At 40.1% G+C, this 144,179-nt stretch overlaps 2 protein-coding genes across 3 annotated transcripts; both read right to left on the bottom strand.

The window, feature by feature from the left end:
• Positions 1-41,440: 41,440 nt before the first annotated feature.
• CAVIN4 (caveolae associated protein 4) lies at positions 41,441-51,406 on the bottom strand. The gene is made up of 2 exons (XM_045882792.3): positions 50,899-51,406; positions 41,441-42,241 (listed from the first exon to the last, which is right to left on the bottom strand). The coding sequence occupies exons 1-2, from the start codon at positions 51,304-51,306 to the stop codon at positions 41,564-41,566; spliced, it is 1,086 nt and encodes a 361-aa protein (XP_045738748.1). The 5' UTR covers positions 51,307-51,406; the 3' UTR covers positions 41,441-41,563.
• Positions 51,407-51,821: 415 nt separating this feature from the next.
• Positions 51,822-142,533, bottom strand: TMEFF1 (transmembrane protein with EGF like and two follistatin like domains 1). 2 transcript variants are annotated; one of them, XM_045882788.2, is made up of 11 exons: positions 141,961-142,533; positions 110,368-110,477; positions 104,233-104,362; positions 100,626-100,652; positions 98,308-98,404; positions 82,760-82,908; positions 80,866-80,931; positions 64,881-65,004; positions 56,873-57,031; positions 53,543-53,600; positions 51,822-52,946 (listed from the first exon to the last, which is right to left on the bottom strand). In XM_045882788.2, exons 1-11 carry the CDS (start codon positions 142,154-142,156, stop codon positions 52,935-52,937), a joined length of 1,128 nt encoding a protein of 375 aa, XP_045738744.1. In that variant the 5' UTR covers positions 142,157-142,533; the 3' UTR covers positions 51,822-52,934. The 2 variants fall into 2 exon arrangements, with proteins under 2 accessions (XP_045738744.1, XP_045738743.1); XM_045882787.2 differs by lacking the exon at positions 53,543-53,600 and having other exon boundaries at positions 141,961-142,532.
• Between the last annotated feature and the right edge of the window lie 1,646 nt (positions 142,534-144,179).

Below are 144,179 nucleotides of genomic sequence, written 5' to 3'. Positions count from 1 at the left end.
GGAGTGTAATTAAAGACAATAGCCAGAGCAGCTGTATTGAAAAAACAAGTCATTTGTCTTCCTCTTCCCCTACCCCTTCTGCTCACATAGTTAATCTGAACACAGCATCAGCTCCATCGTCAAGGCTTCTTCAAAAGGCAGAATAATAGGAAACATGTATCTGTTTCCCACTGTGGATTATGAAGGTTGAAGAAATACTTGCTCTTATCTTGCTGTTACATTATATAAAGTGCTAGTAATTTAAGTCTGGAAATTCAAAAGCTCCTAAGATAGGGCAAGTTTTTGGAGAATGAGAAAAATTATTGTCAGGAATAGGGAGAATCTGTGGAAATGACCTAAACTCAGTGGTATCCTGGAAAATGTTTAACTACGGGCTGTCAAGGAGGAAAAAGCCCTGCTGTGTAACATTTCCAATTTCTGTGGTTAAATACCCTCACCGTGGTTGATGTCAGGCTACCAAGGTGACATCAGAGAACACAGAGGTGGAAAGAGAGGCACAGGAGGATGCCAATACACAGTGTTTACACCACACATACAATAGATGTGCATGATCTCCAGAGCACAGATAATAGATAATCTGGACATAATCTCAAGAACATAAATTAAAAAAAAAACAAAACTAGGAAGTGGTGAATTTTTATCATTACCTTTGTTTTTAATGTAATTCATTGACATTTTATATGATTTAATTTTTAATAATGGCTATTATTTTTAATTTATTTTTTATTGCCTTGTAGAATTCCTGAGAACACTCACCTCTCACAAGCTGACCTCAGTCCGCCATGATCTATACTATGTGCTGGCTGCCACGTTACTAGCAGATATAAATAGTCCTCAAGTTATAACAGGTAGAAGAGGATGCAAAAGAACAACCGTCGTTTTTTTCAACAGTGGAATTTGGTCACTTCCTTAATCATTTTCCCAAGACTGATCTTTCTAGGATAATCTCCCCGAAGCCAGAAAAAAATAAAAACTCTAGGAACATGCTTATGTGTTGTTACTAAAACAGTGAGAACACAGGTACTTTTCACAATCATGATTGTTGAGAATGCATTTTGTAGCCCTCTCTTCATCACATGTATATAACTAAATGCCAATAGGAAATTTGGGCTGAGGCACTGAGACGTAAAAGCCGTGCCCTCAGTGAAGGGCAAAGCTTTGCTGAGAATTTGCAAAAGAGGTGATTAAAAAACAGTTACATGGACTTCTACTTCTGGGAAGATGAAGCTGACCTAGTTCTCCCTGTCTTTCTGACTAAGTCACAACTAAAAACCCTGGGCATTATACATAAAACAAATGAAAGTCCCTGAAAGGCGGAGAGAAGAGACAGGGCAGCTAGGGAGTAACACAGAAGTGAGTTTCCTGGCTTATGTTTTTGCCTCATAAATCCCAGAGTAGAGCTGAAGAAGCCAGCAACCCAGAAACACCAATGGAGGTGACTAAAAAGCCCCCCAAAAGTCTGTACTCTCTAGCCAAAGGACCTTGAAGGATGGGACAGTCCTGTATCTTGACTATACTGCTATCAGTGTCCTGGCTGTGATACTGTACTGTAGTTTTGCAGGAGGTTACTACTGGGGAAAAGTGAGTAAAGCGTACATAGGATCTGTCTGAATTATTTCATACAACTGCATGTGAATTTATAACTATGTAAAAATCAAAAATGTAATTTAAAAAAATACTTATGTGTCTCCTACTCCCTCAGCTATATCAAGATATAAAAGGGTCAGAAGTCAGAGATCAGGAGGTTTGGAGAATGTTATTGGTGTACCAAGAGGCCCATCCTCTCTCCCAAAGTAGTAAACTAGGGGCTGTTTCCCCCATCCCTGCAAATCAAAATAGAAAACCTGCAAATCAAATTAGGAAGACCACTTAGAGACCTTAATATTTGGCCCCTAGAGATGGGGACTACAGACTGACTCCCACCCGAAAAATCTAAAAGGCAAGAAATCAACTAGCTAGCGGCTTTGGTAGAAAAGCAAATGAGATGTGGCTGCTTGGGGCAGCCTAAGTACCTGGAGTTTGTGAAACAAAAGATATGTGACTATTTCCTGTGGACCAGATGGAGACCATGCACAAGACAGCTAGCAAGGGTCTTCTTAGAGAGTCCCTGGTCCAAGAGAGTCCCTGGAGGGGCAGAAAGACCTCAGCAGGAAGAAGCTAGGATGCTTCTGAGTTCCTAAGGGATGAGGAAGCTTTTCTAAATCTCCATTCAGAAGAGAAATGCCAATGTCAATGGAATGGTGCTTTTCCTCTTCTGAGGGATCAATTACCAAGGTCAGCAACCTGGAGAAAGAGGAGCAGAAGCCTTAGGTGGGTAAAGAACATACAGCAGCAAACGCTGTATTAATGTTCACATGTGGAGTTTTCTTGTGTTGCCTCAAGAAGGCAAACAATCATTACTGGTTCTCAAACTGATGAATCCTGAGGGCTTTCAAAAACAGGGGCTTGTAGATCATTTCATTTTTAATCATCACATAAACAGGTCAGGGTCTTCACTACTGACATGCACTTTGAATTGTTTTTTAATTAACACAATTACAACATACACAGCAAGAGTAAATTCATTAAAAGGAATTAGAAGGAATTAGAAGGAATTCAATGGAATCATTTTTCCCCTAAACATACTCTCTGATGTTGCTAGTCTTCTATGAGAAGACATACTTTTATGGGCTTCTCTCTTACTTCCCCTGCCCACCTCACACCCCTGCTCTGAACCCACCCTCACCATTATCTTCTCCAAAGACAGAAAATTCTAATTCTGAGTCATATTCCAGGGCACATACCATACCACATAACCTAGTGGGAGGAACCACCATGCAGAAAAGGGTCAGCATGTGACTATGCTTTCTTCTTTCTCTTGGTTGGTTGCTGCTGAACTGATGAGCTGATCCATGTCCTGGACATACACTGTCTTAGGATGATAAAATGATTCTCAAGAGATGTTAAGAGAAACAAAAGGAAGTTGTAGGAAATTACTAGGGTATGTAATATCTTGCTTCTGGTGGTTTTTATTCCATTCTTTTTTTAAAAAGCCATCTTAACATACTTTTTTTATTTTGCACCCGATAACTGTATCATTCAAAATCCTTGAAGTTCTAATTCTGCCACCTGTTTCTCGTGACTCTAGCTCAAGGTGAATTGTTTTCTTGTGTGTTTTGTACTTTTACATTAAGAGCTCATGTTTAGTGGGGCTATGAACACCCTTGGGGCTGAGTTGAGGATGTGTGTTTGCTTCTTTCAGATGCCTTGGGGCTCTTTCTACATTAGGACTTTCATATTAATTTCTTGGCTTGAGTATAACTGGATATGAATCAAATACCCTGGGTGAGTAAAATGACTGTGATTACACGTTCTCTGAGAATACCTTTTTCCTGCCCAGAGCTCAGACAGAGACATACAAATTACAATCTCATCTCCCTTTGTATGTGGATTGATTTTTTTTTTCTAGTTTGCCCTTTCCTGGCTATTCAGCCTTTGAGGACCATGGCCTTAGACTGGAGTTCCATTCCATGGGTCCCTCATCCTCAGCACAAGCTCTTGTCCCTACTCCCAAACCTAAGCTCCTTGACTACCGGCAACATCTCTCAGGGCAACTCATACTTCAGTATCCACTTACTCCTGTCTTTAGTTTTTGTTTTGGTCCTTAATTTCTCTTTCTCTTGCACTCAGTTATCCTTCAAATAGATATGTTATTTTTTACCTAGTTACCCAGGCATCGTGTAGTAGGCAAGTTTTCAGGTTATCTAATCTCTAAATTGCCAAAAGAGAAGTCCAGTATGTGAGAATTCAATTTGGTATATGCTATATAGTCTACCACATCAATGCTTCTCAGACTTTTATTTACATACAAATCAGCCAAGGATCTTGATAAAAAACACATTCTGATTCTAGGTCTTGGCTGGGGGTCAAGAGTAGACCTTTCTCCTAGCTCCCAGGTGAAGCGAATACTGTTGATCTGCAAACAACACACTGAATAGCAAGTTTCTAGATGATCATGTTTTTAAGTAGTAATTATCTACAGACACATTACAAGTGATTTAATCTTATCCTTTATACTTTTCCATGTTTTCTGAATTTGCTTCAATAATTTGACAAATAATGATATTATTTCCATTTTTAAGAAAACATACTCAGTTTATAATTACTTTCTGGTTTAGGATCTCATAATCCGTCTAGATCTGCTTTACTCCTTCTGCCTCCACTCTATTAGTTTTGTTCACCACTACACTGTCACACGGAGAAGAATGTGACTTTCCTGAGGGGAAAGAACTGTACCTTATTGTATCACTAGCAAGATCTTACACTCAAAAAGCAATCAAAAATATTTCTAAAGAACAAACAGCTCTGGTCCTCTTCCAACCTCTAACTTTAAAACCAAGCATAAAACAAGGGCATTCCCCACATTTACTCATTTAATAAACATTAATATGACAGGTGGACCCATCAGTCTCTACCCATAAGGAGCTTTAGAGTTATTACAAGTTGGGTCAAATAGTCGACATCTCAGTCATAATAATAATAGCTAACACTTATTGAACAACCATTGGATGCCAAGCATCTGACATGTATTATTTCACTTATTCCTTCAACAATCCTCTAAAGGAGTTAATATTATCCTCCTTTTATTTTAAAGATTTTATTTATTTATTTGACACAGAGAGAGAGAGAGCACAAGCAGGGGGAGTGGCAGAGGGAGAAGCTGGCTCCCCACCGAGCAGGGAGCCCGATGCGGGGCTCGATCCCAGGACCCCAGGATCATGATCTGTGCTGAAGGCAGACGCTTAACCGACTGAGCCACCCAGGTGCCCTTTATCCTCATTTTATAGATGAGAAAAGCTGAAGCTTGTAGAGAGATTGATAACTTTCTCATGGTCACTCCACTAGTAAACTGTAGAGCAAGAACTTAAAATCATGTCATCCTGACTCCAGAACCCAAATTCTTACCCACTAGGCTATATTACATACACACATAAATTTCAAAGCACTCTGGCTCAGGCATGAAGCAAAGATCACATCATAAGGCCAGCAGGAGAGGGACTACACTGAGATCCAGGGGTCTCTTATTCACAAGGACAGGAAATATGGGCTGAAGATAGATAACCTACTGCAAACACCAGCCTCAGGGAAGACAGACTCAAGGTTTGGTCTGAAGCAAAGTTTAATTCCAACTTAGATGAACTACAGAGGCTGAGTCTGCTGCCCCCTGACCCCCACTGGAACAGCTCCCACTGCAACAGTCCTGGGCTTTCAGATGTCCAGCTGCAGGCAGTGAGGGAGAAAATAAATTTGGGGACCCTGCGGTAAGGGCAGGCATAAAAGCATGGAAGCCAGTATGGTGACACCAAAGTTCACTGATATGCTGAAGAAAGCCCACCATCTAGTAAGCACTCTTTATTAGGATAAAGAAATCAGGATTTTCACAATGTGCTATGGTATTTGAAAATGCCATTGCCTGGGTCTGGAGGACACAGCTCTATAAAATTTATAGTTTCGGGATTTTAAACAGAAGACAGGTTCAGAAGAGGGTTTGTCAAGTTGAAAGCACGAGAAGCTAAGGGTAAAGGGATTGAGGAGTGAGCTGCTGAGTGGTACTTTTAAGTCGTTAGATAGATAGATGATCAGTGCCAACAAACATCAAGGATGCTTGTGCCCACTTACTAGCAGATGCAACCTCTTCTAAAGAAAAGGTATTTTCAAAAACTCAGACTAAATGGGATAGAGTAGAATCCTCACATCTGAATAGAATGTTACAGAGCCTTGAAAATCTCATTGTAACTGTTTATACCACTGTTTGCATTGTAACTGTTTATACCACTGTTTACCTAGAAAAATTATGAGAAAAAAACTATACACATTCTTTAATAATAACTCATGGTCTTGAGTATTATGAAAATAAGCATTATGTAATTATGCAACTATCAGATTCCTGCCTGAGGCTGATTAATCTCAGAACACCAGGCAAGGTGTAAATGAAGCCATGGCCAAGGGTCAGTTCTTATGATGGCTATTCAGGGTCGCTCTGTTTCATGACTGCCACCTGACCCCTCACTTCAGCTGGTGGCAAAGGAACAAAGCAAAATAGAGGTAGAAACAGTCCTAGTGATCACAGAGGAATGGCACTGCTTTTCCATATAAAGGAAAACATATTATTAGGTCATGGCTGACATTTAGTAGGTAATTCACTCAAATGACTTACCACTTCATACCCTGTAATTTGATGCGATTCTTCTTTTAATAGCGCACTGAACAGATGCACATTTCCAATTTACATTCAAAATGACAGCAAATTCTCTTTCCACCAATATGGCTTTTGTGAACAATGAGGAAAGAGAAGGCAAATGTTCTAGGAAACCACACAGATCTCTGGCCCTGGCTGCCTGTCTCATCATTCCTCTGCCCCCTTCACCTCGATGAGCCTATAGTCCTTTATATCCTTTGAAGTTCTATTCTCCCCTCTCTTGGCCCCTGAAAATGTGAATGTACTTCCCACTTAATAGATACAGATAGCTACATGATAGATAGATTTTACCAGGAAGAATCTGAAGAGATCTTCCAATTCTCGGGCATGAGAAAGATGACCCTTCTCTCTTTCTCTCACTGTAACTCCTGTCTTCACCCATCCATCCATTAAAGGTTTGCTGTGACGTTTAAATGCATTTTTGATAGTATAAGAGAAATATAGTAGACCTAGATAACTAATCCCCTTTTCTTCTCCATTCCTTTCCCCTACCTTACCCCCACTTTATACAGATCTCTCCTCTCCTTAAAAATAAACTTTGAAGAATGCTCTTGAGGGATGTGTAATACCCTGTTGATTGTAAAATTGACCTTTAAAACATTGTTTAAAGACTGTGTGGACACATACCCTTTGTTCCCAAGGCTTTTCATCTTTATATAAGCACCACCAGTAATACTTAGCCACCTAAAGTTTAAACTTTCTCTGAGAATTAAGTTGAAGGCTTGCAAGTCTTCTTTCAGAAGATAAAAGATAACAGTCTCCTGCACATAATGTCCCTCTTCCATCAAGCATTTTTTTAATAAGAAAATTAACATCCTCAAGTTTAGTAAAAACAATTTGATTCAAAGGAGAATTGATTGCTGCAGATGGTCCTCAAATTCTGTTGCAGCTTTGGAAAACATTCTTCCCAAGTAACCGAAAATGATTAATCTAATACGAAAAAATTAGACCTCAGTTCTGCCACAGAAAATGTAGCAAAAGCCAGTGTCTTGCATTTCCGCAGAAGTGAAATTGAGAAAGAATATCAGGTCAAATAAATGCATCACATTAAAATATATGTCAATTGCAGGGTAGCTCATATTATTGTTGGCAACTATTTGCTCCCTACCCTGCAAGAGAATTACACATCTTTGTTGTTTGCTGTGATTCCTGCAAGGCAGAGCACATCTCACTCCCCACAGTCAGACCTGGCCATGGACTTGACTGGCCAATGAATGCCAGCAGAAACGACAGTGTGCTTACTCCAAGCAGGAGCTTATTTAAGAGGCCTGCTTTTGCTTTTTAATCTCTGCCTAAAGAATAGCATATCCTAGATGGGATGCCCCATTAGCCTGGATTCCAAAATGAAGACTCATGGAAAAGAGCCATATGGAACAGAGCCCCAGCCACAGCTGTAAGTGCAGGCAATCGGCAGCAATAGCTTCAACCCATCCACAGAGGACATACAATGGGATGAAGAAATAAATCTTCATTGTTATTTGCCACTGAGATTTGGGGGTTGCTTTTTATCACAGATTAGATGATTAATACAACAAACAAGTCATGATGTGCTTATCCCAAGAATGGGGAGACTAGTTTTCTGTGTTCTAGGAAAAAGGAAAAAGAACATTTATAGAACATCTGCTCAAGGCTAAGTACTATTCTAGGAGTTTGCATGAAATTGCCTGCCAATCACATGCCCAAAAAAAACCTCTTGAGTCTCATCCAGAAAATGAAAGGTTAGGGTTCTATGACCTCTAAGAAAGTTTCCAGAGCTGGCATTCTATTATGAGTTCCTTACTGGAGCCATTCAGGAAAGTAAAATTCACTACATAATTTAGAGTCACCATATTTTCAAGAGAGTAGATATCTGGCCAAAAGTGGATATTTGGCCTTATGTTTTTTTCATAATATGACTGATATTTTAATGTACCAAGAATTATAGTACCATTTTCAGAGAAAATTGTCTTCCAGTTCACTAATGTTCACTAATGTTTGAAACTTCTTATTTCAGAGAACAAAACCCATTTTTATTTCCTATATTTACCTACTTATTACCTAACTACCAAAAATGTTGGATTCTTCCATTTTTAATGGCAATCTTCAATTAAATTTTAGCTTCCTTTTATATTGCCATGATTTTCATTAAGATGCCTGTAAACATAATGATAATAAAGTGAATCTAATAATTTGTCTTTTCCAAAAGTTTATGTGATAATAGCAATATCATCAAAGATTTCAAGTCATCAGAGTCTAGTATTTTTAAAGATCAATACTGTCACCATTAATGAGACATAGGCATTGTTCTGGGAAGGGAAATACATCTAGAGTTTGATAAATGGATTTCAAATAAAGAGCAGAAATAATCCATCCAGGCTGAAAGAAAGCTTTTAAAGGCTGGCAATGTCAAATGCAGTATTCTAAAGCAAAATTCTGCCTCTTCTGATTTGAAAAAAAAAATTTTTTTTACATCTTATAGTAATGGTAATATTTTTAACCATTTTATTCAACATTTTAACTATATACCTGTTGGATAGAACAAGAAATCTATAAATGTACCAATCTTTTTAGTTCTAGGCAAAGAATGATAAGCTGGTGGGCCAGAATTAGAAACACAGTATTAGTAAAAATATATGAAGGCTATTTTTCTCCAAAGTACAGTATTAAAATTCACTGATATGAACACTCATATAACATGTGCACTGTTATATCTACACATGAAATAAAGGCACAGACTAGAAATTAAAAAGGTAAGTGTAGATAAAGAGATTATGGGTAATTTGGTTTATATGTCTTTTATTTTTATAATAATATATTTTTTAAAGATTTTATTTATTTATTTGACACAGAGAGAGAGAGCACAAGCAGGGGGAGCAGCAGAGGGTGAGGGAGAAGCAGGCTCCCCACTGAGCAGGGATCCTGATGTGGGGCTCGATCCCAGGACCCTGGGATCATGACCTGAGCCGAAGGCAGCCACTTAACCAACTGAGCCACCATGCACCCCTATAATAATATTTTTAAACAGTTACAAATAAATGCTGCTACTATTGTCTTACTATACACTACTTTTAATGTCGTATTTATATATGTTAATTTTAGTAAATCTAACCAATCCATGCTCTTTCCAAAAAACATATACATCACAAGGAGTAAAAAAAGAAAACAAAAGCATCCATATTCCTACAAAAACTCCAAATTCTTTGTCTTTTGCCTGTGCATATTTATATGAATAGAGGGAAAAAAACAGAGTTTCCACTTCAAGGATATTTTCAGAATAGCCATCCTATTGAGAACAACAAAAAGATGGACACAATGTTTTAAAATATGTATTTGAAATAAATGTTGGTCTCAAAGAACTACCAAGGCAGTGAGAAGTTGTGGGACCAAGATTTAAGAGAAGGAAACCAAGAGGGGTAATTCCAGAACTCAGGGCACTTTTCCCTCTGGGCAAATTGCCAGTTCGGAAAATGATAGATGACAAATAAGAAGCTGAGAGGATGAGCACAATTTTCTTCATTCTCACAGGACTAGGGGAATAAAAATTTGAATTCAAGGCATACCAAAAAGGAGGGGCTCAATAAACACTCTGCACTTTTTGTGAGATTCTGAATGAGCATAAGGGTGAATTAGGAACAGACTAGCCTTCACAAGAACTGACGCTCAGATTTGAATCTGGTCTCAGGTTCTGATGGGATGACATTGATTCTGTCCAGATGAACTGTATACAAAAGCCAAAGGAAATCTTCCTGGGACAAAAAAAAAAAATCACCCAGAGCCTCAAGTTATCTCTAAAAATTTTCATAAACAATGCCTGCCCCTCAATTAAAAAAAAAAAAGCATATAAGAGAATAAGCTTTATCTGAAAATCAAGAAAAAAACAACAGAAATAAATTCACAAGTGATACAAATATTGAAGTATCAAAGACAGATAAACTATGTTCAATCAATAACTGATTGAGAAGATGGAGAATTTCAGGGAACTGGAAAGCAGAAAATAAATTAAACAGAAAGTCTAGAATTGAAAAATAAAACATGGTAAATTGACAACAGGAGATGACATACAACTGAAAAGACAATTAGTGAAGACAACATCAGAGGAAAATATATACACTGAAGCATGGAAAATCAAAATGAAAAAATAGAGAAATGATCCTAAAAGGCACATGGGATATGATGAAACCCAAAAATAAGAGAAAATAAAGCAGAAGTGGTATTTGAAGAAATAATGTCAAAACTCCTCCCCCCAAAATGTCAAAAACACCAAGAAGTGCTACAAACTCCAAGAAGAGTAAACACAAAGAAAACCACACTGTGAGAAGAGCATTCTCAAACTGAAAAACAAAGATAAAGAGAAAATCTTAAGTCAACCAGAAGAAAGAGATATATTACCTTTAAAAGAACAACATTAAAACCATCAGCTGATTGCTCAACAGGAAAGAAAACAAGCAAGAAGACAATGGAATGATATCCTCAAAGTGGTAAAGAAAACACCTCCTAACACAAAATTCTATATCCACCAAAAATATCCTTCAAAGTTTAAGACAAAATACATTTAATACAAAAACTGAGAAGATGTGTGATTAGCACAAATGCACTCATGGAAATACAAAAGGGAGTGCTGCAAGAGAAAGAAAAATCATCCCGGAAAGAAGCTCTAAGAAGCAGAATAGAATGCAGAACAATGGAAAGGGTAAAGTATGTCAGTACATTTACATAAATATTGATGAGGATATAACAGGAATAATGTCGTATGGAGTTTATAATATATCATTAATAACCCTGACATTAGTAGCATATAAGGCAAGAGGGGGCTGCTCTACCATCTTTGTATTATCCAGACCTGGTAAAAGTAGTAATACATACAGTACTTTAATAAGTATTTGATTAACAGAAAGAAGGCAAGAAAAAAGAACTTAGACTAGTAGGACAAATAAGTATGAAGATGATAGTTTTATATCCAATATATCAATAATACATTGAATGTGAATAGATCGAACACATAATTTTAGAAAAAGTTGTCAGACTGTCATTAAAAATAAGCAACTTGGGGCACCTGGGTGGGTCAGTCAGTTAAGCGTCTGTCTTGGGCTCAGGTCATGATCCCAGGGATCATGGGGCTCCCTGCTCAGTGGGGTGCCTGCCTCTCCTCTCCCTCTACCCCTCCCATCACCCCCCCATTTGTGTGCTCTCTCTCTCAAATAAATAGTAAACAAAATCTTTAAAAAAAAATAAGCAACTCAATTACATAGAAAAGATACACCATAAATAAGTGAAGTTGGAAATAAAAAGGTGGAAAATAATATACACCATGAAAACACTCATAAAAGAAGGCTAGTAGAGGGCGCCTGGGTGGCTCAGTTGGTTGGGCGACTGCCTTCGGCTTAGGTCGTGATCCTGGGGTCCCTGGATTGAGTCCCGCATCGGGCTCCCTGCTTGGCGGGGAGTCTGCTTCTCCCTCTGACCCTCCTGACCCTCCCCCCTCTCAGGTGCTCTCTCTCTCAGTCTCTCTCTCTCAAATAAATAAATAAAATCTTTTAAAAAAAAATTAAAAAAAAAGAAGGCTAGTAGAGCTTCACTACCATAAGATAAAGCAGACTTCAAGGCAAGAAGCACTACTCTTCAGATGGAAAGAGGGACCTTTTTTTTTTTTAAGATTTTATCCATTTGAGAGAGAGACAGAGAGAGTGAGAAAGAGAGCATGATCGGGGTGAAGGGTGGAGGGAGAAGTAGACTCCCCGCCAAGCAAGGAGCGCGATGGAGGACTCGATCCCAGGACTCTGGGATCACCACCTGAGCGGAAGGCAGATGCTTAACTGACTGAGCCACCCACACATCCCAAGAGGGACATTTTTTATGATGATAGCTCTAAAGGGAAAATACAATGCCTACATCTGTATTATGAATCTAAGAACATTACCTCAAAATACATTAAAGCCTAAAACTGGCAGAAATAAAAGAATAGAAAAATCCACATCACGGTTACAAGACTTGAACACATTCTTCTCAGTAACTCATAGAAAAAAACAAATATGACATCAGTAAGGATATAGGTTTGGACAAGATTAACAAATGACGTAATGGACAGATCAAGAGCAGAACACCCAACTAGAGTCAACTACACATTCTTCTCAAATACCACAGGATATTTACCAAACTGTCTCAAATCTGAGGCAAAAATCAAGTTTCAATCAATTTTAGATTCAAGTAATACATGTCATGTCCTGATTAACTGCAGTGGAATTAAACTAATAATTAATACTAAAAAGATAACCAAAAAATCCCCATATGTTTGGACATTAACCAATGACCTTCTAAATAGCTCATGGATTAAAGAAGATAATGAAAGCGAGAAATATTTAAGATGAATGACAATAATTTTCTTTAAACTACACATTCATTTTTTACAGATGAAGAACTAACACCGCACTTAGAAGGACATTCACGGCCTTAAATGTGCATCTAAGAAAATTGAGAAAGTCTAAAAATCAATGATCTCAGCACTCATCTTATGAAGTCAGTACGAAAAAGGATGTAAAATTAAACCCAAAAAAGCTGAAGAGAGGAAAAAACAAAGATCAGAAATTAATTAAATAAAAAACAACCATATAAGAAAATCAAAAAAGCAAAAGGTTACTTCCTTGAAAGGCCTACAAAAACTAACAAGCCCCACCAAGACCAAGAAAAAAGGCAAAAATCAGGAATAAAAATGGACATTATTACGGTATCTACAGACATTAACAACTTTATGCCAAAAAATTTGAAATAATAAACTAAGTGGACTAATTCCTAGAAAAACATAACTCAGCAAAAGTATCAGAAAATCTGAAGAGTCCTATATCTATTAGAGAAATTAATATAGCCTGGTATTTTTTTCATATAGCAATAGATTACAAACATTTCCTTATGTCATTAAGTATACTTGTTCAGGGATAGAGGACATTCATTATAGTAAAGATTGGAGTTTTATTTAAGCTTTACTAATTTTTAACCATGTGACCTTTGATAAATTATATAACCTCTTCATACCACAGTTTTTAAAATTCTGACCTCATAGATGGGATATTAAATTTACTTAGTATAACATCTTGGATCTAGTAAATGTTTGAGAATGACAGCAATGAGTATGTTTAATGACCACATGGTAGTTTGTGTTCCCCTCTTACAAACACCGCAAGAAATCCTTATCTACCTTTACACACATCCCTAATTTCCTCAGGATAAAATCCTGAACATGAAATTAATGGATCAAGAGATTCATGATGCATAGGGTCCAATCGTCCTTCAGAAAAGCTGAATCAGCTTACGCTTCCACAGACAGTATATAAATACTCATTTTCCTACACCCTTGGCCACCTGGATATTATCCTTTTATATTTTTGCCAATTTGGTAGGACAAAGTGGCAGATCACTATTACATTTACTTTGCATTATATTTACTCTTTAATAAGTATGAACACTTATTAGATCTATTGGCATCTGTAATTGTCCTTTTATAAGTTGCCTTTTCGCATCTTTTACCAGAGCAGAAGAAAAGGAAGATAACTGGCAGAAATCACACAGTCCTGGTGGTCAAGGGGTTCCAAAGCAAGTACCTGTTCGTTTGCAAATGCAGGGTGAGGAGAGACAGAAGAAAGAGGCCACTCCAGATTGGCGGGTGACAGGTTTAAAAAGCAAGGGAACGTCCTGAGGAGGCTTGTCTTGGGTAGCCGCAAGGCAAAGAGATCTCCACACCAGCCCTCCAGAATCTTAAGTTTATATAGAGGCCTTCACGGGGTTCCCTCCCGTATACCACCGCTGTGGGAATGGTGAGCAGATGGGGCAGATCGTACAACCCAAGGGAAGGGGAGGGGGTGAGGAGCCTCCAACTGTCCACATCCAGCTTGTGGGTCAGCCGGCAGTCACGTCCCCCCATGGCCTCCTCCAACAGGACCATCCAAAAATGTTTTAGTCTTTCCTTTCTGGGGACCTAAAATTGGTTGCAAATATGCTGCCTTTTTGACAGCCCTTCTTTCATCCATTTTTCTTCTGGGATATTTGTACATTTTCATATTGATTCATAAGAGCTTTTTAGAGTTTACCTTTTAATTCTGTTTAATTTTATTTATTTTCATTCTCCTTTAATAAGGGAAGTATTAAGGCCATGGATTTGTCTCTGCAATTTTGGTCGTATCCTGTGGGTTCTTTTTTTTTTTTTTTTTAAGATTTTATTTATTTATTTGAGAGAGAATGAGAGAGAGCACATGAGAGGGGGGAGGGTCGGGAGGGTCAGAGGGAGAAGCAGACTCCCTGCCGAGCAGGGAGCCCGATGCGGGACTCGATCCAGGGACTCCAGGATCACGACCTGGGCCGAAGGCAGTTGCTTAACCAACTGAGCCACCCAGGCGCCCGTATCCTGTGGGTTCTTACAGGGAGTTTTTTTCATTATCAATTTTTGCATCTGCAATTTATTTTTCTTGGCATCTGGATTTAGGACATAAATATAGAAAAAAATCAGGACAGCACAATGACCAACTCACATTATCTGTTAGGTTTTGATTCTTGAATAATTACAGAATATTAAACAAAGCACATAAAAACCATACCATGAGAATATGCTCAACTAGAGTAATTGAGGGTTTTTTTCCAATTCCAAGGTTAAAGAAAAAATACGGGAGCAGGGAGAGAATGTAAATTCTAAAAGGCAAAACTTAGGGCGCCTGGGTGGCTCAGTTGGTTAAGCGACTGCCTTCGGCTCAGGTCATGGTCCTGGAGTCCCGGGATCGAGTCCCGCATCGGGCTCCCTGCTCGGCGGGGAGGCTGCTTCCCCCTCTGCCCTCTTCCCTCTCGTGCTCTCTGTCTCCCATTCTCTCTCTCTCAAATAAATAAATAAATCTTTAAAAAAAAAAAAAAAAAAAAAAAAAAAAAAGGCAAAACTTATACATAGTCACTGTCAGAAGTTGTATGTGGTTGAAATGATATTGCACCCATGATTAGATAATGCTTTAACATACCAGATGTGATCCCTAATGCATGGGTCTCAGGAAATGAGACCAATCCAATGCCAGGCTGCGGACCAGCATGGGCTGTCATGAAGTCTTTAGCAATTTCAAGTGGAAAAACATGTCACCACGACAAACTTCCCTGAAGTCTGTTTTACTAGAACTAGAAATTACCTCCATGACTAACAATGTATGTTGTAGCACTGTTTATATTATAGTTCTGGCAGTTTAGAAATTATTGACATTTCCAAAAGAGTCATCTGATAAGCGATTTTGAAATTATTTGAATTGAAGACAGTCCATGGTTTCTTGTCAAATTAAGTTCCTGTTACATGCCTACGGAGACACGCCATGAGGGGTCCCAGAACCAGGCCTGTAGGGATGCAAAATTTAATGAACTGAAGCAGAAGCACTGACTGAACCAAGGTATTTACTGAATTTTACATTATGTGTTTTCAGGTGAAAGCTGCGTGTAAAATCTGTGCAATATATGAGAAAAACGGGCAACCCTGATTTTGTGCCATCATATTCGTCAAGGTTTATCACAAAGATCAAACTGTGGGGCGCCTGGGTGGCTCAGTTGGTTAAGCAACTGCCTTCGGCTCAGGTCATGATCCTGGAGTCCCGGGATCGAGTCCCGCATCGGGCTCCCAGCTCAGCGGGGAGTCTGCTTCTCTGCTGCTGCTCCTCCTGCTTGTGCTCTCTCTCTCTCTCTCTCAAATAAATAAATAAATAAAAATCTTAGAAAAAAAGAAATCAAACTGTGCCTCATCCAATGAGGTCCAGTAGTCTCCCTTATCCATGGGGGATGCATTCTGAGACCCCCACTGGGTGCCTGAAACTCCTGACAGTACTGAATCCTGTATATATTGTGTTTTTTCCTATACGCACATACCTATGCTAGAGTTAAATTTACAGATTAGGCACATTAAGAGATTAAGAACAATAACAAAGAATAGAACGCTTCTAACAACAGTTACATCATACACTTATAACAATAAAATATACACTTGTAACAATAAAAGTTATGTGACTACTGCCTCTCTCTCAAAACCTTATCTTGCTGTACTCACCCTTCTTGTAACGACGTGAGATGATAAAATGCCCCTGTGATGAGATACAGAGCGGTGAGTGACGCCAGCGTTGTGACGTAATTAACGTGAGGCTACGTCAGAAGGAGGAGCATCCGCTTCCGGACCAGGGCGGTCCGCTACGGGATGCTAAGACCTCGAGAGCAAAACCGCAGAGAAGGGGGGGACCGCTGCAGAGTACAGCTCTGAGAGCTTGGGAAAGCAAAGTAACCGACAAAGACAAAATATACAGCTGTAAACGGGAGGCTCCTTCTCGCCTCTGTTTTGGCACCGGTAACCCTGTTCCCGTCAAAGCTTATCTCTGAGAGTCTGAGGCACTGGCTTTTTTCAAGTGCCACAGACGTAGAGAATTTCTTGACATCAGCATTTCCCGAACTGACTTCCCACAGAATCCTTATAACCTAGCGCACATTTAAATTTGGTCTGGGAAACACCATTTAGAATATATTTTATAGAAGAATGCTTACTGACATGCATACAATATATTGCCAAATAGTTCAACACTATAAGATAGTGACAATTGCGGGCGCCTGGGTGGCTCAGTTGCTTAAACGACTGCCTTCGGCTCAGGTCATGGTCCTGGAGTCCCGGGATCGAGTCCCGCATCGGGCTCCCTGCTCGGCAGGGAGTCTGCTTCTCCCTCTGACCCTCCCGACCCTCCCCCCTCTCATGTGCTCTCTCTCTCTCTCAAATAAATAAATAAAATCTTTAAAAAAAAAAAAAAAGATAGTGACAATTGTGTTATTATGTATTTTATATATTTTCTATATTATTTATCTAATTAGTTATACAGCTAAATATATGTAAAATATATATAGTATATATTTTGTTATATACACATATACAGTTGATCTTCATTATTCTTGGTTCCATATTTGCAAATTTGTCTATTTGCCAAAATTTATTTGTAACCCCAAAATCAATACTCAGGGAACTCTTGCAATCATTCACTGATACTCAAAAAGCGAGGAAAATTTTGAGTTGCCCAACGTTCATGTTCTTAGATGAGGTTAAACAGACGACATTCTGCGTTCTTGTTTTAGCTCTCCTACTACAAACAAAGGTCCTTTTCATGGTTTACTTAGTGCCATCTTTTTCACATTTTTGTGCTTTTTGTTGGTGATTTTACACGGGCCCCAAACATAGGGCTGAAGTGCTGTATAGTGTTCCTACATGCAAGAAGGTTGTGATGTGCCTGATGCAGAAAATACGTGTAACAGGCAAGCTTCGTTCAGACGTGAGTTACAGTGCTGCTAGCTACAGGTTCAATATTAACAAATCAACAATGATATTAAATAGTGTCTTTAAATAGAAACACATGTAAAACAAGGTTATATATTGATCAGTTGACAAAAATGTGACCAGAGGCTCACAGGAACCTAACCCTGTATTTGTCCTATGAGCAATGCTGCAGTATTGGCTAATTCAGTGTTTGAGGCAACTTTATAGAATATCACTACCAGCAAGAATAAGTTATACATAAAATGAGTCACAGAAACTTAAAGAACTTTAATTTTTTTTAAGCTAGAGAAATGAGCCTGAATAAGGTCATTCTGGTAGCTATTTATTTTTTCAATTAATGAATATAGATTGAGTTCTATGTGCTGGGTATAGAAGTGGTATATAAATATGGACATTGCCCTTACTTTCTGGATGTTTGTGGTCTAGCAGGGAAGGGCCACCATTCATATATGCTGTATAATGCACAACCTGACTGGGGAAAACAGATGTAACCAAATAATCACATTAATGAATTGATGATCTCAGACTTGGATAAGTGCTCTGTAAGAGAAGAATATGGTTCTCTAACAAAGAAATCACTCAACTTAGGTGGAAGGTGGGAGATGAGGAAAGTATTCCAATCAGAAAACATGGCCTGGGCAAAGGCTTGTAGCAGGAGGGAGCGTGACATTCTGTAGAAACTATAAGAAGGACATTGTGCCTAAAGCAAAAGAAAGAAAATAAAAATGGTCTAAAATAAAACTGGAGAGACATTGTGAGCACTATGAATTGTGTAAGACTGATGAATCACAGACCTGTGCCCCTGAAACAAATAATATATTATATATTAATTTTAAAAAATAAATAGAAAAAAAATTTTTAAATAAAACTAGAGAGAGAGGCAGGGGGTGAACCATCAAGGCCTTGTAAGTCACGCTAAAAGATGTTGGTTTTATTCTGAGTGCAATTGGAAGCCACTTACAAAGGGTGAATATATTATATTATTTACCCTAAAAGATCACTCTTTCTACAGTGTAGCCAAAGCAGAAGGGGATATGGGTAGAACTGTTAAATTATCATAACCTCCCTCAAGTGTCTCTTACAGTATAATTACAGCCTAGCAAACATATAGCTGTAAGTATACAGATTGGACCTTACATGGAGGGAGAATAATGAGAAAAAGCATGGCCATAATCAAAAGAGTTTTGTATCTCTTATTCTAAAAGTTATATGGGGTGCCTGGCTGGCTCAGTTGGTGGAGCATACAACTCATGATTTCAAGAGTTGTGGGTTCTAGCCCCATGTTAGGTGTAGGGATTATTTGGAAATAAAATCTTTACAAAATAAATTCATTAAATTAAAAATAAAAGTTCTAAACCATGGAAATAATCATGACTTCTTTTCTTAAAGAAGTCTTTATATATAGACTAAATTTATATATATAAATATATAGAGACTAAATTTTACATGTGTTTCTTTTTAAAGACACTATTTAAGAATATATATATATCTGAAGTTCCTTTCAGATGCACACTTAATCTTCCTTACTATGACTTCTCTTATTTTTCAAAAGGTATATTTGCATCTCCATTCAAATGTATACTTCATCTTGTCATTAATTCTCCTATTTGCACAAAGTCTGCTTACGTCACTGTTCGAATGTATGCTATAAGTATTCTTATCACTACAAACACTTCCCTCCTCTGTGGATCCCAAAACAGGAAAGGAAGGAGGTCACAGGGAATATTGAGTTATACTCATGAATTAAAGGTAACCCAGAAAACTCATTATTTAAGACATCTAGCTTTTGCCTGCAGATGCTCCCTCACTTTTTCCTGTTTGCAAATTTTAAATAAATGTTAAAAGCTGTTATTTCCAAAGAGGCAGTGAGGAAGGAGAGGGGGAAAAAGGAGGAGAAGCTGGAACAGGAGAAGGGAAAAGAAGATACCTTATCCCCTACCCATGTGACCTTGTCTGGTCTTCATTTGGCCAATGACTGTAAACAGACCTTTTTAAGACAAGCGGGGAAATTTGAGTAAGGACTGTGCATTAGATGACATGGTGACATTTTGATAAGTGTGATGATGTGATGGTGATGTGTAAAAAATATATTTAAATGTCATTATTTATTAGAGATGTATACTACAGCATTTATGGGTAAAATGACATGACATGATGTCTAGAATTAGCTTTATAATGATCTAGAAAGGGAAAAAGATAAATGAAATAAATGAAATGTGATTGACAAAAGATAGGTAATTGTTGAGTCTGGGTAATGGTACATAGCAATTCATTACACTTTTCTCTTAACTTTGGTATGTTCTTAAAAACTGAGGGAAAGGAGACAGAAGCCCAATTTCAGTGGGTCAAGGAGTGACAGGGAGATACTTTGTTTTCTCCATCTCAAAGTCTTTAGTACATTTTTATTAAAGGCTAAGCTTTGTTTTAACTAAGATTCAAGAAATTAAGAGAGTGAATGTATTTGTAGTTGGGAAGGGATATTATGCAGCCTCATTTCTCAGGAGACAACGGTCCAGGAACCATAGAGTATGACCAGTAACACAGCAGTCCCAGGGAAAGCATCAAGCACCAGACAGAAGCCCTACAATCCTGTAAGGACAGATAAAGGCAATAAGCAACAACCAACATGAATTTGTGGTGCTTGTAACAATTCCTTTGAAGCCCAGAACAGACTTGGGGAGGTGAACCTGATAAATGACCACGTTGCAGTGTTCTGCAGCATGAGTACACAGACCCAGTATTTGGGCTTCAAAGGGAAAATCCATGCCTTGAGGCTGGACAACTAAGGAGCATAAAACACACACACACACACACACACAGAAACACAACTTAAAAGTATATAATGGGCCTCTCCTTGTGCCCCCAGTGCAGCAGCTCTTTCTGCCCACAGGTCCTGTCCCCGTGCTTTAATAAAATCACCTTTTTTTGCACCAAAGACGTCTCAAGAATTCTTTCTTGGCTGTCGGCTCTGGACCTCACCTACATTCAAAAACTACATCAGAACCCACAACCCCAAGATCAAGAGTCACATGCTCTACCCACTAAGCCAACCACCACCTCCACCCCCAATGCCCTTCTTAAGTAGATGAGGAAATCCTATTCCATAACTACCTTGCCATAAAGATGGGTTTCCCATACATGCCTGAAAAACTTTCTGCAAAAAAATGTACAGTGATGAGGAGGGAGGACAGCCTACCTGCCTTGTTCTCCACCAATACTCATAAGCAGAGAATTTTCCCTTCTGGCAGCTCCTTTCTGCAGACCTTGCCAAAAAGAGACCTCCCCACTGGGCCAGAGCAATCATCTGCCTACACTAAAGGGATCTAATAAGGGACAGCTCATCTCATCTGTGTGTGCTTAAAACTAATTACCTTGGTTCTGATTTGCCTGTTTTTGTAAGTATAAGAGCACTAAGAAACTGTAAGGACTATCCACTATCTTTACCTAAAATGTTTTGTCAGGAAAATCTGTAGAAAATGTATTTTACTATTTAGAACCTGTAAAATGAATTCACGTGATTCTGACTTAGCAATGTCTGGGCACTTACAAACTCTTAAATAAGTGTAGGGGGCAAAATTTGCTATCCCAACATATGCCTCCTTGGCATGTGGATTATTTCAGGTTATTTTTAAGAAATAGAAGACTCAAGAAGTTCTTCTCTTTTTTTGCCTCCCTTGTAACTGCCCCAAAGAATTTAGATAGAGGACCTGCTTCAGGAAAGGAGCCATCACCATGGATACCTATAGTGTAATATGAACAAGATATGGTAGACAGGGAGGAACCTAGCAAGGCCCACTTGATCTAAATCCACTCTATGTCCCATTGTTTCCATATGGCCCAACAAATGTGTTTACCAAAAATTTACTCTTTCTATGCTTCTTGTGAATTGCATTCCTTCCCTTAGAAGCCCCAGGCCCCTACCCCCTTCTCCTTAGGCCAGAATGACATATAAACCTCATTTTTCCTGATTGTCTTTGGAATCTCATTTTTATGCAGATTCCCCATGTATATGTAATTAAATTTCATTTTTTCCTATTAATCTGTCTCATGTCAATTTAATTCCTAGACCAGCCAAAAGAACTTGAAAGGTAGAATAATATCTTTCCTCCCCAACATAAGCCAAACCATTCATCACAAGAATATTTACTGAATGAAAGGTAAATAGCTACAGGGCCTTTGGTTGGTATCTTGACAAATGAAATAATTACTATAACAGTGACTTATTAGTCTTCCTATGGGAAAGCATGCTAAGAAACTACAAAGAATTTACACCACATATGCCCATATTTTCTACTTAAAAAAAGAAAAGATATAGCACACTTAAATGTGTAATTCCTGAAAAGAATTAATAAATATAATTCTGACTTACATGGGTATAATTTCTTTTTTTTTTAGATTTTATTTTATTTATTTGAGAGAGAGAGAGAGTGAGAGAGAGAGAGCACAAGAGGGGGGTAGGGTCAGAGGGAGAAGCAGACTCCCTGCCGATCAAGGAGTCTGATGCAGGACTCGATTCCGGGACTCCGGGATCATGACCTGAGCAGAAGTCAGTCGCTTAACCAACTGAGCCACCCAGGCGCCCATATGGGTAAAACTTCTAAGAAAATTCAAGGAATACATATCATCCCCATCCAGAATGTTTGCTTCTTGGAAAGAAAGATAGATCTTTCCCCAAAAGATCAAATCACTACTTTTTTTTTTTAAGATTTTATTTATGGGGCACCTGGGTGGCTCAGATGGTTAAGCGTCTGCCTTCAGCTCAGGTCATGATCCTAGGGTCCTGAGATCGAGCCCCACATCGGGCTCCTGGCTCAGCGAGGAGCCTGCTTCTTCCTCTCCCTCTGCCTCTCTCCCTGCTCATGCTTTCTCTCTCTCTCTCTCTCTCTCTCTGTATCTCTGTGTCTCAAATGAATAAATTAAAAAAAATATTTTATTTATTTATTTGACAGAGAGAGAGACAGCGAGAGCAGGAACACAAGCAGGGGGAGCGGGAGAGGAGAAGCAGGCCTCCCGCCGAGCAGGGAGCCCGATGCGGGGCTGGATCCCAGGACCCTGGGACCATGACCTGAGCCGAAGGCAGATGCTTAACGACTGAGCCACTCAGGCGCCCCTCAAATCACTACTTTTTATGAAAATACAGCTCAGTGCTAACCAAATATTAAGGCTTCTAAATGTTTACATTCCTCTAGACCAAAATTCCCCCGATTTTGTCTTAAAGGGCCAAATAGTAAATATTTTTGGCTTGGCTGACCATATGGTCTCTGTCACAACTATTCACAGTTGTGCAAAAGACTGACAATATGTCAACAAATGGATATGGCTGGTTCCAATTAAATTCATTTACAAAAAAACGGGCAGAGAGCCAGATTTGGCCCTCGGGCCATAGTTTGCTGACTTTTCCTCTAGAAATCACAGTTAATGCAAAACAAAGTATGAGGAGAGGGGCAGTAAATACTTCCCACCTTTTTTCCCACATGAGTCAGAGGTCAGTGGTCTTGTTTTCTAGAACCGCTCTCTAGAAAAATAGCACCTCAGGCAAGCAAACAAGAATCTCTCCTTTGTCTTGCTTATTAGCATTCCAGATTGTTCCTCAGACTCTGTAAAGAAGTGCAGATGCAGAGGGCATTTTCAGAAAAATCTTCTGTAATATGTGACTCAATCTCACTTTTAAGGGATCCTCTTCTGGCCCAGAAAGTCATTTCAGCCTGAAGCACCACTTCTTATCGCAAAGGAAATGAAGTACCAGAGTGTCTTAGCCTGCCATCTTGTGGCAGATTGGACTAAGGAAAGGGAAATCATTGCACCAAGACACTGCTCGAGGTGGAATGCCTGCTTTCTAACAGGCACTCGGCCACATGTGCTAGATGCAAGGGCCATACAGGAGCAAAAAAAGCCACAGTCCCTTGTCCTCAAGGAGTTTACAATCTGTAGGACTGCAGATGGTTCTCAAAAAAAAAAAAAACTGTACAACATACGTAAAGTTACAACCATGGAAAATGGTCTGAAGGAGCCTTACATGCTGCCCTGCAAGTGAATACAAGAGACTCAACCTAGACAGGGAAAGTGGAGAAAGTTTCCCAGAAAATGAGATGATTAACATGAGGCCTGAATAGGAACAGGGATTTCCCAGGTGAGAAAGTGAGGGAAGATGATTTCAGGGAAAGGGAACAGTGTCCATAAAAACTCTGCCACAGGAGGAAAGCAAGGAAGACTCTGGTATGAGATAAGGCCAAGGAGGGAAAGAGAGGATAGATTGGACAGAGCCTCAGAAACCATGAAAATGAGGGGGTTTTCTTTATCCTATAAGCAGAGTGAAACCATAACATGGTCTTAAACAAGGAGGAGTGACAAAACCAGATTTACATTTCAAAAAGGTTGAACACATCAGTCAGGGTCCAGTCAGGATACGGAAACTACACAGTAATTTGAACAGGAAAAATTTAAATCAAGACTTACTATTTAACAGGAGATTGAAATAATGAGGAGAACTCTAAAAAATATAGGCATAGCAGACATAAGGAGCAGCCACACCCCAAGCAGGGACCTCCCTACTCCCAGGGCTGAGCCCCAGACCTTGCTGGAGAGGGAACCTCTGTGGTTCCCGGGATGCCAGAGAAGTCACAATGCTTCAACTTGCAGCAAATGCCCCCTCTGGGTACCAGGGGCAGCCCTTCAAAGGGAGGTAATTCTCTGGAGGCACTCCACCATGAAACTACCTAAGGTGGGGGGCCCATGAGAAGTTTCTGGCTGCTAGGCACTGCTGGCCAGAGCGAACTACAGAAGCTGGGCTCAGGAACCTGGTCCTGGAGAAGCTGGGCACTGGAAAGCCCATGCACGATGTAGGAGACCCTGGAGAGCAGGACATCCCAACGAGGAAAGAAAAGCCTTTCCTCCTCCAGTGTCTCTCCAGTGCCCTCTACTGACGAAGTTTAGCATCGTGCCTGCTGGTAACAGAAAAATACTTAAAGGACCCAGCAGAGCAGGCAATTTGAAACCAGCATCCATCTTGTTAGTTTGGATGAAAGAACATTAGAGGTTATATACTCCCCAGGCTTGGCCGGAAAGGACACAGACCCAGGCCCAAGAGATAGTAATGCTTGCTTATCATTCAAAGGAACATGAAGAAATGCAACCATGCTAGCTTACACACATATAAGTAGTTAGTATGGGCACGTACAGGCAGCAAATCGGCGCTATCCTGAACACATGAGCACCACATGTACCTAATAAAATCTCTAACATAAGAAATAAAGATATTTTTCAGATTCCAAGTCTCTTGAGATAGAACAGGTCTGATGAAGGGGCACCAGATGAAGGGGCACCAGAAGCTAAGTAACATCTGTTAACATGACTATACAGACCTGCAATCAATAGCGTCCACCTTCTCAGGAGACCCCTTCTTCAAATTTTGCCCTTAAAAACCCTCATTTGGGGCGCCTGGGTGGCTCAGTTGGTTAAGCGACTGCTTTCGGCTCAGGTCATGATCCTGGAGTCCCGGGATCGAGTCCCGCATCGGGCTCCCTGCTCGGCGGGGAGTCTGCTTCTCCCTCTGACCCTCCTGCCTCTCATGCTCTCTGTCTCTCATTCTCTCTCTCACAAATAAATAAAATCTTAAAAAAAAAAAAAAAAACCCTCATTTGTAAGCCACTGGGGAGTTTGAGACTTTAGTCCCTCATTCTCCATACCAATATATAGCCTATCTTTCTTCACTACAAAAGCTTGGTGTCAGTCCTTTATTGGCTCACTGTGCATGGAGCTGACAAACTTTCATTTGGCTCAGTTACAAATGCACAGTGGATCTGAAGCTGATTGGCCTCTATGTGGAGAGCCTTCTAAAAGAGGAGCAAATCGGCCAGTGTAGGAGGTACTAAGTAGTAGAGAGAGAGGAGGAGAGAGAGTGGAGAACGTGATAATAACCTATAAGGTGCTGGACAGAATATACTAGTATGGGGATGCCTGGGTGGCTCAGTCGGTTAAGGGTCTGCCTTGGGCTCAGGTCATGATCCCAGGGTCCTGGGATGGAGTCCCACATCGGGCTCCCTGCTCAGCAGGGAGCCTGCTTCTCCCTCTTCCTGCCGCTCCCCCTGCTTGTGTTCCCTCTCATTCTCTGACAAAGAAATAAATAAAATCTTTAAAAAAAAAAAAAAAAAAGAATACACTAGTGTGTTCCACCATGGACTACAGAAAAGACACCAAATAGCGTGGTTTATGTCCCTGTGCTCACTGGATTTGCAGAAGCGCTGCCTTAGAAAGCATGGCTGAGAGAGAGAGGAGAGTCAGCTGTCATGGGTCCTAGGACAAGAGACTGACAGCATTAGCTGCACTGAGACAATTCTTTGCAGACAAAAGGCACAGGAGTAGTATTGCTCCCAAGAGACAGACTTGCCAGGCTTACCAAACACATCAGGTACAATCAATCTACACCTAATCCATGCAAACACTACCACAGCCAGGCTTGCCAAAGCAGGCCTTTAGGTCTAAAAAGTTACTAGAAAAAAGTGAGCATGATTTGTAACAAACTATCATTCCTATTTTTAAAAAGCTTTCAAATGAATGATCTCATTATTATTATTATTATTATTATTATTATTATTATTATTATTATTATTATTATTTTAACAGACAGCAAGCCTGGGCTTCTGGGGCTTCATACAGGCTTTCAATTCACCTGCTGTTTCAAGATCGGGGGGCAGGGTCCAGGTGAAGGGGGTAAAGTGCCACAGCTTGTCTGTAAGGAGTCACCCCTCATTTCTCTGAAGCATTAATATCACCAGATGGTAGAACTTGAATACTGCTTGAGAAGCCAGGGTTGAAGTAAATTTGTCAAAGCTAAAATTTACTAAAAACAAAACAAACAGTTATAATGGCTCCTTCTGGGGAGTGGAACTGAGTGGGGGAGAGGAGTGGGGCAGCAATTTTGTAATAAACCCTTCTACGTGGTTTGATACTTTTTTCACCAGGCCTGAAATAAAGGTGGACAGAAGCTTTTAGATGAGTAAAGTCATTATATAACACTGGACTGGAATTTTAATTACTCAAAGATTACTCTTGGGTCTGAAAGTGACTCAAGGACTTTTTATTATCTGAGAGTGGCTAAAGAAGTTATAAGACATGCCTGAGATGATCTGTGGGAAAAGAACACAGTGTCCCTCTGCTGGCACTTCTTTGATCTCAGCTCTCTCAATGTAAGGGCACCCACAGGAAGTGCACTGAAAAAGAGCTAGTTTAGAATTGAGCTCTGCTTGTAAGGAGAGCACTTGTGATGAGCACGGGTATTGCATGTAAGTGATCAATCACTAAATTCTACACCTGAAACTAACAACTAACTGGAATTTAAACTGTTAACTAACTGGAATTTAAATAAAAACTTGGGAGAAAAAAAAAGAATTGAGCTCTGCTTGTTCAGTGGAACTGGAATTTGGACAACTCTGAATCCAGGGATAGCCTTGGTTTCTGACACAGAGCTGACCAAGCTCCTTTATTCCATGAAAGTTTTCCTTGCTCCCTGCAGATTGATTCGGATAATGCTGTAGCATCAAAACCATATTTTGATGGCATTGATCAATATATCAAAATATTTGGAGGCATGAATCAGTAGTGAAACAGACCATCCTGGAGGTGAGTTTGCAAAGGAGGACTTGGCTAAAAACCTTGAAACCATCATCCTGCCCATAAAGAAGATATAAAAGGGTAAAAATATAGTTTGGAAGAGGGTGGAGGATTTCTTTGGAGCCCTGCTGATCTCCCAATCAAAGATGTTGGGTATGAGAGGCTTGCCTCTAACTTGAAGCTTAGCGGAGGGGACCTCCGCAGGATCCCTCGGAGAGTTTGCAGTTGAGGAATCGCAGTGGATTACTGTCTTGACTCCCACCTGGGAAATACGGGAAACAATGGTGACTTCCAGCAAATCCTCAGGGCTGATTCTTTTTCTCGTGGAGCACTTTCATAGGTTCCTCCTGCAGTGCCTCTCCTCCAGCAAGCCGCTCAACGTCTGCATCTAACAGTACAGCTCCTGCCGCCTCTGCTGAGGACCCCTTACCCCTGAGAAGGGCCCTTTAGGAGAGTTCTTATCCTTAAGGAGAGCCTTCTAAAAGAGGAGCAAATCGGCCAGCCAGCACGCTGGCTCCCTACCACAGACCCACCTGGCGCAGGGAGAACTCATTCATCATTGGTCTCCTCATAACTGCAACTGGTTCCTACATCTGATTTCACCTATGGGAAAGTAACTGCTCTTGCCCACGCACAAAGCTTTGAATTAACAGCGTGGCTGTCAGCCATAATACCAGCTCAAGAAAAGAATACTGGTCTTGGACTGTAAACAGACCAACACACACTCTCTCTCTAAACTTCTGGGTTGTACGGGTGGAACCGCAGACTATTCCATCATAAGTACATAATTGTATTTTAATTAACGAATTCCCTATTGGTAGATGGTTAGATCGCTACCAATTTTTTATTAACACAATTCCTACAAATCAAACCGCGGGGTCACGTGGGGGCTCCAGTCAGGCGCAGAACAGGGACCCTGACGCTCGGGAGACAGACGCCCTGCCGCATCGCGGCGCCTGCGCACTGAAGCGGCCCCGCTTCTCCGTCGCGCCTGCAGCGCGCATGCGTCATCCAGCCCGTATTCCGCGTCCATCTTCCCCGCCCCTGTCGCCCCCTTCGAGAAATGCAGTCTTCACTCCTCCTGCTTCCTTGTAGAACCTGTTTCAAGATGGTGAGGGGTGGCTTCTGGAACAAACTCGGTTCTGGAGAGCACTCCCCTCCACGGCCCGCCTGCCCGGAAGCGTGTGCTTACCCGCCTACCTGGGGGACTGGGCAGGGCTCCAGGAAGGCAGGGAGCCTATCAGAACCGAGGTCCCGCCCCTTTCGCAGCACCTGCTCGGGACACGTGGGGTGGTATTCTACCTGAAGATTTGTTGTGAGGGTTAAAGAAAGTACTAAAAGTTCCTGGTACTTAAAGAGCATAAATAATTAGTAGCTACTGTCACCTCCCTCGATGTCTACTCATTTTCCTTCCGTGTTAGTAATTTGGCTCCACTTCTCCAAGATTCATCTTGTGTGTTCAATCCTCTTTCACTTTCTCAAGAACTTCTAGTTACTCCTGTAGCCTCCACTTTATACTTTTCTAACTGCACATTTTCTTTCAGCCCATCTCCCCCATCATTTATATATAAGTATCCTTCTGTTGTCTTGGGTTCTCACTGCTGTCTCTACGTCTCCTCGTTCTTCCTACCTCATGAAAACTGTAAAAGGTTACCATATCCATCTCTTCTTCCCTCCTACCCCATTTACATCACTGGAACCTCGCTTCTTGTACCCACTCCACTAAAACTGTCCCCAGCAAGTGCCATTAGATACAATGAACACACATTTCCGTGCTGCGCTCTCCACACCTGACACATCTGCCTGAAACCTCTGTAAACCCCTCTGCGCTCCCACTGGTATCCATAATACTCACACTCCTCGTTTTCCTACCTGTAATAACTCTTTATCTGCCATAAATTTGTCTTCCTTGTCCTGCCTTCCTCTTCTGGTTCCCAGGTCACACCAGTCCTGTTTCTTTCACTCTCTTTTCATAGGTGAGCTCTTTCATGTCACTGTTTTGCAGTGTCAATGACCCTAATTCCATACCTCTAGCCTAGATCTTTCTTCTGAGCTTCAGACTCTTGGATATCCCACTGGAACCTCAGCCTTGACACCTCTAAAACTTACCTTTTTCAGCAAACCTGCTTCAATTTCTGTATATTATTGTTTTCCTGTGCTCCTCATCTCAGTGGATGGCATCATGTGCTGTCTCAAGCCAGAAATGGAGCAGCTACCATAGACTCCTCCCTCACCCTCACGCCCAGTTGTGGGTCTGTGTTCCCTAGGAAATAGACTCTTGAGACTTGAGTGCAGGTGGTTGGGGGGGGGGGGCTCTGAAGAACAGCACCTGTGAGGACTGAGGGAGGCAGGCTGAGGTGGAGGGAGTTGAATAGTTAATGCAGTTCAGACAGTGCCCTCAGCCAATCCCATGGTGACCTGGAATGGCCTTTCAGAATTGTTCCACATTGAGGCAAAAGGTGGAGCACATACCCCCCAATTAACCTGTCACTGGATGTGGGCTGCTTTCAGGAAGGGGTATGCCTTAGGTGGGTGGCTCTCTGTGCTGAGGGCAATTCCTATAGAGGGTCTAAGCTGAGAGAGGCATCAGCCATCAAAATTCTCAGCATCTGGAGGGACGAGTACCTTTTCTAAAAGAGGAAAATTGGGCATCACACCACAGTACCTGCTACATCCCCATACTCAGCCACCAAATGTTTTACCTATTTCTACATTTTAATTGCAAGCAAGATCCCTCCTTCTTTAGACTACTCTCTTAACACAATTCCTACAAATCAAACTGCGGGGTCACGTGGGGCTCCAGTCAGGCACAGAACAGGGATCCTGACGCTCGGGAGACTATTCAAAAAATATATATATTTGAGAGTCTAAATGCACCAGGCACTGTGGCAGGAACAAAGTAATGGGTGAAGCAGACATAGTTTCAGCTTTCAAGTGGGGAAGTGAACAATCCTCCATATATGTACTTTAAAACTATGATAAGTGTTCTGAAGAAAAATTAAAAGTGCAGAATTCCAGAATTGTGCAACATCACCATAATAAAAATAAATAAATAAATTACAGAATGCCATGAGATCTTATAAGAAAGGAGGCTTGCCCAGCATAGTAGTGGGGTGGAGACAGGGAAAGTTTCCCTGAAGAAGTGTCAAAGACGAGTGGGGAGGGGCGCCTGGGTGGCTCAGTCAGTTAAGCGGCTGCCTTCGGCTCGGGTCATGATCCCTGGGTCCTGGGATCGAGCCCCACGTCCGCCTCCCTGCTCAGTGGAGAGCCTGCTTCTCCCTCTCTCTCTGCCTGCCTCTCTGCCTACTTGTGCTTTCTCTCTCTGTGTCAAATAAATAAATAAAATCTTAAAAAAAAAAAAAAGACAAGTGGGGATTTACTAGGTATATGCTTTGCTATTGGATTGGAAAGGGAGTGGAGAAGTGTGGACAAGATAAGGAAACTGCCTTTGCAAAGTCTTGCGACAGATGGGACAAGGAACTGGAGGACCTGAAAGACCAGCACTTCTGCAACACAGAAACTGAGAGGGAAGAGCAGTAAGAGATGAAAATGAAGAGGCAGGCAGAAACCGGGTCATGCAGAGCTAGATTTTGGGGCCTTTTTTCCTACAAGTAATGAAAGCCAATGAACAGTTTTAATCTCTGTGTAGCATAAATGATGTACCTTAGTTAAGCAGAATATTCAACCACCCCAGTTAATGTAGATAAAATGGATCATATAGATATACAAAAGGGTTAAAAGCTAAATTCTGCTATATTCAATGAAGATAATATTATTACAATAGCCTGCTTCTCTACTTCTAATGGCTACTTATGGTTCCTCTGAAGAGTAACTCCTAGCTGTTATTGACTGATTACTAAATGCCAGTGTGTTAAGTGCTTTACATAAATTAAATGACTCAATAAAGCATCTTTATGAAGTGGGTACTATTTAGACATTGAGATACAGAGTGCAACTTGTATCAGTTCTCGCAGCCAGTAAATGGCAGAGTAAGACATGAAGCCAGATGTCTAATTATAAAGCTAAAGCTATTGACGAATACACTGAAATACCCTACCTAAGCTTTGGAAACATCCAACCTCACATGAGTATTTCCACACTGCCTTGAACTTCCTCCCATCATGCCCAACTCAGGAGATCAGACCTATTTTGTAAATCAGTGTCCACCAAACCCCATACAACAAACCACAGGCTACCTTTTGAGGGCCACCCCTAGAACCAGAGCACTTTCTCCTGGTTGATTTCACTGGTCCTGACTTATTCCCTCCTCACCAGCCTATGATTTTGATGCTCCAATCTTCTGGCAGCTAAACCCAACAGCTTTAAAAAATATTTGCTAGAAAAATACAAACTCACCTAAATATGAGCCAAAGAAAAACAAGAAGGCAAGTCTGCTGTAGTCTTGTCCTAATAATAACTGTTTTATTATCCTGTTTTTGATTTCTATGTTAAAGCTCACCTTCTATTTTTAATCAAGAGCTATTGTCTCCCAAACTATAGGTTTATAAAGTTATGAAAGTATCCACTAGATGTCAGCCTTGAGCTGCAATGGGGTTTACTGGGATGTGGCCAAGGAGTAAGCTATTAAGGAGGGAGCGTGAACTGGAAAACGTTAGGAGTTTGGGTGATTTTTTTTTTTTTTTTTTTTTTTTTTTTTGCAATGTAATTGTAGTTAGCTCTTTTTACCAACACCATAGTTTGATTTTTCAACAAGTATACTTTGATCAATACATCAGATCGTGTCACTTCTCTGCTCAACAAGGTCCAATGTGTTCCCTTCTCATTCAGAGTAAAAACCAAACTCCTTACCACAGCCTATAACACCCACTCCTCCATTCCCATCCTCACCCACTTCAGCCACACTGTTCCCTGAACCCACCTAATCAGGACACTGTAGCCACCGTCTCAAGAGAGGCCCTCCCAGACAACCCTTTGTAAAATGGCATCCAGCCTGCACCACAACACCCATAATGCCCTACCCCCTCCCCACTCTTATTTTTCTTCATAATACTTATCACTTGAAATATTACATTTACTTACTGTCAGTCTCTCTCTGGAATGTTAGCTCTCTGAAAGCAGCAACTTTTGTATTATTCACTGCTTTATTCCCAGAGCCTAGAATAGTTACCAGGCTTATAGGTGGTGCTCAATTAAATACCATATAAATGGATTACCTTAACTCAAAGATACTCAGAAAAGATCTCATACTTCAAAGAGTCATTTGTTTTCATTCAGTAAATACTTATTAAATACCTAATATATAGAAGGCATTGAATTACGGGAAGTATGAGACATTATCTTATTGATGAGAAGCAAAGTCTCTTGCTCTTGTAACATCTCAGAGAGAATGCATGCTCAATATCTAAAAGGTTTTACAAAAAGAACTCTATGACAGTCATGGCTGCCCATCGTGGAAAACTCTGGAACAACAAAAACATGATGCATGCATTCATCTCTAGGCATATTTACTACCCTGCCTCCAAATAGATTGTTCAATTCTTAAACTGTTCCTGAAAGATATTTTCTGCAGAGGAGGAGCCTTTATGGGTAACCCAAATCCCTTCCCCTGCATTTGAAACCCACTTATTTTGTTTTGTCCTCAATGACAATAAAAACTACCCAATTACCTTTCTCCAGATTATTCATAATGCACTATTTAAAGGTGTTCCTGGCTTTGATCTTTAATTCAAAGCTGAGTTGTATTTTTGCCCGGAAGACTCAATTAAGTTTCATGATTTCCATGTCCATTCTCTCATTCCTACACCTCATGCCCCTGGGAAAAAAATAATCATTGTCCTTTCTGGAAAAAAAAAAAAAAAGCAGAAGCCAAGAAAAATAATCCACCATATGCATATGGTGTAGGTTCCATCAAACCATTAGGAGTAAATTCAGGCTCCTCTGGACACAAACCAATTATTTAGCTTCTTTCCAGCCCCTCTACCCTCACAAATGTGGTCAATTGAGGGGCTGGGGAGGGAGGAGGGAGATGCTTAAGCAAATTATCGCTGGAAAATGATTTTTTAAGAAATACATTTAAATAAATCTTAAGTGATTTTACTCTCCAATACAGCTTTGCTGGTAATGCTGCTGTTTAATATGAGAAATATGTAGGAGTTTCAAATAGAGAACATTTTGGTGCACTTTCTTATGGATCTACAACATGTGATCTATTTGGATATTTTCTCCCATGTTGAAGAAAATTTAGTCATGTTTCTTTACAGCTGACAAGCATATGAATCTTTCCCTCTGAAATCTTCTCCATTGCTTTGAACTACAGCCAAGCACATCCCATGCATAATCCTATTATTTCTTCTCTTTATGGAAACATTCCAAATAAATGTGGCCACTTGAAAGGTGCTAATACGGGGGCGCCTGGGTGGCTCAGTTGGTTAAGCGACTGCCTTCGGCTCAGGTCATGATCCTGGAGTCCCGGGATCAAGTCCCGCATCGGGCTCCCTGCTCTGCAGGGAGTCTGCTTCGTCCTCTGACCCTATCCCCTCTCATGTGTTCTCTCTCTCTCATTCTCTCTCTCTCAAATAAATAAATAAAATCTGTAAAAAAATATAAAAAAAAAATAAATGAAAGGAGCTAATACAATTAAAATGGCAAACTCATTTTGATGGATTTTACTTTACCTTAAAACAATATACCTACATAACCAGTTTGTTGGGAATTTAAAGCTTATTTAGATAAAAGGCCTAATGAGACTCTGATAAGTTATGAATATTAGCCTACAAGATTTCAAGGATAACTTGGCTGCTTTACAGCATTATGCAGTAGGCAAACTTCAGCCAGGAGTAATACCTTAATGGACTCACAGCAAGAAAGTGAACCAAACCCCCCAGATTGTGGCGCTCATTTTAGTTCTAAATTCAAGCTTAGAACAATATCTAATTGTTTCTCTTATTTTTAAGTGAATGATATCAGGAAGGTTTAGAAACCAGATAATGTTTGAGGACAGAGAATTCCTGCTCTTACAAAGATAATGACAGTCACAGACTGATGAGGAGAAAGTTGTTCTTGAAATGAGAGCCCAAGAATTGTTCAGAAAATAGCTTAATTTAGAAGGTAGCCAACTTCTTCCGTCGAAGTCCAACTGCCCAATTTTGTCATGAAAACACACAATTTCACTTATCTGTACTTTAGATAACAACCGTGTTTCTCCAGCTCTCTCCTCTGGGCTATGACCTACTTGACTGAGACCCTCCTTGGGCCTACCAAGGAGATGAGCACCTCAGTTCAGTATGTCCAAACTAGGCCTACTAGGAGTAGCAGCTACCTTCACAGGGCTGTTTAACTCTGCACTTAAGGCCTCAGCAGCACAAACCAGGCTGTGGCTTCAGACTGGACCACACGTTCTGGTGTGGTGGGTTTTCTGGCCGGGGAGCCCCAGTCTCTCTGCCTCTCGTCTCCTTGCTACCTGCTCACCTGAGGGGAGGTCTTCCATTCCCGCTGCCCCCTCTGGGTAAGCATGTGAGGCAGGCCTGTGGGTTTCATTACTAGCTGATAAAATGAACTATGCTTCCACACCACAAACCTTGCTGCTCTCCCTACTGCCACCCTAAAGCAGGCAGGCAGACGGAAATCTCCTGTCTTGGGCGCCTGGGTGGCTCAGTCGTTAAGCGTCTGCCTTCGGCTCAGGTCAAGCCTGCTTCTCCCTCTCCCACTCCCCCTGCTTGTGTTCCTGCTCTCTGTCAAATAAATAAATAAAATCTTTACAAAAAAAAAAAAAAAATCTCCTGTCTTAGGTCTAAGCCACAGTTTCCAACAGAATTTACCAGATGCTCTACATTTGAGAGATTTACTGGACTTTTGCCCAGCCAGTAATAATGACACCTTGGTCTCCATTTTGCTGACAATCCTCATATGAACTCTTCTATCAGCCAGAACCTTGGAGAAAACAAAATGGGTTGCATCAGACCCCATCCTCAAACCCCTAATACATTTGTGATGCCATGACTCCAATATAACACAACAGATGCCCGGGAATTAAATTTGTAACCACAGTAGCCACAATGAGATTGAACCATGGCAGCTGACAGGAGTAGCTACGTAAAACTGGGTAATTGGCCTTGGTCACTGTACCAGGTTATAGCAGCTTTTACTGTAATGTTAGCTGCTTTGACACTGTCAATCACAGCTCTACCTGGAATCTCCAGGTGCCAAACAACGAATATGAGGAAAAAAGAAACAAAACACATCCATTCTAAGAATCAGGAGCAGCTTTTCTTCAGACCATACAATGAGCAAGCAGAAATCTGGCCTTGAGCAAAGACATAGATGGGAGAAGTTCTCACAGTTGCCTTAAACCTAAAAGACAATGCCGCTTCTCAAGGACTCTGGAGTCCTAGTGGCTAGGACAACACACTTGCTAGAGCCAGGAAATCAGGCTTTGCTTCAAACATGGGTGAGAACCATACAGCTTGATTAGGCAGACCTCTAATTTAGGAACTTACGCAGTACAGGCATGGCTCTCCTTTGGCATTCAGGCCAAGAGACCAGGAACCAAGGTTATCAGAGCAGAGAGTAAGAGGAGCATCAGGAGAATGTGGTCTTAACATCCCTGGACAGAATATTTTATTTCCTATCTCAGTGAATGGCAAAGCTACTTGCCCAAGTTCTAGTTATCATTTTCTCCCCCATCACAACCCACATCCAAGTTTATCCCGTTCCAGTTCTGTTTGTGTTTGTTTTTTTTTTAAGATTTTATTTATTTGACACAGAGAGAGAGAAACAGTGAGAGAGGGAACACAAGCAGGGGGAGTGGGAGAGGGAGAAGCAGGCTTCCTGCTGAGCAGGGAGCCCAACGTGGGGCTCAATCCCAGGACCCTGGGATCATGACCTGAGCCGAAGGCAGACGCTTAATGACTGAGCCACCCAGGCGCCCCCCCTACCCCCACCCCCCGTTCACAGTTCTGTTAATGCTATAGGGCAGGTGCTACTCTCTCACTTAGGAAAATACAAAGGCCCTAGTAACTGGTCTCCCTGCCTCTGGTATGGTAATAAGAGCATCCCTTTGTAAACATAAATCATGGCACTCCATGGCTTAAAATCCATCAATGGCTCTCTATGGCTTTTGACATAAAACCCAAAACACCTTCACACAACCTCCATAGCTGAATCTTGCCTTGAATTCTGTTACTTAGCTGACTCTTCATTAGTCTTCAAATGGCAACTGAAGCATCATTTTCTCTAGCTTTCCCTGGCAGCCCCTAGCCCACTTGTTAGATGCTTTTCCTCTGTGGTCCCATCATCCTTTCTTAAATCTGAGGCTCCTATCAAAACAATATTGGTGATAGACATTGGGGAGGGTATATGCTATGGTGAGCGCCATGAATTGTCTTAAGACTGATGAATCACAGACCTGTACCTCTGAAACAAATAATGCATCATACGTTAAAAAAAAAAAAAGATAGTAGGAAGGGTAAAATGAAGGGGGGGAAATCGGAGGGCAAGATGAACCATGAGAGACTATGGATTCTGAGAAACAAACAGAGGGTTCTAGAGGGGAGGGGGCTGGGGGGATGGGTTAGCCTGGTGATGGGTATTAAACAGGGCACATAGTGAATGGAGCACTGGGTGTTATACGCAAACAATGAATCATGGAACACTACATCAAAAACTAATGATGTAATGTATGGTGATTAACATAACAATAAATAAAATAAAATAAAATAAAATAAACCAATATTGGGTTACCTAACTCCTCCACCAGGGGAAGAAATCCTTAACTGCAAGAACCATGTCCTTCATGATATTTAATGATAGCTAGCACATGGGAGGCTCCCCCAAGTGCTGGTGACCCAAAGAGGAATAAAATACAATTCCTGCCCTTGAGAAGTATAGTCTAGTCTAGAAGGCAGTTAAACAAATAAACTAGAATACAATGTAAGTGCTACGATAGATGTATGATCAGAATTCTGTACAAAGCATCTTCCATTCCTACAGTTCCATCATCTTATACACAGCACTACTCACGTTGCTGAATTTTTGCTTGACTGTCTCCCAGAACAGTGTAAGCCCAGGATAAGGATTGGGAAAGTGGAGGGGAGGGGGAGACACAGACTGTGTTCTATTTATCTTTGAATCCTCAGTGCCTGACATAGAAGCTGGCATATAAGGGTGCTGTATATATTGAATATATGGAGTAATTAAGCATACCCTTCCTGAGGGGTGGGAGGTGACCAAAGAAAGCTAAAATGAGGAAACTGACATTATCACTGAACTTGAAAGTCATCACCCAGAATGAAAGGGAGACAAATGGCTGAGCAAAGGCATCAAGAGGCAGAGCAGTTGGGGGAGGGGAGAGGCTGGACAAGCACAGCTGATTTTAAAAAGATGAACAAAGGGGGCGCCTGGGTGGATCAGTCTGTTAAGCGTCTGCCTTCGGCTCAGGTCATGATCGTGCCCCGTATCGTGCTCCCTGCTTGGCGGGGAGTCTGCTTCTCCCTCTCCCTCTGCCTGCCACTCTGCCTACTTGTGCTCTCTCTCTGTCAAATAAATAAATAAAATCTTTTTAAAAAAAATGCACGAAGTAGGGGCGCCTGGGTGGCTCAGTTGGTTAAGCGACTGCCTTCAGCTCAGGTCATGATCCTGGAGCCCCGGGATCGAGTCCCGCATCGGGCTCCCTGCTCGGCAGGGAGCCTGCTTCTCCCTCTGACCCTCCCCCGTCTCATGTGCTCTCTGTCTCTCTCATTCTCTCGGTCTCAAATAAATAAATAAAATCTTAAAAAAAAAAAAAAATGCACAAAGTAAATTCAAAGCCTGAGTATATTCTACCACTTCACTCCGTCCTCTCAGGGATCCTTGGATATCCTAGGAGACTCACAATGAAGAGGTACTTATCCTAGGTCCCCTATCTACCTATAAAATACACTGAAAAATTCTGACCTGGTAAGGACAGCTATAAATCCTCACGCATCACATAACTCAGAGGTAGTTGGTCCCAAGAATCATATACAAAACTCAGCACTAAGGCTTCTTCATTTTTCATTCACTTACAAACTAGGTAATAGCATGCCCAAAATTCAAATAGAATTGAGGATAAAACCATAGCCATCATTCCGCATAGTCTTGACTCAAATATGCCAGAGCAATTTATTTTGGGAATGTAAACTGTAATTTTTTTAGTAGGGTTCAATAAAAGAAGCTGTAGAAAACATGTCTCAGGAAAAAAAAAAAAAAAAGGCTCAGTAATTTGGGCCTAGAATGGAACTGTACAGCTAACAATGATTCTGTGAAATATTTTATGTAACAGAACCCATGCTCTTTACCTGATAAGAGTTACAGTGAACTTCAGGCTTCATTCTAAACCAAACTCTTAAATGTGCATAAAAGGCAGAGAATGAAGTCAAAATGAAAATATTGTATTTGTTTGTATTTTTAATTTATGAAAACTTGTCAAAAGGAGATCACACACACACACACCCCCAACACATTCCCAGTAAGCTGGACTTTCATGCTCCTCTCATCACTACTGTACATTTGGCCTGTTTTAACGAACAAGCCAGAACCAAGCCACCATAAACTCTCAGAGGAAAGCCCCTAGATCTGCCATGCGTAGAAGACAGAACTGCACCACCGAGGCTCCATGCCCTTGGTGTCTATGGATGTTGCACGATTTTGCCCCATAAAAGGAAAAAAAGATAAATCCTGCTCATGTTTTTTTTTTTTTTAAAGATTTTTATTTATTTATTTGACAGTGAGAGACACAGCAAGAGAGGGAACACAAGCAGGGGGAGTGGGAGAGGGAGAAGCAGGCTTCCCGCCGAGCAGGGAGCCGGATGCGGGGCTCAATTCCAGGCCCCTGGGATCATGACCTGAGCCAAAGGGAGACGCTTAATGACTGAGCCACCCAGGCACCCCCCTGCTCATGTTGAGAATCAGAAAATCTGTTCTGTGTTGTCTGAAACTTCTGAACTAAGGGACCTTGACGAGAATATTCTTTGCATTAAATGGTGATGTGTGATTTTACAGCCTATAATAAATACACACTCATCAAGAACACCGGGTGAAAAGGGAAGAAATTATGAATTGGGAATCGAGAAATACACTAAATATGGTGGAAAATGTCAAGAGACAGAAGCAATATGAAGGGTAAAATCCCAGTCCCAAGAAAGAAGTATAAGGTTTCAGTAAAATTCTGGTAACATTCTATTGTGTTTCTGTGGTGTACAAAGTCTACCAGGATGAAAAGCTGACCAGGTTATAATGCTTTCCACATCAAAATTCAAATATATCTATATGGGAAATGTTCCATAATGTCAAGTCTCGTGATATAATAGGTCAGTAAGCAAACAAACTTTACAAAAATTTGACAGTAATATTTGCAGAAAAATATTTTAGCCCAATTGATATTTACTCTGCGTAGGGCTAGAAAAAAGAAAAAGCTTACAACTTCTTATATTCTTCTTAACTTATAAACCTATCTATTATGAGAAGGGTTACTATATCAAATTCATGCCATGTTATTTGCATTATTAGTGAAAATATTTACAAATAGGATACCAACATCAAACTTTGTAATATTATCCTTTTAAAATTCAAAAAAAAATTTTTTTAAAGATTTTATTTATTTGACAGAGAGACACAGTGAGAGAGGGAACACAAGCAGGGGAGTGGGAGAGGGAGAAGCAGGCTCTCTGCTGAGCAGGGAGCCCGATGCGGGGCTCGATGCGGGGCTCGATCCCAGGACTCTGGGATCATGACTTGAGCCAAAGGCAGATGCTTAACCGACTGAGCCACCCAGGTGCCCCTTAAAATTCAAACTTATTATGGCTTTAAGGAAATGCGTGACAAGGCATCCAAGTTCTTTCTAAACTACAACAATTTTTTTAAATTGTTCTTTTCAAAGAATGTTGTAAACACTTTAGTTTTCAATATAAAAAGATAATTGAGATGCACAATTCATGACTTATATTCTTGCAGAATGAAGAGGGAATGATGTTGAATCAAACTCGCAAACCCAAATATCTGGGTAACCAAGTCAAATACTTTAAAGCTGATATGTGTGTGTCTGTCTCTGTGTATCTGTGTATATTATAAATTTTAACTACTACAGGAGCACCCCAAATTCATCTGAAAGCTGCCTGTCTAAACTCTTCAAATTCAACAGTTCCATCATTTCTTCCCCATTATAAAACCAGAAGATTTAAACACACCAGAAGTGCAGAACCAGTATGACCATTTCTCTCATTAGAAGAGATTGGTCCAGATTGGCTAGATCTAAAACTAATGGTTAAGTGGAGTCTGGCTTCCTCCCAAACCAGCTACAATGAATTCCTATGATCACTGTTTTGGACAGACAGGCCCTGAGGGGTTCGCTCTGGAAAACAGAAACATGAGGTCATTTCCAAACCCACTGCATCAGGACAGACTTTAGAAAGTCCTCTTGAAGACACACCTAGTTTTACGCTTCATGCAGCTCAAAGATGGCTCTAGTCTACCATAGCTCTAAATCTAAAGAAAATTAGAAAAGGAGTTTCCAGGAAACATTTTAAGACCCTACCGAAGGTTGGATTTTAATCTTTGACCAAAAAAAAGTCGAACATTTATTTCTCATTCCTTATTCTGTGAAAAGGTTTCTGAAGACCAACTTTAGCTTCTGTCCAACCTAGGTCCTCAATGCTTGGCACATTGAGAAGGTATAATTATGTCAGAAGGTATAATTATTTCAATTCTGTTCCTGAGGAACCAGTGGGGTTTGTTTTCCTCTGGATGTGCTGTTTCCCCAGAATGTGTAACATTTCCTTTGACCTTCACAACAGTCCTCTGAGATGGGATAGACAAACCCTCTCCATTTTACTGATGAGTTTACTGGCAGGTGATCTGCCAGGTGGCTTGGTATAAGCAAAGCTATAATGCCAGAACCAAATGCTCAAGTCCAGAACTCCATATTTTTTACGAAAAATACCAAAAAGAGGTGTGACTACTAATTGACTAATGAATCTATTTGAACATATGGAGGACATAATCCACACATGGGTAATTCCCCTTTGAGCTTGGCCACAACACCCATCTAGACCAAAATTGAGAGTTCACTTGCAAATGATGGCTACAAATTTGCCCTTCATATGTTTTAGACACCAAACACCTAATTGGCCCTCGCTAAGAAACTACTTTCCTGCTGGGCAAGAGAAAAGAACTTAAAAATCCACAGCTGCCATGAGAATGACTTAAAAGGGAAAGCTGATAGAATCATATAAGCCCAGGGGAAAAAAAGGAATTTCCAAGGAAGTTATAAGGAAATGTATAGAATACTTGTGTTATCTTTAAGATTTTAAACATCAGAAATGAAACCAGCCGTATATTCATGTTTTCCTATGAACAAATGTAAATTACTATTTTATAAATGTAAATGACTATACTATTTAAACAAGAAGCTTGTGATTAAAGAGATTTATATTATGCTTAGTTCCTCTTTGTGATTATTGCTTTAAATCTAGCAAAAGAGATTCATCATTCTCCACTCTCACCTGGGGTTTAAAAGTAACTTTTAAAGGCTCAGGGGTGGGGATCTCTCCTCCTTCTATGGGAGGATACACCGCCCTGGCCTCCTCGTGGTCTGTTTCACTGAGCTCATCAGTGTAGAGCTCACTGATGGGGCCCAGAGACTTGCTCCTGGCAATGATGTCCACACCCATCTCCCTGACCTCCTCTGCATCTTCGGCCATAGTTTGGTCTTTAGCTTTCCGAAGGCTACGCATCTTAAAAGCTTCCCTTGAAGGAGCTGCATTAGAAATGGATTTCTTAAACCTTTCCCCTGACTGTTTCAGCCTCTCTCCCGACTGCCTTAACCTTTCTCCTGACTGCCTTAGCCTTTCTCTCCTCTCTGGGGTCACTATTCTTGTTCTAATTCTGTTCACTTTCTTGTCAAGATTCTGCCGTGTCTTCTGCATGTTTTCTTTGGAAAATGCCTTTTTGATATTATCAATGCGCTCCCTGCCTGACTTTCTAAGCCTGGCAGATTTGCTTTCTTCGACATAATATTCTTCATCTGAAGACAGATCTATTGGAGGGTCAAAGACATCATCATCGGTCTCTTGATTCTCAGTTAGGCTTCTGTCTTTAACAATAGACAGGGATGTCGGACACCGAGTCTCCTCCTGAAGGAGAGAAAAAGAAAGCACGTTAGATACCAGTTCTTTTACCTTCTGGCCATGCCTTTTCCATCTCCTCCATGGGCTGTGCACCCTGTCTGCTCCTTAACTGTTGGTTTTTCTCAGGGTTTCTCTCTCCTTGTCTCTCATTGCTTCATTTCCCAAGCTCAACTGGAGCAACCTGATCCACTCCTCTGCTTTCAGATCCAGTGCTAAGCAAACACCAGTTTTTATCTTCACCTCTCCCCTTCTCCTAAGATGAAGACACAATTCTAAATGACAAACAGATGTTACCTCGATGTAACAGAGACACCTCAAACTTAACATGTCCAGGAACGCCTGGGTGCCTCGGTTGGTTAAGTGTCCGACTCTTGGTTTCAGCTCAGGTCTTTTTTTTTTTTTTTAAAGATGTTATTTATTTATTTGAGAGAGCAAGTGAGAGAGAGCTAGACAGCACAAGCAGGGGGAGGGGCAGGGGGAAAGGGAGAAGCATGGGGCTCGATCCCAAGACCCTGGGATCATGACCTGAGCTGAAGGCAGATGCTTAACCAACTGAGCCACTCAGGCACCCCTCAGCTCAGATCTTAATCTCAGGGTCATGAGCTCAAGCCCTGCTTTGGGCTCCACGCTGGACATGGAGCCTACTTAAAAATAAATTAATTAAATAAAAATAAAAATAAACAAATAAAATTTAAAAAAGCATGTCCAAAAATTAAGGTCCACACAGCATCCTCTCCACAGCTGCTTCTTTTCCTGGGCCTCTCAGCACCAAGCCCCCTCTAGGTGTCACCCAAATAGAAATCTCAGAATTTTCAACCCAAGTATTTCCTCTCCTTCTCATCCCATATCCAACAGGTCACCAAGCACCATCGATAACACTGCTTAGTAACTCCTGCCCCTCCTCCTTCTTTCTTGCCTCTACCAAGGTCTTAATTCAGGTCTCTGTCATCTCAAGCCTGAACTTTTGCAATAATTCGTCTACCTCCAAAGCATCACCTAAGTACTCCACCCCCAAAATACTAGAACTCATGCAGCAATTCAGTAATGTGGCAGGATACAAAATCAATGCACAGAAATCAGTTGCTTTCCTATACACTAACAATGTAACTGTAGAAGGAGAAATTAGGGAATCGATTCCATTTACAATAGCACCAAAAACCTTAAGATACCTTGGAATAAACCTAACCAAAGAGGTAAAGGATCTATACTCTAGAAACTACAGAACAGTTATGAAGAAAATTGAAGAAGACACAAAAAGATAGAAAAACATTCCATGCTCATGGATCGGAAGATTAAACATTGTTAAAACGTCTATGCTACCCAGAGCAATCTATACCTTCAATGCCATCCCGATCAAAATACCAATGGCATTTTTCAAAGTGCTGGAACAAACAATCCTAAAATTTGTATGGAATCAGAAAAGACCCAAATCACCAAGGAAATGTTGAAAAAGAAAACCAAAGCTGGGGGCATCACATTGCCTGATTTCAAGCTATATTAAAAGCTGTGAGCATCACATTGCCTGATTTCAAGCTATATTACAAAGCTGTGATCACCAAGACAGCATGGTACTGGCACAAAAACAGGGATATAGACCAATGGAACAGAATAGAGAACCCAGAAACGGACCCTCAACTCTGGTTAACTAATCTTCGACAAAGCAGGAAAGAATAACCAATGGGAAAAGGACAGTCTCTTCAATAAATGGTGCTGATGGGGCGCCTGGGTGGCTCAGTCGTTAAGCATCTGCCTTCGGCTCAGGTCATGGTCCCGGGTCCTGGGATCGAGCCCCGCATCGGGCTCCCTGCTCAGCGGGGAGCCTGCTTCTCTCTCTCCCACTCCCCCTGCTTGTGTTCCCTCTCTCGCTGTCTCTCTCTCTGTCAAATAAATGAATAAAATCTTTAAAATAAATAAATAAATAAAATAAATGGTGCTGAGAAAATTGGACAGCCACATGCAGAAGAATGAAACTTGACCATTCTCTAACACCATTCACAAAGATAAACTCAAAATGGATGAAAGACCTCAATGTGAGACAGAAATCCATCAAAATCCTAGAGGAGAACATAGGCAGTAACCTCTTTGACATCGGCCACAGCAACTTCTTTCAAGATACATCTCCAAAGGCTAGTGAAACAAAAGCAAAAATGAACTTTTGGGACTTCATCAAGATAAAAAGCTTCTGCATAGCAAAGGAAATAGTCAACAAAACAAAGATGCAACCCACAGAATGGGAGAAGATATTTGCAAATGACATTACAGATAAAGGGCTAGTATCCAAGATCTATAAACAGCTTCTCAAACTCAACACCCAAAAAACAAATAATCAAGTCAAAAAATGGGCAGACATGAACAGACACTTCTCCAAAGAAGACATGCAAATGGCTAACAGACACATGAAAAAATATTCATCATCATTAGCCATCAGGGAAATTCAAATCAAAACCTGGGAAAAATTTCTAAAGCATAGCTCTGATCACATCCTTTCTCTACTTTAAAACTTTTGGGAACTCACCAATACTCACAGGAGAGAGTCAGTTCTTTAATATGATTAGAAGGCTCTTCAGTTTAAGCTAAACCTACTTTCCAGTCCAGCAACACACAACCACTCTCTGCTCCTCAAACACAGTGTTTTCATCTCTCCATGTCTTTGTATATTTTTTACTACCTTTTTTTTTTTTTACTTCTTTTAATGCCTTTCACCCCTTTCAGCTCTGTCAACAAAATCTTCAAGAATCAATTCAAATGTCCCCAACTTCCCCCCAAGAAGCTAATTCTTTCTCCAATTTACACCAGAATGACATGTACACACCTCTACTTACAATACTTAATCACTGTTTGAATTGAATTGGAAATCTACTCATTTATATACTGAGGCCTTCACTAAATAATAGGTTTGATGAAAGCAGAGATGTGTCCTATGTTTTACACCCAGTATCTATCAGAGAGCCTTGTACATAGTAGTTATACTCAATAAATGAATGTTCAATCAAATAGGGTATACACGTTCATTCAACAGTTTCTAAGCACCTACAATGCACCAGTCAATGTTCTAGGAACTGAGAACCTCCTGAGAAGAAAAGAGTAAAAGAGCTTATATTCTTGAAGAGAGAGAAATAAACAAGTTTAATATATAGTCTGTTGAATGGTGGTAAATGCTAAGATGAAATATAAAGTAGGGAAGGGGGATATGCAGTGACTAAGGAAGATGCTTAGAAAGTCCTCACTGATAAGATGACATCCTAGCCTAGACCAGAAGGTAATGCATATATTTGGGAGGAAAACCAAAATGGGCAAGGAAGGCGGCGGTATGGCAGAAGCAGAGAGGAAAGAGGATTAGAGAGGTAGTGGGAGGGCCAGCTCATGTAGGGTTCTGTATCCAATAATAAGAACCATGGCTCTTATTCTGAGTTTGATAGGAAGCCCTTTTATTTTTTTTAAGGATTTTATTTGTTTGAGAGAGGGCGCGCGTGCGCTTGCGCAACTGGGTAGGGGAGGGGCAGAGAGAGAAGCAGACTCCCCTCAGAGCAGGGAGCCCAATGTGGGGCTTGATCCCAGGACCCTGGGATCATGACCTGAACGGAAGGCAGACACTTAACCGACTGAGCCACCTGGACGCCCCTGCTTCCACATTTTTATAATGAAAATTCTTTTCACTAAACTGGTGCCCCTAATAGGAAGCCCTTTTAAAAGTTTTGAGAATAGTGACATGATTTGACCCATGCTGTAAAAGGATCGCTCTGGTGAAAACAGGCCCTAGGGCGTGAGATAAGAAGCAAGGAGAGTGCTTGGAGACCCCTGAGGTAAGTCAGATGAGAGATGCATGAGGATGCTGGCAGAGACCATGATGAGAAGCAGTCTGATTTCAGATCTCCTGGGATGGTAGGCGCTAACAGGACTTACTGCTAGATTTGTATGTGGAGTATCAGAGTCAAGGACGATTTTCAAGTACCTGGCCTGAGCAGCAGAAGGATGGATTTCCCATTAACTGACATGGGGAAGAAAGCACAACAAAGAGACTGGAGGGTAAGGTTGGGATCCAAGATGTCAAGTAGGCAGCTGGGTATATAAGCCTGGAATTCAGGAAAGAGGTCTGGACTAGAGATATAACTTTAGGAATCATTAATGTCAAGAACTAAAAATCATGAAACCAGATGAAGGAGACTCCTAAGAGATTGAGTGAATGGGTCAACACTCAATGTTATCCAAACTTCTTGGGGCCAAGGTAAATTTCAGAATTCAGAATATTCAGAATATTCAGATTTGGGGAAAAAATATATTACACTACATTCCCAGTCAGACCTTGGGAAGAAACAATTCTGTGAAATAATTATGAATATTCACTCTAAGGTGGGATAAACAGTATAAACAGCCTTGTGCTATTTCTGGTCAGTTTTGTCACCAATGGGTTCAGGTCAACCCGAGGTCTTGCTACCAGTATGTTATGGAAACTTCTTTAGAAATTTTTGGATTTTGGGGTTTAGACAGATAAATGGATTTTGAACCTGTAGGTAAAAAGGAAGAGATGAGAAAGAACTAAAAAGGAGAAATATCGGCCAGCAAAGCAGAAGGAAATCCAAGACAGCAGCACCCCCAAAGCCAAGGAAAAAGAAGTTTCAAGAAGAGAGGGAGAGACCAACTATGTCAGATGTGTCAAAGGATAAGGATGAGAATTTGATTTGGGAACAAGGCAGACACTGGAGACCTTGCAAACCAGCCCAGAAACACAGCTGCTAAAGAAACCCAAATATTTAGGGATTATTTCTAAAACTAAACAGGCAAAACTTTAAGGATCATGAGATTTTTTTAAGGGAACCCATGAGTTAAAATTTCTAAAAGAAACTATGCTCCTATTTGAGATCCAGATTAAATCTGTTCAGTCAAAAAAATTAATATGTAAGAAATAGGTTTATTCCAGGGGCACCTGGGTGGCTCAGTCGTTAAGCGTCTGCCTTCGGCTCAGGTCATGATCCCAGGTTCCTGGGATCGAGCCCCGCATCAGGCTCCCTGCTTCGCAGGAAGCCTGTTTCTCCCTCTCCCACCCCCACCCCCCGCTTGTGTTCCTTCTCTGGCTGTCTTTCTCTCTGTCAAATAAATAAAACCTTAAAAAAAAAAAATAGGTTTATTCCAAAACCCATCAGCCTAACAGTCAAGAAGGTCCTTGGAACCTTAATTTCTTTGGATACTTGCTTAAAATTAAATTCTTTGGCTACAGGATTGGAGAGTCTAGCAGCTTAAAAAAGAAGAAAAGGCAGGTGGGCATCTCATAACTCTCTGATGAATCAGTGAGAGGCAGCAAAATTATTCCTCTCCTTTCCTGACACCTGCTACATGGAGTAGCTTCAGCAACACCAAGTGGGTTGGTATGGCCTGAGAAGGTATAATTAGAATAGGAAGGAGCCAAAGAATAATTACTGCTTAGTAGGGGGAAAACCCTCACAATCTCACTATGAAGGAATAAGACATAGCTTAACTCAGGAATCATACACCCTTTTTTTCAATTGCACGAATTATACAAAATCACACTTAAAAACAAAACAGAGGTAGTCAGAGAAAGTACTTCTTACATGAATCTCTTTGTTGCAATTCCTACTGAGTCAGAGATACCATGAGTTAATGATGAATATACTGTAATAATAATTGAAGATTATGGGGTTGAGTTACAGCTGATTTTCAAATAATTATTATATATCTTTTTTAAAGATTTTACTTATTTATTTCAGAGAGAGAGCAAAGGTTGTGAGGAAGGGAGTGGGAGAAGCAGACTCCCCACTGAGCAGGGAGCCCAAGCCGGGGCTCAATCCCAGGACCCTGAGTTCATGACCTGAGCCAAAGGCAGACACTTAACCAACTGAGCCACCCAGGCGCCCCTTATTATATATCTTTTTATGTAAAAGTCCAGGTAAAACAATTTTTGTAACAAAGCGAGTACTATGGTCAGAGTAAAGTGGCTCTTATTGAGTATCAAAGTAACCTAGCTAGGGGACTTATGAATATAGAGAAGTCCAAGGCTTATCATTAGGGAATGGCCAAATATCTCATTTGGTAACTGCAGGCATGTGGTTTGTAAGCAAAATTGCTAGAAGAGATGGTATGACTGTTGGCTCTCATGAGGAGGTCATTAAGGTGAAAGTATGTTCAAAGAGAAATCATAATTGTATGAAAAAGAGAAGATAATTTTTTTTAATGCCAATGTCCAGGATTAGGTGAAAGTTCCTGTGGGAGATAAAATGCCAATAAAGACTACCCCCAAAAATGTATCCAGGGAAAACTTTTTGAGGAAAAATCCAAGTGGAAATAAAAGTATACTACAGCTGAATTACACCAGCTTCAAGTTAATTTTAATAGAACAGGTGATCTCAGTGTAACCACTTATACATATTAACTGTGAGAATGAAGTATAAGAATGAATTTTAACTAAATATAACCATGTGCATACCGTACAGTGTTCTAACAGCTAATGAATCATCAAATCCATTGTTATTTGCCATCATCTTTTCTCTACAAGCTCTACCATTATAAAAGACAGCAGCTGCTTATGGACAAACTGCTGCTTCCTCTGAACAACGTAATTTCATAGAACCTTCACAGCACTGTATCCTACAAAGAACAAGATCTGACTTAAATTAGCACCTCTCAGTAGCTTTTTCATACTATCTTCTACTTGTTCAACTCATTATAGAAACTCAGAAAAAAAAATAGCAAGTTTCAGGGAATAAACAGGTGAATATAGAAAACAATCTTAACTGTAAAAAAAACAAAAATTATGTCTATAGACAAGAGTCGATTAGAACTTTTCAGAAACTTCTTTCCTCTAGCCTTTGTAGATCTTGATTGGTACCTGGTCCACTCTTTGCACAAAGGTTCTCAGGAGAAATGTTAGATACCAAGAATGTTTCCTGGCATGCCCCATGCAAGTGAAGGGTGCAACATAACCCATTCCTGCTAATGCCCCTGGAAGGTGAACTGAAGAATGGATCCTACATTCTCTAGTACCAAATCTAGATCCCCATTATATACACTAACCCTGGGACTGGCCTCTTTTTCTTAAATAAAACAGGTTTTTTTTTTTTTTTTTTTTAAAGATTTTATTTATTTGCGAGAGAGAGAATGAGAGACAGAGAGCATGAGAGGGAGGAGGGTCAGAGGGAGAAGCAGACTCCCCGCTGAGCAGGGAGCCCGATGCGGGACTCGATCCCGGGACTCCAGGATCATGACCTGAGCCGAAGGCAGTCGCTTAACCAACTGAGCCACCCAGGCGCCCAAATAAAACAGGTTTTTAAAAACAGATCCCAAATACTACTCTGCCATCCCAGTGTAACTTTATCAGTCAACAGAGTACAATGGAGACTTAAAGTGTAGACAATGCTGTGGAGAATTATGGCCCACATCCCTCATGTCTTATAAATATCTGCCTACATAATCCAACTGTATTCCTATTTCATTTTGTTTTTACTCTTCGAAGGTTTTTTCCTATGCATAGGGGTATCCATCCATTTTAAAAATACACTGTGATTGTGTGTGTGTGTGTGTGCGTATACAGTGAATATCCCTGCACACATTCCTGATTTTATGCTTAGAAAAATTCTTTGACATGAAATTTGGGGGCCATTTGTGAAGGTTTGTGAAGGTTCTTAATAACATACTACCAAAACTTCCCTCCAGAAATGTTATGCCAGTTAATACTCCCACCAGAATATGAAAGTGCTTTTTTTTTTAACCCTTAAACTCTGAGTATATGTTTTAATAACTGAAAATACTTAAATAGGCAAAAATGGAATTCTGATCTTTTGTCTTTTATGAACAGTCTGATAACGACTTTCCTGTTTTTCTACCACAGGGGGAAGAGTTCAACTTTTCCCTTTTGTTTTGTAAGAGTCTTAAAATATATTACAGATACCATGCATTTTGCCATGGATGTGTTCCTATTTCAAAAAATATGAATGCCAAACGCAGAGTAATATAGGAATGTAGCGCAATGCACAATGCCACACTAAAACAGCTATATTAACTAAGCAGAGTCAAAAGACTGAATCATCAGAAGCAATTACTTCTATGACTCCAACATTTGTAAAACTGTAACAACTATAAAAACACCTGCCTGATTATTCGTTAAGAAACAGTTTTTCTGTAACCTACATATTACCACATGCAAAAAATCCAACAGACAAATAATATTCCGAAGAGTTTACATTTTACGGTTTAGAGCTTTTCAGGCTCTCCATGATAAAGCGGAAAACGACATTGTGGGACTACGGGTCCTCCATTTCTTTTTTTATACAACGAAGAGGTGTTTTAAACCAGAGGCTTCTTAGGTCTCTTCTAGAACTGATATTCTCAGTCTCCAAAAGGGCACCATGCTAAGATGGCTAATATGCTGAAAGAGCCGTACCAATATTAAGTTTCAAAGGCAAGAAATAGCCTCAGCTATGATCCACAGTTCCTATTACACAAAATAGTTGAGAAACTCCACGTACTGATAGGATAGCACATTAGTCAACACAGAAATGGCTTTATCCTGGGATTCTCGCTGATAAAGAACTCCACTCCATGAATATATACAATAGTTAGGATGTGATGCTGGAAAACTCATACGACTGGTTGGCAATTCAAGGATGTTAAGATTTTGCAATAATCAGACCAAACGCAGGTGGCAAGCTTACCTGGAATATGACCACACGAAATTTGTTTTTCTTCATTATTTCCTCTTGCTTGGATTCAACTTTTTTCACGTGAATTTGCTGCCTCTCTACCCGGGCCTTCACGTCTTTAATGTGAGCACTGATTTTTCGCGTTTTCTCAAACAACTTGTTAATGACGTAGGCTGTATTGCTGTGTGACTGTGAGAGCTTCAACAGGTCAATCTGGACGGACTTTACGGCATTTCCCATTTCCCTGTGTCTCTCCTCTAGTCTCTTCTGGCTTGCCTGCACGCTGTCCACGATGGTGGCTACTTTGTCCAGCACGGTCACAATGGTGAGAGCAGCGTCTTGGTCTTCATCTTCTGTAACGCTCGACAGGCGATTCTGGTGGATTTTATCTGCATTTGAAGCTGACCCATTATGTTCCATTTTAGTTATTTCTCAGTGAAAGATGTCCCGCCACAATCAGTTCTGGCGCTAAGAGTAAAAAGTTAGCTTGGTAACAGGCAACAGGGTTGTTTAAAGGGTTGGAAACCCCACCCCTGGAGACTGGTCAAGTATTTATAACTACAAATACCCACACATGACTGTTCTGCAACATGAACCCTTGTAGAGCACTGGGTACTGTTCCAAACATGCTTGGCGACTGACTAATGGACTCAAATAAGTCTGTGTGGAGAGAAGAGGAAAGCTTTAAAAAAAAAAAAAAAAAAGTTCCCCGAAGCCGCCATGTTACTAATATTAAGCCTAGAAGCCAAATGACCAGAAAAGCAAATGCTGCATGTTGGGCAAAGCTTCTGTCTTTAAATAATTTCAAGCAGTATTTGCAAAAGCAAAGGGGAATTTTGAACTGAAATCTTTTCCTACTTACTTCACATATTAAATGTACTGATTTATCAATAGGAAAGAACGTGGTAAATAAACACACCAAAACAGAGGCCATATAGTGAAAACATTATATTATAACATGCTTTTCCAAACCAAATATTAAAATTAATATTTAATTTTGAACATATTCTTAAATTCTACATGCATATATCTAAACTACAAGTTAAACAGCTGAATACATTCTACTCACACTTCAGATCTTTAAACACCAACAACCTATTAATACAGCTATTACTACAGGACAAATTTGGATAGAGGTCTTAGATAATTTTTAAGCTCACCTTAAGAGCACCAATCATTAACAATCATTTTTGCATTTTACTCACAAACACAGATACACTTTGTTTATTTATGTTAAAACAAATATTTTCTTAAAAACGAATGTGTATCAAGGTAGTTTAACTGATAGAGAAGGCTTTATTCCCATCTGTTTGTTAAACAGACTATTTTCACAATATCTAAAAATCTACTTTCCAGTGATCTGTTCCATCTTTGCTACCAGATACTTTTCCGAATTATCAGAATTATTTTTTCAAAGAGAGGAATAATCAAATTCCAATCCATACAACTTACAAATATTTTACATCTAACACACACAACTTTACAGTTCATGCGATAGGCAGTGTCTAAAAAATCAGTTACTAAATCTCAAAAACATTTAAATGTCTATTTAAACACAGTGTCTTCTAGATTTTTTTATCTTTTTTTTTTGTAAGAAAAGTAATCTGTAAACATCTTTACCTTTAGTTCATGCTTGGTCATTTGTTGTGGTCATTGTGGAAGAAGTGGGTATGACTTTATAACCATTTGTGAAGTGGTCCATCTTTGCAAAAATATTACATTCCATGGGTAAAGAACAAGTCTTAGAATTACCATGTGGTATAAATTTGTGAAATCAATTTCTGTATTTAAAAACATAAAACAAAGACTACTAAACAGTCCAAAACTGTTGTAGCTGAATATTCTAAATACGAGCCAACAGTACTACACTAAAAATGTCCAAAAATAAGGCCTCTGAAATAAATATTTCCATTCTTTAAAAAAAGACATAATAAATGTACATCACATGGTTAGTGTACATATAAAAGTCATCAGTTTAAACCATTCTGGATGACGTATCTGAAGTAAAATGACCTAGGTTTTGCTTCTGTCGCCGTCCTCTGTTGTTTTTAGGGCATTTTCTGTTGAGTTAAAAAAAAAAATAAAGAAAAGAAAAAGGTCATTTTGTTTAAGAGATTTCAAATGTTTCCAAAGTAATACACGTTTCACACACAAAGCCATATTAGGAAAGAGGATGCTGTTTGATGCAAGACAAGCTGAGGACCAACATGTCAGACTGCTGTCTTCCCTACACAGCTGGGAGGTGAGAGGGTTAGGTACGGGATGCAGGTGTGAGCACAAGCAAAGCTCACTCCTGGGTCTCTATTGCTGCATATGCCTCCCTGAGAGGAATCCCCGCCCTTCTTCTGACCTGGCAACTCCCTAGCCACAGTGACTGATAACACATAAACCTCGAACAGTAAAAAGGATCCTGGCCTATGTGCTTTTCCTGAGCATTAGGACACCCCCAAAATGACAAGAACAGCTTGGATGAAGGAGTAATTAGGAAGAAGTGTGCATGCACAGGAATGAATACGTAGGAAATGCTTAGTGATTTTAGACAATGACTCAAAAGAAGTTGTTCCACAGCCTGCTTGAGCAAACCACAGAACCCAATAAAGAACTGTCACGCCGGGGATAAGGGATAGTCCTTGACTCTGCTCTCATTTTACCGTACCTGTTTCTCCATGGTGGTATAAATCTCATTGTGTTGTACCCGCTCTTGTGTCTGCCCACTAGAATGCAAACACACGAGTGCTGTGGTATGCAACGTGGAACAAAGGCACTGGGATCAATTCTGGTAATTTTGAGCTTGGGCTCTGCTAAAAACTAGCTGTGCAACACCCTTTTCCCATATATGAAATATTAAAAATTGAACCAACCTCTAAGATCCCTGCCAGCAAGGAATTTATAATCTAATGGAAAGAAAGTCTTGCAACAAGGAGTGCTCCTAAAGTTCCATGTTTTTAATTCAGTTTCAAAAAGCACTGCTTTGCTTGACTTAAAAAGCTTTGATGGTAACACTTCCATTTCATATACTGTATTTCATAAATTTTATCTAATTCTCACTAAAAACATTCTGAGGGAGACAGTGATAGAATCATCTCCATTTCATGGTTGAGAGGCCAAGCAAACCTCTTTAACTGTCACCAACTCACCATGACATTGGAAGAGTTCCAACTCCCTGGAGCCATGGTTTTGTCATCTATAAAAAAAAGGGGGTTTGGCTAGGGTAATGCTTGAGGTCCCTGCTATTCTATCATTCTAAGAGTGTAAAAATATGAAAGAAGATTCCAAGCATAAAAGAAGAAAGTTTTACTCATGCAGTTTTGATACATGAGTCAGTGGGAACATCCTTTTAAAGGGAGATTCCTCACATGGGACAGCCACCATGGTATAAGTGAACAGCTGTCCCATAACGGACTATGTGGGAGAGGCACTCCTTAAAAATTCAGTGGAGCTAAGTCCAAGTACATGATTATAATATTCTAAATTCATGAAGCAAAACATTTGAGGGGAGAAAACACCACAATAAGAAGACAGGCTGCCAGGAGAAATGTAGGATAAATTCAACAAGATGGCCCTTCAGTCACGGAGACGATGGGCAGTGAAGACAGTGTAACATGGTTGCAAAAACACTGTGATGTTCAAAGTGTCTGTGAAGGTTGCAAATGGATCTGGGATATCAGCTAGAAGGCACGGACTTGAAAACTATCTATCAGGTAATTTTAACTTAGTAGAATTAGAATTTAGAAGATTATAGCACACTGAGAACAGAAGCAAAGAGCTAGATAAAAGGCTGGATTAGGATTTGTAAAAGGGCTTAACTATCTCCCTGATCTTAAGTAAGGTATTTCCCCCATCCAGGCTCTCAAGTTTCCTTACTTCTCTAGAACAGAAGGGGTTGACTCAAAGTTGCTTCCTGCTGACTCAACCATCCTCTGATCTTCTTAAAGATGACACTATCACCGGGCCTCAAAAGCCTCCCTCATCTTTACCTTATTTCTTTCTCTCACCCTCCATATAAAGCCTCCCTCATCTTTACCTTATTTCTTTCTCTCACCCTCCATATAATTCATTACTCCACTCCAGCTTTCCTCGAATAATGTCCTATATGGTTCCCCTGACCTCCAGTGAAATTTTGCAGATGACACTCAGATCAATGCTCTGAAAAAAATGATTCATACCAAGTCGTCCCCCTGACTGTTCAAAAATCAAGTCTGAACCTTGCTCCCACGCAATGGTCATACCTGGCAAATAATTTTCTGAGATGACTCAACATGGACCCTCCTCTTGAAGGTTCAGTGGAAAGAGGAATGCTCTGGAAATAAGGCAGCACTGAATCCAAATCCAGGCACTTCCACTTACTAGTTGGATGACCACAGGCAAATTACTTAACTTCTAAGCCTATATTAAATGGCCACAGGCAGCCCTGCTGTTATATGGGTTTCTTCTATTTGCCCTTTCTGCTGTCATTATTTTTTAATCATTTCATCCCTATTTTAATCTACTGCCCAATTTTTTTTAAGATTTTATTTATTTGACAGAGAGAGACACAGCATAGAGAGGGAACACAAGCAGGGGGAGTGGGAAAGGGAGAAGCAGGCTCCCCGCGGAGCAGGGAGCCCAATGCAGGGCTCGATCCCAGGACCCTGGGACCGTGACCTGAGCCAAATGCAGACGCTTAATGACTGAGCCACCCAGGTGCCCCATCTACTGCCCAATTTTATACTCAATAGTCTTGCCTAAGGGCAGATCATCTGTCCTGTGGAATAAAGTCCACTGAGAGGGCGCCTGGGTGGCTCAGTTTGTTGGGTGTTTGCCTTCAGCTCAGGTCATGATCTCAGGGTCCTGGGATCAAGACCCACGTCAGGCTCCCTGCTCAGCGGGGAGCCTGCTTCTCCCTCTCCTCCCTGTTCCTGTTCTCTCTCACTATCTCCATCTCTCTCTCTCAAGTAAGTAAATTAAATATTTTAAAAAAAGCTACCAATTTAAAATTAAATAAATAAAGTCCACTGACTTCAGCACCTTAATTTTATGAAAAGTACCTGTTACTCAGAGAACATTTTTTTTTTATAATTTCTAGATTTATCATTTCAGCTCCAGATGGCTCAGAGTACTGAAGGTCTGGCTTCTATCCAGATCTTGGATAGAAGAGTCATAAATCCATTATGGCCTGCCAATATCTGTACTTGATATGCTCCGATCCTCTGCCCAGAATAATGCAGAAAAGTGCAGAGATGATGTTGATGGGACTTCTGAACCAAATCTTAAAGGAGGTATGAAGAGCCATGCAAGAAAAAAGATATGACACTGGGAAGCAGAAAGACAATACGAACTGGATTTAGTTTGACTTTTCTTGGGCCCAGAATTGGAATTATACATTTCCACTCAGTTTGGAAAACACCCATTTTATGCCCACTGTAATCCAAGTATGTCTTTTAATTTGGAGTTTAGTCATGATAAATGCCAACTGTTTTAGTTATGATGGAGAATTTTAGAGATGACTTATGATTGTATCCCAGAAAACGAAGTAATGTTAAGACAATGACATAATAAGGAAAGCAGTTTTCTTTAATCTCTGGTTTCTTCCTTTCTTACTATATTTACTATGGATAAAGTATATTCTTGGGGCATAAAACACCTTCCAGTTCCTCAGAGCTTTAAAAATCTCAGCACGGTCCTTCTGCTATTACCATCATCATCCCCGAGTGCGGTTCTAAGGTCCCTGAATTCCTTTATGCTACTGAATATTCTCATGCTCCCTCTGCATGCAGCCCAGCTATGCCTGTAACCCTGAGAATGAGTTCTTGCTCATATTCTAAAGCAGCAAGATAAGGAGAGGCCAGACCACATGGAAACCTTGGGCAGCTGATCCCAGGACTTTTTCCCCACGGACTAGAGGACTTAAAGCACCTATCGCTCTGAGTATGCTTCAAGGCTCTCCTTTAATTTAACAGCTACCCACCTCTGATTTAAGTTCGGTGTTTCTTAGGTCATTACCTACCTTGTTATGCACATGACAATCGCTACTATAATGGCAATCTGTACAGCTCCAATGATCGCTGCAATAAGAACATGAGTGAGCTTTTGCCTACTTGGCACAACATAAAGAATACTAAAGTCCGTGTTTTCACAGTGCTGTCCAGTATAGCCAGATTCACATCTGAAAGGGGGAGGGGTGAAAGATTCCTATGAGAATTACGAATTTCAGTAATTCTAGGTTTTAAAATCAAAAACATAAGAAAGAATGATAAATTCATACTGAAAAACCATTGCCATTTACGTACTTGCTTAAACTCTATTCAATACGTCTATTTCGCATAGTGCTTCTTTTATCTATCATTATAGGACATTAATTTTTAAGTTGCTGAATGGTCTTTATTACCTTTATTTTAAAAATAGGTACATACTAGTACATTCAGTGGCTAGAATATAGCTAACATCTATTCCCTCACTCTAAGACACGTCAGTTATCTTCCATTTTCCACAATTATGAATGAGGTAGGGCAAACATTTGTTGAGTGTGCACATTTCTATATTTAGTGTTATTCCTTAGGCTAGGTACTTGGAAATGGGATGACTGAATAAATAGGTATAAACATTTACAGTTCTCTGAACATAGCACCAAATTATATTCAACACACTTTCAGTATACATAAATATAATCATTTAAGATGTGGGGGGGAAGGAGAAAAATAAGTTATTAATGACAGAAACAGAGCCAAGCAGCCAAGTAGGTGCTAATCTTAGAAATTATCTGAATTCCAAGTAAAAGTAAATAAAAAGGCAACAACATCAGCTCATAATAATAATTTGACAGGGGGAAACATTTAAGATATTGAACAGAAATTTCACGTTTTAGCTGACAGAAGTGTAATGTATAAATTAGCCAGCCTTCAGTAAGAGCTGATTAATAAAACCTCTGAAGTGTAAGGATACTGTAGTTATTAACATCCCACACCTCATTTCAAAAAAAGATTTTTTAATAGAGCACACATAAAGAAACCCGGGAGTAGGGAAATAGGAAGCCAGGGGTGATGTGAGTCCACTAATCTCATCCCTGAGATTCCTATACACCCGCCAGAAAGTTTCACACTGAGCTCTAAGTTTACTAGCAGACCAAAAAAAAAAAAAAAAAAAAAAAGTAGTAAGGTAGATTTATAGATCATGGAATGGAATTGAGAGCCCAGCAATATACCCATATATCTACGGTCAACTGATTTTTAACAAGGGTGCTAAGACTATTCAATGAGAAAAAATAATCTCTTCAACAAAAACTACTGGGACAACTGGACATCCACATGTGAAAGAATGAAGCTGGACCTTTTCTTCACAACATACACAAAAAATAATTCAAAATGCATCACAGTTCTAAATATAAGAGCTACAACTATAAAACTCTTAGGAAAACAAAAAAAGAAATAAATCCTCATGATCTGGATTGGGCAATGTTTTCTTAGATATGATACCAAAAGCACAAGCAACAACAAAAAAGTTAAACTGGATTAAATCAAAATTAAAATCTTTGTTTAAGGATGCTATCAAGAAAGTGAACAGATAACCAAAAGAACAGGAGAACATTTTTGCAAATTATTTATCTGATTAGAGACTTGTATCTAGAATACATTAAAAAACTATTACAAACTCATTAACAAAAAGAAAAAAAAATTACAAAATGGGCAAAAAATCTGAATAGACATTTTTCCAAACAAGATATACAAATGGCAAATAAGCCCATGAAAAGATAGCAACATCATTAGCCACCATGGAAATGCAAATCAAAACCACAATAAGATACCACTCCATACCCACTAGAATGGCCAGAAGCAGAAAGTCAGATAATATCTGTTGGAAAAGATACTGTAGGGAATGAAAAATGGCCAAGCCACGTTGAAAAACAGTCTGGCAGTCCTCAAAAGTTAAACCCAGAGTTACCATTTGGCCCAGCAATTCCATTCCTGGACACTTACCTAACTGAAAGCAACACAAGTCCACACAAAAACTTGCAAACAATTATTCAGGGCAGCATTATTCATTAATAGCCAAAAAGTGGAAACAATCCAAATATTCAATTGGTAAGCAGATTATAAAATGCGGTATTATAAGGAACAAAGTACTGACACACACTACAACATGGATAAACCTTGAAAACATGATACTCAGTGAAAGAAGCCAGATACAGAAGACCACATTCTACAAGTCCACTTAAATGAAATGTCCAGAACAGGCAGATCGATAGAGACAAAACAGATTAGTGATTGTCTAAGACTACGGGGAATAGGGAGATTTGGGAGTAATAGTTAAAGGACACAGTTTCTTCTGGGGGTGATAAAATGTTCTAAAATTGATTGTGGGGATTGCAAAGCTGAAAAAAACACTAAATACTAAAAACCACTGGTTTAAAAAAAAAAAAGAAGAAGAGGGGCACCTGGGTGGCTCAGTCAGTTAGGCATCTATCTGCCTTCAGTTCACGTCATGACCCTGAGATCCTGGGATGGAGCTCCAAGTCAGCTTCCCTACTCAGAAGGGAATCTGCTTTTCCCTCTCCCTCTGCCCCTCCCCCTGCTAGAGCACACACTCTCTCTCTCATATAAATAAATAAAACCTTAAAAAAAAGAATGAAAAAGAATAAATGAAAAAAAGTGGTAAAATCATTAACATAAAATACAATCTCCACAAAATAAAATCAAACCAGTTGTTCAAAAGAACCACAGTGACTATCATAATTAGATTCAAGGGGATTTTATCTCATTGGTCCTGATTTAAAGAGGGCACTTTCTGATACAGAGAACATCAACCTCAACAATATAGCTGTAATAAATTCAACAATATAATGAAATCTTATAGGATTTTTTAAAATAATGCCTTTTGTGGTAGGCTAATGGTGAAAAGTCAAAACTCAATAAAATAAAAACAGTTCCATGGGGAGCTGTAACAGTGTCCTAGATATGCAGCTCTCTGACAGTTTAGCTTAATCCAAAGATTACAATCAGAATATCAAAAAGAATGTATAGGCCATATATTATTCAGGCAATCCTCTTTAGATATTATATTCTGCAACTGACTTTTGGGTTATACTCTCCAAATATCTGAAGTAATAACTTCTAGGGTGTTACTACTACTTCTGTTATTGATTAAAGGCAGATCCAGGCATTTGGTCCTCTACACTCTCTACTCTTTCATCCCACACGCCGTCCATAATAATCTCATCCACCACCATGGCCTCATGTGCTGATTCATCAACTCATCTATTTACTGAGCATCTGACATGTGCCAAGTACTGTAGTGGATATTTGGGATACATCAGTGAGCAAAACAAATGAAGATCCCTGATCCGGTTAACCTCTAACTGGGGGAGGGAGGGTCAATAAATATGATAAGTAAATTAAATGGTATTCTTAGAGGCTGATATGTACTACACAAAGAGAGAGAAGAGAGTCCGTTAAGGGAAATGATGAGTGTCAGTTATAGGCCAGGAAGGGAGGGTTGCAATTTTAAACAAGATGGTCAGGGTAGTCTTTGTTAAGAAGGTGATGTGTGAGTGGAGACGTGAAGGAGGTGAGGGAACCTGCCATGTGGACAACAGGAAGGAGAACACAACGGAGAAAGGAAGAGTCCGTGCAAAGACCTTGAGGAGGGGGCATGAGACATGGCATGTCCAAGAATAGCAAGTGTGGCTGGCATGGAGTGGGCAAGTTGAAGGGAAGCAGGGGACCAAGACAGAGAGGTGAAGGGGCCAAATTGTATAGGGCTTCTGCACTCAGTGACATGGAGGAGCCACTGAGAAGGTTTTACCAGAGACATGACATGAAAGGACTTTCATTTGAAAAGTCTCCACCCAGCTGCTGTGTTGAATATGAACTGTAGGATACAATCAAGGAGGCTGTTCCAATAATGCCAGAGAGAAAAAATGGTGACCTGGACTAGGAATAGCAGTGGCAATCGTGAGAAGAACTCAAATTCTGGATATATTCTGAAATAGAGATAATAGGATTTCTCAAATGACTGGATATGGAGTATGAGAGAGAGAAGTCAAACATGTATCAGAAGTCTTTCATCTGAGCAAAGGAAAAGGTGGAGTTGGCATCAACAGAGATGAAGAAGGTTGCAGGTAGAGCAGGTTTAGGGGAGGGAAGGCAGATCAGATCATCAGCTTAGGTCCTATTGAAACTGAGGAGTCAAGACATCCATGCAAAAATGTCAAAGAGCGAGAGTCTATGAGTCTATGAGTCTCAAGTTGAGGAGAGAGGTCTGGGATTTATGCAAATTAGGAGTAATCAGCATATGTCATGGCAAGCCTTGAGGCTGGGTGGCATCACAAAGGAAGAGGACCAGGACTAGACTCTGCTGCATTCCAACATGGAGAGGTCAGGGAGCAAAGGGGAACTAACCAAGAAGATGCAAGGGAATGGCCAGTGAGGCAGCAGAAAACAGAGAGAGAATGCAATACCTAGATCCAAGTGAAGAAATGCTTACCACACAGGAGGGAGCAATCAACCATATCAAATGCTACTGGTTGTTGAAAAGCTTATTCAGGTGGATTCAAGAGAGATGGGAAGTGAGGAGCTGGAAACAGAGCACAGGCAATTCTTTTGAGTTCTACAAAGAAAAGAAATGGGATGGTCGCTGGTAGGACAGTGAGGGTTTTTTTCCAAGATAGAAGAAATGAAAATATAAATATATTTTTAATTATATATACATATAAGAATATAAATAAACACAAATATATATAAATTATATATATATATATAAAAGAATATATGAAACAGAAAAGGGGGGAGTATTTCTGGGAGGTGAGAGTAAAAAGTCTGTGGGAGTTCTCTTCACATTGCTTCAGTGTTCTCAGTGAACTTGGAAACAAGATGATCAGCTAAGGATGATGGGGTACTGACAATCTGAAGAGAAGGGTGACAGTAGAAAGCTGGCATCTAGAACAGGAGAATGAATGGACTGCAGTTCACAAGTTCAACTTGGCAGCTTGTAGGCCCCACTTTGAGTATAAACATCAGGGAGATGCGTTAACCTGGTGGTGTGCTTTTCAATAGCCATGTTCAGCCGGATGAGTAGGCCATATAGCTGTATACATATACAGCAGGTCGGAAGGCATGAATCAGGATTATAGTTTTGTCAAGTGAGTATGATAAAGCAAGAGAGGAACTACCATGACTAACCATGGAGTTTAAGCTGAATAAGGAGGGGATGAAGACATGCAAGGGGCGAGGGACGGGGGGAAAAGGTGATAAAATTGATAAACTGGAGGCCTAGAGGCATGGAAGCAAGGCTGGGTAGGAGCTACAAGGGATATGCTAGGGAAGAATGATTCCCAAACGCAGGCCTCCAACCTGCATCTGTCTCATGAATTCTCAAACCAATACATATCCAGCAGCCTACTAGACTTCCATAAGTGGATCCCTCACAGGTACCTGAGACCAAGCATATTACGCTGAACATCATTTACTCCCAAAGCTCCTCCCTCTTCCCATTCCCTTTCTCCACTCAATTCTGCCTTAGCCAGAAACCAGGAGATGCTCTTGACTCTTCCTTCCCATGACCCACCACCAGCTCCCACATACCCAACTGGTCACCAAAATCTAGGGGTTGAATCACCCCATCTTCTCTCTGCAATTCTTCTGCCGATCTCACTGCCACTGTAACTCCTTTACTTAGTTCAGGTTCTCACTCCTTACTAACATTCAGTCTCCTGATCCATTTTCCACAAAACCACCAGAGTGGCTTTCAGATCTGATCACAACTTTCTAAACTTAAATCCTTAAGTGGCTTCTCACTGCCTTTAAAATAAAGGGCAAGCTCCTGGGCTGGAAAAATCTTCCTGTGTAAGACCTGCCCCTCTTCTCATGATGTCGATTGCCCTCTTCAGGTTCAAGTTCCTTGTCTGAAGTCCCAAATCATCTCCTGTATATCTATCTATGTATGGCAGCATTTTTCATATTATATTTTAACTGCTTTATTATTAGTCTCTTCTACCAAATGGTAGTTTTTTTTTGGAAGCCAAGATCCCTGGATTCCTGTCATATTTGAATTTGAGACCCAAGGGCCAGGAAGAATTTGACACAAAGTAAGTAATAAATGAACAAACAAATTAATGGTGGGATAATGCTAGAAAATTCTAACCTAATAATAGGACTGTGGCTAACAGTTGTTCATCCCTGCCTGCTTACTGCTACCCAAACACATCCACCCACTAGTCGGAAGTACATGTGATGTTATGGCCTGATTCTTGTAGACTTTGTAAATGCTTAGACAAAGAGAAAGATCAACTGCTTTTTAGGAGTTATAAGAGTGCAGAAAAGAGATTCTTTGGCATTTAAGAAACAACTCTGGTCTGGAGAAGAAGGATAAGTTGATCATCATCACATGGCATTCAAAAAATAATTACTGAGTAGCTACTGGGCTAGGTCCCACCCTAGGCACTGGGAAGACAGGGTTAGGAAGACAGAATCCCTCACTGAACAGCACTTACAACCTACTAACGTCAACCACAATTTATCAAATACATACTGAGGACCAGGTATTGTGCTAATAAGCACTTTGCATATATTATCTCATTTAATTTTAGCAACAGTTTAAATTTAGCAACTATTTTAGGAGACAGGTACTATTATTATAATTTTAGAAATGAGAAAATGAGGCTTAAACATTTAAGTAACTTCTGAAGGGCACAGTCAATAACTGGCCAATCTGGTGTTCCTGCTTCCAGAGCCTTTAACCACTAGACCATTCAATCCTCTCACTGTCAATTACTGCAAAAGTAAATACTGCAAAGTGACCTGGTACCACTTCATTATCAGGACATCGTCCTCTCTCACCCTTCACTTTTAGGTATCTTGAAAGATGCTCTATCCTGAGAGAACAACACGATCTGAACTTCTATCAAGGTACGTATGCCACCGTGGGACAAATATGAGGAATCCATGGAATGATTTTGTTTTAAAACTGGCCTGTTCCCCTTTGCACAGTTGCCTTTTTTTAACGTTCAAGAAAGGGGAGGTGGGAGTAGAGCAGCAGCTCTGTTAAAGTCCAGCGGCACTTTCAATCAAGAAAAAGCCAAAACCTTAACAAAAAATTGTTTAGCCATTAACAATTTATAGTATTTTTGTTTTGTTTTTTAACCAGGAGGAGAGGAGGAAGAAGAAAAGGCAAGGAGAAGGGAGCTCGGGGTGGAAGGGCCAGGAGACCTGACTTCCAATGGCTTGCTTCAACTTTCTGAAGAGAAAAATCCACTGGCTTCTAGGTTGAGAGAACAAAAGAAAAGTATAATATTTGTCCATGTTTTGATGTTTTTACTAAGAAAGAAAAAAAAGAATTCTGGGCAAACTGCAGGAGGCAGGAGTGAGCAGAATGATAGCAATCTCCCCTTGTCTATGGAAACATTACTCGGCTCATGAGACCAGCCTGAGGTAGAGGATGAGCTCCCAGCCCAGCAAGAAGTGCCACCAACAGACAGAGAACAGCAAAAAGCTTTATGAGCATTAGTCTGAGAGTCAGGAAATCTGAGATCTAGCTTTGCTGCTGCTGACCTTGAACAAGTCACATAACCTCTCTGGCATCAGACAGTTGAAGATTTACACCTTTCCCATTTCCACTTCTCTCCTCACACCTGGTTCCACATCCCCACTCCCTTATTTTTAGAAATCTATTTTAGTGTATGTTTTATTTGAGTTACATGTTCTCTGTTCTTAACACATTCTTTAGTCCCTAAATCACCTTATGACAGATTGTCTAAAAACCAAAATAGTGCTGGAATATGGCATATTTTTGTATGAAAAATGTATTAAAAATGTTAAGTCCATAATCTTAAAACCCTAATGACACCTGGTGTTGATTTTTCATGTTATACTTATCAGTTTTTTCCAAATGATGCCACTATTTTTTGACTCAATTGAAAGTAAATATTACTTTTTGATAATATTTAATCTGTATTTCATTGCTTTCTATAGAGCAGTGACTGAAGGAAAAAATTCCTCACCTCTGACCTGGAGGTGTTGACCTACCTACAAGAAGCCTTCTGAGTTGAATAGATGAATTCACATTTCCCATGGATGCAGTAACCATTGAGGTTTTCAGGGCAAGGCATGTGGTTTCCAATATAAACATCTTCTCTTTGATCACTAGCATCTTAAAAGAACATAAACCACGTCAATAAACAGTGAAAAGCAAGCTGAAAAACAGGGACTTTTTAAAGTCCCTATTTGCAGGGACAAATAAATTTGCAGGGTAATTTGGAAAAGAAAATTATCAGATAGGGGCTGAATAACAACCAAGGTCTCATTATGACATAAACACAGCAAATAGACTGTTTAGATTGAAAGCATTTAAAAATAGTTGCAGGATATGACCACTCTGAGCTACTGTTGTTTACAAACAATCTGTCCCCAGAAAACATAAACATCCTAGCTAAAGAAATAAATGCTACCTCTACAAGAAAGCTCATCTCTATGACCAAGAGATGGTATATTACAGCACTGGCCTTTGGAGACTTACTCTAATCATCCACTTGGGACTATGAAATTGAAGCCAATAAAGAGTGGAATGGCAGAGAGGAAGTTATGTGACTCTGAAATTTTAGGGTGAAAGGCTTATTTTTGGAATGAAAACTATTAAGCATATTGATTTTTTTCTTCCAAATGAAAATAGCTTTGCTGTTTTTTAAATCTGGTTTTTCTTAGTATATGTTATTGAAAAAAAAATTCAAATGATATAGAGAACAAATAAGCAAAATTTTAAACCACCTGAAACCCCTCTATCCAAAGAGAACCATTGTAAACATGTTGATAAACATCTGTTCAGACTTAGGTACATTGATTTGAACTGAACTGAGTTGAATAAAGAAAATGGGAATATGGTGAGTAATTTCAATGTCAGAAATGGGAAGAAAGGGGTGCCTGGGTGGATCAGTTGGTTGAGTGTCTGACTCTTGATTTTGGCTCAGGTCATGATCTCAGGGGCGTGAGAATGAGCCCCATGTGAGTCTCTGGGCTGGGGGTGGAGCCTGCTTGGGATTCTCTCTCCCTCTCCCCCTCCCTCCCCCTCCTCTTTCTCTCAGGAAGGGGAGGAAAGGGAAAAGAAGGGAAGGGAAGGGAATCAGGAAAGAAAGATGGAAGGATCAGGAAAGATGCTGGCATGAGGAACCAGTCTTTAAAATCAATTTCACTGGGGCGCCTGGGTAGCTCAGTCGTTAAGCGTCTGCCTTTGGCTCAGGTCATGATCCCAGGGTCCTGGGATCAAGCCCCGCATCGGTCTTCCTGCTCCGTGGGAAGCCTGCGTCTCCCTCTTCCACTCCCCCTGTTTATATTCCCTCTCCTGCTGTCTCTCTCTCTCTCTGTCAAATAAATAAATAAAATCTTTAAAAATAAATAAATAAAATCAATTTCATCATCCATTCTCTCTATCCCTTTCTCCCCAGCCCCTCTGTCTGTCTCTGTCTCTTTCATGTACTTGTATAAGCATATACTCATTCACATAATCACACATTCTGCAATGGATTTTTTAACTTTTTTTCGGGCATATACATTAATACATTCATCCTCTATGGACTCAAGAGTCCCCAGTGTTTATAGGTCTGTCCTTGTGTAGGAAAAATTCCCACGTTTCCTGTCATTTCTCAGTCCCACCTTAAATTCTGTGATTAGTTGTGTGACCTTGAGTGTACCACCCTAAGACTGAGATTTCATAACTGTAACCTATACTTAACAGAACCTTTACTTCATGTGGTTTTGAGAGGATTACAGGGAGATCGGGCCATCCCTAGTAAGACCAAACTAATGTCATTTTACCTCAAAATTTATGTATTTACACTGTACTAATTTAGGGCTATAAGGAAAACTGAACCAGAAGTCAAGAAATTCAACATGTAAATTCTCAATTTTAAGGTATCTGCTATTTTGTGACCTTGGTCAAATCACAGCATCTCTCTAAGGCAGCTGAGTAAGATCAGCATTGTCTGACATAATACAAGACACATGTAACTTATTTTCTCGTAGCCATATTTTTTAAAACTAAAAAGAAATGGGTAAATTGATTTTAATCACATATTTAATCTAATATATCAAATAAGGATCATTTCACATATAATCAATATAAAAAATTGTGATTTTTTTTTTTACACACATTGTCTTAAATAAGTCCTTAAAATCTGGTGAGCACTTAACACTCACAGCACATCTCAATTCCAACTAGCCATGTTTCAAGTACTCAATATTCACCATATAAGACTGCACAGTATAGATGACCATTTATCATTTATTGATTATCTTCCATATGCCAGGCACTCTGCTAGGTGTTGGGGACAGAAAAATATCCTGTCCTCAAAGGGCTCATAAGGTCTCCACCAGTTCTCAAACTATAATTCTGCCGTAGCAGAAGAAATCAAACCCTCCCTTCAGGGCTGCTATCATCCTGAGCACCCACTTCACTACAATACTCATGATATTGTTTTAGAACCATTTGAGTTTTTAAACTCAGTTGGTACCATGAGACTGTGAGCTCCTTAAGAATCTAGACATTTTTTTGGGCGCCTGGGTGGCTCAGATGGTTAAGCGTCTGCCTTCGGCTCAGGTCATGATCCCAGGGTCCTGGGATCGAGTCCCGCATCAGGCTCCCTGCTCCTTGGGAGCCTGCTTCTCTCTCTCTCTCTCTGTCTCTCATGAATAAATAAATAAAAATCTAAACAAACAAACAAAAAAGATTAAAAAAAAAAGAATCTAGACATTTTTATTATTCATTTCTGTGTAACTCCTAACACTTAGAACACAGTACTTTTCTTGCTATGGTTTCAAATTAAAAGTGCTATTCTACATTTGCAATCAACCCATAAGTGACTTGAGGAATGCAACTGTCTCCCAAAGCACTCATCATCCTGCAACTTCTCAGAACATGATATTTTCATGGTGTATTACACCACAAAGTACATAATAATGGGACTACAGAGACTGAGGTTATGTACCAACCTATAATAATAAGATCTTATAATGCGTATAATAATGGTACTGTATAGGTCTATAGAGGCTGTGGTAATGAACAATCTACTATAAGAAAGTCCTAGAGGGCGCCTGGGTGGCTCAGTTGGTTAAGCGACTGCCTTCGGCTCAGGTCATGATCCTGGAGTCCCTGGATCGAGTCCCGCATCGGGCTCCCTGCTCGGCAGGGAGTCTGCTTCTCCCTCTGACCCTCCCAACCCTCCCCCCTCTCATGTGCTCTCTCTCTCAGTCTCTCTCTCTTAAATAAATAAATAAAAATCTTTAAAAAAAAAACAAACAAACAAACAAAGTCCTAGAAACAGCAGGAGATTTCAAGAATGATGCAGAACTGAAAGCTATCAGAATTCAGCTACATCACAGCAATAAGAGAAAGTTAACTAAATCAAGAACAGGGTTTTGAGAAATTAGTTAACAAGGTATAGCACCAGTAGCATTTACTGAATGAATTAATGAAAGAATGTGGTATCAGGCTCTAGACAAAGCAAAGCCATCTAAAAACATGGACATGTGTGAGCCCGGATAGCTCAGTTGGTAAAAACATGGACATGTCCAGTAAGACTCTGAAGTCTGCGGTTGTCAACAGAGTTCAAATTTAGCATTCTGCTCAATGCTGGCTCTATTCATTCCATTATTCTTACATACTATTTCTGCGCACAACCATATGCTCAGCTAAGCTACAGAAGATATAAAGAAAAAGTACACATGGTCCCTGCCCTTAAGAAGCTTATAATCAATTCAGGGAATCAACATATACACACAAAAAGCTGAATAACACAACAGAAGGGGTCTCACATGATAATTAACAATTAAACGCCAAAAGAAGGTTTTACAATACAGGCTGCTATGGGAAGTTCAAGCTTAAAGGTGAACTCATTGTAGGTGATATTACTCAGGGAAGGATTCACAGAAAGGACAGGACTTAAGTTAGGTCTCAAAGCATATACAGATTTCTTTAGATAGAAGAAGAGTGGAAACCAAAAGGAAGGTATAATGCACACAGCATTCTCAACAAGAACAAGAAACAGATAAACCTTAGCAAGAGCTGTATATCCAAACTGGGAAAGGGTGTAAGTCAAAATTGGAAAAATAAGCTGAAATCAGATTATAGAAAAATATGAACTCCAGGTGAGAAATGTTTTCTTACAGATTTATTTATTTGAGTAGGGGGAGAAGGAGAGAATCTCAAGCAGACTCCCCACTGAGTGCAGAGCCAGATACAGAGCTTAATCTCACAACCCTGAGATCATGACCTGAGCCAAATCAAGAGTCAGATGCTCAACCAACTGAGCCACCCAAGCACCCCGAGAAATGTTTTCTTAATCAGATGGATAAGGAAGACATTGAAGGCCTCCCAGCTGGAGAGTAACACAATGAAAGCCATGTTTTACATAACAGAGAGTGGTTGCCAAGAGCTGGTGGTTAGGGGGAATGGGGAGTAACTGCTGATGGGTGTGAGGTTTCTTTCTGGAGTAATGAAAATGGCCTAAAATTTGATTCTGATATGATGCTTGTACAATCCTAAATATACTTTAAAAATAAAATTAAATTGAGGGCGCCTGGCTGGCCCGGGTCAGTAGAGGATGCAACTCTTGGTCTCGGGGCCGTGAATTCTAGCCCACGTTAGGTGTAGAGATTACTTTAAAAATATTTTTTTTAATTTTTTTTTTTTAAGATTTTATTTATTTGACAGAGAGAGCACGAGACAACAAAAGCAGGGGGAACGGGAGGGAGAGAGAGAAGCAGACTCCCTATTGAGCAGGAAGCCCGACGTGGAACTCAATCCCAGGACTCTGAGATCATGACCTGAGCAGCAAGTCCTGCGTCTGGCTCCCTGCTCAGCGGGGAGCCTGCTTCTCCCGCTCCAGCTCCCCCCTGCTTCTGTTCTCTCTCTCGCTGTCTCTCTATCAAATAAAAATCTTTAAGAAAAAAAAAAAAAAGAAATCATTTTTAAAAAATTGAATTGCAAACTTTAAGCAGGTGAACTTAGTGGTGTGTAAATTGTATCTCAAAACGCTGTTAAAAAAATTTAATTGGATAACAGCATGCAAGATAAAGAGACCAGGGAACTAGGAAGACCAGGTGACCAATTAGGAAGTCACTACATAATCCAAACTTGTGGCAATGAAAAGCTAAGCTAGAGCTTAGCAGTAGGAATAAATATTAGAGATAGAGAAAAAATAAATACAGCTTGAAGATGCTTCAGAATGAGCTTTCAGAAACTCAGAGCTAGAAGGGCCTTTGAGGGCCATCTGGTCTGATGAAGGAATCCCTTTAGTTGCAACCCCGAAATCCTGTTTCTACTTTACCACTTCCAGAAGGTGAAGAACTCAACACAATTAATTCCAATATTATCAAATGTTCCTTATGTTGAATGAAATCTCTCTTTAACCATTGATTTCCCCACATCTGTTTACCCCCTAACCCCCCACCCAACAATTTTTTTACTTAAGGTCAAACTTCCCAGTCCCATTCTTTTTTTTTTTTTTTTAAAGATTTTATTTATTTATTTGACAGAGAGACACAGCTAGAGAGGGAACACAACCAGGGGGAGCAGGAGAGGGAGAAGCAGGCTCCCTGCTGAGCAGGCAGCCCAATGCGGGGCTCGATCCCAGGACGCTGGGATCATGACCTGAGCCCAAGGCAGACGCTTAACGACTGAGCCACCCAGGCGCCCCAGCCCCAGTCCCATTCTTTAGATAGTTTGCAACAACCATCTTTACAAGTAGTGCCCAGCACTAGCCCCTTCAATGTACTTTAGGCATTTAGCAGAACAGAACTATCCTTTGAAGATGGTTTTAATACAGAATTATGCAAAATGACTCTCCTCCAAAGAAAATATGCATGAATTCAAAGAAAATATGGTCAATAAACACATGAAAGATGCTCAACATCACTAATCATTAGGCAAATGCAAATCAAAACTATAACACAGCACCCCACACCCATTAGGATGACTACTATCCAAAAAAAAAAAAAAAAAAACCAGAAAATAGTTAAGTGTTGGCAAGCATGCAAAGAAATTAGAACCTTGTGCACTGCTGATGAGAATATATGATATAGCCGATGTGGAAAACAGAATGGTGGTTCCTCAAAAAATTAAAAACATAATTACCATATAATCCAACAATTCCATTTCTGGGGACATATGCAAAAGAACTGAAAGCAGGGTCTCAAAGAGACAGCTATATACCCATATTCACAGCAACAACATTCACAATAGCTAAAACATGAAAGCCAACACAAGTGTCCATCAACGAAAGAATAGATAAACAAAATGAAGCACATACATACAATGGAATGTCATTCAGCCTCAAAAAGGAAATTCTGACTTATGCTATGATACAGATTAATCTTGAGGACATTATGTTCACTGAAATAAGCCAGTCACAAAAAGACAAACACTATAGGATTCCACTTATATGAGGTACTTAGAGTAGCCAAAATTACAGAAACAAAAAGAATGACAGTTGCACAGCTGAGAGGAACAGTAAGTGGGAAGCTACTATTTATTGGATATAGTTCCAGTTTTACAAGATGAAAGAGCTCTAGGGGCCCCTGAGTGGCTCAGTCAGTTAAGCATCTGACTCTTGCTTTCTGCTCAGGTCGTGATCTCAAGGTCATGGAATTGAGCCCCACATGGGGCTCCACACTCAGTGGGGAGTCTGCTTGAAGATTCTCCCTCTCCCTCTGCCTCTACTCCTCCCCCCATGTTCACACAACTCTCTCTCTCTCAAGTGAATGAATGAATCTTTAAAGAAAAAAGATGAAAGAGCTCTAGAAATGGATGGTAGTGGTGGTTGCACAACATCATGAATGTATTTACTACTACTGAGCTGTGTACTTAAAAATGATTAAAATGGCTCTCTATTCTGTTCCATTGATCTATATGTCTGTTTTTGTGCCAATACCATACTGTCTTGATGATGACAGCTTTGTAATAGAGCTGGAAGTCCGGAATTGTGATGCCGCCAGCTTTGCTTTTCTTTTTCAACATTCCTCTGGCTATTCGGGGTCTTTTCTGGTTCCATACAAATTTTAGGATTATTTGTTCCATTTCGGACCCTCAACTCTATGGTCAACTCATCTTTGACAAAGCAGGAAAGAACGTCCAATGGAAAAAAGTCTCTTCAACAAAGGTGTTCGGAAAATTGGACAGCCACATGCAGAAGAATGAAACTGGACCATTTCCTTACACCACACACAAAAATAGACTCCAAATGGTTGAAAGACCTCAATGTGAGACAGGAGTCCATCAAAATCCGAAAGGAGAACACAGGCAGCAACCTCTTTGACCTCAGCCGCAGCAACTTCTTCCTAGAAACATGGCCAAAGGCAAGGGAAGCAAGGGCAAAAATGAACTATTGGGACTTACCAAGATAAAAAAGCTTTTGCACAGCAAAAGAAACAGTCAAAAAACCAAAAGACAACCAACAGAATGGGAGAAGATATTTGCAAATGACATATCAGATAAAGGGCTAGTATCCAAAATCTATAAAAGAACTTATCAAACTCAACACCCAAAGAACAAAGAATCCAATCAAGAAATAGGCAGAAGACATGAACAGACATTTTTCCAAAGAAGACATCCAAATGGCCAACAGACACATGAAAAAGTGCTCAACATTGCTCGGCATCAGGGAAATCCAAATCAAAACCTCAATGAGAAACCACCTCACACCAGTCAGAATGGCTAAAATTAACAAGCCAGGAAACAACAGATGTTGGCGTGGATGCGGAAAAAGGGGAACCCTCCTACACTGTTGGTGGGAATGCAAGCTGGTGCAGCCAGTCTGGAAAACAGTATGGAGGTTCCTCAAAAAGTTGAAAATAGAGCTACCCTACGACCCAGCAATTGCACTACTGGGTGTTTACCCCAAAGATACAAATGTAGGGATCCGAAGGGGTACATGCACCCCAATGTTTATAGCAGCAATGTCCACAATAGCCAAACTGTGGAAAGAGCCAAGATGTCCATCGACAGATGAATGGATAAAGAAGAGGTGGTATATACATATACAATGGAATATTATGCAGCCATCAAAAGGAATGAGATCTTGCCATTTGCAACGACATGGATGGAACTGGAGGGTATTATGCTGAGCGAAATAAGTCAAACAGAGAAAGACATGTATCATATGACCTCACTGATATGAGGAATTCTTAATCTCAGGAAACAAACTGAGGGTTGCTGGAGTGGGGGGTGGGGTGGGAGGGATGGAGTGACTGGGTGATAGACACTGGGGAGGGTATGTGCTCTGGTAAGCGCTGTGAATTGTGCAAGACTGTTGAATCTCAGATCTGTACCTCTGAAAGAAATAATGCAATATATGTTAAGAAAAAAAAAAAAAGAAGATAGCAGGAGGGGAAGTATGAAGGGGGGGAAATCGGAGGGGGAGACGAACCATGAGAGACGATGGACTCTGAAAAACAAACTGAGGGTTCTGGAGGGGAGGGGGGGTGTGAGGATGGGTTAGCCTGGTGATGGGTATTAAAGAGGGTACATTCTGCATGGAGCACTGGGTCTTATGCACAAACAATGAATCATGGAACACTACATCTAAAACTAATGATGTAATGTATGGTGATTAACATAACAATAAAAATTTTTTAAAATGATTAAAATGGCTAAATTTTGTTATTTACATTTCACCAAAATAAAAAAAAATTGGCAAAAAATGACTCTAAATATGAGCCTAATGACAGGATGTTCATAGAGCAAATGTAGTAAGCTGAGTTCAAATTTAGACCTTCAGTCATCCGAAAGTATTTACTAAGCACCTATTATGTTCCAGGCACTACATATGAATATATGAAACTAGAGCTTAAGATTAAGCTCTAAATTAAGGCTAGAGAACAAATGTTCACCAAGGTGACAGCTGAGAGTCCATTAAAGTTCTGAAGGAAATTAAGTAAAGAAAGCAAGCAAAGGGGCAGAAGAGAATTCTGGAATAGTTGTGATACAAGAAAAAGAGCACCAGGGCTTAGAGTCAGAAAAGCTTGAGTTCTAGTCCTTGTTCTGCCATTCTACATGAGCCACAAATTCACAGTTTCAGCTTCTTCACCTGCAAAATGAGGATAACATGGTTGTGATGAAGATCAAATAATAACACAAATATGTGAAAGCAGCTGACACACAGAAGGGTACACGAGTAATAATGACTGAATGGATGAATATCCTACTGATGTCACTCATCAACCACATTAAACATGATGTAGATATAGGTAGACTCACCAATGGTGAGACCTTTGACCACCAACGATGAAAACAGAAAACAGAAGTATCAACAATCACCACAGTAACATGGACAAAAATCCAGTGATAGAGCATTTCATAATCAGAGTAATCCTAGGCAGTAGATATGATCACTGAGGCTCAGAGATAGCTGGCCACACAGCCTTCAAGTGTAGACTAAGTCTGACTCCACAGAGCAAGCCCTGAACCATCACACTATTATCTCACCAAACTACCCTGGGAGATGTGTAGGGAATGGACAAAAGCAGAACGTCCAGGCACCTGCTCTCTGGGCCAAGTAAATTAGATTAACTTCAAAAAGGAAATGTAAAAAGGCTTTAAAGATGTCATGAAGCAGAGTTTCAGAAAACACAGCAGTGATGGAGCCTCGCACAGCAAGAACTGGGCACAGAATGGTCTTCTCCAAACAATGCCCTCAGGCAAGTGGTGACAGGCTCCGTGAACAACAGCTGCAGTTGCTCATCTCTGAACAATGTTTGTGTGTGTGAGATATAAAAAGTGCTATTTGGTCACCCAGTGGCTCCTTCCACCCACAGAGGCATTCAGAAACAAATCTACCACCAGCAGCAGGGTTTTCAAATACAAAGGAGAGTATGGTTCTAAGCGATGATGTTATGAGAAAAGCCAGCACCAGATGGCCTATCTGCGAAGGCATGTTCCACTGGTGGTGGTCCTGGTCCATCAACACACAACCCAAATAAAGCATAATGAGTTGCTATTAACAACAACCAAGACATGCACCTGGTAGGTCATTTGCTGAGGCCTCAAAAACCACATCAATAATGCATCAGTAAATCTCTGGCTCATTTCTACAAATTCCTAGTTAAAAAAATCCAATATATTCTTTCTTGTTTCCCCTATACTACCCTGGCACCCCAAGCTTCATCACTAACATATCCCCCCATACATCGTTCCCCTAATCCCAGTCTCCTCAGAACCCAAAGAATTACCTATGTAGGTATAAAAGCCTACCTACCCTCCAACACCTCCCATTCTCTCATTCCTAAATCCCCCTATTTTCCATACAAACCCTAACTCCTCCCTTCCTAGCCTTTCCACACTGCCCAGTGAAACACATTTTCTGATGTGAATAAACTCATCCACCTCCTCAGCCATTCCCTTAAGAAGTACTCCTTTCATTTCCCTGATAGACCAAGTCCACATTACTCCCTACACTCCCTTTCCTTCCACCTTCCTCTGCTGTGCTTCCCACCTCTCACCCAAAGATCAGTATTCCACTCTCCTCTCCCAACAACCTTCATTTCTTAGGGGTCTGTGCCATCCGCCCAGACGGCCTTCTAAAAGTCCTTATCATAACTCTCTACCACGCTCCACAGCACACATTCTCAGACTTACCGCAAGATTTTAGCAACTGGCTCAGTCTTACCGCTCAGTGATGGGACTTTATCAAGACCACTTTAAAAAGGGCATATCGAAAGAGCTGTATTAAAATATATAAACGAGGGTGCCTGGGTGGCTCAGATGGTTAAGCATCTGCCTTCGCCTCAGGTCATGATCCCAGGGTCCTGGGATCGAATCCCACATCCAGCTCCTGGCTCAGCGGGGAGCCTGCTTTTCCCTCTCCCTCTGCCTCTCCCCCTGCTCATGCTCTCTCTCCATCTCTGTGTCTCGAATGAATAAATAAAATCTTAAAATATATATATATAAATGACAGTCACCAAGAAATGGGAATAATAATACCAATATCTCAGTATCTCTGGTATCCCTGGTCAGTAAGAGGAGAGACTATTGAGAAGATGAGGCCAAAGATGGGGTGAGGGTTGGGGTGAAGTGAAGCTCAGCAATGAAGCAAGAGTGTCTTGGAAATAAAAAAGGTATTACGGTTAGATTTTAGACTATATGAAAATATCCTTTGGATAAGAGTGGCCACGTTGAAATGTCACATGCCACAAAGGAACTTTGTGGCAGATGGAGATGTTAGAGACTGCGATAAAATGTAGTATACATGGGGTGTATTCATTTTTCAAAACTGACACCTTAACATTCGTGTATCTCACTGAATGTAAACTAGACCTCAAAAAAACACCTATAAAATAAGAATAATGATAATCAAGTGGGTATAGGTATACAGACAAAATAAGAATGACAGAATACTGAAAACTGCTGAAGGTAGGTATTGGATAAATGAGGGTTAATTATACTATTCTGTTTATATATGTGTGAAATCTTCTATAATCAAGTTTTTTAAATGTCACATACCCATCTCCCACATACCTCATGTTCAACCATCATACCCTGCATGGCTTCAACATCTACAACACAGCTTCCAACACTGCAATTTCAATATTTACCACATGTTTCCCAACAGCCCAAAAAAGCACTAAGTCAGCCACCATGCTGGACATTCAAATGTTCCATTCCATGAGCACTACTCTCCAAGAGCTCAACTTTAAAAAATTTTCCCTACCGAGCACTATCTTCCAATTTGTCCAGCTTCTTGCTGGTGCTGTGTTCCTGCTTTTCACTTTGTAGCTTCCATCCCTAGATGCCTGCCTACCTACCTAGTCTTGGTTGTGTACTGGGGACACAAATATGTACTAAAGGCCTCCTACAAATGCTTGTGAGGACAAAAAACAGAAGCAAATGGGGGGCGGGAATACAAAATAGTTACCTTTTGACCTCTATTCCTCACTACTAGAACATTTCTTAACTCTTTCACAACTTGGATTTCATATTTATAACTCTAGAAAAACTCCTTGGTCCAAGATTACCAATGATTCTCTTGTCTTCAGATTCAATGCTCATTCTCTGATACTTTTATGCGTCCTCTCCCTTTTGGCTTCTGTGTCACTGCAGTCTTCTTAGTTTTTTCTGGAACCTTTTCTGCTTCATTCTAAGCCTCCTCTCCTTTGTAATACCTGTACGGTCTAACAGAAATTTCTGCAACTCTCGATATGTTCTATGTCTGTGCTGCCCAATATAGTAGTCACAGGCCACATGTGGCTATTTAAATTTAAACTAACTAAAATGAAATTAAAGGTTTTGTTTCTCAATCATGCTAGCCCTATCTCAGGTGTGCAAGAATCTAAACAATGCAGCTCTATAATCTCTTACTCGTTCTCAGGACTTCAGTTACGTATCACCTCCAAAGACTGACTTGCAAATTTATGCTAAACAAAATCATCTGGAGAGTTCCACAAGCAACTCAAACCCAAAATTAATCACCTCCACCATCAACTTCTCCCTTACCTTACTACAAACACATTTCCCCTTCCAACATCCTTAGTTCTTTCAGTAGAATCCATCACCCAAGTCATCTGAACTTCTCTCTCTCTCTGATCTAAGCCAGAGTCTATCCCTTTGAGTCTACCTAACTGATCTCCCTGCCTCCAGTCCAATATATATAATAATAAGCACATTGTTCCTGCCAGGTACCATTCATTCAACTGGTTAACTTTGCAGCCTTTTCTTTTTCAAAGATATTAATGACTCTCCACTACCTACAAATAGAGTTTAAATTTCCTAGGACAACATAGCATTTAAGACACCTCTTCCATTAAGTTCCTCAGATCCTCACTATCTTCCACCACATAGTAATCCCCTTTTCTGAATTCCCATTGCACTTTTTTTTTTTTTTAAAGATTTTATTTATTTGACAGAGAGAGAGAGAGCACAAGTAGGCAGAACAGCAGGGAGAGGGAGAGGAAGAAGCAGGCTCTCCATCGAGCAGGGAGCCTGACGTGGGGCTCGATCCCAGGACCCTGGGATCATGACCTGAGCCGAAGGCAGCCGCTTAACCGACTGAGCCACCCAGGTGCCCCGCACTTTTTTTTTTTTAAGATTTTATTTATTTAATTGACAGAGAGAAACAGCAAGAGAGGGAACACAAGCAGGGGGAGTGGGAGAGGGAGAAGCAGGCCTCCCACTGAGCAGGGAGCCCCATGTGGGGCTTGATCCCAGGACACTGGGATCATGACCTGAGCCGAAGGCAGTCACTTAACCAACTGAGCCACCCAGGCACCCCTCCCATTGCACTTTTAACCACATTTATAACAATAGCCAATTTCTACTTTGTTAGAAGGTTATATTCATTTCTTATTATATCAAAGGCTCTTTAAAGATGGATGTCATGCATCTGATATCTTTCTATCCACCAACAGTGTCTGATAAAACAACCAGTATAAAGTAGGCACATAATAAATTAGATCTGATTATGATAATTTCATTTGAGTTATAGATAATTCTTATGTGTAAAGAATTTTCAGTATCTCAAAAGTGGCCTAGGCACTAAATTATCCCTCTAATTTTATCAAAGGCAGACAAGTACTTGAGGCATACACAATTCCCCAAATTACCTTAAGTATGAGTCTCTACCTACTGAAAAACAGCCTTCATATTCTGGTCATGTATTAACAATATAGAGAATAAAACAGGGGCTGATCTATTATGTCTCCCATGGGAATACAGGAGATTTTTCTATTTTAAAAACAGCACTTGTATCAACATAGGAAACTGATATTTCAGGAGCTCATGGGATATAAATGATTCAGGTGTGACAGGATTCCAGTGAGAGAAATAACAAATTATTCAATGATAATGACAGTTATCATTTATTAAGCACTTAATGAGTATGTCAGATATACTGTTCTAAGCATTTGACATGTATTATTTAATTTTTTTTTAAGATTAATTATTTAGGGCACCTGGGTGGCTCAGTTGGTTAAGCGACTGCCTTCGGCTCAGGTCATGATCCTGGAGTCCCGGGATCGAGTCCCACATCGGGCTCCCTGCTCAGCAGGGAGTCTGCTTCTCCCTCTCCCGCTCCCCCCTCTTGTGCTCTTTCTCTCTCTCACTCTCTCTCTCAAATAAATAAAATCTTTAAAAAAAAAAGAAGATTAATTATTTATTTGGGGGGGGCATAAGCATGCAAGTAGGGGCAGGCGCAGAGGGAGAGTAAGAGATCTTCAAGCAGACTCCCCACTGAACACGGAGCCCAATTTGGGGCTCGATCTCACAACCCATGAAATCATGACCTAAGCCTAAACCAAGAGTCGGACACTTAACCAACTGAGCCACCCAGGTACCCCTGTATTATTTAATTTTTATAAAACTATGAGATAGGTACTATTATTATTCTCATTCATGTATTTTTTAGAAATTAGGCATAAAAGGTAGATCACACTTCTAAAAACAATTCTTCATTAGTATAACCTAACAAATGGGTAGAAGATGTATGTGTGAAAGAGCAATTATAGGGGCCCCTGGGTGGCTCAGTCGTTAAGCGTCTGCCTTCGGCTCAGGTCATGATCCCAGAGTCCTGGGATCAAGCCCCACATTGGGCTCCCCGCTCTGCGAGAAGCCTGCCTCTCCCTCTCTCACTCCCCCTGCTTGTGTTTCCTTTCTCGCTGTCTCTCTCTCTGTCAAATAAATAAGTAAAATCTTAAAAAAAAAAAAAAAAGAGCAATTATATTTAAGTCTCAAAGTAGGAGTCCCAAGATCTACACCTGCTTCAGTTCACTACATAGAACCTCCTAGAGCCTCAATGTTCCCCTTGATCCTTAGGCCTCAGAGTAGTTGTAAGAATCAAATTAAATCAAAGAGCATTGGACTTAAGGTCAAGAGACCTGGAATCCAATCCCTGCTGCTCTGACCTTTACTGCATATAAGCCTCTGTACAAATAAATCCTACAGTTTCATCCATTCTTTTGACAAGTATAGAGCACCTAAGTATGTGCCAAACATTCTGACAAGAGTTAGGAATGCAAAAGTGAACATGACAGATACAGTCTCCTGTCCTCACAAAACTCAGAGCCTAGAGGTGAATACAGATGAGTAAAAAAAAAACAATTATAATTAAAGTAGGTTAAGTGTTTGGATAGGAGGGTATATAGAGGGGCACCTAATCTACACTTAAGGGTCAAGGAATACTTCCCAAAAGGAAATGACTTCTAAGCTAAGACTGAAAGGCCTATTAGGTAGAGAAAAGTTCCAGGCAGAGGGAATAAGGATCAAAGACGGTGCACAGGGGCGCCTGGGTGGCTCAGCCGTTAAGCGTCTGCCCTCGGCTCCGGTCATGATCCTGGGGTCTTGGAATCGAGCCCCGCATCGGGCTCCCTGCTCTGCAGGGAGCCTGCTTCTCCTTCTCCCACTCCCCCTGCTTGTGTTCCCTCTCTCACTGTGTGTGTCTCTCTCTATCAAATGAATAAATAAAATCTTTAAAAAAAAAAAAAAGATGGTGCACAAAAGGCAAGCATTAATAGTATATTCTAAAGAAGTAAAGAGGATTTAAACAGCAAAGATGAGGGATCTTTCTGTATAATTTCTTACAACTACATGTGAATCTGCAATTATCTCAATAAAAATTTTAATTAAAAAAGAGCATATATGGGGCGCCTGGGTGGCTCAGTTGGTTAAGCTACTGCCTTCAGTTCAGGTCATGATCCTGGAGTCCCGGGATCGAGTCCCGCATCGGGCTCCCTGCTCAGTGGGGAGTCTGCTTCTCCCTCTGACCCTCCCCCTCTCCTGCTCTCTGTCTCTCATTCTCTCTCTCTCAAATAAATAAATAAAATCTTAAAAAAAAAAAAAAAGCATATATGAGTTATCTATAAATTGAGAATAAGCACCTTAGCTATTTCACTTAATATCATTACTAATAATATATTCCATAATGTATTGCTCCAGAGAGCAAAGTTGGAATGATCATTATAATGGAAACAGAACTACTAAGGACAGCTAGTGACCATATTTCAATAGTTGGCCAAAATCTGGAAAATCATGATTCAGTACCTTTTACATCTGGTCGATACTGGAGTCCATCATCTTTTTTTCCCAACAAACTAGTGTCATCTGTGTCTATAAAAGAAAAGTTTTCAAATTAAGACACACAGGATGTTTAAGTCATACCATGAAACTCCCAAATATTCCAAATGCTCCAGGTCCTTCCCAAACTCTATCCACTTATCTTGCTCACATTTCCCACCATTCTCTTGATCTATTGTGCCATTTCTACCTCAGGCCTCAAGGCATCCCAAATATATACACACTCTGCAAGATGAACAACCTAATATCATTTAGACTTCAGGTCAAATGTCATCTCCTTAAAAAGTCTTTCCTGTGCAAACTGAAATAACACACCCCAAAGGGAAAGGATTAGCCCTCTCTCCAAGGGACAATTGTCTCAAGATTTACCTCTCCTACCACTGTTTCCCTGGAAACATATCAGATTAAGATAAAAGTGGAATCTCAGCTATGTTATCAGACAAAACTTAAAACAGAAATGACCCGAGACTGGTGAATTGTATTTGGACTGCGAAGACTGTAAATGAACCACAAATGGGTGCTGGAAGCACAAGCTTTCAGCTTCCTACTACATAGTGAGGGAGGAAAGGGAAGGTATAGTTAGGTATGAATGGAAGTATTATCAAGAGGACCAAGATAAAAGTTAAGGACCAACTACTCCAAAGGATTCTAAATAGGCATGAATTTCAATTAACCAAATTCTCAAGCTTGACCAACTTGAAGTTTGAAATTGCAGGTAGAACCATTCAATCATGAACCAGTTCTTCATAAAAGGTATTATTTCTCTAAGCTACTGTTTCAACTTAGGCTCTAAATGCCACTCTATGAAAGAAAAACAAACCATATACTTCTTTAAGATCAAGCCTAAGTGGTGTGTCTACCTACAAGGGGTCTCTATCAGCAAATGGTTTGCTCTCCCGCCCATATCTGACCTCCACTTGGAAATCCTCTGATGAGCTTCTTGGGCATTCTCTGGTAGCTTAGACCAGAGATATTGCAATCCCTTGTGCAGTATTTCACAAATAATTTGTTACCAATATAAAGTACCAAACTCTGGCTTACAACACTTTTCCCTTAGCTTAGATAAAAACATATCCCTTTAATAAGTCCAAAAAAGGTAGGAGGGATGGACCATGTAAGCAGGAAAGACCCACAAGTCCATGACAATGTGTCTGGCTCTTGTATGATGTATGTTACTAGGAAATAATACATTATACTAGCCCATATGTGTATTACTAAGGAAAGAAGGTTGAGAAGTTCTACCTTTAGTGACTGGATATTTCTAGTTGAAATGGAAAACAAAAACAAATACTTAGTTGCTATCGTGGCTCTAAGCTATGACAAAAAGCAAGAAGAGCAAGAATTTTAAACTGAAGGTAATAATTTTTCCTTACATTCTATAACCTCATACCAAAATCTCTAACAGTACATAATATGTAGGGGCAAAAACTACAGAGAGATGAGAAAACAAAGTAAACTTCTATGCTCTAGAAAAAAAAGATGAATATATGGCAATGCTTGTAGTTTTACTGTAATTAAAATAAGCTGACTAATCACTCAATAGCTACAATCATTACTATAAATTTGAGACAACCTTTAAGAACTATAAATGTATCTACAAGTCTATGTTAGGAAGAGCTTAGTTACTACATGATCAACTAAAAAGCATGGTTTGCATCTTGAGAAGATGAAAATAAATGGAAAAAAAAAATCTAAATTAGTAACAGAACAAAGAAATTCTAAAATGTAAAGTAATAAAAGAAACAAAAAGAACATCAAAGACTTCTCATTTTACAAATATGGAACACCACCAAAATGACAAGTAAGATTTCAGACACAGAATATTACAGACAGGTCTCTGGATGAGTAGAATGGATTTTACCTGTGCAATGACCAAGATGTCTTATATCGATTTGTTCTTGCTTTATACAAGATGCTTCTCGAACAAAACAAGGATTGTTGTAGGAACTCCCATCAGAAGCACACACAGGATTAAAACTGTAGCCACTGCAATCTATATTACATACACACCTATAGGAAAAGACAAAAATTACCTATATTTTACAACAAAAGTATTTCACAATGCTGTATTTCACTTTCTTCTTTTCTGCTTTCTGTTAACAGAAGTCAATATATTGTTTTAAGTCACTGGTAAAAGATTAAGCAAAGTGAACGCTCAGCTAACAATTTCTTTCAGGTGAGAATTTAGAGATAATTTCATCTAGATATTAATCTGGTGGTTTCCCCAGAATTTTCATATCTAGATACAATAATCAAGAGATGCCAAATGTCAACAATGTTAATTAAAAAGCAGCATGCCATAGTGGAAAGGACACAGAACTGAGTCAAAAGTAATGAATCTAAATCCCAGCCCAACTAATTACTAAGATTTGTGTCCAGATTCTTTTCCTAAGTCTTAATTTACTTATCTGTAAAATAGAGGTTATAATAATATACCAACCTCACCAAATAACTAGAAAGACTAAAAAACATAATTTGAAATAAAACATGTAAAATGAAAGCCCTCCAAAGTGTTTCTAGCTGCACATCTACCTATATCGCTGAGTGTCCACCCTACACTGAGACTGCACAAGAAGTCCCAGGCATGGTCACTCCTCCCAAGAACAATAAAATCTAAATGAGAATATAAAAATTAAAAAAAAATAGAGACTTTCCTGCTTCCAGCAACACTGTAGACTCAGAAACTAAGCTAAGCTTCCCACTGAAAACAACAAAAATTACAGGAAAAGTATTTTAAAATATTCTCTCAAATGCATTCATAAGCTGATAAGAAATAAGGAATGTTCAGAACAAAAGTTAAATGAAGACAGGAATAGAGAAAGGTCAATTGAGTTGGTTAAAGCTGATTTTCACCTTGAAAGTGTTTACCAAATTGGGTAAATTCAATTATCAACTTTTATAGCCTTGAAGGCCTCTGGAAACAGAAGACAAACAATACTGACCTACCTAAGATGGGGAGTTTGAAGACCCTGGAAAAGCTGTTAGCTCAAAAAGCTACAACTCTCAGCATGAGGATAAACTAGAAATGAGTTTCCATATTCCACAGGGACTATTTAAAACGGAAAAAAAAAATGCTGCCCTGAGCCATGGCATTGAAGAGAGGGAAGAAAAACATCTCCCCCGAGAATTAAAAACCACAAGCCAGTCCTCACATGGGTAATTACAACTTAAAATACTACTTGGGTGTTCTGAAAAACCTTAAGCCCAGAATTTATTTTAAGAGCCAAGGACTGGAAGGGGCCGTAGGCAACTGACAGAAGCAAATGCAATCTCCTTTGGAGAAACCAACTTTATTATCCTCGACCTCAAACATTTTCCAAGATACACTTGTGAGAAAAATAAGCAGATCACACACTCAGTCATATATCTACAACAAATAAGGAAATAAAACACCATGAGTGGAACAAGCTGATTTGAAAATGAACCAAGCAGGGCGCCTGGGTGGCTCAGTTGGTTAAGCGATTGCCTTCGGCTCAGGTCATGACCCTGGAGTCCCTGGATCGAGTCCCGCATTGGGCTCCCTGCTCGGCAGGGAGTCTGCTTCTCCCTCTGACCCTTCCCCCTCTCATGTGCTCTCTCTCTCTCTCTCTCATTCTCTCTCTCAAATAATAAATTTTTTTAAAAAATCGTTAAAAAAAAAAAAAAAAAGAAAAGAAAATGAACCAAGCAGAGGCATCTGGCTGGCTCAGCCTGTGAAGCATGTGACTCTCAGTGGTAGAATTAACTTAAAATAAAGGAAAGAAAGGAAAGAAAAAAAAGTGAACCAAACAGAACTTCTAATAAAGCATGTATTATTAGAAATAAAAATTTGGGGGCGCCTGGGTGGCTCAGTTGGTTGGGCATCTGACTCTTGATTTCAGCTCAGGTAATGATCTCTAGGTCATGAGATGGAGCCCTGCATCGGGCTCTGCACTGGGTGGGGAGCCTGCTTGGGATTCTCTCTCCCTCTGCCCCTCCCCCCACTCCATGGCATGTACACTCTTTCTCGCAAAAAAAGAAAAAGAAAAAAAGAAAAAGAAATAAAAAACGCAATAGGCAGATTTAACAGCAGATTAGATAAATGAAAGGTGAGTTAGGGTACTGGAAGACAGATAAAAGGAAATTACTCAAACCACAGCAGAGTCAAAGAGGCAGTACACTTTTTAATCTAAAAAAAGATTAAGAGACATGGAAGACAGAAGTGACAGAATCTGCAAAACTCTAATTGGACCTCAAGGAGTAAAAGGAATGAGGCAAGGGCAATATTTTCAGCAATTCCTCATCAAACTTTCTAAAGCTAAAAAAAGATACTAATCTAAATATCCAAGAAGCCTAATACATTCCAAACAGGATTATTAAGGAGAAATCTAGACACGGAGATACCACAGTGGAATTTAACAGCAACATCAAAAAAGAATATTTTAAAAGCAGCCAGAAAGAAGAGAAAGATTACTTTCAAAAAGGCAAGAATAAGAGGGACAAGTGTCTTCAAAAGCAATACTGAAGCCAAATTGTTTATTTCTAGCCAGACAGTGAAATAATGCCTGCACTGTGCTGAGATAAAATAGAATTCTATATAAAGAGAAATACCTTTCATGAATGAGGGTAAAATAAAAGTAATTTCAAAGAAGTAAAAACTTAAGAGCTTGTCACCTGCTGGCTACCAGTAAAGGTAATTATAAAGGCAGTTGAACAATGATCTTATAAAGATCTGAAATGCAAATGCAAATGAAGAACAAAAGCATAAATATGTAGGTAACGTTAACAAAGCTAGCCTTGCAAGGGCCCAACAATTTCACGACTAGGTAAGGCCCCTTAAAATCTCATACACAGGGGCGCCTGGGTGGCTCAGTCATTAAGTGTCTGCCTTCGGCTCAGGTCATGATCCCAGGGTCCTGGGATCGAGCCCCGCATCGGGCTCCCTGTTCGGCAGGAAGCCTGCTTCTCCCTCTCCCACTTCCCCTGCTTGTGCTCATGCTCTCGCTGTCTCTCTCTCTGTCAAATAAAAAAAATCTTAAAAAAAAAAAAATCTCATATACATGTGCATCAGACTTAAGTTAAGAATGTTCACAGCAGCATTATTCATGAGAACAAAAGACTGGAAACAATCCAAATGTCCATCAGTAGTAAAATGCACTGTAAAAGGATGTAGTATAGTCCAAAAATTAAATTCAATAAGCAGTAATTTGAATGAACCATGTGCATTAACGTGAATGAGTCCCAAAAACATAATTGCTAAGCAATAGAAGGTACATATGGAGATGATTCCATTTTATACAAAACTCAAAATCAGTTAAGAGATTCATCATACGTGGTAAAACTACTTTAAAAAGCAAAGAAAATGCAGGATACCGGGTAGGTAGAGGAAAGATACATTCAAGGAAGAACATGAGAGGGCAGCTCTGAAGTATTGATAATATTCTATTTCTGGCTTGGGAGGTAGGATTCACAAAACTTTGTTTCACTTTTGTGCATTAAACCAAGTGTGTAAGTTTTCATGCACTTTTAAATATATACTCTATTCCACAATTTAAAAATTAAGGCACCAGAAAAAAAATTAACAATTTGTATTTACTAAAGTCAGAAATGGCTTTTACATTTTGGCAGGGGGGCCGGGGAGAGAATGTGACAGAGACCACATTTGGTCTGCAAAGTGTAAAATATCTGTCAACTGGACCTTTACAGAAAATCCTTGCTGACCCCAGCTTGATGGGATATAAGCGGGCAAAACTGGAATGGCAATAAAAGAGAAAAGGTGGCTAATGAAAGATTATAAAGCTATTTCAGGAATGAGAAAAGGCCCAACAACAAAGGCAAGATACCGTACCAATCCAGTAAGGAGAAACAAGTGACTCAGCAGTGGGCACTGAGCACACCTGTGAGCAAGTGTAGGAGAAAGTCAGCATTCCTCGGTGGGATGGTACCACTGTCAGACTAAGAGCTGTGAGAACAAACCACGGCTACTGTTCTCAATGGCACATGAGGAAAGAAAATGAAATACTATGCCTAGGAAAGTCCAGCTCAGGGAAACCATGAGCAGAGGAGGAAAATATTAGACTCCAGAGCCTGCCGCTATTATTGATTACAGGGACGACAGCTATGCATGCTGGCAGCAGTACAGAGGGCAGGATGCCCAAAGCATAGGAGTGTGCATGAGGGTCGAAAGAAATCACTTCAGTAAACATGCCAAATTCAAAACATTCAACCACCATTTACTCTGCACCTACTGTGTGGGAATACTCACGCTTGCCTTATTTAATCCTGACAACAAATAATTATAAAAAGGTAAGATGAATATGAACAAAGTTAAAAAGCCTAAGATCACAAAACATAAAGTGGCTGGGATGGTGCTCTCTCTACTCATTAGAGCTGTTGTGTAAAACAGAGATCTCTGCATGGAAAGTGACAAATGAAAGGAGGTACGTATTTTCCATACTTAAAAAAAATTTTCTTTCTTCTTTCTTTCTTTTTTTTTTTTTATTTATTTATCTGAGACAGAGAGAATGAGAGAGACAGAGAGCACATGAGAGGGGGGAGGGTCAGAGGGAGAAGCAGACTCCCTGCCGAGCAGGGAGTCCGATGCGGGACTCGATCCCAGGACTCCAGGATCATGACCTGAGCCGAAGGCAGTCGCTTAACCAACTGAGCCACCCAGGCGCCCTCTTTCTTTCTTTGAGAGAGAAAGAGCACAAGTGAGGAGGAGGGGAATAGGGAGAAGGAGAAGCAGGCTCCCCACTGAGCAGGGAGCCCAACTAGGGGCTCGATCCCAGGACCCTGAGATCATGACCTGAGCTGAAGGCAGACCCTTAACCAAATGAGCCACCCAGGCGCCCCTTCCACATTTTTATCATGAAAAATTTTTTCACTAAACTGGCCTTCCTTTTCTCTCAAACACACCAGGGATACTCCTGACTCCAGGCTTTCCTTCTCCCTGGAACACTTCCCTCAGACACCCACCAGGTTCAATCCTTCAAGTTTTTTCTCAAGTCTTAAAAAAATGGCCCAAAATTAAATCACTAGGCATCCATTCAAGAAGTTAGAAAAAGAACAATGAAATAAGTCCAATGAAAACAAAAAAGAAGGGAAAAAACAGAGGAATGGCTACAGATACATGGGGATATAGATATGGACATATAGATAGATCTCAGCAGAAACAGAAAACAAAGTTACAACAGAAAAGATCAATTAAGCCAAAGTTGGGCCTTTGAAAAGACTTTCAAATCTATAAAGGAGGATAAATTCAGAAAGAGAGAAAAACATATCAGGAATGAAAAGGACTAGATTCAGCAGGGATTATGGTTGAATAGATGATGAAGGGTTATTATAAGCCACTTTAAGACAGCAAATTGGAAAACTTAGGTAAAATGAGTAACTTTTTAAAAATATTAACTATGGAATTTAACTAAAAAAGACATAGAAGCTGAACAGTATTTAAGTAACAATAGGATGTGATTTAAGAAAAAAAAAAGGAGCACCGTGAGAACAAAGATGAGCTCTTAGAAATTAAAATTATAGGGGCGCCTGGGGGGCTCAGTCGGTTAAGCATCCAACTCTTGATTTCGGCTGAGGTTCATGATCTCAGGGTCATGGGATCAAGCCTCACATTGGGCTCCTCATTCAGTGAGGAGTCTGCTGGAGATTCCCTCCCTCCCCCTTTGCCCCTCCCCCCACACTTCCTTGCTCTCTGTCTCTCAAATAAATAAATCTTTAAAAAAAGAAAAAGAAGGGGCGCCTGGGTGGCTCAGTCATTAAGCGTCTGCCTTCAGCTCAGGTCATGATCCCAGGGTCCTGGGATCGAGCCCCGCTTCGGGCTCCCTGCTCAGCGGGGAGTCTGCTTCTCCCTCTCCCCCTGCTTGTGTTCCCTCTCTCGCTGTGTCTCTCTCTGTCAAATAAATAAATAAAAATCTTAAAAAAAAAAAAAGAAAAAGAAAATTACAGCAGAAACAAAAAACTCAAAAAAGGACTGGTAGATAAAGTTGAAGAAATCTCTCAGAAGGCACAGCAAAATTTTTAAAAAATAGAAAATGGGAGAAAAGGTAAGAAAAATAAAGGACTAGTCCAGGATGTTCCAACAACCAAATAACAGAAATACAAATAGAAAAGAGAGGAAAGGAAGTCATCATCAAAGAACTAACTGAAGAAGGGGCGCCTGGCTGGCTCAGTCAGCAGAGCATGTGACGCTTGATCTCAGGGTTGTGGGTTCAAGCCCCACGTTGGCTGTGGAGATTACTAAGAAATAAAATCTTAAAAAAAAAAAAAAAGGGCTAACTGAAGAAAATTTCTTAAATCAGAAATAAGTAACTTTCTAAAAAAGGATGTGACATTGTGAAATTCCACTATACTGGGGACCAAAAGATTCTACATGCTACAATAGAGAGAAAACAGATCATATACAAAGGATCAGGAATCAAATGGCTTCAGGCTTCTACAGCAATACTGGAAGCTAGAAGATAACAGAGCAATGCCTTCACAGTTCTGAGGGAAAATTATTTCCCACCTAGAAGTATGTACTTGACAAGTTATAAATCAAGTATTAGGTGTAGGATAAAAACATTTTCGGGGCGCCTGGCTGGCTCAGCCAGTGGAGCGTGTGACTCTTGATCTCAGGGTTGTAAGTTTGAGCCCCATGTTGGGTGTAGCAATTATGTGAAAATAACATCCTTAAAAAAAAAAAAAACACACACTTTCAAGCATTAAGTCTCAAAAGAGTTTGGCTTTTTTTTTTTTTTTAACATCTTATACCCTTTTCAAGAAGCTACTGAAAAATAGACTAAAATGGGAGAGTAAAACCAAGAAATTCAAGGCAAAAATACAAGAAGCAAACTATCCTATATAGAAAAGAGGTAAATGAATTTCTAGGATACTCGTGGTATAACAAAAAATATATTTGGTCTTCATCCCCTGTTCCTGGCACTGAGCACCTAAAACTCTTGGAACTGTCTGATAGATGGGAGAATCTTTTGTATGCTAAGGAAATGGCTCATTGTGGGAAGGAAGGGAAGGACCAGTTTGACACCAGAAAAACCAACCATGGAAAAGTCAGAACTTCTATTTCCCCACCCCACCAACCCACCTGACCTCTGGGAAGGGGAGAAAGAGAGAGGGATTGGAGATGGAGTTCAATCACCAATGGCCAATAATTTAACCAATAATGAAACTGCAATAAAAAACTTTGAACAGGAGCATTCCAGGTTGGTGAACACATCCACGTGCCGGGAAGGTGGTGCACCTGATACCATGGAGACAGAGCAGAAACTCCTCAAGACCCCTCACCCTATGCACCTCTTCATCTATTTGCATCCTTCATAATAAACAGTAAGCATAGCACTGTGTGTCATATTTGCAAATTATCAAACCCAAGGGGAGGTTGTGGAAATCTCCAAATTAGTAGTATGGTGGGAGGAGATGCAGGGAACCTCACTTGCAGGTGGGGTCTTGTGGGTCTGTGCCTTCATTCTGTGGCATTTGTGCTTACTCCAAGTGGAGAGCATTGGAACTGAACTGAATTGTGGAACAGCTGGTTGGTATAGGAGAAGTAGAGAACTGGTTGTTGTTGGAAAAGATACAACAATGAAGGAAGATCCCAGGGTGACAGCTAGATATAAGATGTGCAGGGCAACCAGTCCACACTGAAATAGTTCCACTCTCCACAGTCCTGTTGATGGCTGTGATTACTGATTACTAAGAGGCCTAGTGCCACTATGCCCTTTTTAGCCAGGAGACAGAATGCCCAGGTAAGCCTGCTCCAGACTCTGATCCACACTTGGCTCATCTTAACCATATGGTGGTGAAGTGTCCCCCTCTCCCCTCCATGTCCTACTGCCTGACCCTGAGCACACTCATTTAATTGACTCCTGAGAGCTAGAGGTCAGCTATGGTGAGATAAGGAGAAAACACAGAGCAGGCCCTTCTCTGGCCACATTCCTGCCAGTCATCCATACATGGCAAGACTAGAATCCTGCCAGATGTCTCCACTGTGAGGAGCCCTAGGTTCCCCAGGACTCACTCATGCTCTTGCCCACTGACATCCCAAGAAGGGAATCTTGTAAACTCTCTGGGAAACTAAAAGCCAGACTCTGACTCAGAGACCATTCGATGTATCTTCTTCTGTAAGCCTTCATGTAATCATGGCACTACTGTCCTTCCCTTCCATGGCTGGGTTAATGCTCCACACTGGTAATATGGCAATATTCTATTTTGTACCCTAGGTGTTAGGTACACAGATGTAGTATTCTTTAAATTGCATACATAGATATACCAATGTACATTTTACAATAAAAGTTTTAAGAAAGTGTAGAACGATAAGCACAGTGTACTACCATTAGTTTTAAAAAAGGAAAGAAAGAGAGTATGTGTACATATTTGCTTGTACATGCATAAAATAATCACCGGGAGATTAAATAAACATCAGTGACTGCCTCTAGTAAAGACACCTGAATGGCTGGGGAACCGGGGTAGGAAACAGACTTCTGTGGAGCCTTTTAAAGCTTCTGAGTTTCTAACACTACAAACTTCAAAGACATGAACGCATATATACATAAATAAATGAATTGAATGACTTCTATGATTTTTGCAAATCACAACTCTAAGTCTTTAAAATAGGGATAATACCTCATAATACTTGTGAAAGAACCAAATAAGCTTTTGTAAAAAGCCCTTTGAAATCAAATACTATGTACATCTGAAAGTAGTATTATTACTGAAAAAAATCTATCCTTTCCCTTCCTTTCTCTTCACTCTATATAGAAAGTGTTATTCCCTCTTGATATGGTAAGTTTATTCAGCAGTTAAGAAAACACTGGCTTAAACTAATTTATGTGGGGACGCCTGGGTGGCTCAGTCAGTTAAGTGTCTGCCTTCGGCTCAGGTCATGATCTCAGGGTTCTGGGAGGGAGCCCCATGTTGGGCTCTGTGCTCAGCGGGGAGACTGTTTTTCTCTTTCTCTCTTTCCCTCTGCCCCTCCCTCTGCTCATGCTCTCTTTCTCAAATAAATAAATAAAATCATAAAAAAAACTAATTCATATGAACTTATTTAAATTTAACAAACACCTATGAAGCCTGCAAAAAGTTCAGTACAATACCAGTCGTTTTTATGTATATTAAATCCATACAATGACACTGTGTGCAGCTCTAAGTGAATAATAAAGCCCTAGTGTGAACAGCCATGAGTTCAACAAAGACCTACAGAGGGATACTACAACCCAACCTTATGGCAAATTCATCCAGTATAGAATTCAGCAAGACAAAGTCCCTGTCCTTAGGGAGCCAACAATCTGCTAGTGATCCCAACAGCATAAATAACCACACAGAGGTTGTTTCTCAAGAACAAGAAGCAACACAGAATAAGGTCACCTAACTCGTGGGGACTGTGGAAGAGAGCCAGGGAGGCTTCTGGGAAGAGGCACTGACTTGTGACCTGAGTCACACTACATCCAAGTCGAGAAGGAAGAGTAAGAATTAAACAATCTAGATTTAAATAGAAATGGGACTCCAGGCAGAAGGAATAAGAGGCAAACTATCAAAGAGTAGCACAGCATTCAGAAAACTGCAAAAGGTTATGGGGATACGGTGTTCTGCATTTTAAAAACAGACGTCTCAGAGGAAACCTTTACTAGCAGCTGTGTGGCATCCTAGTAGGAGTAGTGGGAAGGTACTGTACTGTAGCAGGAAGGACTTCTGGACAAAGGAGCCTGTCACTGCTAATATCCGGCCTGTACTATGTATAAACTAATATTTAATAGTCTTGTTTCCTGTTATCAGAAGAAAAAGAACAGCATACAATTATTTTTCCATTATAATCTAAGGGGCCATCATAGGAATTTATTAAACCTAAATAGTTTTAAAAGTCTATATTCTATATATCCGGAAAAAGGCAATGCTAAATGACAAAACTTATTGTCATCTCTGATTAGGAGGAAATAAAGAATAGATAATGGTAGGAAAGGTACTTCTTTGGCTCTTTTTTTAAAAAGTCTATGTGGGGGGCGCCTGCGTGGCTCAGTCGTTGGGCGTCTGCTTTTGGCTCAGGTCATGATCCCAGAGTCCTGGGATCAAGCCCGGCATTGGGCTCCCTGCTCAGCAGGGAGCCTGCTTCTCCTTCTCCCACTCCCCCTGCTGTGTTCCCTCTCTCGCTGTGTCTCTCTCTGTCAAATAAATAAATAAAATTAAAAAAAAAAAAAAAGTCTATGTGGCATCCAGAAGGAGAACATAATGAAGGACACACATGTATAGCATCACTCTCAGCTTAAACAAGAAAAAAGATTTCATTGAACCTACTGAGAGAGAGACTCATCAGACTGTGACACTGACCAACCATCTGTGTCAAACATAAAATGGTCCCACAATTGACAAAGACGTCCAAGCAGGTAGATTAACTGTTTATCAATGTTGTCTGTCACACTGCATACCTACAATGATTCTCTTAGCAACTCTGAAATCTTCTATCACTCAAGGAAAGAGCATCTCCAGAGAGACTGACATCAAAGAGGCAGAAGAGCAGGGACTATTTCCACAGAGGGCATCACATACAAAGTTCAAAAGAAATCAGTCGAGGACTTTTATAACTCACCTGTATTGACATTATGCCTGATGATTCTACCAAATCCTCAACCATTCGTGGCAGAGATTTAGGTCAGGAATATAAAGGGTACTGATGTGAAGGAGTTCTAGGATTATTTGGTCCCACCATCCAGACAAACAGCTGATGGCCATTTTGCAGCAATAACTTCAGCTTTGGCCAGATTAGAAATACTGTTTAGAAAAAGAGGGGTTGCTACCAACATATGGTTTAAGAAATATAACGTGCTGTAAAGCAGATGCTATTTCCGAGTTTTAAGACTAAGCAGATCTGGGCTGAGGCCTTTATTTGTTGGTGCAAGACTCTAGGGCTCTTCCTGCCTCCATCCTAGGAGCCCATACAGAAACAGGGGCCAGGAACTCAAAGTAGTGTGGAATGCTGAGCCCCCCGCATGGAAAGTAGCTGTTTTAGAGAGTTCCACAGCACTGTGACAGACTATGGGAATGAGAAATAAACTTTTGTTAAACAACCCCCCACCAAAAAAAGGCTAAGCAGAAAGTCCATCCACTATATTTCATAATGGTCACAATGGAATACTGAAACCTCACTTAGGTGGGAGTCAAATTTCTTGCAACCTCACTACCTAACTCTAGGTATAAATTCAAAAGGTAAGCATCAATGAAGATAGCTATCACTAATCCATGTGAACACCAGAGTGTCACTGGAGAGGCACAATGTGCTTCAGGAGGGAAGGGGGGAAAAAAGCCTTTCAGAAGCTAAAACTGATTTAAATTATAAATAAATTAGCCATTGAGCAGACAAGAAAGAAAATACATGTAATAAAGTTCACACACTTCACTCAGAAGAACCTGTTTACTCTGATTTTACATTTAGAATTTATTCCTACATTAGATACAGTTCCTACAGTGTATTATCTCCTATTCTGGGAAAGAAGAGAAGCAAATTTAAAAGCCGGGGTCATCTACACTCAGCTTCATCGTCAAGGCACCTTGACACAGCAGCCAGAAGCAGCCGCCAGGAGCCTGAGATGAGAAGAAAAATTATTTTTAAAGAACCCAAAACACAAAGCAGAACGCAGCCTTAAGTCAGGGACAAAACCACCACCATTGAGAACACCAGGGTATTGCACATGTGTGTGTACAACACAATGGATAAACCCCTTGTCACTAGACCTGTGCTCTGGGTAACTGCAAGCCATTCAGCCTCTTCTGAGCCCAGCTTCACCTGTAAAATCAGGATAATACTTCTTGCACCAGACAGAACTTCCACAAAGAGCTGAAAAAAACAATTTATGTAACAATAGCTGAAAAATGTAATACACTATACAATATGTAACACTAAGACAACCTATTTAAATAAATATCCATTTAAATGGCTAAATAAAAAATTAGCACTTCTCTTAATAGCAAAGAATTAAGTTACATGATACCACTGATTCCCTCCCCCAAAATGCCAGGGTTTGTTTGTTTTTTTCTAAACTGGTAGCAAGAAAAAGAGCTTTAAAGCAAGAGAAAGATTTCAGCTGCCCTTGGGAAATCAGCGTATAAACATTTCTTCTGGGCGCCTGGGTGGCTCAGTTGGTTAAGCGACTGCCTTCGGCTCAGGTCATGATCCTGGAGTCCCTGGATCGAGTCCGCATCGGGCTCCCTGCTCGGCAGGGAGTCTGCTTCTCCCTCTGACCCTCCCCCCTCTCATGTGCTCTCTCTCATTCTCTCTCTCTCTCAAATAAATAAAATCTTTAAAAAAAAAAAAAACATTTCTTCTAACAGAAAGACATTTCAAAATGAGAAAAAATAAAATATTTTTAAATGAATACCCATACCTAGAAATATAACATGAAATATAATATTGATTAGTTATATTATCGAGGAATATTTTTCAAACTATAGGTCATAATCACTAGTGGATAAAGAAGTCAATTCTGGCATTTTTTAAGGAAATCAGATAGAAAGTATTAGAGTACCTCACATTTAATAAAGGTAAGTATTATTTCACAGAATTTTGAAACGTGAATTCTATGTCACAGTGTAAATCTATTTCTTACATAGAGTTGTAGTTAAAAACATCTAAAAGTCACTGATACATAACAGATAGATAGGCATGTGACCTTCTAGATGACAGCTAAAGTGTAAAAACAAGGAATTTAAAAGCAGCTAGTATTCAGAGTGACCAGAAGAATATAAGGAAAGTAAAGAAATCTCAGCTGGGACCAGGTTGAAGAGGGCAGTGTTTTTTAAAAAGTCATCAAGCAGCAGTCCTTGAAGTAGGAAAAGGATAACAGCATTCTTTCTAAGAATCAAAAAAGCTAGTATCAGGAAAAAACACTCTACTGGAATTTAGGAGAATCTGCCTCATAAAACTCTCTGACTTTAATCCTTAATTTTCTCATCTGTAAAGTGAGAGGACTAGGCTAGAAGATAAATTTTAAGATCCTACTCAACCTTAAAGTTTTCTGATTCTGGTAGAGTTTATAATAATTAAGCCATGACATGAGTACTTGTTTTATAACTAAGACCTTCTGTATTTAATAACTATAGTTTTATCTTTTAATTAAAAAATTATATAACATTGTCCTAATAAATAATGGGTTTTTATATACAAATCAAGGCTTGGTGTCTACTGCCACATATGGGCATCTCTCAATTTTCCATACTGAAAAGGTCTAGTTGGCTGAGTCAGAATTACCCTTAGGCAAACGTGCCACTATTCACCTGAAAGTAATCATGAAAAGCACACAGAAGGTGGGCTGAAGGAGTTAAATAACCTCCATATAATTTCTTGGTACCATGGCCCATTTAAAAGTTAAAAAAAAAAAATTACAATAACCATTGAGGTGTGGCTAATTGTTAAACTCAACTACAATCAGTAATAAGTGTTTTATACACTATTTATACACTAAAAGATTAATGTTCCTAAAATTTCTTTCTATCTCCTTCCATAGTAGGATCAGCCATTTTAGCTTAATCACTTACCTTTAGGTAAAGGTACCAAATGCTTCCTTAATGTTCTCCCATTATTGCACCAATTTCCTGGCCTGGACTTGGCTGCCTGTCCCAGTCTATGTGCTCCCCGGCTGGCTCCTCAGCCTGCATGCTCCTTTCTACTGGTAAGCTCTTCCCTGGTCTGTGCCCACTTCTTATGCTTAAAGCCTGTATCTGCAAAAATGGTGGTTGCAAGCTCTCAAAACAGACGCACAAAATGAATTTAGTACCTACAAGGGAGTTACTCTGACTGGGCAGAGGGTACACATTATATCATGAGGTGGTGTTCATAGAAAGATGTATATTTTACCATACAGATGTCATATGTAGGGCTGCCTCTGAGACTAGGTGGAATCTGCTCTACTTCTAAGCAAAAGATCTCTATCTCTTTCAATTAAGGGATAAAAAATGAGAGCAGAGAAATGTCTAAAACAGGACTGGAGAGAGGTACCATGAAAGGAATAAAAACAGAGCAACAGACCAAGCCAATCAATCACTGACAACTATTTTGACTCTGAACACCTTTATAGAATAGTCCTGAGGCAAAACACTAAAAAGAACTAAATCTCTACAAAAATACACACACACACACATACACACACACCAGTACTTCATCATGCCGTATCATTAGCACAAAGCAAGAAGAAGAGAACATAACATCTATTATCTGTTCTCTCTGCAAGTCCATATTGCTCATCATTTCTTTCCTGTTCTGCAGACCCATCTCTACTTTGGAAAACATGTACTTCCCAATCAAATCACTCTGACTGAAATGGATGGACACATGTCAATCCAAGTGACCAACATGGAGAAAGAGAGCAAATTGAAGTTTTGCTAAATTCACTTTTTACTAAACTTGTTTTGTGCCAATTCTCACCAACTTTAAAATATATACCAAGTAAATTATGACATTAATTTTACCATGTAACACCCAAATAGCTGATTTTGAACCATAATCCTGAAAATGGTGCAATCCTGATTTGTAAAGCTCCCTATGGGCATTAATGCCAATTAAACCATATTACCACTGTTCAGTGAAAGACCTGAATATGTATTTAAGGGCTGAATAAAACACACAGTGAAAATATGTGTGAGTAAGGAAGAAAGTGCAAATCTCTATAAAACAAGTGTTTTAAAATATGCACTATAGGGAAGTGAAGATCCATTTGTGCTATAACGTCCTGAAGTCAGCATTAAAGCTTTTAGAATCAACTATGCAAAAAGCAAACACTACAGGGAAATGAGAGGTTGAGACTGGGAATAAATAAACCCGAAGAAACAAACATGACTGTGTTGATGATGTAAATATTCTTGCTATTCCACCATATACCGTGTGAAAATTGGACAGACAATGCTGTCCAGCTACAAAACCCACCTTACTGAAAGCTGAACATGAGAAAATAAAACAACATACTGTCAGTCTGTGCAAATGGGATTTCTAAAAATATTTTACTCATTACATAATAATTACTATATCTCAAATTTTGAAGCAGTTTTGGATTTTTTTTACACTGAAATACATGAAAAGTTTTTGCATAAAAATCCAAGTTAAGAAAAAGAGAAAATTATTGATACTAGTATAAAGTATAATGGTAGGAGAATTAGAATAAAAGTACTTTTGAGGAATAAAATTAGCACTTAGGATAAACTATATAAAACTGTCCCAAAAAATAAAGGCAGAGGTAAACCTAAAAAGATTATACATGGATTCATTCTAAAATACAACACTTTAAGTAGCTATGATATTATATCAACATAAGAGAAAAATTAATAGATCTGCATTAAACAAAAAAAAATATAGAAGGCATACACAAAATATCTAGAACCAGGTTAAAAGATACCTCTCTACAACATAATAGTGCTGATGATTATCCTCCAAGTAAGTGCATCCCTTTCCCTCAATCAACTCACCCAACATTTTCTGCATCTTCATCACACTCAGCTTTATATTTGCAAGGTCCACACTTGGAGTGTTTTCTGTGAACTTCTGCCCCTGACCCTTCCTCTTCTGTTTAAAAAGAAAAATTAAATTTTCAACCAAAAGTTGGGTTCCTTTCCAGATAAGCTTCACGTTTTCAGCAGCCATTATCCTATTTCTAGGGAAAATGTACCTGAGCTCTTAAAAACAATCACTTCCAAAATCTATCAATGCTTGTGCCCAAAAATGTTGCCAATACAGAGTACAACAAAATCTATGAGGAAAACAAGTACTGATGCTAGCAAAATAATCCCTTAACCTATGTACAAAGGTGCAATATAGGTTTTGATAATTAATTGCCTTTATAAGAATTATCACATAACATTAAATAAGAAAGAGAAAATAAAACATGGGTGATAAATTTGGTCCAGTGATTACCCTGTTGAAATAGCCTGTGGAATGCCAGTCAGCAAATAAATGATTAAATGCAATAGAGTATAACCACTTCTTCACATCAGTTTTATACCTGCCTTTCTTACTACATAACAACTAATTCCAGAATTTAAAAAAATATATTTATCTCCAAATCTGTGAAAGGAAAGCAGTCTCCTTACAAAAGACTTGCCACTTAGCACAGCCTGAAATACCTAGAATACAGAAGTGTGTGGGTCTCCTACAATCCAGCACAAAAAACCAGTTCATACCTCTAAGTAGTCCCCAACTCCTATCCCACATTTAAGGGCTTCTACATTTGTGGGCCTCAACCTGAATGGATCCTACCCTGATAATCTCAAACTGGGCAGGGAGCTCTGTTCTGAGGCCAATTTAGGGATTCAGCTTACTCAAGGGATCTCCCATTCTAGTTTGGAAAAGAACACCTTATTCAGGGGTATCAATCAGTAAAGAAGATATTAAAAGGAGAAGTCCATAAACCTGTTTGGTAATACTTTGGTAATACTTCCAAACTTTCCATTTGTAGTGTCTGCCTACACTTTAAGTAGAAATCTTCCCCAGGTTCTCATGAACACTCCCAAATTCCGGGGATCACAATCCTATGTATTTCTGAGACTTTGGTACAGCCACCATGAGCTCACTTAAGTTTATGTACTAATCTGAGCAAACCACTTAGTCTTTCTAAACTCATACTCCCTAAAAAGAAACCGTCAGAGCAAGACATCCAGTATTTATGCTATATACACAAATCTTGAAATCAACTTCCAGTTCTTAGTCTAAGAACAATGACCGTTTCCTTACCAAATATCTGACCACAGGTACTAGGCTACATGATCCCTCTTAAAACCCTTTCCAGCTCTAAGATCTAGAATTGATGGTCTAGTCCTTCACACGTGATCATGAAGCTTCTGCTTGAACATGTCCATTTAAATCACATTCTATTGTGGGATAGCTTTAATCTTTTTTTTTCCCCCAAAAACTGTCATCCTGAACTTCTTCCTCCAGACAGTTCTTCTATTCTCTAAAGTGACCTTTGAAGTGCCTTCCAACTCTTGACATTTTAGGATTCTATGAAATGTGGAAGTCTGAAGTAAGGTTTCAGATAGTATCGAAAGGATCATGACTGTAATTTTCATTTAAGTGTGAATATTACTGGAGTAAGTTTTCTTTGAGTAGATCCCCACAGTACCTCCAGCATTACTTTGCATACCGTAGACACTAAGTACAGCTTCATTAGACTTGAAATAAATTAGTCATTCTTAATTCTGACAATTAGAGTAAACTCTTGCTAATTGCTATTACCAGAAATTACTGTAAACAGAAGTAATTTATATGTCTGTAAAATAAAATTTAAAACATAGATTCCACTACAGTTGTTCTGCAAGCCTTCTCTTTCCCATGCACAACTTGCTCCAGAGTTTTATAACCTTGCACCTTGAAAATTCCTCACGAGCAAAAATTTGTAAGCAAGCGATGAGAGATTTACCAATATTCTGGTCCAACCCAAAATCACTTGTGGGGATGATCCCAAGGAGAAGGCACTTTGATGCAATCTCAATTTAACAGGAGCTACAACATTTCCGCTTTGTGTGTCAACAAAACTTTAGCAAAAAATAACTGCATGAAACAAAGTGCCTACGGTTGGGAGTGATGGCTAAGAGTTTCTTTCTGGAGGAATGAAAATGTTCTAAAGTTGATTGTGGTGATAAATGCACAACTCTATGACTATACCAAAAGCCACCATATTGTACACTTTAGATGAGTAAACTGTACAGTATGTGAATTTTACCTCAATAAAGCTGTTAAGAACAGAAAATGACAGAAAACAAATGTCCTTTAAGGGGTACTTGAAACTTACCTCCTTCTCCAGATCCAGAGCCATTATCTGAGAAGAAAAACAAATAGTGAATAGAAATATCTTTGCTGGAAATTTCATCTTATCCAATGGTAAACTTTCCTATCAAAAATCAAACTGTGATGGGGCGCCTGAGTGACTCAGTCAGTTGAGCCTCTGACTCTTGGTTTCAGCTCAGGTCATGATCTCAGGGTTGTGAGATCGAGCCCTGCACTGGGCACCATGCTCATCAGGGAGTCTGCTTAAGATTCTCTCTCTCTCTCCCCCCGCCTTTGCCTCCCACCCCCCCCCCCCACTCGCACAAGTGTTTGGGCTCTCTCTCTCTCTCTCAAATAAATAAATAAATATTTTTAAAAAATCAAACTGTGATAGCAATTCTCATGTAGCCTTTTTCTTATTTTTTTGATATGGAACTAAACTAAACTATTCTTATATACCTATTCCATGTCTTTCTCCAAACAGAAATTCCTTGGACACACAATCATCTACCTCATACATCTTTTGTAGCCCATTCAGGAAATATGCAGGTGCCTTGTACAGAGTAAAGGCCAATAAATACTGTAAAGTAAATGGCTATATAAAAATAATTTTAATTAACTCACTTAAAAGGTAAAAAAAAAAATTTTTAATTTTGTTAAAGCTTGAGAGGAATAATGAATAAGCTGCTTTTATTAGAAAGGGAGGAAAAGAGCTTTGGGTCTTGCTCCAAAAATCTTAATGAAATCTGTGGATAAAGGCCAAAAGCCAAAAGGTAAGAAAAAGCCTCAAGGCTTAAAAGGAAAGAACTTCAGAGCTGAGGTTTTCATATTACTGATAAAATTAGCTTCCTCTAGGAAACCTAACCAGAAGGACTCTCACCAAGGTATAGGTCAGACACTCATTACTAATGAAATTAAAGAGCCTCCCTCAATATTACCAGCAAGAAGTCAGCCTAAAATATAATTAATATGAAATATTTATTTCATAAATCCTAAAAAGGCCAACATATGGTGCAGAGCATGTTACCAAGAGGGTAATGCTAGTATCATCAGCATGGTATAGTAAAAAAGCAGAGATGGCAAGTGAAGAACTTGACACACTTTATCCTGCACTTTTGGGCGGGGGGGCCAGACACATCCTCAGGAACCCACTCCAGCTCTTCATCACTCTCTTCCCTTTAATCTCCTTCAGACAATAATTGAATTCCCAAAACATGATAGAAACAGAAGGAACTGGAAAAATACATATTTTTTTGTAATATCCACTGCAAAATCTTCATGGGATTTTATAGTCTTAAATTGTATTCAATTTTGATTAATCAGTCATAAATAATTACATCTGAGTAAGTAAGAAGGAAAAGAAAGAGTAAAAGAGCAGAAGAAAGACAAGAAAGAAGGGAACTCCATTTAAAATTGTTTTATGACCCAACTTTTCTTAGGAAAACACTCCCTTTTTCCTTCTATTTTACATACATTGACTGGGTACATATTAAGTGCTAGGCAACACGATAAATGCTAGGAATAAACTGATAAATAAGAAAGCCCCAGTGCATGAGATACTCACTCCCAACCTGTTTACAACCCATGTCCAATTTTAATAAATATAATACCTCATACCTTCCTTTAGTGTCCTTTAAAATTCTAAAAAAAACTAAATATTGTGACGTCTTTGATAATGAGACTGCATTCTTCTTGTAGATTATATTTTCACTGCACACATGCCTTCCACCGTCCACACAACTCCACCCCAACCCTGGGACTATGATGCACCTCCCCAGGCAGGGCATATTGCTTTCCTGTTGAAAAGCAACTGCTGTAGCAGGAGACACATGTGTCAGAGAAATGAAATACAGTAGGATATATACAGAGAGACATGCACAAAGTGTGAACAAACTCAGCCAGGAGATGCCACGGAAGAAAAATTTCAGAGGATAAAAGGCTAAAGCTCAACCTGAAAGCATAAGAAAGGAGTTTTCAAGTAAACAAAAGAGAATGTTATCTCTAGCACAGGGGCCAGGACCAATAAAAAGACCAAATGAGATGAACAACACCAGCCCACCGAGCAACTAACAAGATCAATATAGCACCTCACAGCTTAGCTGATTCAATCCTCATTTAACAATCCCAAGAGATGATATCCATTTAACAGTTTAAGTAACTGGGGCTCAGAGGGGATAAGTAGTTACTATATGACCTTTTGTCCAAGGTCATATAGTAAATAAGAGCTGGACTTAACATCCGGTCTTTTAACCTGTGCAGTGCTCTTTCCAATTTAACACCCCGCTTCTAATTTGGGATTATAAAGAGTTCTATATTCTTTTTTAGTTTCTAAACCAAGTCTGTGAAATACAAAGTACTTAGAGAAATACACAAGAATCACAACAAATGATAATCTATTGGCCTAACAACACAATCATTTCACCAAGCACCTAATTATTTGGTGTAGGGAAAAGAATTTGTCCCTCCCAAAGACAGGTCCAGTCTTTGCCCTCAGCTTCTGGAAGGTAATCTATACCATACCTGATAGAAGTGTCGTATTTAGGGAGGGTACTGACCACATCAGATCCTAAAGTGGGGTTGGCCACACTCAATAGTCCTAGGGTGAAGGCTGGCCACACCACAAGGACCAACCATGTAATTTAGAGTGGGGGCTTTCAGTCATGTGGTATTAGTGGACCTGGAGTTTGAGATCAACCACATGGACAATGGATCATTCATGCTTATGTAATGGAGCCCCAGTAAAAATTCTGAACACAGGCACTATAACATATAGGGAAAGAAAAGAAATACACTGTATCATAAGAAGTGTCTACACCTTGGGGCGCCTGGGTGGCTCAGTCGTTAAGCGTCTGCCTTTGGCTCAGGTCATGATCCTCAGGGTCCTGGGATCAAGCCCCACATTAGGCTCCCTGCTCGGCGGGGAGCCTGCTTCTCCCTCTCCCACTCCCCCTGCTTGTGTTCCCTCTCTCGCTGTGTCTCTGTCAAATAAATAAAATCTTAAAAAAAAAAAAAAATTGTCTACACCTTTACTGCTAATCTTCATACATTAATTCTAATTACAACACTTCACCTGCATCCCTGCCCCCAAATACAAACGCAAGTAAGAAACTTACATCAGTGCCTTTCAAAATTAACCACTACCTATTCAGGAAGGAAAAGAGAAGGAAGTAAATACAAAAAACTGGAGGAAGATAGGTGACAAGGACTGGCAGACAGAAGAGAGAAGATATAAAAAGAGACAAGCTTGGAAAGAGACACATCCTGGGAAGCCACTAATGGCTTTCTATGGATATTCTCCACCCCTCCCCTGTGCCAAGAAAATAAAAATCAACAAAACAGATCCCATATCATTTCCCATGCCAAATCTTGTTCTGTCTAATATTTAAACCATAAGGCAAAAAGATATGCAAAGTCCCCACGGAAATTAACAATGTAAGAGAAGTAACGTGGTATTAGACCATCTGGGGTTAAAAAGCAACAACATGAAATGCAGACAAAGAAGAGCTCCCCCACACCCCCACACAACTGGATCCATACAGCAGTTCTGGGAATATACCCCTGACTGGAAATTTCCTTTTAGAAACCATGGTGGAATCATTTCTAATGTTTATTCAGAAAAATACCGCACATACCGGAGTAGCATGGTCCTCTTGCTACTACTGTTATCTCTTTCTGGTGTTTACAAGCAGCCCTTCTGAGAAAGCATTCATTTTGATAAGTGTCCCCATTTGATCCACAGACAGGAATGTAATTTGTATGACACTGCAAAAGAAACAAAAGTAAATTCTCAAAACTAGGCATGAATATTAATAGTTTACTTCATATTCATGAATGTAACACCATAGTATTGTGACATACTTCTACAGAATAGTTTGCTCTTTTATTTGGTTTGAAAAAAAAAGAGTTATGGAGCACCTAGGTGGCTCAGTCGTTAAGCATATCCCTTCAGCTAGCTCAGGTCATGATTCCAGGGTCCTGGATCGAGACCCATATCTGGCTCCCTGCTCAGCGGGAAGCCTGCTTCTCCCTCTCCCACTCCCCCTGCTTGTGTTCCCTCTCTCGCTGTGTCTCTCTCTGTCAAATAAATAAATAAAATCTTTTAAAAAATAAATAAATAAAAATTAAAATAAAAAAAAGAGTTATACCACTTTCTCACACCTTTTTTCACATTTATAACGAAAATAACTATCAACTATCCATAAAAATGAAAATGGAAATCCCATGCTACCTACTTCATTTGCTTGCTATAAAGATCCCAGTGAGATAAGAGGGAAATTCTTGGCAATGTTTGTAATAAGCTAAGAAGCACTAATTATATAATGTCATTTTATTATTATTAAAAGCCATTCATTTAATACGTCTAGAATGCGAAGTCCCAAGGTAAACACTATAGGAAACACAAAGAAATACATGATCTCCGAGTCCACCACTATCCATGTGACTATGGACTAGTATCATCGCCATTTTCCTCACCTGTAAAATGGTAATTATAACAGCCAACTACCTAATAAAGTTGCTGCGAGGACTAAATAAGAGAAATCCGTCTTTAGCATTTATATCTGGTTATACTAAATTCTCAATAAATATTAGCTGGTTTTGCTATGCTCTCACCATTTCTAAGTCTTAAGTAGTTGCCCAGAGTCATAGCTAATAAGTAGGAAACCTGCAATTTCTCACAAGTGTATACTCTACCCACTACCCACTAGTTATTCAGCAGGGTTTCACTCTGTGTCACTCAGTGGTAGTGAGCAGGGGGCTTACAATAGTGCAGGCAATGTCCCCAAATTCAACCTAACAAGCACATACCTAGGAGTGAGCATGAGATGGAAGAAGCAGACCCACTGTTCCTCGGTCAGTCTGTGTCCAGGGGTCTCTCTTAGGAGCCTCTCACTACGCTATGGGCACATGAAAGGATTTGGGCAATTTTAACAACATGCGACTTCTGACGTGGGCACTGACTCTAACCTAAGATCTTGGCTCTACCTGAGGTCTGCTGCCCCCATACTGCCATCCTTGCTGGAGGAAAGAAATCCCCCCTATACCTTCTATTTACCTGGAAGAATGTGATCCGAAATAGTTTAGAAAGGTGTAAAGTATACAACTCTGGAGCCACATCCATGCAAACATTTATTGTGTACCTACTGTGTGTCAGGAACTATGCTGAATACAATAAATAAGAAAATAACAACAAGGTTGTGATGGCCGTTTTTATGTGCCAACCTGACTGGACCCCAGATTCAACATTATTTCTGGATATTTTTTGAGGCTGTTTCTGGATGAATTTCCGTTTGAATCAATGGACTGAGTAAGTGCTCTCCCCAATGTCGGTGGGATCATCCAATCCACTGAGGGCCTAAGTAGAGGAAAAAGTGGAGGAAAGGGGAATGGCTCTCCCTGCCTGATTTGGGACATGGGTTTTCTCTGGGTTCTGAGGCCTTCAGACTTGGACTGGAACCATACTACCAGTTTTCCTGGACCTCCAGGTTGCAAACAGCAGATCATGGGACTTTTCACCCTCCATAATCAAGCAAACCAATCCCTTATAATATAAACACTCTCCCTTTTCCCCTCATATTCTCTCTCTCTCTCTCTATATATATATATGTATATAAATATAAATAATTTCCTATTGGTTCTATTTCTCTGAAGAACCCTAATACAAAGATCTTATAAGAGGGCATCACACCTAGCAAGAAGAGACACTGATAAATTCGGAAAAAAGACATAATCCAGGGAACTCCAGGGAGAAGAACAAAGAGGAAGAAAAAAAATAAGGGAAAAGTCATAGGTCCTCCTCTTCGTACATAACCCAAGATTTTTGTTTCATTTTGGTTTGGTTTTTTAAAGATTTATTTATTTGAGAGAAAGAGAGAGAGAGAGCACAAGCGGGAACAGCAGAAGAAGAGGGAGAGCGTCTTAAGGAGATTCCGCGCTGAGTACGGAGCAAAACATGAGGCTCAATCTCACGACCCTGAGATAATGACCTCAGCCAAAACCAAGAGTCAGACGCTTAACCGAATGCACTATCCCCATAACCCATGTTTTAATGGAAAGATGCAATTCTGATCATTTTTCTCAGTACAAAATAAAAGTTGCTTTGTTTAATAATAGCTCTTATTAGCAGACTGAAAAAAACAATTTTAGACTTTATTTAAAATCCTGTTATTATCTGTTAAAATGTGTTTAAATTATATACCAGAAAGCTCATATTAACACTAAAAGCATGCTGAATCATAAGCAAGTTTTTTAAATGAATTGAAAGATACTGCTAAAGTGCCCAGCAGAGCAGTGTTTAATTGACATATGAGGTGATTTTTCTTCAACTGGCAATAACCTAAGTCTAACTTGAACAGATTTATAAATTATAAGAAGGCAGAGTAGTCAAAGGAAGGTTCATTCAGCAGCAGGATCAAATCATGCTGTAAGCCCTTAGGCAGTTTGCTCCTATAGGGAAAGCAACTTGTCTTCAAACATCTTTATATCCTCAGCATCTAGCACTGAGCACAAAGCAAGCACTGGATAAACGTGTAGTGATCTCAACCCCTAACTTTTATTTCTCTTTCCTGCTTTGCCACCAGATAAGAATGCAAGGGATTGACAGAGATCATGAGAGGGTTTTCTAGCTGTCCAAATACATTAAAAAGGTCAAAAAGGCTATTTCTTTATAATCTTAGAGTTGCAGGGAAAATTAATGAAAAGCAAAATCATAAAGATAAAAATAAATATATGAAAATTTAAAATTTATTTATATCAAAAATTATAAACAAAATAAAAATGGTGCTAGACTACTTTAACATTTTTGTAATCTGTATAAACTAAAAAGCAACGCTCTCTAAGGTAAATACTACTGAGTGACTTAGTACTTAAAAGAGAAATTAAAACACCTATGATCGACCCTTAAACACGGGGGTTAGGGGTGCCAAACCCCCACACAGTCAAAAATCCATGCATAACTGGACTCCCCCAAATCTTAACTACTAATAACCTGCTGCTGACAAGAAGCCTTACCAATAACATAGTCAATTAACATATATTTGGTATGTTACATGTATTATATATTGTATTTTTACAATAAAGTAGGCTAGAGAAAAGAACACGCTATTAAGAAAATCATATAAAAGAGAAAATATATTTACAGTACTGTACTGTAAAAAATCCATGTATAAGTGGACCCACACAGTTTAAGCCTGTGTTGTTCAAGGGTCAACCACATACACTTATATAACACACAATATTTCTAGAAGGAAATACAAGTAACAGATGTTGCCTCTGAGATGAGCAATTGGTAGTCTGGAGTGAAAGGAAGACATTTTTTCATTACATTATAGATCTTCTTATATAATGTTCAAGTTGTTTAACATGGGCATATATTACTCTTTTAAAAAACATAAAAAGAGTACCTACATCACAGGTTCTCATGACAATTTATAAGTTATAGAGTTATATTATATATGACCCTATGATTTTATAGGCTCTTTTTTTTTTTTTTTAAAGATTTTATTTATTTGAGAGAGAGGATGAGAGGAGAGAGAGAGCACATGAGAGGGGGTAGGGTCAGAGGGAGAAGCAGACTCCCCGCTGAGCAGGGAGCCCGATGCGGGACTCGATACTGGGACTCCAGGATCATGACCTGAGCCGAAGGCAGTTGCTCAACCAACTGAGCCACCCAGGCGCCCTAGGCTCTTTAACTCATAATATACATACATATATACATACACATATTTAGAACTGTTAATGGATATAATGCTCAGCATAAGCAATATATAAGTACTCAAATAGTGTACTATATATAGTATATGCACATTCATACATACATAAATATGTCTACAAATCAACACAAGGGAAAAAGAAAATACTCCAAAAAATGGGCAAAGAATATGAAATATTGATTCACCAAAAAAAAATGGTCAATAAATATATGGCACATTTTCAACTTCTAATAATCAAATGAAAATTTTAAAAAAAAATTTTTTTGCCTTACAGATTTATAAAATTTAAAAGGATTGACAAAATCCACCACCAAAAGGCCAAGGGGAAACAAGCAGTCAGGTATACTGCTACTGGTGAGAATGTTATCTGCACATGAGGATCCCACTGCTCAACAATTCCACATCGAGGAATTTAGCCTAAAGAAATTTAAGACAGTTGGAAGAGGGAACAGCTTCAGTCTTCCCAATACAGGGGTGACTAAAACACCAGTAAGAAACCTACAATCTTGGGGCACCTGGGTGGCTCAGTGGTTAAGTGTCTGCCTTCGGCTCAGGTCACGATCCCAGGGTCCTGGGATCGAGCCCCGCATCGGGCTCCCTGCTCCACAGGAAGCCTGCTTCTCCCTCCCCGACTCCCTCTGTCTCTGTGTCTCTCTCTGTCAAATAAATAAATAAAATCTTTAAAAAAAAAAAAAAAAGAAACCTACAATCTTTCTGGCTTAAACACCAAAGGATAGAGTTCAGGGCAACCAGAGCCACTAAAAAGAGAAAGCAAAAGCCAGAAAGGAGAGAGTCAGAAGGGACTCCCAGATTCTGTATATAAATTCAGACCAAATTTCTAGTTAACTCTCAAAATACTCATGGGGCAGACTCTAAGTAGTGCAGATAAGATTAAAAATAATGAAGTAATATTTGTGTTGTTTCCCACAACAGGGAAGAGAGTCTGCAGTTTGAGTTCAGCCAACTTAAATGTTTAGAAAATGACAATATTCGTCAGGAGAACATAACAGAATTCAAACACTAAAACATATTCACAATGCATATAATAAATTCAAAATTACTCTAATACAAAGAAAAAGGAAACACTATCCATTCTCAAATGAAAAATCAAAAGAGATCATCCCTGAGATATCCCAGATGCTGAAATGAGCAAATTTTAAAGCAGTAATAGTATCTATGCTCAAGGAAAATATGCTTGTAATGAACGAAAAGTCAGGAAAACTCAGCCAAGAAATCAAAACTAGAGGGGTGTCTGGGTGGCGCAGTCGGTTGAGCGTCTGACTCTTGGTTTCAGCTCAGGTCATGATCTCAGCTCAGGGCATGATCTCAGGGTCGTGGGATGGAGAGCCCCACGTCAGGCTCCACACATGCTCTGTGGGGAGTCTGCTTGAGATTCTCTCTCTCCCCCTCTGCCCCTCCCCACCAAGTTGGCTTTTTTCCCCTTTTCTTCTCTTTGTAGTCTTTTTTCTGATCCGTTAATTTTTTTTTTAAGTATAGTTGACCCACAATGTTACATTAGTTTCAGGTGTACAACATAGTGATTCAACTTCTTTATGTTATGCTCTTCCCTTCCATTTATTTGACACAGAGAGAGAGAGAGAGCATACAGCAGAGGGAGCAGGAGAGGGAGAGGGAGAAGCAGGTTCCCCACTGAGCAGGGAGCCCGATACAGCGCTCGATCCCAGGATGCTGGGATCATGACCTGAGCTGAAGGCAGTCGTTTAATCGACTGAGCCACTCAGGTGCCCCAAAATGTCAACATCTTAAATAAGAGATTCATTTCCTTTCAGTGACAATTAGAACTTACATTTGAATAGAACCTTAATATTTTTTCAAAGCATCTTCATACCTATTATTGCCAGTCTGTCCTCTTAACTCAAGGAAAGAAGCATGGAAAGTACAAATAATAGTACTTCATCTGACAACAGAAAAATCAGTGGGCTCTGAACCCAACTTCTTTTGGGGTTCAAGGTATTTTAAGCTTTTCAATTTGAAGAATGTAGAATGATAAAATTTTTAAAATGTAAAAATTTTTCAAAATAGGTTTGGTTTCCTCACCTGAAATTGACATGCACATTTCAAACTGTCCCCATCTTCTTTACAGACTCCTCCATATTTACATGACGATTCATCACAAACTCTTACATCAGACTCCCTCACATTTAATTCTGAAAAAGAAGGGGAAAAAATGTTTCAAATGTCTTTTTGTACCCAAATGTACATATATAAAAGAAAAAATACCTTAAAATGTGTTGATCACCACATTCACAAGTATAGTAATAGACATAACACACAAAAAATCAAGTCCCATAGGACACAAAATGTTCAGAATTCCTCAAGGAGAATCTTGCATAATAGTATACCTAATGTAACCCAAACCAAAATAAAACTCAAAATTTCAGGATTTCACAGAATTCCCAAAGGTAAATCTACAGAATTTTTCTATTTGGCCTGCCAAGAGCTTAAGACAGTCTTCTTACTATTGTCTTGGTATCTTAGATTTTGGTTTTTTTGGGTTTTTTTTACAGATTTTTTAAAAAATATTCTCTACATCCAACATGTGGTTCGAACTCATGACCCCAGATCAAGAGTCATGTGCTCTACTGGCTGAGCCAGCCAGGTACTCCCTTAGATTATTTTTCTAGGGATTAAGTTACTTTTAAGGAGAACAAATAAGAGTAATTAAAAGAAATCTTAATTCTTTTGATACCCAAATAAATTTCAGATTATCATAATTCACTCTAGACAAACTATTTTAATTACAAAAGAATTATAAAGTAAACCAGAATTTCATACAATAGATATATATGGAGCATTAATGTACACAGAATAAAAAAGATTAAAAATCTTACTCTTAAAATTTTTAAATGACTGATTTAATTCTACTCTACCACAGGAAGCAGAGCAATCAACAATACTATCATTCTGCGGTCATTTCATTCCTGCTCCAAGACCATCGGTCTTGCTATCAAATTAAGCTTTCTAGAATCACATAGAATTGAGTGAAAACCACTAAAAGCAATTTTTACATCCTCCCTATTGGGAATGAGAGATATAACAACGAACAATAAACAATAAAATGACAGCAACAATAGCAAACAAGAAACAAATTGTTTTAAAAACCCAGCCCATTGTAGGGGTGAACAAATGAGTCTGGGAACAGGAAGGCCTAAGTTAGCTTCTGACTGTCGCTCAGTAGCTGAGGGACTCTGGGAAGGGCACAAGGTCTCCTGCAGCTCTGGGTCATGATGAGGTCTTGGCAAACAGATCTCAGGGAATATTTCTCCAGCAACCTCCCATCCCTGGTTGTTTTCTAGTTCCAGATTTCAAAGCGGGACCGACTGGACTGAGTCAAGAAGGTTCTGTATCTAGTGACATCTGTCCTGGTGACATTTCTTTGCCTCTCTCTGCCCTACCTGTTCTCACTGCTCTACAATGATGTCTTGGGTCTCCTACTCCTAGCTGAACTTCCAAGAAACCAGCAGTCAAGTACCTAAATCCCAGTGAGTTAACAGTATTTATCTGAATAACCTCTCTCAACCAAGAACTGCACTGGGTCAAGTATACATCTGTGTAACTATAGGTTACAAAATTTTTCTTTTCCTTAAATGAAACTCAGGTGTTTAAAAAAAAAAAAAAAAGACATGAGCTGAAACTTAACAGGAAACTATTAGAGCTATTTTGTTGTTCTGTTTCCAGCTATTTCAGGCACAGATGATCATCTTTTAATTCCTTTCACCTTGGCTATTTGGCTATGGAGGCTCTATGCTCTTGGATCCCCATATCTCCCAATTTTTGCTTACTCATCCTTCTCCCCCTTGACGAGTTGCATTAGCACCTGAGGCTCAATCCTAAGCATGGGGTTTCCTTTTTTTTTTTTTTTCTATCTGCCCACATTCCTACTAGGAACTTGCACAAGGTCCAGTTCCAACTACTGTCTAATGTATGCACATCTTGAAACTCAAGGAAGATTAACTAAATATTAATAAAGAACTGCTCTGGAGAAGAGAATAAGAGTGCATAATATCTTTGTTCAACTACAGGTTTAGCCAATTTTAGGGGTCATAGAAATAAAAACAAATGTACAATTCAAGAAATAAAATTTAGTGCATTTCTCCTCTTCTTTGTAGGCTTAAAGTTCACACTGGGTTCCAATTCAATCAGACATATAAAACAAGAATAAGTAATGTTTTTATTCTATTTGTGGGCCAAGATCATGCTCTGAGTTGCTCTGACTTTTATGACTTGGGCTTGAGATTCTTTGAGGTCTGTTTCACCTACTGTATTTTTAAAGTACAACGGGGCTGCAGTCTAGAACCTAAAACATCCCTGCCACCAAGATTCACACATCTCTGGAGACTGAGAGTTATTCAAAGCATCTGTTTGCATGTGGTTAGACTAAGAAACATTTTGGGACAATAATCATCCTTACTAGAGAGAGGCAGAAAAGCTTGGCGCAATAAACAAAGCTTGAACAGGAGGAGTGGTCACATGCACAGGTTGGTGTCTATCACTTGGACTGCTCCCCCAGCCCAGCCCCAAGAGCTCATCATAACAGAAGAGCTACAGTGAGAAACTAAATAACAGCTTTCACTGAAAGCTTTGAAGCAACAAGATTAAAGAGCTCTGCTTTGATGTCCACATAACAATATATAATAGCAGGAGAGAAAAGAGGCTGGGATACCTCAACAGCCCCAGCATCAGCATTACACCTGGCCGGACAGCACAAGGCCAAGGAGATAATCAGGCACAGAGATACACCTGTTATGGAGGGGCTGCAACATGGCAGGAAGAAAAAGACGTGCTATGTGGCAGTGGCCAGAATACATTAGTGAGCCCACATGAAACACCCTTTGGTGACTCCAAGAATAAACTTGGGTGGGGGCAATTTGGGGGAGCTAGAGGTCCTACATTAATGTAAGGGTAAAAGTCATGAAATTCTGATTACACTGGTTATTAGTCATGTTTTATTTTATGCCTATCCTATTATTAAATTCATGCTATTTTCATGTGTATTAATGTGTTAAATGTGATTATTTAGTTGATCAGGAAACAAGTATCTACTGTATATCTAATTCTATGCTAAGAAATTGGGACACACAGAAAAATATATAGCAGGGAGCCTATGATCTTGCTAACATATGGAACAATTAGTGATGAATTCAATATAGTCTATAAGGAGAAAATGCTGTTGTACAGGCTATGATTGCTCTAGGAATTTCAAGAAGTAGGAGATAAAAATGGATTTGAAGCAGAGGATGCAGTATCAAAGATGGCAAGACTTACACGGACTTGGAAAAATTAGTAAGACTTTATGGCTGATTATAAAACTGATATAGGATTAAAAACACTAATATACAGAATTTAAAAACAACATTTAAAAGTAAAGAATGTTTTAGGGGCACCTGGGTGGCTCAGTCAGTTAAGTGTCTGTCTTCAGCTCAAGTCATGATCTTGGGGTCCTAGGACTGAGCCCCACATGGGGCTTCCCTGCTCAGTGGAGAGTCTACTTCTCCCTCTCCCTCTGTTCCTCTCCCCCCCGACCCCCACTCATGTACAGGTGCAGACGTACTCTCTCTCCCTCCCAAATAAAATCTTTAAAAATAAAAATAAAAATAAATAAAAGTAAAGAATGTTTTAATTGCCCACAACATATAATACTGAAAGAGAATGTTCTTATCTGGAAAAATAATTTAAGTGAAAGTAGAGACACAAGTAGATAAATAGTACACATAAATATTAATTATCAGTGGTTCCCTAACCATGCTCCTTATGAAAACTGATGGCCTAGAGTGTACCTTCATTAAAATCAAATAAGAGGGCGCCTGGGTGACTCAGTTGGTTAAGGGACTGCCTTCGGCTCAGGTCATGATCCTGGAGTCCCTGGATCGAGTCCCGCATCGGGCTCCCTGCTCGGCAGGGAGTCTGCTTCTCCCTCTGACCCTCCTCCCTCTCATGTGCTCTCTCTCAAATAAATAAATAAAATCTTTTAAAAAAAAATCAAATAAGAATTTCATTTTCTCATTTGCAAGGGAAAAAAGTCAATGGAAAGAATTTTCTCATTTTTTAAGAGTTTTTGTCACATATTTCTTAAACCTTCAATATCTGAGATTACTTCCTTGCTAATTATCAACAAAACTAAAGTTCCACAAATAAGTAAAGATTATTACAGGAAAAGTGTTTTATGAGAACACAAGCTCATGAATGTACATTTTAAATTATTTTGTTACTGTGGCAGTCACAGCTAATTGCCTATCCTGGATCTATTCTTACTTCGTAAGAGAATCCCAGTTTTATTCAGGGAAGGAAGCTGCTCAGCTAAATAATCTGTATTTCCCAGACCCCCTTGCAATGTACCACAGTTCATACGTAAGCACTGTCCCTTCCTCCTTCATTCTTCCACTCTCTGTCCTGCCTGGAGAGTAAAACTCTTGCCTAAGGTTGTGGTGGCTATCTTACATGCACAAAGATGACAGCTATAGGCTAAAGATGGTAGACCAGAAGGACAAGAGCAAGAGTATGGAAAGCGAGAAAAATTAGAGAATCATCATGCCTACCCTGGATATCACCCATTCAGACTCACTGTTATAGGAAATAAACACATAAATAAATAAAGCCCTTATCATTTAAGCCACTATTGGTCAGGTCACTGATACGTGTAGTAAAACACAAACCTGACATACTGATTGCACAAAAATTTAGGTGCTACATCACCATTCACATGATACGTTTATCAAGAGCATCATGACTTCCTGGTATTCTTACTTCTCTGACAAATTTGAAAACCAATGCCTTAGCTCAAACTCAGTACAAAAGGAATTCTATTTTGGGATCATCTTCTGAATGTTATTTCTTTTCAAGTATTCAATACAGTACCAGGTATCAAGAGGGCACTCTACTACCTGTCAATGATGACGATAATTACACAGCTGCCTTCCTGAACCCAAAATGGAAACTCAGCAAAATAGATGAGTCATACTAAGGCCCTCAAAAATCAATTCTCCAAACAGAAATATTTTACACAAAGAAGCACTTAGAACAGTGGCTCAAAACAAAAATATTTTGCTCTGGTTGCAAATGTGCCCATCACACAATTTTCTAAATGTAAAACTTGTCTCCATGTTCATTAAGATCTCAAAGCTGGGAAACAATAAACACTAGAGGAAGGAACCCTACACACTGTGAACTTGAGCTGCCCAAATCCCTAACTTTCAGCAGAACTAACTAGGTTCGGGCTATAGTTCAAAATGAGACTCCCTTAGCCCTCCAGAACGGTATGACTTTTCTACCACCCCTCCATTAAACAGAAGGTAGTCTGGGGAATCTTATGAGACAGCTAACACCAATGGAGAGCCAAAAGTGAAAAAACTTTGCAAGATGTTACAATAGAATTCAGGGCTTCTCAACCTCAACACTACTGACATCCTGAGTTAGGTAATTCTTTGATGCGTATCACAGGGCTATCCAGTTCACTGGAGGATGTTTAGCAACATCTCTGGCCTCTATCCACTAGATGTCAGCGGGACTATCCCAGCTGTAACAACCAAAAATGTCTCCAGACATTACCAAATGTCCACTGGGGAGTAAAATCACCCTCTGCTGAGAACCACTACCAAAGATGACCAAAGCCTTGACTCAAGCTTTACATTTAATTCTCTAACATAATCACTATAAAGAAAATGAGTCAAATAAACAGCAATCTCCAAGATCTCTGCACATTACCATGGCTATTTTTCATTTCAATAGAGGGATCCAAATATATTATATCCAAATTTATGTCAAGTCCTGGCTCAGAGTGAGTGCCCCTCCTTTAATAATGCCTCAACCTGTAGCGAGCCTGGCTTCCTCTCCCTTCCTATCAAAACTCTATCAAAGGTCAACAGAATCTCCTCTTTTAAAGATTCCATAACTTTTTTCTTAGCCTTCCAACTCTTTTATTGACCTTTCTACAGAAGCTGATACTCCTGGCCTCCCCTTCCAATCTAATAATCTTGATTATCCCCCCAAATCTCTGATCACTTCTCATTTAGTCACTCCTTTTCCTTTTCTTACTTCTCAGTCCATGTCCATAGCGCCCTTAGAGAACTTATCTCCAACTTAACCAACTCTCCAGGGAAATCAAAGTATGCTATTCTCTGTAAAACATACCAACCAATGCCCATGGCACAGTGAATCTCCAAGGCTACCAGGCCACTCTCTAGAACACTCATCAGGACTATAGCTCCAAGCAGGGGAGTTGCTCTTGTGCTACATCCAGACCATGTATTTGTTATTGGAATTACATGGTTTCAACATTTCATAAGAATGAAAATAAACTGTTATGAAAACAAAATTGAATGCTATGGAAAGACTTAAGGTAAGCTGCTTTCTCTTGCACAGGCAAGAGAAAAATCTAGAATTCTGCATCCACAAGTCTTTACGTTCCTTTTTAAAGAGATTAAAACTGGGATTTGTAACCAATGTATGCTTATTCAAGAAAGAGGAAATTCCAACTACTCTCAAAGAAAAATTCTGGGCCCTCTTTCAAAATAGTGTTTAATAGGGGTGACTGGGTGGCTCAGTCGGTTAAGCGTCTGACACTTGATTTTGGCTCAGGTCATGATCTTAGGGTTGTGGGATTGAGCTCCATGCTGGGCATGCAGCCTACTTAAGAGTCTCTCTCCTTCTCCCGCACCCCCACCCCTGCTCTCTCCCTAAAAATAAAAAAAAAATGTTTTTAAACAAAAATAGTGTTTAATAAATCTATATATTTATGTTTTTAAGTTCAAATAAAATGCTACATGCATTTATAAATTATTCTTGTGACTCTCCCCTTTAAATAACTTTCTTGATTAACCAACTAACTACAAGAATCTTAAGGCACCAAGACAAGAGGGCTCCTACTATGTATAAAAATGTTCTGCCCTCAGCCATCCCACTGTGTCATCTCATTTTGCTTCGTCTCTCTCAGCATTCTCATCCACTTGCACCACTTCGAGTCTTCAAACCTGCTTTTCCCCAACGGTTTAATATTAAAGCCATCTCATCTGCCATTTCCAGTCCTCAGAGCACTACAGGGGGAAAGTCCTATAATGAATGTGAAGTACTTATCAACATGTGGGAATCTTTAGTTCATCTTTAGTTGATTCCTTATTGACTCCCCATAGGACATGTTCAAACTCTTTACCTTGTTCTTAGTTCTTAAGAATAACCTCATTTCAATGGGTTTATACACATGTCTAGATGTTCACAGTATTCGGGAAAACCTTCCCTTTTTTAGAAAAACACACCAATCCTGTCAGGACAGGACCCCAATCTCTACACTGAGAACAGCAGAAATATTTGAAATATTTAAATATTTCAAATATCCCACACCACAAAATGGTGTGGTACAGCCAAGGAATACAGTAGAGCTATTTAAAAGGTTGTATATAATATGGGGTGATATAGAAATATGCTTATTATTGTCAAGTGAAAAAGCAGAGAACAAAACTATACACATGCACTAAGATTATGTATAAAAAACACATATAGGAAAACCCAGCCAGAAAAAAACCAAAATGGTAAAGGGACTGTGTTTACACCAGTTGAACAATGGATGATGATTTTTTCCTCTTTTCAAGTTTCTATACTGGTTATCTTTAACAGGGAAAAAAATATGATTTCAAACACAATCCCAAAGACAGTTTGCTATATAATGAACAAAGCATTATTAGTTTGAGGGTGGACAAGGGCAGGTTCACATGCTAGTTCTTCACCTTCTAGAACAATTACACCTTACCTTCCCTAGATATTGTAATGATTAGATATGTACTAAAAAGCAACAGTTCCCAGAAAAAGTAGGTATACAACAACAATTTACTTTCTTTCTCCAGATCAATCTAAGGGACACTTCTAATGAAACAAATCACTGCAAATACATTTCAGGGTAAAAATCAAATAGATTAAGGGGGCAGAGCAAGATGGCGGAGGAGTAGGAGACCTGGATTTCGTCTCCTCTCAGGAATTCAGCTGGATAGGGGTCAAACCATTCTGAACACCTACAAACTCAACAGGAGATCAAAGAAAAGAAGAGCAACAACTCTCTGAACAGAAAAGCAACCACTTTCTGGAAGGTAGGACGTGCGGAGAAGTGAATCCGAGGCGATATTCGGGAGGATAGACAGTGGAGGAGGGGCCTCTGTCGGCCACTTCTGGCAAGTGATAGAACCGCAGGGCACAAAATCGGAACTTTTAGAAGTCGGCTCGGCTGAGGGACGTCACTCCGGTGGCTAAGTGGGGGGTGGAACCCTTGTGGGACAGTGTGGTCTCAGGACCCTCGGGGTCACAGAAAGACCGGGGGCGCCTAAGTGCGGCAGAGCTCCCAGGGATCGGAGCGGGGAAGCCGGCTGCAGAGACGGAGCCGAGGCGCGGGCTCTCAGCTCGGGGTTACCATAAACCGTGATCCGCGGCACAGTCGGGCCACTGCTCCTCCAGCAGGGACCCAACAAGCAGCAGATCCAGGGAGACTCACCTTTTTCCCCTGGGAGGAGCGGCATGGGAGCACACCACAGGGATCTGCTGGGTTTGGAGACTCCACACGGGGTCAGGTGCCAGAGATAGAAATGCGTGGTCACAGGCCAGGTGAGCACGGAGTGCGGCCGGAGACCAGGGAGATGGGAGTAACTGACAGCTTTTCTCTGGGGGCGCACTGAGGAGCGGGGCCCTAGTTCTCGGCTCCTCCAAGGCGGAGATTGGGAGGCCGCCATTTTCACTCTCGGCCTCCAAAGCTGTACGGAAAGCTTGCAGGGAACAAAAGCTCCTGAGAGCAAACCCGAGCAGATTACTTAGCCTGGACCGGGCAAGGGCGGGGCAATTCCGCCTCCGGCAAAGACTTTTGGAAACCACGGCAAGAGGCCCCTCCCCCAGAAGATCAGCGAGAACAGCCAGCCAAGACCAAGTTTACCGATCAATGAGAACGGCAGAACTCCAACACTAGGGGAATAATGCACATAGAATTCATGGCTTTTTTACCATGATTCTGTAGTCTTTCAAAGTTAAGGGTTTTTTTTTAACTGTCTTTTTTTGAATTTGTCTTTTTCCCTTTTTCAACCAACATCTTACCAATCCCTTCTTTCATTTTTTATTTTTTTTTAAAGATTTTATTTATTTATTTGACAGAGAGAGACACAGCGAGAAGGGGAACACAAGCAGGGGGAGGGGGAGTGGGAGAGGGAGAAGCAGGCTCCCTGCAGAGCAGGGAGCCCAATGTGGGACTCGATCCCAGGACCCTGGGATCATGACCTGAGCCAAAGGCAGTCGCTCAACCGACTGAGCCACCCAGGCGCCCCAATCCCTTCTTTTAAAAAAAAATTATTTTTCATTTTTATTTTTCATTTTTAGAGTCATATTCTATCCCTTCATAGTAGTTACCCATATTTTTGGCATATATATATATAAGTTGTTCTCTCTTTAAAATTTTGAGATAGTTTCTTCTAACAGATCAAAATATACCCTAAATCTCTAGTGTATGGTTTTTTTCCTACTCCCCTGCCTGATCACATTCTCTCCCTTTTTTTTCCTTTTTTCTTAAAATCCTCTTCTTTCTTTTTTCAAACAACCTCTTATCAATTCCTTTTATAAAATTTTTTATAATTTCCATCTTTACAGTCATATTCCATCCCTTCATCATATCAACCCTTATTTTTGTACATATATAAGTTTTTCTTTCTTTAAAATTTTGGGAGGCACTTTCTTCTAACAGATCAAAATACACCCAAAATCTAGTGTGTGGCACTGATCAATATACCAGCCTGATCATATTTGATCACATTCTGGTTTTTTTTGTTTTTTTCTGTTTTTGTTTTTATCTTTTATCTTTTTCTTTTTTTTTTTTTTCTTTTTTCTCTCTTTCCCTTTCTTTTCCCACTGCTTCAGGTCTTTTCTAATTTGTTTAGAGTACATTTTCTGGGAACGTTGTTACCCTGTTAGCATTTTCTTCTCTCATTAATCTATTCTCCTCTGGACAAAATGACAAGACGGAAAAAATCACCTCAACAAAAAGAACAAGAGGTAGTACCGACTGCCAGGGACCTACTCAATACGGACATTAGTATGATGTCAGATCTAGAGTTCAGAATCATCACTTTAAAGATACTAGCTGGGCTTGAAAAAAGCATGGAAGTTATTAGAGAAACCCTATCTGGAGAAGTAAAAGAACTAAAATCTAACCAAGTAGAAATCAAAAAGGCCATTAATGAGGTGCAATCAAATATGGGGGCACTAACTGCTAGGATAAATGAGGCAGAAGAGAGAATCAGTGATATAGAAGACCAAATGATGGAAAATAAAGAAGCTGAGAAAAAGAGAGATAAACAACTACTGGATCACGAGGGCAGAATTCAATGTTTTGGCGATACCATAAGACAAAACAACATTAGAATAACTGGGATCCCAGAAGAAGAAGAAAGAGAGGGGCAGAAGGTATAATGGGGCAAATTATAGCAGAGAACTTCCCTAATTTGGGGAAGGAAACAGCCATCAAAATCCAGGAGGCACAGAGAACCCCTCAAAATCAATAAAAATAGGTCAACACCCCAACATCTAATAGTAAAACTTACGAATCTCAGAAACAAAGAGAAAATCCTGAAAGCAGCTCGGGAGAAGAGATCTGTAACCTACAATGGTAGAAACATTAGATTGGCAACAGACCTATCCACAGAGACCTGGCAGGCCAGAAAGGACTGGCAGGATATATTCAGAGCACTAAATGAGAAAAATATGCAGCCAAGAATACTATATCCAGCTAGGCTGTCACTGAAAATAGAAGGAGAGATAAAAAGCTTCCAGGACAAACAAAAACTAAAGGAATTTGCAAACACGAAACCAGCCCTACAAGAAATCTTGATAGGGGTCCTCTAAGCAAAGAGAGAGCCTAAAAGTAACATAGACCAGAAAGGAACACAGACAATATATGGTAACAGTCACCTTACAGGCAATACAATGGCACTAGATTCCTATCTTTCAATAATTACCCTGAGTGTTATTGGGCTAAATGCCCAAATCAAAAGACACAGGCTATCAGATTGGATTAAAAAACAAGACCCATCAATATGCTGTCTGCAAGAGACTCATTTTAGACCCAAAGACACCCCCAGATTTAAAGGGAGGGGCTGGAAAACCATTTACCATGCTAATGGACACCAAAAGAAAGCTGGGGTGGCAATCCTTATATCAGACAAATAAAATTTTAAACAAAACACTGTAATAAGAGATGAGGAAGGACACTATATCCTACTTAAAGGGTCTATCCAACAAGAAGATCTAACAATTGTAAATATCTATGCCCCTAACATGGGAGCAGCCAATTATATAAGGCAATTAATAACAAAAGCAAAGAAACACATCGACAACAATACAATAATAGTGGGGGACTTTAACACCCCCCTCACTGAAATGGACAGATCGTCTAAGCAAAAGATCAACAAGGAAATAAAGACTTTAAATGACACACTGGACCAAATGGACTTCACAGATATATTCAGAACATTCCATCCCAAAGCAACGGAATACACATTCTTCTCTAGTGCCCATGGAACATTCTCCAGAATCGATCATATCCTAGGTCATAAATCAGGTCTCAACCGGTACCAAAAGATTGGGATCATTCTCTGCTTATTTTCAGACCATGCTTTGAAACTAGAACTCAATCACAAGAGGAAAGTCGGAAAGAACTCAAATACATGGAGGCTAAAGAGCATCCTACTAAAGAATGAATGGGTCAACCAGGAAATTAAAGAAGAATTTAAAAAATTCATGGAAACCAATGAAAATGAAAACACAACTATTCAAAATCTTTGGGATGCAGCAAAGGCAGTCCTAAGAGGAAAGTATATAGCATTACAAGCCTTTCTCAAGAAACAAGAAAGGTCTCAAGTACACAACCTAACCCTACACCTAAAGGAGCTGGAGAAAGAACAGCAAATAAAGCCTAAACCCAGCAGGAGAAGAGAAATAATAAAGATCAGAGCAGAAATCAATGATATAGAAACTAAAAGAACAGTAGAACAGATCAACGAAACCAGGAGCTGGTTCTTTGAAAGAATTAACAAGATTGATAAACCCCTGGCCAGACTTACCAAAAAGAAAAGAGAAATGACCCAAATCAACAAAATCATGAATGAAAGAGGAGAGATCACAACCAACACCAGAGAAATACAAACAATTATAAGAACGTATTATGAGCAACTCTATGCCAGCAAATTAGATAACCTGGAAGAAATGGATGCATTCCTAGAGATGTATCAACTACCAAAACTGAACCAGGAAGAAACAGAAAACCTGAACAGACCTATAACCACTAAGGAAACTGAAGCAGTCATCAAAAATCTCCCAAAAAACAAAAGCCCAGGGCCAGATGGCTTCCCAGGGGAATTCTACCAAACATTTAAAGCAGAATTAATACCTATTCTTCTGAAACTGTTCCAAAGAATAGAAATGGAAGGAAAACTTCCAAACTCGTTTTATGAGGCCACCATTACCTTGATCCCAAAACCAGACAAAGACCCCATTAAAAAGGAGAACTACAGACCAATATCCCTGATGAACATGGATGCAAAAATTCTCACCAAAATACTAGCCAATAGGATCCAACAGTACATTAAAAGGATTATTCACCACGACCAAGTGGGATTTATCCCTGGGCTGCAAGGTTGGTTCAACATCTGCAAATCAATCAATGTGATACATTAACAAAAGAAAGAACAAGAATCACATGATCCTCTCAATAGATGCAGAAAAAGCATTTCACAAAGTACAGCATCCTTTCTTGATCAAAACTCTTCAGAGTATAGGGATCGAGGGTACATACCTCAATATCATAAAAGCCATCTATGAAAAACCTACAGCGAATATCATTCTCAATGGGCAAAAACTGAGAGCTTTCCCCCTAAGGTCAGGAATGTGGCAGGGTTGTCCACTATCACCACTGCCATTCAACATAGTATTAGAAGTCCTAGCCACAGCAATCAGACAACAAAAAGAAATAAAAGGCATCCGAATCAGCAAAGAAGAAGTCAAACTCTCAATCTTTGCAGATGATATGATACTTTATGTGGAAAACCCAAAAGACTCCACTCCAAAACTGCTAGAACTCATACAGGAATTCAGTCAAGTGGCAGGATATAAAATCAGTGCACAGAAGTCAGTGGCATTCCTATACACCAAAAACAAGACAGAAGAAAGAGAAATTAAGGAGTCGATCCCATTTACAATTGCACCCAAAACCATAAGATACCTAGGAATAAATCTAACCAAAGAGGCAAAGGATCTGTACTCAGAAAACTATAAAATACTCATGAAAGAAATTGAGGAAGACACAAAGAAATGGAAAAACGTTCCATGCTCATGGATTGGAAGAACAAATATTGTGAAGATGTCAATGCTACCTAGAGCAATCTACACATTCAATGCAATCCCCTCAAAATACCATCCACTTTTTTCAAAGAAATGGAACAAATCATCCTAAAATTTGTATGGAACCAGAAAAGACCCCGCATAGCCAGAGGAATGTTGAAAAAGAAAAGCAAAGCTGGCGGCATCACAATTCCGAACTTCCAGGTCTATTACAAAGCTGTCATCATCAAGACAGTATGGTACTGGCACAAAAACAGACACATAGATCAATGGAACAGAACAGAGAGCCCAGAAATGGACCCTCAACTCTATGGTCAACTCATCTTTGACAAAGCAGGAAAGAATGTCCAATGGAAAAAAAGACAGTCTCTTCAACAAATGGTGTTGGGAAAATTGGATAGCCACATGCAGAATGAAACTGGACCACTTCCTTACACCACACACAAAAATAGACTCCAAATGGTTGAAAGACCTCAATGTGAGACAGGAGTCCATCAAAATCCGAAAGGAGAACACAGGCAGCAACCTCTTCGACCTCAGCCGCAGCAACTTCTTCCTAGAAACATGGCCAAAGGCAAGGGAAGCAAGGGCAAAAATGAACTATTGGGACTTCATCAAGATAAAATCTTTTGCACAGCAAAAGAAACAGTCAACAAAACCAAAAGACAACCAACAGAATGGGAGAAGATATTTGCAAATGACATATCAGATAAAGGGCTAGTATCCAAAATCTATAAAGAACTCATCAAACTCAACACCCAAAGAACAAAGAATCCAATCAAGAAATGGGCAGAAGACATGAACAGACATTTTTCCAAAGAAGACATCCAAATGGCCAACAGACACATGAAAAAGTGCTCAATATCGCTCGGCATCAGGGAAATCCAAATCAAAACCTCAATGAGATACCACCTCACACCAGTCAGAATGGCTAAAATTAACAAGTCAGGAAATGACAGATGTTGGCGGGGATGCGGAGAAAGGGGAACCCTCCTACACTGTTGGTGGGAATGCAAGCTGGTGCAGCCACTCTGGAAAACAGTATGGAGGTTCCTCAAACAGTTGAAAATAGAGCTACCATATGACCCAGCAATTGCACTACTGGGTATTTACCCCAGTATTTGGTATTTACCCCAGATACAAAAGTAGGGATCTGAAAGGGTACTTGCACCCCGATGTTTATAGCAGCAATGTCCACAATAGCAAACTGTGGAAAGAGCCAAGATGTCCATTGACAGATGAATGGATAAAGAAGAGATGGTATATATACATATATATATATATATATATATATATATATATATATATATACACACACACACACACACAATGGAATATTATGCAGCCATCAAAAGGAATGAGATCTTGCCTTTGCAACGACGTGGATGGAACTGGAGGGTATTATGCTGAGTGAAATAAGTCAAACAGAGAAAGACATGTATCATATGACCTCACTGATATGAGGAATTCTTAATCTCAGGAAACAAACTGAGAGTTGCTGGAGTGGTGCGGGGTGGGAGAGATGGGGTGGCTGGGTGATAGACACTGGGGAGGTTATGTGCTCTGGTAAGCGCTGTGAATTGTGCAAGACTGTTGAATCTCAGATCTGTACCTCTGAAACAAATAATGCAATATATGTTAAGAAAAAAAAAAAAAGAAGATAGCGAGAGGGGAAGAATGAAGGGGGGGAAATCGGAGGGGGAGACGAACCATGAGAGACGATGGACTCTGAGAAACAAACTGAGGGTTCTAGAGGGGAGGGGGGTGGGAGGATGGGTTAGCCTGGTGATGGGTACTGAGGAGGGCACGTTCCGCATGGAGCACCGGGTGTTATGCACAAACAATGAATCATGGAACACTATATCTAAAACTAATGATGTAATGTATGGGGATTAACATAACAATAAAAAAATTTTTTAAAAAATCAAACAGATTTAGTAAATATTGACTTGAGTCTAAGCAATGAGAAGAATTAGAAATTAAATTCTCTTCAACTTGTTCATGAACCATATTATATTAGTTATCCTCTACCATAAAGATATGACACGGAAAATAAACTGTACTCAGTATTTCATGATATAAAACCAAAAGTAGTTTACATTAATATTAAAAAGCATTAATGGCAGAGATGACTAAAACTCTCTAAGCTATATTTAACAAAAAAATTTCACATATGCCACACAATTATCTGACTCTGGTATTTTTCATCCCATGCTACATACTACTGCCAAGCTACCCTCTGTTAAGTACCACTTTGAAAGTGTCAATCCTCCACCCAACACCTACAATCATTCTCTGCTGATTCCATCCTAAATGCCTCTGCTTCAGGCAAGGTGATGGGGAGGATGGTCTACTGCAGGATCAGAAAGAAGGCAAGACCCAGATCCCGAGCTGGATAGTAAAGGCACTCAGGGTCTTCCCAGGCCTATCTAGTCCTAATCATAGATTCCAAACTGCAGTACTCTCTCCTTCTTTTTCTGTCTTGGCAAACCTGTGTTTTTCCTCTTGCAGATCCATAAACTGTTATGTTGCAGTTATTAAAAAGACTGATGAAGAATCTCCATATTTCCTGACATAACACATTGTTTTTTAAAAGGCAGATTTTTTTAAATGTATGACACAAACTACTTTTTAATGCCTATATGCAAAAATCTGAAAAGTATATACATGAAAATATGAACCACAGTTATCTCTTGGTGGAATTTGAACTTTCTTCTTTATATTTTTCTGAATTGTCTGAGTTTTATAATGAACTTGTCTTATTTTTTAAATCAGATAAAACAAATATGTGCTACAGCATCTAAGAATCTTGAAAAAAATTATGTTAGGTGAACGAAGCCAGGCACAAAAGGCCACATATTGTATTTTTCCATTTATATGAAATGTCCAGAATAAGTAAATCCATTAAGATGCAGTCTCTCTATGGTTGTCAGAACATGGGAGCAGAGAAGTATGGGGGTTGACTGTTAATAGGTATGGAAATTCTTTTTGGAGTGATGGAAATGTTCTATAATTATATAGTAGACAGCAGTGATGGTTATACAACATATTGAATATATTAAAAACCACTGAACTATACACTTTAAAATGGTAAACTTTACATTATGTGAATTATGTCTCAATAAAAAGCAAAAATAATTTTAAAATCAGATAAAACCCTATTAAATTTTGAAAAAAACGAAACAAAGAAAAATGAACAGGCATTATCATCTGATGTCTAAGAGGCAGGCCCTAGGACCAGTACCCTGGCTCTGTACTTATCAGCTCTGTGACCTTAGTAATTTACCACTCTCTACCTCTATTTCCTCATCTGTAAAATGGAGACAATAAAAGTACCTATCTCATAATGTTGGCAGAGAATAAAGATATGGAAAGCACTCAGAGCACTGCATGACACATCGTAAGTGCCATACTGTTACCTTTTTTTATGATTATTACACCAGCACTAGAGAAGGTATGGAAAATGAGCACTCAAACCAACCATGAGAGTGTAAATTGGCAGAACCTCTCACGGAATAATGTGGCAGTATATAACGAAGTTTTATAAACCTTTATCCTTTAACCCAATAATTCTATTTCTAGGAAATTATAATAAGGACAGAAGGAAAAAACATGTATGCATACATGATTGTTAACAGGACCATTTTTTATAACAGCAAAGTAGAAAATGGCCTAAGTATCCATCTGTTGGGAATTAAATAAATTATTGACGAAATACTATGCAGCCATTAAAGTATATACGCATATACTGATATGGAAAGACAAAGATCCACTATGAAGTGAAGAAAAGCAGGTTATAAAACTATACAGGGCTACAATCCAACTTATGTTTTACAACATACACATGTTTACATACGTATTTTAAGATTTTTACAAGTACAATTAGCACATTTCCTCCATCAAAATTTTTTAAATATAAATAAGTAAATCTAAACACAATATCGCCTTTTGGCTCAATTTTTAACCACTATTCCTTAGTGTCTGCAACACTAAGTGAATAGGCAGTAGCCAGAATCCAGGAAAGTCACCCACAAAGACAAAAATCTACAAAACAAGCTACAAGTTGGCACTGGAGAACCTGACATTATTTTAAAAGAGCATTTAAAAAGGACTTCACAGGGGTGCCTAGGTGGCTCAGTTGGTTAAGTGTCCGCCTTCAGCTCAGGTCATGATCCCGGAGTTCCAGGATTGAGCCCTGCATCGGGCTGCCTGCTCAGCAGAGAGCCCGCTTCTCCCTCTGCCCCTCACCCTGCTTGTGCTCTCTCTCTCACTCTCACTCTCTCGCACGCGCTCTCTCAAATAAATAAAATCTTAAAAAAATAAAAAAAGGACTTCACAAAATTCTGCTGCATTAGGAGGAGTTTCAGACTTGCAGTTCCAATTATTTGATTAAATAACTCTATGGTATTGGGCAAGCACTAAGTCTCTCCCCAGTTCCCTGGAGTAAAAATGGGTATAATAATCTCTCATAGGTTTTCAAGGAGTAAATGAGATCTTTACAAAAGAGCAATGGAAACTATACAGGATACTTTTCCTCTTTAGGTGAAACAACCAAAACCAAAACTTTACCTTTTTTTTTTTTTTTAAAGATTTTATTTATTTATTTGAGAAAGAGAGACAGAGAGAGCACAAGTGGGAGGGGGCAGACGGTGAGAGACAAGCAGACTCCCCCCTGAACAGAGAGCCCCACATGGGGCTCAATCCCAGGACCCTGGGATAATGACCTGAGCCAAAGTTAGATACTTAATTGACTGAGCCACCCAAGTGCTCCCAAAACCAAAACTTTAAAAAGACACAATCACAACCCCAGGAAACAGCTGTAAAATAGTGAAGAATAAAAAATTTAAAAATCATCCCGGGCGCCTGGGTGGCTCAGTCATTAAGCGTCTGCCTTTGGCTCCGGTCATGATCCCAGGGTCCTAGGATCGAGCCCCTCATCGGGCTCCCTGCTCCGACGGAGGCCTGCTTCTCCCTCTCCCACTACCTCTCTTGTGTTCCCTCTCTCGCTGTGTCTGTCAAATAAGTAAATAAAATCTTAAAAAAAAAAAAATCCCTAGGTCTAATTAAGCAATAATTAGGAAATACTTATGATCTGAACTTAAAGAAGGAACCAATAAAGGTAAACACACAGCACCACCTAAAAAAAAAAAAAAATACCTTAAACCACTTTAAAGAAAAAAAAAAGTATGAAAAAAATGAACACAGGACACTAAACACGGACTAAAATGACTTGTGAACAATGAGGAACCTAAATGTATCATTTAGGCCATAAACAACAGAACTGATACAGAAATATCAGCGGTTTAGATTCACTTGCAAAACAGTATTAAAGCTAACAAGGCAAAATAAACTTAAAAATCCCAAAAGAGGGGTGGGTGGGTGGCTCAGTTGGCTGGGCATCTGCCCTCAGGTTGGATCATAATCCCAGGGCTCCCTGCTCAGCGGGGAGTCTGCTTCTCCCTCTGCCACTACCCCCCCGCCCCGCCGGCTCGTGAGCTCTCTCACAAAAATAAATAAAATATTTAAAAAAAGAAAAAAGTTCAAAATTTTTGTGGGGTAAAATGAAGCAATTTCAGCATAAACGTTAAGATATTACTGGGGAGAATGGCAATCATCACAGATTTCTTCTTTGTATTTTTCCATATTCCTCAAGTTTTTTTTTTTTTATTAAAAGATTTTATTTATTTATTTGACAAAGAGAGACAGCGAGAGAGGAAACACAAGCAGGGTGAGTGGAAGAGGGCTTCCCGCGGAGCAGGGAGCCCGATGCAAGGCTCGATCCCAGGACCCCGGGATCATGACCTGGGCCGAAGGCAGACGCTTAACGACTAAGCCACCCAGGCACGTCATATTCCTCAAGTTCTTTACATCAAAAAAATACTGCCTTTATAACAACAACAACAACAAAAAAGTGTGGGTTTTTCTTTTTTCTTTTTAACCATGGAAGAGAAAAACTCAGAATGTCTGCACAAAAATAAGGGAAATGGAACTGTACCTAAAAACATAATACCTGCCAAAGTTTCTGAAGGCAGAAGAATGTGTTAAGAACTTCAGAACCTGAAATGACTTTTCAAAAAATGATGAGACAACTGAGCCATGAAAAATACATGACACCTGTAAAAAAGAAATTGATTCAAATAGTAACAAAGGATTAACAGTAAAGCATCTAATAAACTGAAAGCAAATACTGAGGGAATTTTAAGATTTAAACAGAATTTCAAAGTGCATGAGAAGAGAATGTATGCCAACTCCTAAATGCCTCATTTATCCCATGAGAGAAGCTAATAATGGAACTAATTGTAGGAATAATGAAAATAGTTCTGTTAAAACAATGTTTCTAACAATGAAAAGGGGGGGGAGGGGAGGAGGAAGGGGATAAATGGGTTGACATTATCTCCCTTAAAAGAAACTAAGAATTTAAATTCCATTAAAGAAACTATATATACAGGGGAAATGAGGGATTTAAAAAAATGAAATGGTTGGTTATAATTAAAAAAAGACAGTAATGAGTGTTGACCAGGATGTGGAGAAATTGGAACCCTCACACATTGCTGGTGAAAATGTAAAATGCTGCAGCCACTTTGGAGTACAGTTTGGCAGATCCTCAAAATGTTAAACGTAGGGTTTACCATATGACCCAGCAATTCTACTCCTAGGTATAAGAGAACTGAAAACATATGTCCACACATAAATTTGTACATGAATTTTCATAGAAGCATTATTCATAATAGCCAAAAAAACCAACCCAAATGTCCATCACCTGATAAATGGATAAACGGAATGTAGTATGCACATATATCCATGTAATTTCATATTATTCAAACATAAAATGGGTATGAAACACGGACACATGCTACAACATGGATGAACCTTGAAAATACGCTAAATGAAAGAAGCCAATCACAAAAGACCACATATTGTATAACTCCATTTATAGGAAATGTCCAAAATAGGCAAATATACAGCAAAAGGTATATTAGTGGCTGCCTAGAGCTGGGGGACTGGGGTTTGGGGAGTGAACGCTAAAGAGTATGAAGTTTCTTTGGAGCAGGACGAAAATGTTCTACAACTGATTGTGGTGATGGGTGTACAATCTTGTGTCCATACTACTAAAAAATACTGGATTATACACTTTAAAAAATGAGGATGATGATGGAGGGTAGCACAAATTTCATAATTACTTCATTTAATGTAAGTGGGTGAATGCTTATAAAAACAAATAGTCTATATCTGTATTGGTAAACAAATCCCAACATTTAAAAACTACAAGACAGGGCGCCTGGGTGGTTCAGTTGGTTAAGCGACTGCCTTCGGCTCAGGTCATGATCCTGGAGTCCCGGGATCGAGTCCCGCATCGGGCTCCCTGCTCAGCAGGGAGTCTGCTTCTCCCTCTGACCCTCCTCCCTCTCATGCTCTCTGTCTCTCATTCTCTCTCAAATAAATAAATAAAATCTAAAAAAACAAAAAACTACAAGACAAACACAAATCCAAAAAAGGATGGACATCATTATGACTTCAGGAGATACTTTTGTTTTCGTTTTTTTGAGAGAAAGAGAGAGAGAAGGCACATACATGCGGGTGGGGTGGGGTAGGGGGTGGAATCCGAAGTGGGCTCCACGCTCAGTGTGGAGCCCCACAGGGTGTTCCATCCCACGACCCCAAGATCATGATCTGAGCCTAAATCAAGTCAGACACTTAGCCAATTGAGCCACCCAGGCGCCCCTACAGGAGACGCTTTAAATCCATCCTACACAAAAATAAAAGCACAAGAAAAAAAAATGAAATAAATAAAATTCAATGTGTATGTCCCAAATAGAATAACAAAAATGTAAGAAAAGCTGAAAAACTATGAAAAATAAACCTATTATCATTGTAATTGGAGGCTTCACTATTTCATTAACTGGAGATGACAAAACAAAGAATTAAAAAGTGGGCGCCTGGGTGGCTCAGGCGTTAAGCATCTGCCTTCGGCTCAGGTCATGAACCCAGCGTCCTGGGATCAAGCCCCGCATGGAGCATGAAGCCCCGCATCGGGCTCCCTGCTCCGCGAGAAGCCTGCTTCTCCCTCTCCCACTCCCCCTGCTTGTGTTCCCTCTCTCGCTGTGTCTTTCTCTGTCAAATAAATAAAATCTTAAAAAAAAAAAAAAAAGAATTAAAAAGTATGGAACTGATATAAAGCATAAATTAAACTATTCCCTTTGGTAGGACCCAACCTGGCAGAATCAGTTTCAGGAGAAAAGATTTAGACAGACAGATACATAGGGATAGATACAGAAACTATGATAAGGCAAATGTGGTAAAATCTTAACAACTGGGAAACCTGTGTATGTTACTGAACTTTTCTTTAAGTTTGAAATTAAGTCAAAATAAAAAAATTTTTAAGTAAAATTAATATTTATATAACAGGGGACTAAGAAGCCAAGGATGTAACACTTTTTTTCCTGGACTACAAGGATCTTACACAAAATCTGTTCTACTGGGATGCAGAGAGACACTGAATTTTAATACAAAAAGCTACAAATTCTATGACCCATTCTTAAATCATAATGTAAAACCACAAAACAAAGTATCTGTAACATATCCACACTTACATGTTTTATAACAATGATGAGAGGAATTTTATCTGAAATGCCTCTCATGGTAAGGAAAAAGACACGTAATGATCAGCTGCCACCTAAAGAATGTAGAAAGAGGAAAAAAAAGGGAAAGTTGAGGGGGAAAGGTAGTACTAAGATATAAAATTAATAAAGCAAAAATAGATATACTAAAAACATCATTAGAGAACATTTCAAGGAAAATGGTAAAATCAGAAATAGCAGGGTAGCTTTCAAATATGAAGAGGCAGAAGGTGGATTCAAGGAAAGGGTTGAGAAGGAAAAGAATGGAGTACAGAAGTTGCAAGGAGCATTGGCAGGAGAGGTGCTCAGGGTTGGGCACTGCAGAAATAAGGATTTGCATCCAATTTGGTCATGGTGAATAACAGGAATGAGGAAAGAAATATACACCAATTTGACTCTCCTCCAAACAGGCTCTCCATCTCAAATTAAAAGCATCACACTTCACACCACCTCCTACAGCACAAGATCCAGAAACTAAGGGAGAACGAGATCAATGAAAGCCTAGCTGGGCGGGGATTGGCAAAGCGAGTGCTCACGCCCCAGTGGACAGCTATGGCTGACTTTTGCCATGTAGAAACAAGAGCCCAATGTTGCCAATACCTCCATAGTTTAGAAGGGAAGACCATAATCCAGACTTTTAAGTGAAACCTCTGAATTTTTAATGGTTAGTAACCAATGCAATTTTTAAAAACACTGTGCAGTCCAAACAATGGCTCTCAATTCTCCCCACATCCACTGTCGTTCTCTGTCCCTGTGCTCTCAGTCTCTTTTCTTCTCCCGATCACCTTCATCAATGCTAGACTTTGCTTTCCAAAACCATGATGTCACTCAAATCCTTTAAGTTTCCCTTCGTCTTCAGAGCAAGTACCAAACCTTCTGTGCAGCCTTCAAGGCCTTCCACTAATGTGGCAACGTGTGACTGTGACTCATCTCCTGCTTTAATCCCCACACCCTAATATCCCAAAAGATTCCCTCTGCTGCCCCATCTTTGTACTTTTTCTATCTCCATTCCCTCGGCCTAGAATACCCACCCTTCCCAGCTCTCCTCAGTTTCTATGTTAATTCAGTTATTCATTCTACAAATAAATATGTAAGGGGCACCTAATTTTGTGCCAGACACTATTCTAGGCACAGTCAATAGAGAGGTGAGCAAAACAAACAAAACTCCCTGCCCTCTCGGAGCTACGCAGAGGAGACAGATAACATGTAGAGTAGGTCACATAGGAAAAGGTGCTTTGGAACAGGAAAAAAGCATTAAGAAAGATTAAGGTGGAAGAGGGGCAGAGGGGATGGAAGGTGGAAAAGGCTGAAATTTTAAGGCATTATTTTGAAAGTGACAGTAAAGACCTGAAGGAGCTGAGGGGATAAATAACTGGGATAAGAAGTTTCCAGGCAAAAGGAATATCAACAGCAAAGTCCTCAGGCAAAAGTGTGCCTAGTGTTTGAAGCTAACATTCTACTCTGCCTGTAAGGCCCAACTGAGTGCCACTTACTCAGGGACTGTTTTTTGATTCCTACAAATCAGAATTAATCACTCCCTCAACACTGTACTTGTATCTTCCTTAGGTCACCTGGATAATGAAAACTTTCTTTTCAAGAATGTATGAGTGACCACTGATCAATTAATCAGGAGTCAGCTAGGAAATCATTTAAAATGAGTCAGTAGGCAATCATTTAAAAATGAGACATACACATTTTGAACTTCACACATATACATACACTTCCTCATGTAGCACCAAAACCTTTGGGCCTACCAAATGCAGTCCCCTCCTTTCTTGGATAAGCTACACCTATAACCTATTATCTACAATGTCCATTTTCCTTTCCTTTAAAGTAAAAGGGAGACCTAAAAATACTTGAAACTTTTGTAAGAGCAGAATCCTTCCAGAGATTTATAAGGTTTCCCCAATCTGTTTCAGATTCATTGAAAGGCAATTCTCTCGGGGCGCCTGGATGGCTCAGTTGGTTAAGCCACTGCCTTCAGCTCAGGTCATGATCCTGGAGTCCCGGGATCGAGTCCCGCATCGGGCTCCCTGCTGGGCCAGGAGTCTGCTTCTCCCTCTGACCCTCCCCCTTCTCATGCTCGGTCTTTCTAGCTCATTCTCTCTCTCAAATAAATAAATAAAATCTTTAAAAAAAAAAAAAAAAGGCAATTCTCTCAGCCTCTAATCTTTATCAAGTCTTTCCAAAGCATTTCATAAAAAAACAACTTTTTGCATTAATACTGTACCAATTTGAGTAATTTTTATTAATTTATACTCAAAGGGCCACTGGTATAAATAAGTTTGAGAACACAAATGATTTTTTTCTTGGTAAGCAGAGAAATAAAGGAAACACAAGCAAACTAGAGCTAACCTCCCAGCTTAAGCATCTGTGTGCTATAGGAATTGGTTAGTATGGTTTACTAAGGGAATGTCTAATCCAAAATGTTATCATCAAGCCCAGCAAAGGATCTGAATAGACGTTTCTCCAAACAAGATACATAAATAGCCAATAAGTACATAAAAATGTGCTCAAGATCACTAGTCATTAGGGAAATGCAAATCAAAACCACACTGATATACAACTTCACATCCACAAGGATGGCTATAATCAAAAAGACAATAACAAGTATTGGCCAGGATATGGGGAAATTGGAACCCTCATTGCTGGTGAAAATGTACAATGGTACAGCTGCTTTAGAAAACAGTTTGGGGGGCGCCTGGGTGGCTCAATCATTAAGCATCTGCCTTCGGGTCAGGTCATGATCCCAGGGTCCTGGGATCGAGCCCTGCATCGGGGTCCCTGCTCAGCAGGGAGTCTGCTTCTCCCTCTCCCACTCCCCCTGCTTGTGTTCCCTCTCTCGCTGTGTCTCTCTGTCAAATAAATAAAATCTTAAAAAAAAAAAGTTTGAGAGTTCCTCAAAATGTTAAACATGGAGTTACCACATGACTGAGAAATTTTATTCCTAGGTACACACCCTAGAGAATTGAAAACATATGTCCAGCACTGTGAATTGTGTAAGACTGATGAGTCACAGGCCTGTACCCCCAAAACAAATAATACATTATATGTTAATTTTTAAAAAATAAAAAATAAAAAAATAAAATCATTGATGAAAATATGATTAATAGTTGTGTTTTTTTAAAGATTTTATTTATTTATTTGGCAGAGAGAGACACAGCGAGAGAGGGAACACAAGCAGGGTGAGGGGCAGAGGGAGAAGCAGGCTTCCCGCCTAGCAGGGAGCCCAATGCGGGGCTCGATCCCAGGACGCTGGGATCATGACCCGAGCTGAAGGCAGTTGCCCAACCGACTGAGCCACCCAGGCGCCCCTGATTAATAGTTTTTAATAGAAACTGGTTCACATATAATTTCCAAAGCCTTTAATCGATTTCCCACTCATGTGAAATAAAGTTAAGACTTTCCAGGAAAAAAAAAAAGAAAACATATGTCTACACAAAAATATCCACATGAATGTTCTTAGCAGTATTATTCATCGTAGATGAAAAGTGGAAACAACCCAAATGTCCATCAACTGATGAATGGATAAACAAAATGTGGTATGTATCCATACAATGGAATATTATGCAACCAACCATAAAAAAGCATTGAAGTTCTGACACATGCTACAACATAGATGAACCTTGAAAACATTATACTAAGTGAAAGAAGCCAACCACAAAAGGCCACATGGTGTTTGATTCCATTTATATGCAATGTCCAAAAAAGCAAATCCATAGAGACTGAAAGTAGATTAGCAATTGCCAGGGGTTGTGGGGAGACAGGAACACGAAGTGACTGTGACTGCTTATAGGTATGGGGTTTCTTTTTGGGGTGATGAAAATGTTCTGTCATTAGATAGTCAAGATGGATGTACAACTTTGTGACTATATTTAATTGTACACCTTTTAAAAATTCCAGTGCTGTCAGTGTTCAATAAATGCTTATGGGGGGTGGGGGGATGTTGAGAGAAACCCCAGATGTATTAGAGATTTCTTCATATAGATTTTTTTTTTAAAGATTTTATTTATTTGAGAGAGAATGAGAGAGAGCACATGAGAGGGGGGAGGGTCAGAGGGAGAAGCAGACTCCCTGCTGAGCAGGGAGCCCGATGCGGGACTCGATCCAGGGACTCCAGGATCATGACCTGAGCCGAAGGCAGTCGCTTAACCAACTGAGCCACCCAGGCGCCCAATTTCTTCATATAGATTTATAAGAGGCTAACTACTTCTGTTAGAATATAAAGCCCCTAAAGGCAGGAATGGCCTCTCATTTATTTCCCTTAACATCTAGCATATTGGAGTACCCAAAGCAGGTACTCAATCAAGGTTCATAAATAAATACCCACATATTACATACCAGGGATCTAGAAGTCCTGATTGAAATTCCACACAGATTAAAAAAAATTCACTTTTTAGTCCCCCAACTCCTGAAATGCCACTAAGAAGGCATGTCTCTTAATATGAAGTTTATACTACCGGTACCATCCTTACTACCATATCACAAGCCAGAGGACCCACTTCTAACTTGCGACATTAAAAAAACCTTGTTCAAATTCTCCACCTTATATCTATCACCAAATGTCACTTATTGGTCTCTCAGTAGGTTTTTCCACTTCTTTAACCACATTCCCTAAGATAGAAATGCTCACATATTTAGCCTCATCTGTTCTTTTCAAACAACCTAGAGTCAAAAAGAAGCATCGTCATTATCTTCATGTTACAAATGAGAAAAAAAAATGCCATGTTTAAGGTCACCTGGTCCCTTAGGTTCAAAGTTCATCTTTCTTCACATAAATCATGTATTTCCAAACTTTTTTCTCTTTGGATGAACAGGGAACTTTCTAATAAGTTACATTTTAAGGGGCACCTGGGTGGCTAAGATGGTTGCCCGTCTGCCTTCAGCTCAGGTCATGATCCCAGGGTCCTGGGATAGAGGCCCCTATCAGGCTCCCTGCTCATCAGGGAGCCTGCTTCTCCCTCTTCCTCCTCTCCCTCTGCTGTGCGCCCGCTCTCTCGCTCTCTCGCTCTCTCACGCGCTCTCTCTCGCTGTCAAATAAATAAATCTTTTTAAAAAAAAATTAGATTTTAAAAGAGTAAGTACAAATAAGATATAAAACACCAAAGCAATAAAGTCCAGAATGATTGGAGAGCTGAGGCATGAGGACTATAAAAAAAGGCTTGTTTAGGGCACCTGGGTGGCTCAGTCGTTAAGCGTCTGCCTTAGGCTCAGGTCATGATCCTGGAGTCCCTGGATCGAGTCCGCATCAGTCCGCATCGGGCTCCCTGCTCCGCAGGGAGTCTGCTTCTCCCTCTGACCCTCCCAACCCTCCCCCCTCTCATGCTCTCTCTCTCTCAGTCTCTCTCTCAAATAAATAAATAAAATCTAAAAAAAAAAAAAAAAAAGGCTTGTTTAGAACAAGAAAGAAGATGGGAAGATGTTATAATATCAAGAGATGATAAGAACAAATACAGACCCATTCAGCTTCTTCTTTGCTTTGGTAATCTTCATCAGGAGCTTGATCTTGAAGGGTAGAACTCTGATAAAAGGAAGCTAACATCTGAGGTAAGTAGCATGAAGAAAGGATACAGAATACAGAGCTAGTTCAAAAGAATTTGCATTCTGATTGACTTATTTCCCTTAGTACAATACCCTCTAGTTCCATCTACGCAGTTGCAAATGGCAAGATTTCATTTTTTTGATGGCTGAGTAGTCAATCAGAGAAAGACAATTAAACCATATGATCTCACTCATATGTGGAATTTAAGAAACAAAACAGAGGATCATAGGGGAAGAGAGGAAAAAATAAAACGACAAAATCAAAGAGGAAGACAAACATAAATGACTCTTAATCATGGGACACAAACTGAGGATTGCTGGAGGGGAGGGGGATGGGGTAACTGGGTGATGGACATTAAGGAAGGCATGTGATGTAATGGGCACTGGGTATTATATAAGACTGATGAATCACGGACCTCTACCTCTGAAACTAATAATACATTATATGTTAATTAATTGAATTTAAATAAAAATAAAATAAAACAAATAAATCCCATAGGACTGTGAGCAACCCAAGGGCAGGGAACCTCTTTTCTTGAACTTTATAATTAGGTATAATGCTATGCCCAATTGAGAATAAAAATGAAAAATGAATGAATGGGAAAAAAAAAGAATTTGCATTCTGATCTAAACAAATCACACTCCATGATACTGAAAAAACTTTTAGATCTGACTGCTGATTATCTAAGCTATCTTGACAAGATGCCAGAAGACCAGAAATGAAGGAATGCATGCTCAATTTTCAAAAAAGGACAAATGCCAATCCAGGAAAACATCTATGGGTAAACTTGCCATAAAAGTAAAAGCCACTTGGGCTCTTTATTAAGGCAGATTATACAACATTTGCTATTAGATAGGATTACTAAAATGGAAAAAAGGAGAATGATACAGACATATACATAACCGATTCTAACAAGATGATCTGACAGAATCTTTAAATAATAAGCTAGTGAACAAAATGGGAAAATGTTGAACAGCAGAAGTTCAAAAATCTGTTAAACTCTATAAGGAGGATGCATAGCTGGTTGAACATCTGGTTGATTAATGTTATCAACATCAACCAATTCATTAGGAAGTCTCTAGTAAAATGTCACAGTTGCATCCTTTTCCATGATCTAGACAACTTCTATTAATTTAATAAAGCCATAGACCTGCTCTTTAGATTTGCAAGGGCCACAATGCTGTGAATGACGAAAACACACAAAGCCTGACAGAGTCAGACTCCAGAAAGGTCAGAGGAGGCTGAAATGATGATTCAAAATTAAAAATGAAAATTAACAGGGACTTAACTATAGGAAACAAACTGAGGGTTGCTGGAGGGGCGGTGGGTGGGGGATGGGGTAACTGGGTGATGTGCATTAAGGAGGGCACTTGAAGTAATGAGCACTGGGTGTTGTTTGTTACTGATGAATCACTAAATTCTACCTTGAAACTAATAATACAATATACATTAATTAAATTGAATTTTTAAAAAAATTTTTTTAAAAATTAACAGAAAGTCAAGGCAAGCATTTAGATTTTGAAACTCAAATATAGGAATAAAGGAATAAACTTCAGTTTATGTGGGAAATACCTGGGTAATAAAAGCGACTACAAAAAAAAATCTATGTAAAATCTCAAGATGCATTAATAGATACACACTATAGTTCTTAAAAAATTATCTTTTTCCATATGACTCACTCCTGGATTTTCATCCTAGAAACAGCTATAACAAGAATCTACAAAAATTAACAAATAGAGTTTTAGTTAAAACTCTAGCTTTATTTTTTTTAAAGATTTTATTTATTTATTTGAGAGCGAGAGCTAGAGCAGGGAGAGAGGGAGAGGGAGAAGCGGACTCCCCCACTGAGCAGGGAGTTTGATTCGCGGCTCAATCCCAGGACCCCTGGGATCATGACCTGAGCCAAAGGCAGACAGATGTTTAACTGACTAAGCCACCCAGGCACCCCAAAACTCTAGGTTTAGACCCAGAGTTCACATGAATCTTAGCATTAGAAAACATTTTATTTGATAAGCCTAATTTATTGACATGTATATCAATACGTCCTTGAAAGAAGGCTAGATATTATCAAATCCAAGTCCCTTTCTTAATGGAAGAGGAAATTCAGAAAAATTAACTTGCTCCGAATAGCACAGCTACTTAGCAAGCGCCATGATCTCCAAATGAGTCCTCTTTTCCTACACCATGTGGGTTTCCAGCCCTCTGTGTCCTTTCTTAAAAGTTGTACTTTGCACTAAAGAATTAGAAAACATACACAAAAACATCCATCAACACACACTGTATTTTGCTAAAGACAAATTAGCTTAGCAAGAACAAATAATCACAGCACATTAGCCAGTAAAATATTTTGACATGGTTTGATAACAACAAGTATTTGCTACAAAAAGGTACTCCAATATTCAAATGGTTTTTATTCTTAACCATGAATGTGATTATTTATTAAAGCATTATCCCATATCCCACTTAACATTAGAAAAATAAAGTGAAAGTTATTACATGGATGGAAAAGCTTTTAATGGACATGCCATTGTTTACAGTGCTCAAAATCCCTCCCCTATCATAAAATACACCATTATGAAAATTACTAAGAGATTTTAGAACTTGAAATCTAAAGAGCAAGCCAAAGGTTTTCTTCACATAGGGTAGCATCTGTGCTGAGGCCCTCTTGTTCCCTCCTCACTCCCCCAGAAACAATGCCCCTTCAATAGCCCAAAGGTACAAAGGTTGTCAGGCTGGCAGGCCAGTGGATCCCCCGGTGGCCTGAAGCCCATCCTCTTTCCCCTCCTCCTTCTCCTCCCCTCCCACCCCCCACCATGCCTCTTCTTCCGCCCCCTAGGTTTAGAGAAGACAAGTGGAGAATTAAGAATTGATAAAAGGTAAGTTAGCAAGGCTGTGGCTTATGATCACTACCATCTGCTAGGCCAGCTCCAGAAGCACCCACCCACCCCTAAATCAGACCTGGAAGCTTCTCCTTGCCCCAGGGCTCCTCTGGGACCCCTTTTGAAAGGAAGAAGGAACTTTACTGCCCAGATACCCTCACCGCCAGTCACTTCCATTAGAGCCCCAGCAGGCTCTTTGTTTCCAAGCGCGCGGGGGGGGGGGGGGGGGGGGGTAGAAGGGGAGAGGTCACTCCCTAGCTCCGGGTGCTGCCAGTCTCCAGGCCCTCCCGCAAAGCATACAAACACGCGCACAGGATCATTCTCTTTGACCTGGTTCCCTCTTTCCACACCACCTTAAAAACCCAGGGTCACACCTAGCTACACAGAGGCACTTCCTGAGATCTAACTACCTCTTTCTATACCCAAACACTACACGGGATGACACCCTAACTCCCTCCCTCTGAATGGACACAAACGGGGTTCACTCCAGGACTTCCATCCTTCTTCCTCAATGCATACCCCAGGGTATATCTCGAGCCCCATGCAGAACGCACAAATACACAGGGTCATTTCCTGGGCCCCAAGACTTTACCCTACTGACACCCAAGACCCCGCTGGTCACTCCAAGCCCCCAGAGTCCACCTCTGAACCCAAAGGACATACACACACACACACACACACACACACACGGTCACTTCTACCATAGTCAATCCACGTCCTCTGGGCCACCCGTTCGTTCCCTTTACCCACAGGATCACTCCAAGACCCCAGTGTCCTAAGAACCTCCCCAGCACATGGTCACTCCCTTGGCTCTCAGGCTCGGCCCCCCCAGCCCCTCACCGTCTCTCACTCACACACACACACACACAATCCCTGCCTCCCCTGAGCCTTCACAACACAAACACGCTCTCCCGCGTGCACACCCACGGTCACAGCAGGAGCCCCAGCCGGCTTCCCCCGCCTCGCCGGGTCCCGTCCCCACCACCTCACCGCACGCCGGGCCGCTCTCGCCCAGACACTCGACACACACGGTCGCACGCACGGCCACTCCCCATGCCCAACGCGGGGCCCCGAGCCCGCAAGGCACGCTCGCGCCCTGCCCTCCGCCCTCGCTCCCCGCCGGGCCCGGCTCTCCTGGAGCCCCGCGCCCGGGCCTTTCCCAGCGCCGCCACCAGGACGGGGAGGGCGGCGGCAGCGGAGGGAGGGAGGGGCCGCAGGGGCGGGCTCCGGCCGCTCCTACCTGAGCAGTTGATGCTCTTGCCTTTGCCACCGGGACAGTCCCCGCCGCCGCCGCTGCCGCCACCCGGGGGCTGGTTGGACGCGCGGCTCCCGGGCAGAGAGAAGGCGAAGAGCAGAAGCACCGACGTGTAGCAGCAGAAGGCGAGCGGGGGCGCGGCAGGCAGCCGAAGCGGCGCCTCAGCGGCCGCGGCACCCATGACTAGCGCCCCTGGACGGCGGGAAGCGCAGGGACCCGCAGGCCCGGGGCATCCAGCCGCGCGCCGGGAGCCCCGCCGCTGCCTCGGCGCCTCCTAGCAGTCGCGCCGCTGCGCCCGGGAGCAGCGCCTCAGCATCCCGGTCCCACCCGCAGCGCCCGCCAGGCCCCGGCCCGCCGCGCTCGGGACGGAGTCGGAGAGTCTGGGCGCGTGCGACGGTCGCGGGCGCGCGAGGGCGCGCGCGAGGGTGCGAGCCCGCGCGTGGGGGGGGCGGAGACCGAGGCTGGGGGCGTGAACGGGCGCGCGCGCGGCGGGCGAGGGTCGCGGGGCGGGGGCAGGCCCAGCCCCTCACTCGCCGCTCGCCTTCCCTTTGTGTCCGCGGTCGTCGCCACCGCGTCACAAAGACCCCGGCCCGCCCGGTGAGGGGCGCGTGACAGAGCCGCGGGCGGGAGGGGTGGCTGCGACCCCGCCCCGCGCACACCCCCAGCGCCCGCGTCGGCAGCTCCGCCCCCGCCCGCGGCCGGCGCCGCCTCCGGGGGAGCTATTGTTCCTGCGGCGGGGCGGGAGCGCCGAGGGCGGGGGTCGCGCGTGCTCCTCGTCTGGGCCGCGGGGGGCTGGCGGGCGCCGGGGATGCTCCGTAGGCGCTACCCTGACAGACATTTTTGCCGCCCTTTGCAAGTGGTTTTGAAGCATTTCCTTCGCCCAGCAGCCGGGCTGGGAAAGAAGGGCAGGTGGTCAATTATACATCTATTTTCTAGGTGAAGAAACTGAGCCGCGGAGAGGTGAAGGTGACTTGTCCAAGGTCGCATACCAAGAAATGGACAGGACTCGAATTGGAACCCGAGTTCCGACTCCAACTGTGCAATTCTTAGAGATGAGGTAAATGGCTAAATTTCTAGGCTCCTCACCCCCACCCCTTTCCTACATACACCAACTGAATTTAAAATACGGCTTTAAAAGTCTATATTGCCCACTCCCACTAATAACAACTAATACAGAGAGAGGATTTGCCATATGCAAGACCTAGACGAAGCTCGTTACGAGCATTCTCTCCAATTTTTTTACAGCCTACAAAGGAGTTTTCATACTTCTCCCCATTCCACAGATGAGGAAGTTGGGACCCAGAGAGGTAAAGTGATCTGACTCCCAGTCCAGTGCTCTTCCTATCACATCATGATAGATGAGACCCAACCTCAGGCAGTAAGATTCTGGACTGAATTGTTCGAAGGTCCTCTGCCTTTTTCATAGATTATGCTGCTTCTCACCTTGGAATTTTTTTAATCTCATTGAAAAATTGATAAATCTGACTCAAAATTTTAAAATGTGTGAAAAGCCATCACAAGCAAAACCACATCAGGGAAAATATTTTCAGTGTGAATAAGAGACAGTATACTTAATATAAAGAATATAAATCAAGAAGAAAAAGTTGACATAACAGAAAAATGAGAAACTGACTTGTCTTTTTTTTTTTTTTTTAAAGATTTTATTTATTTATTTGAGAGAGAGAGAATGAGAGACAGCAATGAGAGGGAGGAGGGTCAGAGGGAGAAGCAGACTCCCTGCCGAGCAGGGAGCCCGATGCGGGACTCGATCCCAGGACCCCAGGATCACGACCTGAGCCGAAGGCAGTCGCCTAACCAACTGAGCCACCCAGGCGCCCCTGACTTGTCTTTTTAACATAAAATACAGATAATATATATATATGAAAAGACATTTAAACCCACTAGTAATAAAAGGCAGATTAAAACCACAAGGTTTTTTTCCTGAACATGATTAACAATAGTTTAAAGAATTAACAAAACCTAGCACTATTAATTTATACATTTTGGGAGGGCAATTTGACTATATATCAAAAACCTTTAAAATATGTTTACCCTTTAAATCTAGGAATTCCATGTATTGGAATTTATCCTAAAGAAATCATTGTACAAGCACACAAAAATGTATATACGGATGTTCATTATGACTTTTTTATAGTAGTAAATACAATCTAAATGTCCATCTGTGGGAAATAAGGTATGGTGCC

Source organism: Mirounga angustirostris, unplaced genomic scaffold, assembly GCF_029215605.1.
Source record: "Mirounga angustirostris isolate CCGP_5_RB_7025 unplaced genomic scaffold, mMirAng1.0.hap1 SCAF_15, whole genome shotgun sequence".
Lineage (NCBI taxonomy): Eukaryota > Metazoa > Chordata > Mammalia > Carnivora > Phocidae > Mirounga > Mirounga angustirostris.
This window is presented reverse-complemented; position numbering and strand designations above follow the sequence as displayed.

What these genes read in the sequence shown, in the direction of transcription:
- CAVIN4 (XM_045882792.3), bottom strand. Translation starts at nt 51,306, where the DNA reads ATGGAACATAATGGGTCAGCTTCAAATGCAGATAAAATCCACCAGAAT. An exon ending in TTCGTGTGGTCATATTCCAG is followed by an intron (nt 42,242 to 50,898) that starts GTAAGCTTGCCA and finishes TCTCTCCTTCAG; the next exon opens with GAGGAGACTCGGTGTCCGAC.
- TMEFF1 (XM_045882787.2), bottom strand. Translation starts at nt 142,156, where the DNA reads ATGGGTGCCGCGGCCGCTGAGGCGCCGCTTCGGCTGCCTGCCGCGCCC. An exon ending in AATGTGCATGTCAATTTCAG is followed by an intron (nt 104,363 to 110,367) that starts GTGAGGAAACCA and finishes TTTCTTTTGCAG; the next exon opens with TGTCATACAAATTACATTCC. An exon ending in GTATCGACCAGATGTAAAAG is followed by an intron (nt 65,005 to 80,865) that starts GTACTGAATCAT and finishes TGTTCTTTTAAG; the next exon opens with ATGCTAGTGATCAAAGAGAA.